The sequence below is a fragment of the Carassius auratus genome, chromosome 11, assembly GCF_003368295.1.
Source record: "Carassius auratus strain Wakin chromosome 11, ASM336829v1, whole genome shotgun sequence".
Classification (NCBI taxonomy): Eukaryota; Metazoa; Chordata; class Actinopteri; order Cypriniformes; family Cyprinidae; genus Carassius; species Carassius auratus.
The window spans coordinates 8,377,633-8,494,989 of record NC_039253.1 but is presented as its reverse complement, the minus strand read 5'-3'; the positions used below and the strand labels follow the sequence as shown (position 1 = coordinate 8,494,989).

General features: G+C 36.7%; 2 protein-coding genes and 1 long non-coding RNA gene across 3 annotated transcripts; 2 read left to right on the top strand and 1 right to left on the bottom strand.

Annotated features, from left to right (window-relative positions):
• The first annotated feature begins 3,225 nt into the window (after positions 1–3,225).
• Positions 3,226–67,867, top strand: LOC113110925 (guanine nucleotide-binding protein G(i) subunit alpha-2-like). Its single transcript, XM_026275214.1, has 9 exons — positions 3,226–4,080; positions 50,737–50,779; positions 53,102–53,243; positions 58,108–58,268; positions 62,546–62,674; positions 63,673–63,802; positions 64,603–64,756; positions 66,593–66,810; positions 66,893–67,867. The coding sequence occupies exons 1-8, from the start codon at positions 3,963–3,965 to the stop codon at positions 66,781–66,783; spliced, it is 1,068 nt and encodes a 355-aa protein (XP_026130999.1). The 5' UTR covers positions 3,226–3,962; the 3' UTR covers positions 66,784–66,810; positions 66,893–67,867.
• Positions 67,631–75,170, bottom strand: LOC113110927 (uncharacterized). Its single transcript, XR_003293228.1, has 4 exons — positions 75,099–75,170; positions 71,097–71,172; positions 70,295–70,984; positions 67,631–69,541 (listed from the first exon to the last, which is right to left on the bottom strand). It is a non-coding gene; the product is annotated as an uncharacterized LOC113110927 (long non-coding RNA).
• On the top strand, positions 73,099–76,175 carry LOC113110926 (PAK4-inhibitor inka1). The gene is made up of 3 exons (XM_026275215.1): positions 73,099–73,184; positions 73,346–73,391; positions 75,121–76,175. The coding sequence occupies exons 2-3, from the start codon at positions 73,389–73,391 to the stop codon at positions 76,042–76,044; spliced, it is 927 nt and encodes a 308-aa protein (XP_026131000.1). The 5' UTR covers positions 73,099–73,184; positions 73,346–73,388; the 3' UTR covers positions 76,045–76,175.
• The last annotated feature ends 41,182 nt before the right edge of the window (positions 76,176–117,357 follow it).

Below are 117,357 nucleotides of genomic sequence, written 5' to 3'. Positions count from 1 at the left end.
GTTTATCATGGCATCATTTCCCTCTTTGTGGTCTTTTGGATATAGATACATATATAGAGAAATTAATGATTTAATATGTCTGCATGATTGCTGAAGTGCATCACTGAAATACCCCATTGATCATTTTTTGGTAAAGAAGTGTTAAGTTGTGTGTTCTGGTGATGGTGAGATGTTATTTGTAGTGGTGTAATGCCTCACACACCAATGTGGTTGCTTTCTCAAGCACAAAAGTGTCCCATTGTTTTAGCAGTGTGTGTTGATGTCTGTTCACATGCCTGAGAACTAAATGTGCCAGTTGTTAAAGAATTGCCAGTATCCGTCCTTAAATATACCAGTGGCTCTAAATGATTCAAAGTCTGAACTTGACTTTGAAAGTAGTCACATTGCCCAAGTTGCATTTCACCCCAAAATCAGACAAGAATAAATATATAATATATGTTTCATTATTTATATACTTGTATTCAGCTAAGAAATAAAGCAAAGTGGACAAAAGTGACAATTAATAGATGTTTCTGGTCTTTTGGCACTTTCAAAGAATTCTAACAAACAGCACAAAATCAACATTATATAAAAAAATATATATATTTTTTAAAAATCTTATATATATATATATATTTATATATATAAATATATAAATATATATATATATATATATATATATATATATATATATATATATATATATATATATATATATATATTTATATATATATATATATATATATATATATATATATATATATTTATAGGCTAGGAATATATTTTCTGTCATTTGATTTTGGGGTGACATTTGGTGAGATTCACTGAGAGAGATTTTAATTTTCAGTTTGATAGTGTTTATGATTATTTTTAAACAGAGCATAATTTCTATGAGTATTTTTAAGGAGAAATAATTCCTGTCTGATGTATCCACTGCATAAAATATTGATTTTATGATGACGTTAGTTCAAGTTAACCAGTAAAATCGTATAAACTTCCTATCAGTAGAAAAATCTTTAGTATCAATGATGAATCATGGATAAATATAGTTCCCTTTATAAAAGCACAGTCTGATTGCTGCAACTAGAGCATTAGCAGGGGTGTACCAGAAACTGACCTGAACGACAAGATCCCCCATGATGCAGTGCTTCCATCCCCAGGCTTTAACACGCACAGCTTAGTAGATTTTGAGCTGATGCCTGGGCTGACAGCAGCACTTTTCAAGCACCTGCAGATCACACCGCTATGATCTCCAAATCTGCAAGGTATCACAAAGTAGCAGAAGGGGGGAGATTTGAATTGTCTTTTTAGCAGCTGTGTACTTGTGTCCATTCTGTGTGATGTTTCCCTTGTGATGTAATGAAAGTGTCATCTGTTTGTAACAGTTTAAACGAGTTCATTACTTACATGGCAGCATTTATAAATAATGTACATAAATGTAAACCCTTTATATTATAAGCACATCTGTAGTTTGTATATTGTAAATAGTCAGATGATGTTTAGTCTGATGATTAAAACTTAATAATTTTTAAAAATGCTTTTTAAAAAGCCAGTTTATGTCTTTATTTTCTTTATTCTCAGTATCGAGTACATTGCTGGCAGTTAATGTACTGTAAACAATGTTCAAATAAAATAAAATAAAGAATAAATAATATTCAGTCATTCTTGATTCAGTCTACAGCTGTATTTCTCATATTCATGTGTTTATTTGGTGTGTCTGTGGCTCAAAGGGGAGTTGAATGATCTGTTTACGTGTCATAGATCTATCTAAAGCAACCTTGCAGGTTGAGATGAGGTGTCTATTTCAAGGGCACATTGGTCTGAAAGCAGTTCCGGTGAGCAAACCTACAGATCTTCTCTTCCTCCCTCAGCAGCTGTCTCTTTTCCTTCCTGCTGATTGTTCACTTAAGTGTAAAGCTGTTTATGTCAAAACAGAATCTTGCTTTGAAGCAGCAGTTTCCTGAAAATGTTCACATGGTTTGTGTTTCCTCCTCACAAGAAAATGTGCAGATAATATTTGAATTCATTCGATTTGACAGACATGCTGAATTCCAGAAATATACTAAAGTTGAATGTACATTAATACAGCTTTTAAAATAGAGGCACTTTATTGGCACAATGAAAAACCTTTAGAACCCATGGAACTTTTCTATTGGACAAAAAGTTATTTATAAGTTCTATCTTTAGATTATTTAATTGTTTTCAGACTGATACAAAAAAAGTTCTTGAAACAACGATTCACTGAAAGGTTCTTTCAGAATCAAAATGTTTCTTCTGTTGCATATTGCTGAAATTGCTCCAATTTATCTAAATTAGTTTCCCTATAATGCTGTTTGTCTGCGTGTGTTATCCAATTATAATCTGATTTCGAGTTGCAAAATAATTGAGAGTAGCCTACTGTCTTTCTATCTTGAGTTTAGAAATAAAGACTTAAGATGCAAATTAAACAGATATTAAACTCAATTGTTACCGGTTAACTTTTTGAATAACTGTTAAACAGGCTAAATGGAATTTAAACTAGTGTCTAAAGTATAAAGTACGACTACTTTCAGACACACGGGGGCGGTATAAACACAGATAGGTCTAGCTCTGTCCTAATGTTGTTTGCTCTAGCTAGTCCAACGAAGGAAATGCACTCCATGTGGAAAAATCAATGCGAGCTATTACTTTAAACAAGGTTTTATCTCCTGCCTAAGCGCAAATCATACAGAACACATGCTGAAATCAGTGCGTCAATATTGACATAAGTCTCAACGAAATACATTTCTAAAAGAGGCCCTAAAGAATGTCATTTGTCACCACTGAAGGGCAAACAAGAGAAAGTCAGCTGTACTACACCCACACACACACACACACACACACACACACACACACACACACACAAGCCATTCTGTGTAAAGAAACATATCAATACATATATAATACAATATATTATATAACCAAAAATAGTTGTTCTTATAATAATTAATAGCCTACAAATAAATAAACAACCCACTAAATTTATAAAAAGAGAGTTTAAATGAATTTATAAAATACAATAAATATTATTTTTTTTAACTTTTCTGTAATTAATTAGCTGTTATTTTGTTATTTATTTAGCTATTCAAGGTATTTCGGGGGTAGATACTTGCTATTTTCTTTTAAGTCGAATACTGCGGAAAAACTACATTTCCCATGAGCGTCGGCGGCGGACCAATCAGAGAGGAGCTGGCTGGCAACGCGTGAGGAGCCCAACAGTTCTGAACTGTCTTCTGCTGTGTGTGCCAGAGAGAGAGCAACTTCTCAGCAGACTGGGGTGTGGCGGCTGTGAAAACACTGAAGGAAATCAGAGAGCGCTCAACGTTAGCTAACTAACGGCGTATAATATCCAAAACCCTCGACGATCAGTGAACGGACTTAAGCGAGGAAGAAAACAGCGGGGATTTTTGCATTTTCAGATTCTTTCAGCTTCTCGTCGCCCATTATCGATCTCATCGTCCAGTGTGCTTTTTAAAAACCTGAGCACAAGGGGTTGATCTCAACTTTTTTTTTTTTAAAACAAACTTTTTGGATCTGTGGATATGAGTTTTTCTCCCTCCCTGTCCGCGTGATGTAAAAGTCCAACGTTACTTGTTAACGTGAAGTTACTTGGTTTCTCTTGGGAGCCTTTAACGTCAAAACATTCCAGGTGTTGTCCTAATCTGAGTGTAATCTTCAATATATACATTACATTTTTTTTGTCCAATCCCAAAACGTCTTTTAAAAGATTTTTCGGACGTATAAAACGTCACTTTTGGATCTAACGTTACTAGTCTTTTAAAGACATTTCCCGTCCTTGGACTTGCGACAGGCTTTTTTTTTTCAAAGCCAAAAGAGGAAGTTAGTCACGGAAGACTATTAAAAAAAAAAAAAACTCCAGTCGCTTTGAAAGGGTTATACCTTTTCGTTTTTTCTTCTTAATCTACACTCATAAATCCGTCGCCCTGAAGCGCGCACTCGGGACCATGGGCTGTACCGTGAGCCAGGAAGATAAAGCCGCGGCGGAGCGGTCCAAGATGATTGACAGGAATCTGCGCGAGGACGGAGAGAAAGCCGCCAAAGAAGTGAAACTGCTGCTGTTGGGTGAGTGACGGATCTCAGATAACGGTCAGCGACTCGATGCTGCTGTAAAATATCACGTTTCTAAGCACTCTGTCACGCCGTAAAGTCTCTGATTGACTGAGGAGCTCGTTTAAAACGTTTCTGAGGCAGAAAGGAAGACAATCTTGCGAAGTTTGAGGGCAAGTTTCTAGGTAACTAAAGCATGTGTGTCAGGTTTCCTCAGGTGTGGCCTGCGAGAAACTGTCAACGGATTTGAAGAAAAAACGACAACTAAGATTACTTTGTTACTTGTTTAGCCGTTTAAGTGGCACACACTTCACTAGTTTTTTTTCTTTTTTTTTTTTTACTCCTTCCAGTTATTATTAGTTTTTACTCATAAACTTGTCATCTGAGAAGCTTAGTTACCCAATAAGCTGTGTGTGTGTGTTAACGTTAAATATGACACTCATTTTTAACACTCAGCACGTTAGTGTTATTGCTTCAGAAGGTTACCAGGTACTTTTAGTATTCATGGCTATTGACTATTCCACGCCTCAAATGGAAGAATGAAATTTATGTAACAAGCCAGAAATGTAAAAAATAAAAATAATAATGAAATATTAATCTTCAAAGTAGCCACCCTTATTTAAATTATATTTACATACACGTTTCACAAATGCTTTTATAGAAGGGACTTACATTGCATTCAAGGTATATATTTACATTTTTATCAGTTCTTCCTCTTCCTGGGAATTGAACCTTTGACCTTGGTGTTGCTTAGGCCGTGCTCTGCTCAGTGCTCTTTGAGCCATAGTTCCTTCATGTGGTGCATACTGAAGGATGTATGTTGGGAACATGTTGTTTGTTTCTTCGATATTGGGTACAAACATCCATTTTAAGGATTGGATTTAGATCAAAATCCTGAAAAACAAATTGACTCTGCCCAAACTTTTACTGAGTGGTGCATTTGCAAAGCTTTCCCAATCACAGAGAAACAGCAGTATGTAGATGTGGAAATTGGTTATTTCAGTGTGACTTTAAGGGGAGAGGTTGAAGGAATGTTTTGACAGTGCCTGTGATCTCTCTCAACATCTCTTGTGGTGCAGCATGGCCACACACACTCACACTCAGCGTGCACTTTGGCCTGGCCTGAACTGTTTTAACAGAAATGCAGGAATTCTGTGGGGGGAATGTTTTCAGAAAGGCTTAGAGCCCAAACAGAAGCCTGGAACATCTACCCTGAGCCAAAGAAAGTGTTGGAAGTAGATTTTTGGCAGGGGTTGTTGTGTGTTGTACCTCTTTGCATGTTTGTTAAGGACTCTTGCTGAGAAATGAAATACTTGACGTGGAGCTTTTTATGAAGCGTTCTAAAGCCTTTTGAATTTTATTTTATGAAAGCAGAAAATTGCTTTGGCGTACCACTGAGTTGACTTTTAAAAGCATATGTGAGGGAGACTATGTCGAGCCCAGCAGTTTTTGGACTTACACAGTCATTTTGTTTGTTTTCCCCTCCTTCACATTTAAATGTCAAACACAATCTGTTAGTTATCTTTCAAAATTATGTTTGTGGCAGGTGAATTTGAAGAGTTTAACAGCCATGGATATTTTGCCATTTGTATAAATGTATTTTTGTCCCACCGGCAAATTGAAACTACTTTGTTTTTCCTTCCATATGTATGATAAACATCTTCAGCGTCATATAGAAGATGATCCAATTTCAATGCCGTCATGATTTTACTTTGGTGTCTTTGTGTTATGGAGAACCTTATAATATCATATATAAACGTATGACAGTAACATTCCCAATGGTAACAAATTTACCAATTTGAGTATTACATTTACACCATGGTTTTAATATTTCAGTCAACTTGCAGGACACACCTACTCGATTAAGTAACTGTGAACAATCCTGATAATGTTTCTCCTGTCAGTAACTAATTCTAGGTTTCAGTGGGCTGTGCTCTTATAGCAGACGTGGAGAGTAAACACTAGGTTAGGGATTTGACTCACTGTCTGAGGAGGTTTAAATGACGCACATATAGACAAGTAACTCATTACTTTTAAATGGGAAGTGACAACTGAATTTTACATACATAGTCTAATTCCCCCAAATCACCACTAGTTTCTCAAAAACGATTATATCTTTACCCCCAAAACTTTTTCTAATGCCAGGAAAAGTAGGTTGCTTTTGGAAAAGGCATGGTCTGTATCATACGGGCTGATGTCTTAACCTCTATTCCACCCTCTGGTCTTTCCAAACTCAAACATTTGGTTCAGAGGGGAGTGTTGCATGGATGCATGATGGACTATTTTTAGCTTGAGGCAGATGTAGGGAAAAGTTGTATTTCCAGGCTCCCAGAACTCTGAGTGAAGGCCTTAGAGAAAGTTTGAGACCTTTAACTTTACCTCTTCTAAACGTCTTTCTGAAACTCCATCAGCGATAAGCTGGGGCAGACTTTTTCTATGTTTTTCTTCCTCTTAATTCCAAGAATGGATCTTTAGCTGGGCTTACCCTTTAGGTTTTCTGAACTTTGTTCAAAATTAATCTTCCACAGTGAATTCCAGTGCATTGCTGTGTATTTATTGTAGTCCTGGATTGTTCTAACTGCTTTTGTTTTTTTCTGACTTTGCTGACAGAGGGAAATATTGTTTTTTTCTGTCTACGTACTCATCACCATTGATACACGTACAAGTCTGAACATCTCCATACCATTGCTTTCAGCATGAGTGTACTTGAAATCCTTTCGTTCTTGGTTGAATTCATGAAACAACATGTTAAAGGAATACTGTTTCATGTTTTAATTAATTTGGTAAATTGTTTTCAGAGTTTCTGTGCTGTAGCCAATAATTTAACTCTTATCAAATGCCAAACAGTCCAGGCAGAATATAGTCAAGCGTGTGTATGCATCTTTGATGCTTCCTTGAACCCATTTAACAGGTTTGACAGAACCTGTTGAACTGATTTGTGCTTTTGCCTCTTTGCTTTAGCCATTGGGCTTAATAGCATTGATGGTGATAAATGGAGCGAGAATAACTCCCAGAGCACAATCGCTCATCTTGTGTGCTCTGTTTTTTTTTTTTTTTCACACTCTTACTGTACTGACAGATAAATGCCGATAGGCATTTGGCAAAAGGCCTCTAGAACAAACAAACCAACACGAAAACCCATTAAGGGCCTTTTGGACTGGACAGATGACTGAAACTGCCACTGTTACACTCTCCTGTCAGCGTGGTTGTAATGGTCCTTTACCACATGGAAATCACGCTTTGCATGTGCACACCTTATTTGCTTTCTCTGTTAATCGTTTAGTGGAAAAGGCCGGAAGGTCCGTTTAGGATTCCGCTGTAATCCTGTCACAGGTCTAAAGATATGCCTGTCTGTCTATTTATGTATCCTTTTTCAGATTTTTTGTGTTAGATGGTGTATAGTTATAATATAAGTTAGGTTTGAAAGTCTCCGCTGTATGATTATAGGTAATTGCAGGCTATGTGTGGACATGGGTGTGTGTGTGTGTGTGTGTGTGTGTGTGCGATCTCTTACTACTACTGACAAGGCTGTGTCTGCTTCTTCTTTTGTCTTTAGTAGTAGTGAGAGGAATTCCCCAGCCCTGCTTTTCTACTCTGCATAAGACATTGCGAGGGGTTTGGGTTTTATTTTCTTATATTTACTTTGGAGCTTTCAGGCTTTAAATCTGTCTTATGGCAGATCTCTTCTGTGGTTCGATGAAATGCTGACCAGATGATCATGATATTAACAGTAATGACAAGTAGGGGGCCATGGTCTAATCATTAGTGCATTAGTGCAAACTCTGCACAGGGTAGATTGTATTGTATTGTATAGGGTGTGTTTGAAGTTAAAGAACAGAAAGTAAATTTAAATAAAATTTGTTTATTGAAAATGGCATGATAGATCTGATTATTGGACTAGTGAGTTGATATGCATGACATAGTTAAAGGTTTGTTCATTAGAATTTTTCGTAATATGTTTTCATCTAATATATATTTTGTTTTATTCAACTTCATTTTTTTAAACTCACTTTGTCAGATGACAGGTAATAAAATAACATTTTGCATAAAATCTCTTGGGCCTATTTGTGCTAGTATGCACCTGCATGCCAAGCAATGTAGTTTTCATGTATTTTATCATGCTCTCTGGTCACCCTATCTGCCAAAGGCTTGAAAGGAACACAGTTAGATAACTAGATTAAAATGAGATGCAAGACAAATAGTTTACAGAGTTTGGTAAACTTTTCCTAACTGATCTTGTTAGTTGTGTGTTTGGAGGTTGATCATTAAGCTAATGTGAAAAATGGCCTTATAATGCCCTTCTTGCCAGTTTGCATGCTCTAATGAGCAGTGCATTTCAGATTGATGAAATCAAACTGCATCTGTCCTCAAAAGTTTTTTTTTTTTTTATGTCAGTTGAGCTCAATGATCCGTCACGTTGTTCTCAACTATTTCCTTAACGCAAGGTCAAAACATTGTCCCTGTTGCTCCAGAAGGGTTTTGTTCTCACACATACATATTGTATTGCATTATTTTTGCTTTAAAAAAAAAAACGTTTCTGTAACTTGTCGAGAAGTCAAAAGCATCCATTGTGGTTACAAAGGACTAGCGCATTGCTGAACTTATTCAACATTAACCATGGGGCAGTTAAGTGTGAGACTTACTTAGAAAGTCTACTGGATTCCTAGAAGTTGCTCACTGGAGGTCATAGGTTTTGTTTAATGTATCCTTTATACAGTGACTTCATGCGTGGCCCAACTTTTTAAGTGATCCGTTTGGTACCTAAATATATTTTGACAACTTGTGGAAAAACCTTGACTGGTTTTGGATGTAATAAGATTGAATGATATATTAAAGGGGCTTTGCTCCTTGTTTTTACTTGGCTTACAATCAGTAAGCCAAATTGCTTAAATAGTTTTTACTTTCTTTAAATTTGATTAATCTCAGCCACTAAATTACTGAAACCTGAAATATATATATCAGTCAGACTCAGCCTCATGTCATTATAAACCCGTATGACTTTTTTTTTTGAAAGATGATGTTTGGTACCAAACACCAAGTAATTTATGTACCTTATATGTGCACTACATTACAAATCTTTTGAAGTCATAACTACATTAGTGTTGTACGAATGTCAGGCTGAAATAAATTTTATTCACTGAAAGTATTACTTTCTGCCACTGCTCTCGAATCTCACTTGCATTTGATTCCTTTTAAATATCGTGGCAGCTTGACAATAGTGACTTTAAAATAGTTTTTACTTGTAAATTTATATATTTGATTAGTTTGTAAGTGGTAGTTTAATGGCAGTATGATGTTGATGACCAATTTGGTGCTAAATTAGAATGGACTCAAACACCAGTAAGATTGCCATCAATCATCGAATCATTGACGTCAAACCTTGTGTACAATCTTGACCAGGTTTATTTGAATGGACTTGAATACAAATGACATGAGTGTGTGTGTGTAAACAATGACAGCATTTCCATTTCCAGCATTTATGGGGTTTTGTATCAACACACTAAGAAATCAATGTTTATCAAACTCATTGTGTGCATGAATCATCTAGGCCTATGTGCTCAGATTTTATTCCCTCACGCCCCTAAAATCAGGCACATTCTTTCCACATCCATGATAGAAAACAATAGTGTTAATGGTAATGACGAGTTCTACAGTCAAGCAGACTCTTGAAAAGCCTACTGGGATTTTTTTTTCTGATCTTTTTAGTGACTGATTTGATACAATTCTTTTTTTGCTATTTGCTCTAGTGCTTCCCACAGGTCTGAAATATACTTACGTTGGTAGATCCTGGTCCCCCCGGCAACAAAAATGGTCTGCTATATGTTAGGAGTGCTCCAATCAGGAATTTTGAGGCCGAAGAATTTGCCTCGATCATTTTTCGTAATCGAGTTACTCGAGGGATCGTTTCAGCCCTAGAGGAGTGGCATCTTTTAGACATTTTTCAAGATTACATTATCTCACCTAAATGTTTGATCATGCAGTGCATTTTTGGTTTTAGTGTTGTCACGGTACCAAAATTTCAGTATTCGGTACTGATAACAGTGAAAATCCACCCATCTCTGTTCCAATTTCGGTACCAAAGCAAAACACAAAAATATGCTAATTAAAAAACAAAAACAAAAACTTTTTATCACCAAAACTAAAACCAATGCCATTCTTTATACTTATTTATAATTGTGTTTAAAGTTTTTCTACAAGTAATATAATTATGAAAAACAGTAAACAAGTTTCACCCAATTTTTATCTGTCTTGTAATTAATTAAATTTAAACAATACATTTTTTGGTAAATAAAGGGGATTTGCTATTAAAATGAAAACATGGAAAAAATTAGTGTTGTCAAAAGACCCGGTACTTCTGTATCAACTCGGTATTAAAAAAATGAAAATGTGACGGTACCAGTTTTCTTTAAGTACCAGTCGTACCGAGGACCCGGTCAACCCAGTTCTTGACGCATACAACGCTATGATTTACGCGAAGCAGAAAACGCGGACAGAAATGAGGGAACTAATTGGTAAAAACAAAGCTGCTGGCGAATAAACGGCTCCGGTCAGCCTCATTTAGTAAAACGGTGTAAATATATGTCTTTGAGCATTTTACAAAGCTGCTTCCAAAGTCAGAACAATAACATGAGAAAGAGTTACTTTACTTAGTCTCGTGTAGCCTGATCAAACTGATGATAGAAGAGCCCAGGTTAAGTCTTTGTGTGGACTTGTCTCCTAGGGTTTGAGAAGTGGAAACTGCCTCTAGCCCGATAGTTATGTCCATCTGGCTTCATTTTACACCAGGACCAGAGCTTGCTCGCTGTCTCTCGCTTTGGTCTGCTCATCTCTAAGTGGGAAAACAGCGCTCTGCCACATTGCTGTAAGAGCAATGAGAACGTTGGCATAGATGTGCGAGGTGGCCGGAAATTAAGGGGGAGATCACGGACACTGGCCCAGCCATCTGTTTGTGTAAGGCAAGGTGGCGTTGACATTGTTCAGGCTTGCTTATTGCCAATTTGCTGACATGAAAAATGTCAGATAAATGTGCAGCACATTATATTTTCCTTTCACTGCAGGAAGTTGGAGCTATATGAGATAGAACAAGTTGTTTATGTTTTTAAACAGTCCAGTATGAGCCTGCCATTCTGTAAACGAACGTCTACGTGAGTGCATCACTGAGCGTCTATTCGCTTCACTGAACTGTCTCGCTTCGGCTGTGAGGAGAGAGTGAGAGAAAGAGGACTCTTTGTTTACTTCAATCTGACCCATAAGAACCAGCAACGTGCAGCTATTATTAACTTTGATGACTGGGAAAGCACATAGGAGGGAAAAACTGCTTTTTCAAGGTTTTTTTGCCAGAGGTTGCTGAAAATGTACTGAACAGGAGTTCATAACCTCTTACATTATCAGGAAGGTGAAAGGTCATCTCTTTAGTGGGTTCACTTTGACCATTTTAACTCAGGAAATGGCCATCAGATTGCATTTTATCCTACGTATCAGGGCTCTCGACTAACTTTTTGCACTGGTTGCAATAGTATGCTGGAGCACTTTTTTCTTCAGTCAGACTGTAAAATCACAAGACTGATTGACGTCAAAATATTTCAATTTATTGAAGGACCAAATTTTTATTTAATTGAACTCCAAAAGATTAATCTAATACCAGAGATTCAATCAAATAGACTTGATTAGTATGGCAGAGGACAATATTATTAGTTGTTTGCCTTTGTGCCAATTTTCATGATATACTACCATAAACATTGCCTCAGTAGTTTTTTAGGAACTGCTCTGTTTATTACAATTTGTAATTTAGCCACAGATTTCTCCCTTTTCTGAATGCGATGAGTTTGTTAAACTATGCTCTCTCCTTGACGGTTAATAAGAGTGAGACAGCGAGGTGATGCTGCACTGGCAGGTCTAAGTTTTTTGGGCTGCTGGGCATAAAGAGGTGGTGCCAGTCGCTTGGGAGAAGAAAGATCAGCCAGCTCAGTCTCAGAGGTGCCGGGTGGAGGGAGTGTAAATGAAAAACAATGAAACTCCCATTTCCTTTTCAGCCTATTGCTCGCCTACACTGGCCCACTAATCTTTGCGTCTGTGCTTGCAGAGTGATGCACAAAAGCAAGATGTTCATTAGGGAAAACACTTAAATGAAAGCTCTCGCTGTACCTGCATTAGCATGCTCTAGATTTAATGGTCGACTGGTTGGGATTAGTGAGGTTAACTAGTTTACCTGTCTTTTTTTTTTTTTGTCCTATTCTGTCATTTTCTATTAATCTGTGTTTATAAATATGACGGGCATAATAACACTGGGCCTCTTTTGACTGACAACTACCCAACAGCTTGTTGATTATGGATACATGTAGTTCTGCATATCCTTGCTTTGGATTTATTTTGTTGTCTCCAGTATTCTGGATTAGCATTGTAGCGAGATCCAATTTCCAGGTCCAAGTGGCCATGCTGTGCCTGATTCCTTTTATACATTCAGTCCTGTCCCCATCGCTGATGTTCAGCCCTAATTTGTATAATGTCTTTCTTTCACTTTTGATTTAATGGCTGCTCAACAGGCACAACTTGTGCTTGTGCCTCTCGCTTGGCTCTTTTCCCCTCATTTGGCCAATTCAGCTGTTCAAGTCACTTTGATTTTAATTATCACAGAGAGTCTGGAGCTTGTACATGGCCACATAATGGCCACTAACAGTAGCCCTGATTTCCAAATGTTTTATTTTTGGTGACATGGCTAACATTTGTTATATTTATCCAGATTCCTGGAGGTAGACCAGAAGCTGTATATAGAATCTTTATAGCACTCTCAACCACAAAGCCATATGCTGTCTCTCAACCAGTTTTTAAAAGCTGGTGTTTTGGTGCTGGAAGAATGATGTCGTTTCCTGCCCCCCCAAACCTCTTTTGGCCGATCTCAGCTAGTGCTGAGACTTCGGTTGGTGCTATCCCTTTGTTCATTCAGAACTGGAAGCTAACACACCTATCCTGTTGAACATTTCACACTCATTCAGGGGGAAAATTTTCAAGTGCTTCCTTTAAATGGCCCACACTTTTAAGAAAAAAAAAAGCCTAATGGAAAATCCACCTCGAAAAGTATCATTACAGATCCTAGCTTTGTACCTTGCCATATAATTATATCCAGATATCAGTTGAAGAGTGCGCTACTGCTGTATACGATAATTCATTTTTTTCTGAGTTTGTTTACACTTGTAGTTTGGTTGTATTGGTAAATTATACACTTAGTCCTGGTTCTTTTAGTATCATTTTTAAAACCAAATCTAAAGATACTAAACTAAAAGCACAAGGATAGTCACAACCTGATTGCACATTTTCAATATGGTTTTGACATCTGCATCAAACTGAAATAAGCAACATGTCTCCTATGATGAAAAGAAAGGGAATGAACATTTTGTGCTTTTTAGGGATTCTTTTTGTGACATCACAGTAGTTTAGTGAACTAGTTTTCTAGTGAACACTAGTTTAGTGAACACCAAGGTTTGGATGGCTGTGTTCGCACTTACTCAAATTATTCCTTGTGTTTTTTAATTCAACCAAACCTGCCTAGTGTAAACCAAATCCAAAGCAGTGGTTTATTAGTATTTCAGTCCTTACATTGATTTCCTTGAATTTTAATGCAAGCATTAATGCTACCAGGAAGTTGGTTTTATAATATATGGTTTTATAATTAATTTTATAATTAAACTTTTGGTTTACCATGGAGTTGTGCTTGAAAGTTGGCCAAATGCCGGAGAGAGACTGTCCACATCCGCAAATGAGAGTGATACTGCAGTATCAGTTTCAATTTCTCTCGTGTGGCTTGCTACACTTTTGGTCCAGTGGTCCATCTCATGCAACTGTTTAAAAAAATGCTTTTTTTGAGTTTGAGCTTATTTAGATGACATGTTGTTGTTACATTGGGGGCAGTGTTGCTTGGTCAAATATTGATCTGTATGCTATGGTATAGGTTTGTAAGCAGACAAGAAGAGGAAGTGCTTGAACGTTTATTACCAGACTGGCATGTGCAGTCTTTTTTTGCATGTGCAAAACATTTCACTTCCATCATACTTTTTGTATCTCAACACACACACACTAAATCAAAGCATGTGAGCGTGTTAATGACAGTATGCCAAGATCATGGCCGTTTCTGACACATCTGTAATTATAGCTTTGATTATCACCCTTGGCTTTGTGATGGAGCTCTGCTGACGTAGTGCTCGCAAAGATTCATTCTGCAGGATTAGATGAGCTTTAGGAAGCTGTCTTTGCTGTCTTTGTGATGTGCTACAAATGTGGAATCCTTCCATCGGTTCTCCTGGGAGAGTCTTAACAGAAGCTTCATTTTTTAAAGTTTTGGGGTCTTTTAATATATCTATACAGTAATAGTTTTTTTTTCCAGTTTTAGTTTTAAACATTTTAGTTCATCAGGTTTTGAACTAAATGAAAATGAGGATGGTTTTCTTGGCAACTAGCTGAAATAAAATAAGTTTGAGGTTATTATTTTATTATATTTCAGTTCATATTATGTCAATTATAATTTTTTTTCCAAAAGTTTTTATATAAAACGTTTTGTAAAGACAAGCATCACTTCCTTAGTAAATGTGTAAATCTAGTTGCCATTGTTGTTGCTTGCATAATTCACTTTAATTATATGGTAGAATTAAAAATTCATGCTTGAAAATGATAATATAGCCGTCATGATTCAGATCTGTGTCTGTGGAACAAACATTACAAGGTCTCGCTCTAACAGGGATGATTGAAAGACTTTCTCTGAAAATATTGAAAGAAAAGAGCTTTCAAATGAGTTTGGATACTGCTGAAACAACCACTGTGGTGCCCAAGCAGGTTTAATGAAGCATTTAGTGTGTAATGAAGTGTACACCACCGATCCGCTGTGTTAGGGTGGGAGAGCTTGTGTGTATTTCAGAATGCTGGAATAAAGTTAGCTTTCTCCACAATGAACCTGTCTCTTCTATATCAAACCTGTTCTTGCCTCACATTACATACTCTTTTAACCCAGGGCAGGAGGAAACTGGCAATCATTTTACTAGGGGAAGCACCATTTGAAGTGCTGACTTGCAGTCCTGCCTCAGGCCTCTTCACCAGCTCTCTGAGACTGTTGAGAGCCACTTCATCTACGTTTTTTTTCCAATACAGACAATCCAAAATGTTTAACACAGAAGTTGCAGCAGAGACCTTATTTGTTACAGAGTTACACCACTTCCTGCTTTTAACTTCCTTCTTTAATCCAAGACGTACGGCAGGAGAAACAGCAGTTTGACTCACACTGTGACATACTGACATAACTCATTGGTTTAATGTTTTTTTTTTTTTTTTCAGTTTGTGTGTAGTGTAGGGCTGGGTATTTTCGTTTTTACATCTGGATTAAAACAAATCTGTATTTAAAATCCATTTATTTCCCTTACCGGCTATGAAAACAAAGTTAATGTATGTAAGCCTTTATACTATGTAAAAAAAAAAATTTCAAATCACATTTGATTAAAAAAATGTAACATAACAATCTAGGGCTTTGCAATTAATCGAAATCGCGATTTGAGACGTTGCGATTTGCTAATCGCAAAAGCCTGCGATGTGGACGCAATATTACTCTGTTGCAGAGCATATGCATGCCTTCCAGCCTTGAGTGACAGTCTTACTTACCAATAAAGTGAGGGCACCTCCATTTTCACCAATCAGCTCTGCTCTAGCCAACTGTGTAAATGCCCACCATTAAAGAAAAAAAAAGAAAAAAACGGAAAGCAGGAGAGAGATAGAGTGGGATTATGGCATCTACAGGGACAACGAACAAAAAATATAATTTACAAGAGCTGCGTCACAATGCATATCAAGAGCATCTCTTACTGCATGTTTGCTATTCCCAATTCAGAAGACCGCACACACAGACTATGTCTCCGAATGCTTCTTATACTCGCCCCTCTCTTCCCGACTCGGCGCGAATCCCGCATCATGGACGAGCTGTTCACACTTGCCGCACTCACACAGCCTATTTCGTAACGCTCCGTATAAATATTCGCTCCATGAGCGCATCTGGCAGTATGGATTTCTTGAGACTTTCTGTCTGAGCATATGATGGGCCCAGCCGCTTAAATTACTGCGAAACGAAACTATAAACTATGTCTTACCAGTTTTTAAAGGCCTTCATATGAAGCTTGTCACATGTTGAGATTGGAATAAGCACTTTGTCCGCAGCAGCTCACTCTGTGTCCTCTGCTATATTTTCAGATGCGCTCATATTAAACTACGGTATATCGATATAAATGGTATTGCTTGATATCGAATCGCTTATAAAGAAAATATTGATATATCGTACAAACCCTATATACCACCCAGCCCTAGTGTGTAGGTGGTGGATGATGTGCTTATACGGTGCCACAGATTCGCGAATCTGTGCCCTCTTATCTCGGACAACTGCGGCTGTCATCAGCCTGCCGCTGAGAGCACGATTAGAAGATAGATTAAGTAAGACCTTCATTTCAATGAAGAGAAAATCCCTCAATGTTTGATTAGACAGGAACACATGAGGAAGGATGATAAAGACTGCACTTCTTAAGTACCTAGTGACTCAGGCAGGGTGAATGAATTGCACAAATGAGAACGTTTGAGATGACATGATGGTGGGATTTCAGTTTTTTTTTTTTTTTTTTTTTTTGACTGCTGCTTAAACCTGGATGGTCTTGGCTCAAAAGGGTTTGTTTAAATTAGAGCGTTTTGTGCAGACATTTGATGTCAGAGATTGGTTCAAGACAATTGGTTTTATTTATTTGTGTCAATATATCAGTTCCTGTTTTTGCCTTGGATTAGCTTTGCTGTCATCTAATGTTCACTTAATCTTTCAAAACAAACCTAGCATAATTTATAGGGGAGGGGGGAAAATGTGATTCTTAGACGCATCGCGATCATGCGGACCTGGTTAATTCTGAATCGATTCACAAAAGTCAAAAATAAATGTTCTGTTTCTAAATGTTAATTGATAGCGTGATGTTAACGGAACGGAAAATGCAGAACTCTAACCCCTTATTTAAACTGCACACATCTGCGGCATGTTACGTCTTCGGCAAGGTTTTGTTCCATCCTCCAAGCGTTGCCAACTCGCACCAGAAGCGTTAAGGCCCTTTCACACGTAATGCAGAAAGTGGTGGAATTGCTGAGTGGCTGCTTCTTTTTTCTCATAGTAAACCGGTGTAAACACAAGCATTGACTAGAGTGGCTGCGATCAGCTCCGGTGACCACCACGGAGATATAATACGTCACAGACGTGCGCAGTGTAAATAAGGGGTTACCGATGCATGATGGCAGTGTGTGAAATCAGACCGGCACCTTCTGTGGTAAAAACTATTGTATCAAAGTACTCTGGCTTCTTAGAAGTCGAACAAGAGCCACACTATGCAAGTTGTGTCAAGACAAACTAAAATATTTTGGAAACACAAAAAGGAGAACCCATATTACTGAATATGTTTAAGTCTATATTGATTTACTTCAAGTATGCTGCTACAGGCACATTTCTTTTCCCGCTGGTTCTTTGTAACCTTGTTGTTTAATTTTCCAAATCACTTCCATTTGTTTTATTAATAAAAGGTACAACCTTTTTTTTTTTTTTTTATACCCCCGAATCTATTGGCCCTTTAGCAAACTTCAAAATTGCTATCAGATTTTCATACAATAATTTAATTGTTTTAGACAAAATAGTATAGAATTTTTAAATCAGTGCTTTCCAATGTCATTAGTTTTTAGGTGAATTATATAAGTCTAAAAAGATACCTGTAGGGGGCTCTGGTCTGTCCTAAGCAAAAGAACCAAGTGTTAAAACTTGTGGTGTTCATTTGGCCTAACTAAACTTTGAAGTCCTTTATGCATGATTAAAAAAGATAGTAAGACCTGTTTTTTGGGGGGGAGGAGAAAGTGTGTCGTAAAAGAGAAAATAGGAGGGATTTTAGCCATTCGGGAGAGTGTGTTTGGAGTTGGAAAGGGTGCAGAATGCAGCTGGAGCTAGCCCGCAGTACTGAGGGCTTTGTGATTTGTAATTATGTCGTGCTCCGCAGGCCTGTAGTTTTGTGCCCTGCCACAGAAAGACTCTTTGTGGGGCAGCATAACGTGAGCAGACTGTGAAAACCCTCAGAGAGAGAGAAGTATGGCTGCAGCCCTCAAAGATCCACCCACATAATGAGAGAGAAAGTGAGTGAAAGGTAATTCAGCAGAGAGCCAACCCGTCAAGTTGTCTGAGTCTTTACAATCATCTCAACTCCACTGTGACTTCTCAACTTTAACATTTTGAAGTTTATGCTCGAATGAGATCTGATGGTCTGCCACACATGATATTAATATTATTATTATGACATTGTTCTTAAATGTTTTCTTAAAGGGGGGGTGAAATGCTATTTCATGCATACTGAGTTTTTTACACTGTTAAAGAGTTGGATTCCCATGCTAAACATGGACAAAGTTTCAAAAATTAATTTGTACGTTTGAAGGAGTATTTTTGTTCCCAAAATACTCCTTCCGGTTTGTCACAAGTTTCGGAAAGTTTTTTTCGAGTATGGCTCTGTGTGACGTTGGATGGAGCGGAATTTCCTTATATGGGTGCTAAGAGCGCGTCTGCCGGAAGAGCGCGCGCTCCTGTATAGCAGAGCAATGAGAGGCTGAGCACAGACAATCACTGATCAGAGCGGGAGCATCGCGAAATGTCACAAAAGGAGTGTGTTTTTGGTTGCCAGGGCAAGACAACCCTGCACAGATTACCCCAAAAAAAACAGCATTAAGGGACCAGTGGATGGAGTTTATTTTTACAGAGCATCAACGGAGTTGTGCAAGTGTTTTTGTTTGTTCCCTGCATTTCGAAGATGCTTGTTTTACAAACAAGGCCCAGTTTGAGGACAGATTTTTGTATTGTTTATTTCTTAAGGATGATGCAATCCCAACGAAAAAGGGTCACGATCGTGTGTTGGAACCGCAGGCGGTGAGTAAAACTGCTTAAAATATCTCTGCCTCCTTGTTAGTGAGTCCCCTCCCATGCCGGAGACCCGGGTTCGAGCCCCGCTTGGAGCGAGTCGTTGCTGCTGCTGCTCTCGTTCAGTTTCAGCCTCGGGATCTGATTCTGGATCATAAATAAACGGCTGAATCTGACTGTAAGCCATGGTTTGCTTTGGATGATGGGTTTACCCTCACGGTAATGTCACAGCTTCCACATGCTCTCAACGCAAAAGCCTACTGGCGCTCGTGATTCTTTAGCTCCGCCCACACGCCACGCCTCCAGCCGGTCGTGTTTTTCCGGGAAAAATTGGTACAGACTATCTTTCTCTTATGAATATAATAAAACTAAAGACTTTTTGGAGTTATGAAGGTTGCAGTACTACTCTATAGGTACTCAAGATTAACAGGATATTCAGTGAAACCGAGCATTTCACCCCCCCTTTAAGAATAGTGCGGCACAGTACTGCTGTACCTTTGAACAGTCTGTGTCAGAGCTGTTCCTCGACTGCTGGGCTAATCATTAGCTTGGGCAGCTGTGTTTCACACCACTCCAGTAGCAGGAGATGGGACACGGAGATCAATAATGGCAGGATACAAAGCTACCTGATTGTGAGAGCTCCAGGGCAGTGAGGAGTGCATGAGAGAGAAGAAAGTGGCGAGAAGAGAAAAATATAGGATATAAAACCATATACTTATGTGGTTTTTCTAAATGCTGTGATTCAGAGTTTTGCAACAGGTGACAAATAACGCGTCACGTTCTCTGATGTAAGTGCACCACAATTATACGGTTGCGTACTGAAACTCATCACAGAAAATAACAGTTCTGTTTTATTCTGCTTTAGCAATAAAAAGTCATAGAGGTTAGAATTTAAATGAGGGTGAATAAATGAGGAGAGCTATTCATTTTTGGGTGAAATGTCCCTTTTAATGAAATCCACCACCACCACGAAAAAAATAAAAATAAATAATAAAAATAGGGCTTGTTTCTTCACAATCTTGCATCCATTGAATCCCAAGCCTTGAGTGCAAGGGTTCTTTAAACAAGAAAGAAATGCAGGAAATGGGGCGCAAGGGCAAGCAAACCATGTGATTACACAAAGCACGTTCCAGAGGGAAAGCTTGTCGAAGCTGTCTGGAATAAAAGACCTATTTTATAGTCTGCACGAGCGCTGGAAACCTGAGCTATTAGAGGTTAAAGTGCTGTGATACTGCATGCACATGAGACACTGTGAGTGCCAATAACATGACCCAGTGCCCCATTTGTGTTCTCACACGTACATGTGCATATCAGTTGCAAATATGTCATAAACGACAATCAACTACACAGATTAAAGCTTACTGCCACTGTAATAAAGTTGGTTTCTGGAAGTAAACATCCCACTGTTTCTCTCCAAAGAGTAATGGATTTTTTACAATAACTCAGTTTTTGTTACTTTGAGCCATTCTTTACATTTATTTAGACGTTTAATAGCAGAATTCTTGGCAGAAAAATTACATTACCCATGATTCTGCAGAAATCTTTACTAATCACAGAATTATGAAAATAAAATCCCACTAAATATCTCTTTAGTGCTCTTAAATTGCTTTAAAAAATGTATTATTAATTAAAAAATTAAATTATATTCTGTTTCTGTGTATATATTTAACCTCTTTAAATCAGTAGTTTTATATTTATCTGTCATTTTTAATTCATTTTGCATGCTTTGTGGACGTTTATAGGCATTTAGAAAGGTACAATGTCTTTTTGTCCAATTTTTTCAAATATTATTCACTTCATAGCTGATTGGTTTGGTTCATGTCTTATTATTAAGAAATGTTAAAATTCCAATGGGAACGCCATCTAAGGGTGCTGTACAATAGATGGATTTAAACGGTTGCTTACTACTTTTTTCCTTGTAAACATTTATCACAGTTGTTCCTGTATTTGGTTGATACTCTTGTTCAGCTTGAATGACTCTGAGGTTAGTGATGATCTTTTTCCCTTTAAGCTCCTTTTAGTCTTTCCTTTTGAAGCCTGGAATTTCAGGCTGACACACACACACACACACACACACACACACACACACACACACCTCAACCCCACAGAACTCCCTCCTAAAATGAGTTTTCCTTGCCCTAGCTTTTGTAACCATGGATACGGCTACAGGAAATCCCCCTTGAAGGGTCTGTCAGTGCAGAACTTTCATTAAATGAAATTAATTAGCAGCTGAAAACTTAAACGAGATTGCTTATGCTAATAAAACGTGCCTCTGATTCACAAAGCAAGGCTTAGGGTTTTTTTTTTCTTTTTAACATCAGCCGGCAAAGTCATTATCTTCTGTAATTCATACCGTGAATTCTTCAGGATGGTAATGGGAAGCTGTATAGCTGTTGAATTCTGCTTTAGTCATTTTCTCTGTCCCTTGGGTCACAGAGATAGTGGTTTGACAACATTTCCTGGCAGTTTTTGCTCATTGTGATGTAGTTTTTGTGATGTTACAAACACAAATCTTCAGTATCGAAGTAAAGGATTTAATTATCATTTGATTCATTTTAGAAATGCCAAACAATTGTAAAGCTTGTTCGTATGCAACATATTCGCTTTTTTAAAAGTCTTGTTGCAAGAAATTCTCTGACAAAGCAATAAATGTCTGTTTGCCTGTAGCGTTTTTTGCGTTCTTGGAGCAAAGAGATTGTTTAATTTTCAGCATTGCCTTGTTTATACCAGTCACAGAAAACCGGGCGCCTTGCCTTGAACTCTTTGAAACAATGGAAAGTCAAATGTCTGTCTACTACACTCTTCGTCCTTCAGTCAGGCGTTCTCAGGTTGCTCGCTTTTTTTCTTTTCTTTTTTTGCTTAAAGGTTTTATAAAGGTGGCTGCCTGTGCCTAAACTGACTGACAGATGTGGTCCGGTTTTATTGTGTATAAGAAGAGAAAATCAGCCATGATGACCCATGCTCAAGTTTAGTGTTGAGTCAGGGGTGCTGAAAACTTGTTGCAATATGGTACAATACAGTGCAGAGGTGACCGTCTTTAGCGTTATCTGTGTTCTAGTGCTGTGGAAACATTAATGTAGGGCGGATATTTTGTGCTACGCTAGCTGGCATCCAGAACAGGAAGGGCTGGGGCGGAACCATAACGCAAGCTTCCTGTTAGGCAGGAAGTGTGTTTGGATAGTGACACAGTTTCACCCTAGCACTGATCCAAAGCAAATAGCTCTCCACAAGCATCAGCTATGATGAATGAATGAATAACAGACACCAAACCACATGCGCAGTGTTTTTCCCTCTCTGTTGGGAAGACAGTTCCTTCTTTTAGTTTCTACACCAAGGAGATTTGTTTTCTACGTTTCAAACACATAATTTATTATAAAGTAAGACTCTGCAGCAAACTTTTAACACTGAACTAACACTGTGCCTGATGGGAAAGCAACCAGTATCTACCAGGAACTATATTACAAAATCGTGACACCATCCTTCATCCTAAAAAGCGGTAATGAAATGTGTAAGGCTGGAGTTTTGGCTCTGTATAAATCAGTGTTGCAAATTATTGACAGGAAGTGCTTCAGTTTGGCAATCGGGCCTTTCGCACCGCACGAACCTTTTCATAGTACCAGAACTAATTGTGGGACTACCCACTTTTGGGTGCACAAACTAGATGGGATTTTAGTACCGGACTGCCTGTTCCGAGAATCAAATCAAAAGAGCAGGGTCTAACCAGCACAACTGGTACTAAACGTTACATAAGTAGACATTGATTGGCCAGATGCATTCGAAAACGCCCTCACCCGCCATGACTTAAAACGCTTTACTGTACATATTGTCAACTTATTTTGCTAGTATGATGAACAGCGATAAATATACGGACACCGAAGTGTGGGCACTTGTAGCAAATGTAGCACTGCCAGTTGCTGGAGATTCTTAATCCTCCTTTCCCTTCTTTCAAACATTTTTCGTATACGTCGACATTCCATGTCCCTTATTGTGAAACCTGAGAGACACAACAAAAACACAGCTTCAGTCGCAGAGTCCTCCATCCTCCTGTTGTTAACATTGTTCTTCTTTGTTAACATTTTTAAATGCCGCACACAAATGACATCCCTGTCGACCGGCTTACGTCACGTCCTAGTACACACGGTCGGTGCGAATGCAACCCTTTAAATGGTACTGGGAAAGAGTTTGCATCCCTGTACTTTAGTACTGTACATTTAGTTCTGGAAATAAAGCGGTGCGAAAGGCCCTAATGTTTCAGGGTATCGTATTTGGACAGAATGGAGTAGGATGGTCCCAAAAAGAGCATGGTATTGAACTGGTAATTTAAATAGTAAGTCGGATAAAGAAATGAACCATCAAGGCATATTTCCTCCCACATACTTATATTTGGTTTTGTTTAGCTTGTTTTTAATTCTCTATGCTCATCTAAGCACTCCTGCAGAAACATTTATGGTTGACGTGCTGTGACACGATATTACACTTCATTAGGCTTGGGTCAAAGTGACATCTTATAGATGTATTAAAGATGTAAATGTAGCTGTTATTTTTGTTCTGTGCATCTACTCTTGCATTCCATGTGATTTATTTACTACAAGGAGTTCTGGAAATTGCCTCCCCTTCATTGAGCTTGCTAGCTTGTTTGGTCCAAATCAATGTGTTGAGAAGGGCTGTGGAGACAGAGTGGGTGGCATTTAAAAACGCTTTGCTGGTCACAGTGTGTGACTCTCTAAAGGTTATCGATGTCTGTAGCTGACCCTCATGAGGAGAGAAGAAAATGCAAAGGAGTCTTTTGTCATTGATGCCAATTTCCTGAGGTTTATGAAGTATGAGAGTTTGCATATTGCACCCTTCCCTTTCTTCTCTTCCTTAAATTTGAAATGCTTCTTCCTCTTTAAATATTTTTCATTTGCAGCAGCACAATGTTTGTCGTCTTGTTTCTTATTTCTTATTAAAAGATTTATTGTAAAACAAATGTTTGTCCATGCTATGAAAGTCAGTGCAGTGTTATTTTAGTTTTATGTGTATACTACTATTGTATTTATCATATTTTGAACTGCCTTTTATTGTAATTTTTAAGTTTTAATTTAGTGGTGTGCTTTTTTTACATTTTAAATAAAAGCATTTCTTTTTTTAATTTCTGTAATTGTAGTATTTCAGCTTATTTCAAACTCATTTCAGTTAGTTGCCGAAAGGCAGAATTTCAGTTTTTCATCTAATATTTTTTTTCTAATATCTTTATTTCAGTTAACAAATGTATTTAATTTTTTTAAGTTTTACATTACATTAACAACAATGCTAAAATGTTGTTTTGGTCCATGTTGACTTTAATTGTATGGACAAAAAGAAATCATTCTTCATATCATCGTTTGAATTCCACAAAAAAAAAAAGAAAAGAAAAAAAAAAGCTGATTTGGGATATTAAAGATACCATTTTCATTTTATGGTGAACTAAACCTCCAGAAAACCTTACAAAACACTAAAAACACTCACATTCATTTTAACCACATTTTTTGCATTGATGACGCCTTGTCTGTTCTTTGACTCAAAACCTCAACTTCCCTTGAGCTTCATTTAGCAGAGTGGCACGCTGAAACGCCCCATCCTCTTCCTATGTGAACATTCACCAACCCATGTCTAAGTTTTTGTTTTTTTTTAATGCAAAGTCACTTAAGTTTGTTTGTTGTGCAACAAGCTCGGTGTCCTACATCACACTTCTGTCATCTCCGAGTTTTACCTTACTAGCGGTAAATGACCGTATCTGTCCCTCTGTTTGTTGTGCCCTCAGACTAAAGCACGTAGTTGTGTTTTCACAACTAAAGACGACGGCGATAGCAATCGTTCGCTGCAGTAACCGCCAAATACTGAGACCCTGAGAACTTCTGTATCTGTAATCTTCACTGTTTTGCATATTATATTTCACATGCAGGGCATTTTTCTCAAGAAAATGGGACGTAACAAATAGGACACCATTACTTACCATGTCTTAAAACCAAGTCTGTGCTAAATTAAGTTTTTACGCCACTTTTATCATGCCACTTGGCCACAGACAAGCGTTTCACTAAAGTCATCATAGAAGTTTATGCTTTGGTAAAAATTGCATCAAACTTAATTTTGACTGTTTACATGCCAGCCCAGCACTGACAGCCCTGCATTGACATGAGATGTTAAAATGCACTGTAATTGTTTTTGTATGCATATGAAGTCAGGCAGGGCTACCTAGGCCTAGCTGCAGTGTTTGTTTCCATGAGACTGCTGTGATGTTTGTTTTAAAAGCAAACAGGCTTGTTTAGGCGGGTGAAAGAGAGAGGGAGAAAGGCAGAAAATTGAAGTGCGAAGCATGGAGTGCTGGGAATAAGAGAGTTCACGATAATACAGCCATTCATGAAAGTGTTGACTGTGGCCAGCTGTTTGCAAATTCAGCGAGGTGAAACTCTTTTGGACTTCAAGCAGTGTTGTGTTTGGAGTTTTTGAACCTATGTGAGCTTTTCCTTACAAGTTGTTATTTTACTGTGCAAGAAACAAGACCAAACAATCCTTCCCAGACACATTCTTTGTATTATTAATAACCCATGTGTGACGTAATGTACAGCTGTGCTTCTTTTTGACAGAATTTGGTTTAAATATTTTGTTTTTTTTGGAAATGTATCCTTTTAGGGATTGCTTATTTACTCTGTCTCTCTTATATCGGGCCAACCTAACAAAACCTTTTAGGCCAAAGTTTGCCAAATCTTTGTCATTATTTTATCTTTGATAATAAAAAAATAAGAACAAAGATACACCTTACAAATACACATAATATACAAATAAAACAAACACTGCTTTATTTTCAGATACAATAGATGTATTTAGCAGAAGCGTTCAAGAAATGTAATGAACAAATATAAATATAAAACACTAGGCCTATATAGACTGATTCTTAAAGCAACTTTATTAAAGTTCTTCAGTCCTAAGCAGTGTTTTTTTTCTCTTTACGTTTTTTTTTTTGTCATCTGTATGTCAATTCTTTCATTCAATGTTTGATTTTATACCATAATTTACTAATTTACTCAAAGGTTGTTTTAAACCTGAATGAGTTTCTTTCTTCTACTGAAAATAAATGCTTTTTTGAAGAATATGTGTAACCAAACATTTGCTGCTCCAAAATACTGACTTCCTTAGTTTTTTTTTCCTACTATCAAATTCAATGTGAACCAGCAAATGTTTGGTTACCCACATTATTTAAATATCTTATTTTGTGTTCAGCACAATAATTAAATTAATACAGGTTTGGGATAACATGAGAGTGAGTAAAGAATGACAGAAAATACATTTTAGGGTGAACTATAGTGGTCGACCGATGTGTGTTTTTTTTTTAATTTTTTTTTTAATATTTGACAATAGAAAAAAAATGTGTAAAAGATATGTGCTTATACTTTAGATGACAGTATTTTTCACATATAAATACATATTTAATAAAAATATAATTAAAAAGAAAGTTAACACTGTAAACCAATAGGAGACTCAGTATTCTGAGAAGCTTGTGTGCACTGGGAATCATATTTTTATTAAATAAAGCCCGGGTAACCCATATTTTACGTACAGCACACAGTGAAAAAGACAGGAATATGACAGTGGGCAAATGCATAAAGCATAGCATAATTTCAATTCACAATTTTAAAGTTTAAAGCATTCAATTAACACTGACTGATCATCACACAGAGTAGTGTAGGGCGATATGGTAATATATCAAATCGTCAATCGTTTGCAAGGTTTTAATTAAATGTTCATTAGTCATTCAAAGATTTGTTTAAATTATTATAAATGTGTATTTGCTTAATGCTAACTAGAAGCAAGATAGTATTGTAATGTTTGTCTTTCTATTACTAATAGGCCTAATATAAAAGCAATCGTTATAATACTTTCTGTATACATTAATTTCTTTGTTTAACCATTCTATCCGATTATTAGACTTCTATCTGTGTTAGACAGAACTGTTAACGACGACAACAAACCAGCAAATAATGTACTTTTGTGATTGTGAACAAGTGCAGTGTCCTGTTTGAGTAACTCTACCGTTGAGTTAACACTGATGTGAATGTGGTGTTGTACAGTTTCCAGAGACCGTGGCGCTAGAACTGCTGCTGAAAGAATGTGCGCGGTGGCACGATACTACGATATTTCTTCGGAAGCAAATTGTGGAGACATTTTTATCGTCCTTGAACAAAAATAGTCATATCGGACACCCCTAGTCCAAACTGTGGCAGTAATCAGCTGCATTTGAGAGAGAGAGAGGGAGAATCCGCAAAAGGAAATAAAATAAACTAAAGAATAGCGAAGAAAAGAGAGCAGTTGCAGGGTTGAGGGCCGTGTGAGGTTCAGGGGAAGGTTGTCTCAAACAGTGCCATCTCTGTTAGTGCAGTGGGGGGCAATCGCTCCGTATTCCTTGTGCGTACTGTCAGGCCCCTCCACTAAACCATTCGGCAGGTGCAGCTACACGTTCCTCTTGCTGATCTGAGGTCAGTTATATTGTTTTGTTTCAAAGCTGTGAACAACAGGGTTTTAGTGTGTGAAGCTTTTCAATGATCAGGGTGCATACTGCCAAATATATGTTTTGGCTTTAAAAAGACCTTTATAGACTCTTTTTTTTTTTTTTTTAAATGCAGTGAGTTACTGTTCAGGGTTGTTCTTGTCTGTATTGTTAGAGGTGTCAGCAATCACAAACATCAAAATGTACATAGCTTCTCTGGGGCTATCTTGCACTGTCATTTTTTATTAATTGAATAAAACAAAAGTACATTTATGCTATTTAAGTAATCGGCTGAGGCCCTCATGAAGGGAAGAGAACACCTCAGCTGGTGGATAACTTGATAATTAAATGTATAAATGCAGTACTAAATAATACGTGACATGCTTAAGCACAGATGGGGGTTAATTTGGATGGGTAAAACTATCAGTTTTGAAAGAACTATATATGTATATTTTAGGGCTGGGTATCGATTAATCTTTTTTACTAAACAACATTGATTAAATCCCAAGAATCGATTAGTCGAGCCTGTTTTCAGATAATGAGCTGAACATTATTGTTATCGCATTTTATATCGCGTTGTTTGTGCCTGGTCATAACTTATAAGCCAGATGAAATATTATGGGGCTGTTAGCTATATTTTAAATATTTTAGAAAGGAAAGCGGTATATTAGATACAATTTGATATGGCTAATTTGAATAATAAATGAACATTGCAGGTTTGGCGAAAGACATTTAGCCCTTATTATGAATATTTTTACTCTGACCATCCACTGTACTCTTTACATTTCCTGTGTGTTTTTTGTTTTTTTTCTGAATTTGTCTGGGTGAGGTTACTATGGCAATGTAAATGGGACTAAACTTCCTGTGGTTGGACATGCTTTCCTTTCCGAGAATTCGCTCTGATCTAAAAAAGTCAGTCCTGTAAAGCATCAATACCTATTTACCAATCACACCAAGGAAATGAAAACTTGAATGCCAAGAACAATCTAGAAATATTGACTCATTAGGCTTTGCTTGTTTGTCACAACATATTGTTCCTGTAGGCCGAAAACTTGCGTGTGCATCAGGGGACATGGCAGATTAGGCTGTTTTGAGAAGTTCGCTTGATGCTATTCGAGATTTCTTCTCAAAGCTCCCAGTTCCCAGTACCCATCGAGTGTAGACCCCTGAGAGAGGGCTGGCCTGTTCCCAAATCATTGCTTTTCAGTCTGCAGTGTGACGCAGGGGCCATTAGCATGGCTTGGCGAGCAGAACGTTTTCAAAAGAATCACTGGACGTAATGCTTAGCTCAAGCTGTCTGTTTAAACCTGAGGCATAAATAATTAATCATATGAGGCAGATAACAGGTGCTGGAGTTTTTAAATTGCTTATAGTTTCATTGCAAAGAGGGACGTCTCAAATTGTAGGGAATGACTTTTGGTTGACTGATATGGATGTTTTAGTGGCTGACGCTGATAATTATTAAGTGAGTTGGCTTATGGTCTATACGCAAGCAGTGACTGACTTGCAACATCGTTAGCATACAAATTAAGTTCCACACATGACACTAATAAACTCTCATTGAGGCACTAAGAACAGTGTGGGAGAAGTGTAGCCTACTTGAAATAAGACTTTTGATATTTATAAGTACAAAAACCTCTGAAGGAATTAAGTCGTTGACTTTGGCTACAGGGTAATTTGCATTAATTAATGAGTTTTATATTCCTAACTCAGTCACTGTTACACATGATATTCGATGTGAGAGGAGAAAATCGATGAAGCTGTGTTGTGATATTTCTCTAAGTATCAATATTTAATTTTAGTAGTTATTTTATGGTTAAAGATCAATTGATTTTTTTTTATCCTATTTTAATTATTAATTTGGCACAGACAAGCAATTAATTAATTCCTATGTAGATTGACTTTGGATAAATTTTGGACTTCACAGCGTTGCATAGGAAAAAAGGTTGATATAATTCAACTTCCAAGTGGTTTCATAACAAAGTCAGTCTTTTCACTGATGAAATAAAATGCAGTGTGCAGCAATATTTTGCAACACACATGATTCACGGAAAAAATATTGCGTCAAAATTAGGGATGTCAAATTTCGATTATTTCCATGATCGATCGTCGTTTAAATTAACGATCAATTAATCGATTAATCGTTAACCATAATACTGCAAAATGCGTCTATTGCAGGCACGCAGTCAGCGGTATGACAGGATGTGCAAAAGCCACACACACACACAAAACGCTTTCTCACTTGAATTAAAGAGGTTTTAGTCTGAATAAAATGCTAGTAGCAGGATTATAAAATGAATAGATGCGATTATGATCATTTGATAAAATGAAGAGAGCGCGCCATACTTTTGAGGTCATTTTACTTTGTTGACAGTTTCCAATCCCGCACGGAGAACGCTGAACGCGCCTCTTTAAATGGTTTTGTGGTGCTCGTTGTTGTATTTTAAAGCACAATTGCAATGTTTTCAACTGACATTATTGTATAAAATTATCCGAAATGTGGAGCGCGTGTGACTGCGCTGCACATTAAGTGAACTACATCGGCGCTGCTGCACCAAAACACACTGTTGCTCACATTAATTTGATCCTGCTGGATTCTGTCCTAGAAAATGTCAGATTTTTAAAAATTAGATCGTGACAGTGCATGCGTGCAGACGAGGATGAGCGAGCGCGGCTTTGGCTAGATTTATTTGGAGGTTATTGCTCATGTCTCATTCGGCACAAATCGAAATGTTTCCATATTCGCAATGTATTTGAATGTTAAACTATTATTTATAATGTAAACTAGGCTTGTACTTAACACGCATTCGCATATAGACGGAAAAGATGATCCTCTTCATATAAGCAAAAATGTCCTTGGAACAGCAGAGTGGACCGGTATACTACGGTCTATTTAAACTGACCAGTGTAACCTTTTAAATGTTTAGTTGACTAGTTAACTATTTTGATAATGAACAGACTGCGATGTAAGTTTGAATCGCTAGAATATACGTTTGCAGCAGGCTCCGGCGCGATCGAAACAGCTGAGACAGAAGAAAAATATATATATTTTCCGCAAAAGTGTTTACTTTCATTTGTGCACACTCACAATAAAAACAGAAGATTTGTGCTCTTGTAAAATAAAGCAAACAAACAGAATGCGTTGTCATCCTTTTTTTTTTTTTTTTTGTGAACTTATGGAGCGCCCACACTTCTGTTTTAAATCCGTTAATCTTAATTATTTAAGTCGGATATATTTCGCATAGCCTATTTAAAAAAAAAAAAAAAAAAAAAAACATGAAAACAAATTGTTATTTTTATGTTGGGCCTATTACTTAGTAGGCTATAAATTTTCCTTAAAGCATCCCATTTTGTCCCAGGGCTTAGAACCTGTGCCCTAGTCAGGTCCATGCAGAAATTTGTGAACGATGCTCGGCGTCACCGTTTAGTGACAGCAGTGAATGCTCCAGGAATGTGTCGGTCACAGCGCCTATTAATCGCTGTTTTGAATCCAGCAATTATTTATTTAGAAATGATAAGATCTGATTATGACAAGTGTGGTATAAAAGCTTTGTTTATTAGAGGAATAATAGGTTAACTGGAAAATGTTAGATCGCGACCATGCTTTTGGACCCCATAGTCTTCATTTACGCGGCTTTGTTCTGGTTTGCCGGTTGGTCACGAATTTCCACAAATTCAGTATATTTAGGCATTGTTTCTTTTCCTAAATCTTCATAGTCTAACCCTCTAATTTCCCAGGTTTATTTTATTATCTTTCGCTTTTAATAACTGTTTTCGCATCTCTTACTGTGGTAAACATGGGAAGGGAAATTAAAGATTTCATGAATTAAGAATTCGTTCGATTTGTTCCCTTATTTCACTTAAATCATGGGTTATTTAGGGAACAAAATTAATGAAACATGGACAATTGCCACATTTATAATTCGTAGGAATGAATTTACAAGTTGTAGGAATGAATAGACTACCTGTCCTGTCACTGTGTCCCGCAGCCCTGCAAAGCGCACGATATAAAACAGTTATCTGATGAAATGATTAGTAACTACATTTCTATTGCTTTTAATGTTAAAGAACTTTTATGTTGTTTCTATTTTAATGTACTTTAAAGTTTAAATCACATTAAAAGCTTAATTTGTACATTGTGAATGAATGATGATGCTTTTATATCATCACCGTCACTCACAGCCGCTCGCACGTGTTGAGTGCGCATGAGCCGCACGCAGCCCAACATTGAATCGGTTAACCGACCATCGACAGCCTTAATCGATTGCATCTCTTATCGACAATTAATCGATCATCGATTAATCGTTGACATCCCTAGTCAAAATCAGTCACAAGATCTTCTAGTTTGCATGGGGATTAATGTTCAAAACACAGATTGTTGAAATTAATCACTTTACATTTCACCTACATTTGTAAAAATGAAACATTGATCTTATTTTTTGTTTTGCAATGACAGCCTTAACTGCTTTATTTTTATATTAATACGGCATGTTAACATTTTCTGCCCAGCGGTGTAAATTTGATACTTGCATAGTTGTTTAGTATCGCTCATTGCTGCTAATAAAGGTAGACCAGACAAGACTTTAGAGCTAATTTTACCTTTGAATGAGAAAAATATTCCAGTTTCCTCAGAAACACACTTTAATCTTGCTCTCATTATCCTTTATTAGGCTTTAATCCATCTTCCTGCTTCCACACATCAGTGTCATGTTACCATCAACACTGACTTACCATAACACCTGTTTCTAAAGCTGTTAACCTGAATGGAAGAATGGAAGAGGTGTTAGTAATCACAGGTGACTGTGTATAAATGTGTTATTAGCACCCTTTTTAAATGACGTCGAATTTGCATGTGTAGAAATTAGGGATGCACAATTTATCAAATTTCTAATTGTGATTACAATTATGGATGCCACAATTACGTAATCGTTCAAAATGGCAATTAATCATTAATAGTCCACTGATTTGTTTTCTTTCTAAATGTCATCATGTTTTTTCCCATTATTTTCATTTTAGATTTAGTATAACATTATAATACCATTCATATTTTTTTTTCTTCTTTTTTATAGTTTAAAGAAGAATCCAATCCAATTTATAGTTCACATTTGAGGCTTAATACTATAGAAAAGCACTAAAAGTTTTTCAGTTAGAGTGATAAGTATTAACTCCGTTTCATGCATTTTTTTTTTTTACCCAAATATTCAAAAGATGAAATGAAATCATAAAAAGTTTGTCAGGATTTGGCCTTTGGGATATTATAAATGTAAGACAGTTTGTCTTCTGGGAATTTAATGCGTTGTAAACGACTGGCCACCATCCATCTGTATCTGACAAGTCTCAGCCTGAGCTCAAGGTCTGGAGATCGTCAACCCTGAGCCACAGATTTCTTTTGAACTCTGATTTCATTTGAAGAGATGAATCGCAGATATTTTCACCTCTGCTTGCAACCTGTTTCAGATGTAAAACAGCAGCGTTGGTGCTTTTCTACTAATTTCTACATGTTTTTTGCATATTTGTATCCATTTGGATTCAGTTTCCTATAGGGAGTTTTAAATAGAGGTGAATTCATTTAAGATCTCTTTAATATTTTAATATCTTTAACAAGTATAGATAAGGATTTTTAGTATCTTTTAATATTTTTGTATCATTTTGGTAATTGGCCAATATTACAGGTTGTTTAATTTACTGGTATGGTTAAAGTGGAAATAAAGCAGTCAGTCAAGTTTGCATTATTTAGGAAAACAACTACAATTTTAATAATAATACAAAAATAACAAAAATGATTAATGTAACCATTTTAAAGAAAAAGGGATGTTTTGTCACCATCGTTTTTGGAGCAAGGGCTCCGCCATCTTGCTGTACCAAGGTGCGAAAGAAAACTCAATTTGGTTATCTAACACTAACTTAAAAATAATATTTACAGGGTACATAACATAGACAGTTTCACCTAATCTCATGTTAATCTGGAGTACCTATAGAGTAGTTCTGCATCCTTCATATATCCAAAAAGTCTTTAGTTTTATCACATTTATAAAATAAAAATACAGCTTTCCGATTCTTTCTGGAAAAAGCCGAGCTCTTGGAGGCGTGCCTTGAGTGGAGCTATAATACTGATGTTTTGTGTTGTTTCCATTAACATATATTCACTTATGTGCTGATTTCCAAGAAAATACTGAAATCTGATTAGATTAGATTAGATTCAACTTTATTGCCATTATGCAGAGTTGCAAGTACAGAGCTAATGAAATGCAGTTAGTATCTAACCAGAAGTGCAAGAATATAGTGTTTTATATACATAAAAGTGCAGAGTAAGTGAAGCTATGTTATACAGAATGTACAGTGGAGCTGCTATATACAGTATTGAGCAGAGTATTTACAGAATATAAATAGGAATGCAATGTAGGTATTGTATAATCATTATGAACAGAGCAATGTAGGATTATATACACATTCTGAACAACAGCAACATGAGAACAGTGGTTACAAATACAGTTGGATGAGTGTGCAAAAGTATTGTTAAACAATGTATTATATGCAAAATAACAGTAGTGCAATAATATTTTTATACAAAATTGACTGTGCTTTGTACAGTAACAACTTTAGAATGTAATAGCTAGAATAGTGTGCAGTTTGTGCAAAATATGAGTAGTGCAAATACATGTATGTAAAGTACTGTGACCAGTGCAGTTAAAGAGCAGGTGCAGATTAGATTGGTGGTGTGGCGTTCAGAAGTGTCACAGCCTCGGGGAAGAAGCTCTTCCTGAGCCTACTAGTGCATGAGTGTAGGCACTGTAACACCTGCTGGATGGAAGGAGGGTGAAGAGTCCATGGTTAGGATGAGAGGCATCCTTGATGATGTTTCTTGCCCTGCCCAGACAGCGCTTGTGATAAATGTTCTCGATGGAAGTTAACTGGGTGCCAGTGATCCTTTGAGCAGTTTTCACCACCCGCTGAAGTGCTTTGCGGTCAGATGCGGAGCAATTGCTGTACCATACTGATATGCAGTTCGTGAGTATGCTCTCAATGGTACAGTGGTAGAATTCCACAAGGATCCTGGGACTCAGGTGAACTTTCAACTGATGCAGTTGTACTTAAAATGAATGGGGTCTTTTATCACAGGGAAGGCTCCATGTTTTAATAGCAAACGATGTGCAAAGCCAGCGTCGACTTGGGCCTTGTTTATAAAACATTCGTCACTCAAATGACCAGAACACACAAACGCACTGGATACACTCCGTTGAAATGTATGACTTTGGAAAAACAAACTGCATCCACTGTTCATGTAACGCTGGGTTCTTGGGGAAGCTGAACACGGTTAACCTTTCCTCACATCCAAAAATGTACTTATTTGGAGGCATTCTCGAACAAATCCTATGCAGTGCTGCCGACGATTTTGAAGTGCGTTGATGTGCGCGGCCTCTCTCTCCTCTGATCAATGTGTGCATGGGTGTGCTTTTCCAGGAGAAATGCTCAAATAAGGACTTCTGTTCTCGTCTACGTCATTAGATCCACGATCGGAAATAAACAGCTGAAACTTGTACCAACCCGGAAGTAAGATTAGAAGTAAGAAGTAGGGGTGTGCCTGTTTCAGAATTGGTGATGACGGTTATGACGTGAGTCAAATGTGACGGTTCATAACATAACCGTCGGGGGGGTTATTGGATCTGCCATAGAGTCAATTGGTTGTTCTTGGAGATAGCGGGTTAACTCTGTGTCAGCGCGCGCTCTTATCGGTAAAGGGGCAGAGATTTCAGACCTCTGTTTATTAAGGAGATCTGTCACAAAACTCATCATCTGCGCCAACGTTTTTTTAGCAAATTTCAAAGCCGCACCCGCCCGCCATCCGCTGATTGTTTTGCGGTCTATGGCGATGCAATGCTTTGCTGATGCGAGCCGCAAAAAAAAAAAAAAAAGCCATTGTCTGTTCTAGAAAGGATGCAGCAAAGATATTTAATGCTAATGTATGAGGCATAGGCCTACGCTGAGTTTCATTTACGATGAGATGCGCTCTAGTTCACACTGCAGTGCAAGTGAACGCGGCGCGCTGGTGCTTCCATGTCACGGTTATCATTGTCTGCTATATTTGCTTTTTATTTATTAAAATAAATGCAATTGGTTGATGAAACATTTATTAAAATTAAGATAAAATTTGTTCAAAACGAAATTCGTTTTCAAGAAAGGTTTTCTACAAAGCAAAATTTTATGAAGTGGTAAATATTATGTCTGATGATTTACAAAACTTCATTAAGTGGTAAAAACCATGTCTCTCGATATATTGCGCATCTTATGATCCTATCTAAAAAATGAAAATAATTTTTGATAAAAAATGTTTGTAAAAAATATTTAAATGACACGGTTTTGACGGTTATAGAGTTCTAATGACGGTGTTCAACTATAACCACCGGTCTCACGGTTATATACTAACCGTCACACCCCTAGTAAGAAGTACGTTTTTTTTTTTGTTGCCGGTATGCGATATGCTGATAATTTTCAATTTATTTTGGCCGACAGCTGATGCTGATACAGATATATGATAATTTTTAATTTTGGTTAGTTTTTAACAAGAACTTATTTATTAGAATTAAATAAACATGAAGTTGTTTTATAATGACAGTACATTGAAGATTTGAAAATAACAAAAAATAAACAATATTTTAATCACTGCATTTTTCTTCAGAAAGATGCAATGATAACCTTAACATTTTATTTTATCATTTAACATTTGTAAATGGTCAAAAGCAAAAGAGTTTCGGAACAATTTCAAAATATCACATATCAGACATTAATGAATAAATCAGTATATGTACAATTATTCTGAAAATTATTATAAAAAAAAAAAAATAATTCTGACCTTTAAATCACTCATGATTTTATGGCATCAATTAATGTTTTATTTAATCAGAAACACAGTCTAAATATTATTTGTGTATTTTGCTTTCATTTTATTAGAAGTAGGTAAACAGCGCCCGCCACAGAATTAAAACTCCTTACTGAGCCGCTGCTACATGTGCTGTTACTGTTTACTTTATCATACATGAACATGAAATTCTGTATGTGCAGTTTAAATGCAGGGATCCAATCACCATTCAAGCAAAACTTTGCTTCAAGAATGAGTCTCAAATGCTAATCTAATCGCTAGCACACCCTGAGCACATGAGAGTTAATATATTCCTCTTATCGGCAAGACATCGGCATAATTTTTCATATCGGGCTGATGCCTGTATTTACATGTAAAGCCATTATAAGCCGATTCCGATGTTGGTAAGTAGGAAATAGGACACTAAATCAACCATTTCCCTTATATTCACTCTATGCCTAAAAGTAGCACTTTGAGTTGGTGTTTGCTAATACATATCAAAGTAATCCAGAGTATGGAGGCTACAGTGACTATTTTCTCTTCCACTGTGAATGGGAGATGATGAGGGGTTGTTTGTCGGACATAGTTTGATATGATGAAAGCTCCCAGGTTGGCTTTGGGACAGGTTCAATTAAAAGTCGCTTTAGAATGAAATTGGTTCGGATCTGGATCATTAAATCGGAGTCACATTTTCTTTTTTTTAAATGGATGGGTGCTTTTCATTCCCCTTATTTTGGACTGAAGTACTGCAACATACACTGAGTGCCATTAAACAGCTAGAAAGATCAAAGACCATTTTTAATATAACTCTGACTGCATTCGTCTTAAAGAAGAAAGTCATATACACCTAGGATGCCTTGAGGGTGAGTAATTTATGGCCTAATTTTCATTTTTGGGTGAACTAACCCTTTAAGGGCAGTTTAGTTTGTGTGTCTGGCTGTCTGGAATCTTTCTCTTCTTTCTTCTCTTTGGGCTTCAAGGCAACCTGGAGCGCCAGACAGACTTCATCCTTTGATAGAAGCCCTTTCTGCCAGAATTAATTATCAAGCACGAGGCTTGTGTGTTCCGTTCATTGCGTAAGTGTGTGTATGAACAGGCATCTGTCAACACACTGCCTCGTTCGCTTTCTTCCATGCTTCTGCCAAAATGGCACAATAGCAGAGTCTGGCCTGTTACACTTTTAATGCAGAATTGTCCTTGTATCCCCTCATCTCTTGGCTGTAGTGCCTCAGTCTGTGAAGCCTTTATTTAAAAATCCAGAATTTGTTTGCCTATATTTGAGCTGAACCACTTTTATGGGATATAATGATTGATCTGCTGTTCATTGTTGAAGGGCGTAGCTGTACCCCACCCCACCACCACCCACGCAAAGCGATAATGATATTTTAGTAATGCATTGCCTGGCATTGGCTTTATTAAGGTCTTCTTTTTGCCTAGAGCAGGAATCAAACACAGGGCTGTCAGAGAGTTCAAACAAAGTGCTGGATACTTCACAAATGTGGCTATCTAATAAAAGCTGGAATTAATACAAGCAGGCCTATGCTAAATAATTTTTTATAATAATGAAAAATAAAAGAATTTTGTGGGCTGAGTCTGATCAAGTCAATTTCCTAATCTTATGAATCCAGAATTGTTTTTTTTTTATCTTGGTTTCTCTCATCTAACCTTATGCATGCAAGTACAGTTCAAGTGGGAAATCAGAAGGTTGTCCCTGAGTACCAGCAGGATGGAAAGCTGTCTCTCTTGCTCTCATTCTCTGTCTTACTCTCTCCTCCTTCCTCTCTCTCGCATTTCTTTTTTCTTACTTATGCTTTGTGGACATTATCCATAATTTATTTGTGTGTGTCCAGGAAGCCAGCCTGCTAATGGAGGTATGCATAATGCATTCGTCGTGCTTTTATTGGAGCCTCTGGTGGCCCAATCCAGGACTGAGGCGAGTACAGCGTCTGTTCCATGACGTACTCAAATCTGGGACTCACCTTTGTATCCATAATACAACACGTTAATAACTGTAGCACTATAGTTTTCAGTGTCACATGATTTTCAGAGTCCTTCAGAGATAATTCTGATATGCTGATTTGGTGCCCAGGAAATGCGTTTTGCATGAAGTCGACCTGCGAATGCAGACATTATGGCTGGATAACGTTTACATTACACTGAGATCTGAAAACAATGCGTCCTCAATTAGCTCTTAAAAAACCTTGATCAGAAATACGTTTACACTTGTCTTTTCAATGTGAATGTGGACAACATCTGGATACAGGTCTCATGTCAATGCCAAGTGTAAACACAGCCTAAGTTTTGCTGTAATGTATCCGTTACACTCACCACCCCTAGTAACCAGTGTACTTCAACTTTTTAGAGGAATACTCTCGTCTACAGAAGGAAGTCCAGCTGTACAGATTGTCAGATTAAGCTTTGTTTCAGCATCATTCTGCTCTGAAGTGGATGTCGGGTTTCCTTCTCTAAAACAATGGCAGATTAAGTACCCGGAAGCATCTGAAGTATCTTTTCACATTCATGCCCTTCTTGGCTCATACAAGTGTCTGGTTGTGTATGTTTATGTCTGTATGGTTTATTCTTTTGTGTATATATGTGTGTGTGTGTCTATAGTTCATTGTATAGTCTCCGGACAGTCACATGCTTTTGTTCATTTGTCCTTTTTTGCAGCTGTGGAATTAAAGAGGATTTCCTGTTTGTGGAGTTAATCAAAGCAGCCTTTTTGATCTGTGCGTCAGCTAGAAGAAACCGTCACCTCGGATAAGGGTTCACATGGCTGATTGATTTTTAGATGCTTAAAACATCAGGCATGCACATACTGTTCTCTCTCTCTCTTGAATAAATGCACACACGCTCTCACTGGCCAGTCGCCCGGTTCTGTTTTGTCAGATCTGCAGCAAGATTGTGCTGAACGCTTAGACTCCCCCCACGCATCCGCATTTATCTATGCTCATTCATCCCTGGACTATAAAACTGAGAGGAGAGAGTCTTGATGGTAATAGGATGGACTGGTTTTAAAAAGTCACATGATTGTGAGAATTGCTTTTGGAAATTAGTAACTGAGATCTGCATACTTGGCAGACAGACCTGAAGTCGTTCTTTCTGCCCGGATCTGACACTTTACCTATTAATGGCAACTCTGACTGTCTGACCCCTCAGCCAGTGCACGGGGTGCAGTCTCCAGTCTTTTCCTCTCATTTACGAATCGATCGGCACGAACAGCATGGTTGCCAAGCGGATGAGGGCTGAAACTGAGGCTAGTGTCACCTATCCAGACTTTTATGAGGAACAGATGGTCTGATCAACCAACAAATAAAGTGACTGAACACAGTTTATTTTCATTTTATTTCATTTACGGATGGATTTATCTGTAATAGCTAATTCTGTTTATTTATTTTTTAGTTTTTTTGGATTCCATTTTTTCTGTTTTACTATTTCTAGACCGTTTTAATGGTTAAATATTAATCAAAAAGCTAAATCTAAGTCTAAGCTAAGTCTAAATCATGAAACCTTTTTTTTTTTTTACAAAAATTTAATTTTCAAAGCCCTATGAAATACGTATTTTCAAAAAAAATTTATTTTCACAGTTTTTATATTTTACCAAATTCAGTGTTATCCATATTTTTTTCTGGATTCCATTTTAATGGTTGTATTAAATTTTTATAATCAAAAGCATGTCTAATTCATTGATCTTATAAATAATTAGTTTATTATTATTTTATTGATAGATCTTTCATAAATACTGTTGTGTATTTACAATTTTCTGGTGAATAAAATCTGGTTAATAATTTTTTTCTACTAAATATTCCTTAAAAATAATGTTTTAATAATAATTTTATCATTAGTAGTAGTACTGTCATTAATGAAGGCATTTTGATTTAAGTGTACTGACCTACTTAGATGTATTCATTCAAAATTTTGTCAATTCCATGACATTCCACCCTGTGTACTAGTGATGCGCGGATGGCGGATATATCCACGGGTGTTGCAGATAATCCGCGGGTTGGGTAATAAAAAAATACATTCTAATTAATTGCGGGTGGGCGGCAGGCGGATAATTTATTTGCAGCAGTGGATTTGGGTGATGTTTGAGCTCATCCGTGCATCTCTACTATATACAGTAAATTCCATTGTTATGACTGGATTCCACAATTCTGTTCCCTTACACATTGCAGAAATCCTAGAACACCACCTAACACAATACAAGTCTTACAATATCATAATATGTACTGTAACTATGGTATTTTAAATATATATATATATATATATATATATATATATATATATATATATATATATATATATATATTATTATTATTTTTTTTTTTAATAGAATGCATCATGGCTGAAAATTCTACATGTTCTGTACTGCTTGTATAGATAGACTTGAGAAAACGGAACAAAAAAATAATAATATTTGAAAGGTTGAGGTCTTTTATGCTTATACATACCATGGTTTCGAGGAAGCACTTGCTTTTTTTGTGTGTGCAGTAAGCTTGAAATGGCTTGGCAACGATTTTGATGTGCACATGAGCCTAAAGGTACCAAAACTGGGAGAACAGCGTGTGTTCATATGTGATAAAACTCGTTTGTCTGTGAGATTTGCTGCGCGCTGAGGGATATAAAGCTGCTTGATGCATCTGATGTGTTTTTATATGTGTTGAGAGGGTTTCTTTAGATGAGTTAGACTGAACAGCTCAGAAGAGATCGGAGTCTGCCAGGAGACTTCAAGGCCTCTGGGCTGCTGCTTGCTTGTTTTGAGACTTTCACACACACACACACACACACACACACACACACACACACACACACACACACACACACACACACACACACACACACACACACAATGCTCCGTCCTTCTACTGTCTGCCTAGATTAATGAGACAAGAGTCATACATTGCCCAGCCAAACACACAAACTGACTCTCTTATTCACAAGGGCCCTGAAGGCAGGTGTTTAATAGATATTACTCTGTGCATAACCTCTAACCAGGCACTTTATTTACATCAACATGCCTCTCAATGGACCTGTTAGAGTCATTCGATAACACTGTGCTTCCCTAATTAAGCAACTCACGAGCTGGCAGAAGATGCAGATGTTGCAGCTGGAGAGTAATCTGAAATTTCACTTCTTTGTAGTGTTTGTCCTTGGTTGTTTTGATTGATTGCCAAGGGCACATGTGATGTGGGTTTCTGAAGTGTGCGTGTGCGGAGTGGACACGTGGTCAAAGGTCATGAGAATGACCGTCTTGCTTCTAAATGAATGGGTCATTATTTAACTTTCATGCATGGAGCTCAGACTTTTTCCTCTGTCTCTTGAAGTCTATTTAGGCCAGAAGTCTTATTGATTTCTCTCTCTTATTTATTGTCTTCGGCTTTATTAACAAAAACGTGTGTTGGCCAGTTTTGCAACGGTCTTAATACCTCAAATCACATGGTTTGTTGAAAAGAGCTGTTATTTATTTTCTTAACAATCAAACCTAAAAAAAACAAATATTGTAGAGGATAAAATGGGCATTTCATTAAACATGACTTTCATGTAAGGAGGAACATGAGCCAACGAGAGACCAGAATCTATTTTAAGTTAAAGTGAAAAGTGAAAGTGAAGTGATGTGTAGCCAAGTATAGTGACCCATACTTGGAATTTAACCCATCCAAGTGCACACACACACACACACCGCAGTAAACACACACACCACATGTTTATTTTTTTATGTTTATGTCATCATCTCTTTATTTCTCTAAGCAAGTCTTGAGAAGATGCCATGGGTTTTCATCTTTGTCTCTCTCTTGTGGATCCTCTGAGTGCTTGGAAAATGGAAATAAATTCATCCCAGATTTAGTAAAAAAAAAATATATTTTTAAATGTTAACATTTATTTATATGTGTGTGTGTGTGTGTATGTGTGTGTGTGCTATTGTATTCTTCCTTGGGAAATGTTTTCATTGTTTTGACCTCCTGCATTCTGGGTCTGTATGAACACACGTGGAAGTGTAAGGCAGGAGGAACTCTGGGCAATATGATATATTCCCAATATCTCTCTCCCTCTGTCCTTATGGGTTTGGAGGAAATGCTTTCTGCTCAGACCTTTTGTTCCCTTATTCCCTGATCTAGGACCAGCTTCCTCCCCACCCACATCTAACCTTAACTGTTACAGGACAAAACACCAAAGTTGTGTCGTCCTGCCACAATAGGGTTAATGTCTGTCATCTTTTGGTCTTAATTCAGTGTATTGTCTTTCTTTCTTTCTTTCTTTCTTTAATTGTGAAATTTACTAGCAGTTGTCAGTGCAAAGTCCTCTTTTCAGATGAGAGCAAGTTTTGTATTTCATTTGGAAAACAAGATCCTGGAGTCTGGAGGAAGGGTGGAGAAGCTCTTAGCCCAGTGTTAAGTTTCCACAGTCTGTGGTGATTTGGGGTGCAATGTCATCTGATGGTGTTGGTCCATTTTGTTTTTTGAAAACCAAAGTCACTGCACTCATTTACCAAGAAATATTGGAGCACTTAATGCTTTCTTTTGCTGACCAGCTTTTTGAAGATGCTGATTTCATTTTTCAGCAGGATTTGATTGAATGACCATGGTGTTGGTGTGATTGACTGGCCAGCAAACTCACCAGACCTGAACCCCAGAGAGAATCTATGGGGTATTGTCAAGAGGAAAGTGAGAAACAAGAGACCAAAAAAATGCAGATGAGCTGAAGGCCACTGTCAAAGAAACCTGGGCTTCCATACCACCTCAGCAGCGTCACAAACTGATCACCTCCATGACACGCTGAATTGAGGAAGTAATTAAAGCAAAAGGAGTCCGTACCAAGTATTGAGAACATGTACAGTAAATGAACATACTTCCGGTAGTCCAACAATTCTTATGAAGTATTCTAATTTGTTAAGATTGAATTACTGAAATAAATGAACTTTTCCACAACATTCTAATTTATTGAGATGCACCTTCATGTGGTCATGGCATTGAGAAACTTCTTCATTCCTGTAGTTTTGACACCACTTCCTCCAGAGTGGTCATGTAAGGAAACACTGACAAACAGAACTGGGGAAAGCCAGCCAGCATAAAAGCCTGTAGGAAAATCAATTTGAATATTTAAACATCACACCATCTGAACAGCCTGTCATACCAGACCAGACTGGTGGGTACAGCCCAAGCTAGCCAAGACAGACCGCAGGCTAAGGACAAAGAACGAACCGCCCTAAATTAGAGACAAACTCAACAGCCTGATTAGGAGTTCATTACTGCTGCTTTTGCTGAGCTTCTAAAATCTGTTATGGCTCTTTGTCCAACTATCAGAGCTGTAATTTTAAGAGGAGCCAAAATGATTGAAGCTGGAAGTGGACTAGGCTGTTAAAGCCTCTGTTTGATGCAATCATATTCCTCCTAACAGTTCAGTGGGCCCATGTAGGCGCTGTTATATTCCGTTTTGCGGTGCTGATGGAGGCCCGGCAGCATTAGAGGCTCTAACTATGTGTGTGTGTGTGTGTGTGTGTGTGTGTGCGTGTGTGTGTGTGGCTGGTTCAGCTGTAATTGTTGTGACCTAAATGATGGTAAACAGTGGCATTGCTGTCCATACAACCAGAGCCACGCTCACACTGGCCTCTTTGTCCTTTTCTTTCCACCCCCTCTGACACACAGAAACACACACACACACACACAAACACACACATTTGTAGCCCCATAAGGGCCTATAGGGAGCAGGATGGCCCCAGGCGGATGGGACTGGCATGGATTTCCCTCCCTCAGTGGACACTGGGGAACTCTGGGACAATGACCACGTGACGCTCTTTGGCGTCTAAGGAGCCGGATGAGGAAAGGGTCTTTTGTTTCTATTCTGCATTTCCCAATGTGTTACATCACCCATCCACTAATATACACATGTCAGATGTTGTGGAAGCTGTGATTTAGATGCATTATTATGTGCTTTCCAAAAAAGCCTTGCTTATTATTCCTTTTGGATTGACCATATCACATCAAGAGTTTTGACATATTTCTTCTTTTTTAATATTTTAATACATCTTTAATATTTCATATAGATTTCTTTGCAAGTTACTTGCAATCCATGCTGCATTTGAGGGTTGCTTTTATAAAAATGCTAAATCAATTTCAAAATGGTTTAAACTTTTCAGGGTGTATCTAGATGCATCTTTTTTTCCTATTTTTTATTTTTGCTAACTTTGTGTTGTCCCCCACAGTCTGCACTATTTAGTCAAAAGAATATAGTAACATGGTAATAATTTTAACCCAATATACAATATACTACCCAAAATAATGCTATAAATTTTTATCTTTTGAATATCACGTTGTTAGCTTAGCTTAGGCCTGGAGACATAGTACTAATCACAGAAGCGCCTTTACTGACGAGATGTGCATGAAAATTGCATTAGATTTTTTTGCACAGCCCTAGCTTAGATTGGCAACATTGTTTAAATCACAGACAATGTTTACATTTTCAAGATGCTGCCTGTGTAGTGCTAAGTTATTTTAATATCCTGCCTTTGCTGTATTCTAAGTAGCTCTTTAGGATTTTGAACAAATCTTGTGTGTGTTACAGTTGATCAGCAGGTGCAACCAAGCTGTAGATGTCCACAGTCTCTGTTTATTGTCAAGGTTTTGAAGGCGTCTTGCCCACAGACCAATAAAAGCTTATTTACTGAACACACAAACATCTCTCTACGTCACCAAGGGAGGGTGTGTTTGTTGTTGTTTCAGGTATTACGAATGTGTGCAATACCTTGTGAAACCACCAAACAAATGTGTAAGACATTTGGACTTTCGTCTCACTCGTGTTGAGAACATTTCTAAACCCTATCGATCTGACTAGAGGGCGATGATCCAACCTGAGGGAAAAAATTAATGCCATAAATAAGCAGACAAATAAATTTTGCAGACAGCCCAATAAAAGGCTGACAGTTTTATCCGTTTACGCGATAAAAACGGGCATAAAAACAATCACGCTCGCCCGTCTGCGGGGCATCATCAGTCTGCGCTCTCCTCCAGAGCATTGATCAGGGTGAGCTGAATCAAAAGTGTTTGTTTTCACAACAGCTCTGTCTTTGCCGATTCATTATCCTGCGGTGGTTTGAGCATGCAAATAACATTATAAATGACCCTAGAGGCACTGCAAGGTTGTTTAGTGCTTATTACACCATCACTTCGTTAATCCAAAGTATTTGGTGTGTAAGTGCTGTATGTATTGTGTATGTATTGTGTATGTAAAGAGTGCATGATTAATAAATTGCTTCTTCGTGTTACTTTTTTTTATATACCATTATTTTGCCATAAAGAGTTTCACCACAATATTGTACTCCGCACAGAGAATCCTAATGGAAATTTGTTGTGCCATGTTTCAGCTCTTTGATTTGTAGCTGTGCCCAGAAGGACACAGACATTAGCATGTGTTTTAAGGGATTCTTAGAAAACATTTTACAAAGGAAACCGCAAGTAAAAGACTGCGAGATGATAAAATAAAATGTGGATATTTGATAGGGTGGCCTTATGCGCCATTCATACGGGACACGTCCTGGCCAAGATTTTAATATTGCCTAAAACAACCAAAACAGTTTGACCAATAACATGCAGGCATTGTACATAATCGACCAATCATGGGGCTCCGTGTGAGAAGGTGCGATCTACAGGGAACAATCAAAGTGGTGCAAAAATGCGCACATATTTGATCGTTTGACTTGAAGCATCGCTGCACACGATCAGAAAAGACACCAAAGTAGGTGCGATATTGTTTCGAAAGCATAGCTCTCATGAATGTCACACAACGCAAATAGCCAAAACCTGGATATTTTAGTCAATATTAAAATCCTGGCCAGGATTTGTCCCGTATGAACGATGCATATGGCCACCCTAATATTTGATGTTCGTTTATTTAGGGAAAGCTGCTATATCCTACCTACCTTTTAAAACTATTTTGAATCAGCTGATGACTTTCTGAATTTCATGTTTTTTTTTTTAATTTTATTTTAAATGTGCTTTTATTATTTGCTTTATATTAAACTATATTTTTTTATTTTTTATTTTTTTTATCATGTAAAAAAAAAACGTTTTTGTTAACTGCCCATGTTTATTTATTTTTTTGTATATCATCATTATCATTATAATCATTAGCATGATTATATTTTATTTATTTGTTTTGATTGCTTTTTTTTTAAAGGCTCTCTTCAGATCAGATTATTAGTCCAGCATCAGGTTATTAGACTAGCCTGCAAGCAGATGAAAAAGGAGAAGAGGGAGATGCATTTATTAAGTGAACAGTCAGAGAGATCACGCTCCGCTTGTGGAAGCCTGGAGATTCCCAGAATTTGAGCAGAAAGGAGCTAATGCCTAGCAACCGCACCACAAAGGGCGGAGAGCTGTGGTCAAGTCTGTCTGCTGGAGCAATGAATACAAAAACCCAGAAGACGAGTGAAGTAAGAGAGAGAGAGAGAGCAAGAACTTAAGTCTGTTTAAACGTGATTAGATGGATCACATGTATGATCTCAGCCTTTTAAATAGGTAAATTACTTGCTTTTGATTTCATAATGCAGTTGAGAGACCGTAAAACTGGTTAAGTCATGGTCAAGACAGGCAGGGTGGACGGAGACAGATGTGTACTGTGGTAACCTGGGTCGCAGCTGCAGCAACAAAACCGAATTATTCTCATCTCCACTGTGAAGCTGTGTTCCTCAGACCATAATGACCACAAAAACTCAGTCAACCTCAGCCAGACAACCTGGCCCCAGATCAGGAGTGCACACCTGATCTCACTGGCACGTCACTGTACTGTATTGGTGAGCTCTCATTAGCGTAGCCCATGTTGTCATTTACACACCCACGCCTGCCCTCAGATCTGAGCTACCACAACCGTGTGATGAGACCAATGCAATGCAGAAACAACACCTGATACCAGGCCTGTTTGGGTTTAAACTTTAATTTACATTGTTATTATTTATTTATTATTTGGAATGTGCCGTAATTATTTTCAAATTATTCCAATCTTATATAATACTTATATAATTATTCCGGTCTCTACAGGCTCTACTGCTGCACTTTTTTTCTAGTAGAGAAAAAACTGCAAGTGAATATTCATGTGCATATTGCTTTGGAATTGAGCTCATAAAATGAAAACAGGTCAGGTTTAATTGGTAGTGTGCTGAAAATACAGGCCATTGTGTAATAAATGTTCTTGGATACAGGAAGAACCCGGCTGCCATCCCAATGGAATCGCTAGTCATGTTTAAAATGAGTTTTTGAGGAGATGGCACACGATTTTCAGTTCAGAGACCCTGCGAAGAATCTAAACCCGTAATTGGATAAATTAAAGAGATGTAAAGATGATTGTTTTTCTGGTAATGCATGAAAACGTTGTTTGGTTGAGTTCTGCTCATCTGATGACCTTTTGTCTTTTGTTTATGGTTTAAAAGCATACCGTGGAAGTGGCGCCGGTTTTATTCACAGACAATAACTAAAACATGCATGGCCACATCCTGCAGGTGCAAATCACCAGATGTGTGAACACTAATACACAATAGACATGTTGAGTCATACAGGCTTTTATTTTCCCATAAGGGCTATCCCGTCTCCTGTCTGTCCTCTAAGGGATTGAGCACAATGCAAGTTCACAAGGTATAACTAAATTAGTGTCCATACCGAGGGACGAAGTGCACACTACAATTTAGTCATCTTCCACTGTAAATACTCAACCTTCATAAAATTATTAAATGCTCAAGCTTCATAAAATTACAGTTGTACCACTGATTTCTAGAGATGTTCCGATACCCTTTTTCTCTTCCCGATACCGATTCCGATACCTGGGCTCAGGGTATCGGCCGATACCGAGTACTGATCCGATACCTGGGTGTGTATCTGTATATACAGCTGTATATACTACTAGCCCTGTGTAAATTGCTAGAATTCTTTTTATGGTGTGCTTCAGACAGATCCCTCAATAAAACATGAACAAATACATGGTGAACTACTGTATTTATTACAGTATTTTTATTATCTAACATGAATTTGACAGTATTATTTATTTTCATATGCAAAAAAGAACTTCAAATGCAGCCAAAAATCTAACACCGCAAACTAAAAAAGGTATTTAAGTTTTACAATATAACTGTATAAAAAAACTGCAACAAATAAGTCTAGGAATATAAAAAAAGATCTATTAATCAGATAATCTCTTTACAACAAAACAAGTAAAAAACAAGCAACCATCTAGGCATAATTATTATTATTATAGAGACGTATTATTATTACTGTAGGCTACAACAGTAGCTTTATATATTGTCAATTTACTCATGTAAACCAAACATTTATTTTAATGGGCTGCCATGAAGATCTTTGAGTGTCTGTGTTTATGATATGACAGTATTCTCAAATGAAACGGTAAATTCTCATGAAGTGACGGTTTATGCGTTCGTGTCCTCATGACACACAGCAGAGACTACAAAACAGCGAGCTCTCGCGCATCTGTGCCAGTCACCCACAGAGATGTAGATTTTGCGGGAGTAATATTTAAATAGTATTTTGCAGTTTAATATTCACAGACACTAGTATATATTCGGCTACTGTCTGGAGCCCTGCGCTTTGACTTACACGGAAGCGACTGAACGCAGCTGCCGGTACTGAATATACTTGAGAGTCTGTAACTACCGGTACTACAGAGACATACTGCTAACCACTGATCTATAATATAGAAGCGGCTTCACTGTCTTTTGGCAGTTTAGAATGTGATGAGTGATCCAGTCATATATAGATCAGGGCTGCTAACGCGTTTTCATTTCTTCTTCGCTGCTCTAAACAGGGGTTGCTTGTGGCAACACAGCACAACTTCCTGTGTTTTCAATGCATTTTGAGCAGCGAAGAAGAACCGTGCAGCGGTTAGGCAAAGCTTGCGGTCATAACTAGGTATTTTTTAAGAAAATGGTATCGGATCGGTATATGGGTTCATGTACTCGCCGATGCCGATGCCAGAATTTGTTGTGGTATCGGAGATATTTCCGATACTAGTATCGGAATCGGAACAACTCTACTGATTTCAAATGGACTATTTTAACAATGTCCTGACTACCTTTCTGGGCCTTGTAAGTTTCAGTTGCGCTGCTGTTTATGGAGGGTTAGAAAGCTCTTGGATTTCATCAAACATATATTCAATTAAATTGTTACAACTTTATTTTTAAGGAATATCATGCATTTTTTCTTCCAAGTTTTAATTTTAACAGAATACCTGTTTTGTGTAGTCATCACATTGTTAAAATTTTATGAATTTAAATAATTTAAGTATTGTTTTTAAATTATAAAAAATAAACTATTTAATCTAAATCCAAAAAAATAACAACTGAAAAAAAAAAAACTGGTTTCTATTACTATCTGTTTTAGTTACAATCCTTGGTGTGAAAAGCCCTTTACACCAGCTTTCTAAACGTGGAGTAGCAGCAAATGTCTTTCAGATGAAAGTTGCAAACTGATGCGTGACTGAAGTCTGAACGGCTGCCGTCTCTGTAAGATGTGGGAGAACTGATTTAGCATGTTTGAAGTGTTGACGGCAGCTGCTCGAGTGTGAAGTCGTCTCTTCACGTAGAGTGAGTGGGTGTGAGCGTGTGGCACGTTGACAGGTGTGCTAACACTGTGATTTTGAAATCAGAAGGCCATCTTTTGACAAACACAGGCTTTCTTTCTTTTCCTTTTTCAGGCTTTCCCTTTTTAGTGCATTTTCGGATACCATTTCATTGGATTTTGAGGGCAGTTTTCCGCTTGGTTTGCGGTGTAATCCATGTGTGTTTAGAGTTGTGTAAGAGGGCCGCAGACTGACGGCCGGGGGGCAGTGCTACATCTCAGAGCTGCATGTCATGTGACACGAACACGCTCCTCAGAGAACAAACATGTGCAAGTCCGTATCGGATACGGCATTGTGACGCGTACATGTTTGTTTTTGAGATGTTGGAGGGTGCTTGTGAGAGCTTGTTGATTCTAGCGTATGGCCGTTATGTTTTGTGTGTTTATATAATGTTCAAATGAGGGAGTTAGATGTCAAATGAGTAGCGTGTCCCCGCAGGCTTGTGGAAATTACCCTGATAAGGCCCCGTTTCCTGTTTGTGAAGCACTCAGACATCTCCATTAAAGGCCAAACTTGATAAACACCAGGTCTGGGAGAGAATGGAACGATGAAGATCGGCTGCTAAGTCAGCAAATCCTGAGTTACTGGAAGTATAGGCTACACACACACACACACACACACACATTCGCAATACAGGGTGTGCATTAGCTCTAAGACTCTGACTAGACTCTGAGCTTGCTTTCCTGTCTGAAGGTGAAGTGTGTGTATGAGTGTTGTTTTTATAACCTTGTTTTCTTTGTGTTTCTGTCACAGGTGCTGGAGAATCGGGGAAGAGCACCATAGTAAAACAGATGAAGTGAGTGAACGATGTTTTCTCTTTTCAAAATCTCTTACTCTCTTTCAGACACATCTGTGAATGCCAGCTGTTGATGCTGGTGTGGATGATATGAGAGGGAACAGCTGCAACTAAATCTAAAGTGAGAAAATGTTAAGAAAGAGAATTTTCTTTCTCACAAACGTACACGTTTCTTCAAATGGGACATTAGGAGTTTTTGCCCCTGTGCTAGTTAATAAACTCAAAGTGCACATACTCAAACACAAACCCCAGAGTTCAAAGTCTAAATAAGTGTTTAGAATCGTTCACTTCAGTGAGTCAGATTCAGGGAGTCATTTCAAAGGCTTGATCGTCAATTTGAACAGCTATTCAGGTAGCTAGACAGGTTTAAAGTTGCAATAGATTCAGATCTTTTCTTCCAAATTGTGACGTATATTCGAATGAGAGAAAAGGTAGCACAGAGTCTTAGTTCAATCCTTCAATCTTTGGTTGAATGGAGGCAGATCTGAATTCAAGCTTAAGATCAGTTTGTAAGAAAGGGCATAGGTTCATGCAGCCAAAATGATTGAAGAAGATGCTAAATACCTACCAATAAGTACATATCACTGCAGTTTCCAACAGAAATGAACACTAGAGACGGTAAAACGAGCGATTGCATTTGAGCATTACAGTTATAGCCCCACTCATTTTACAAACAAACACAAACAAGACCAACGTACCATAAAACGTTCATCAGTTCCAGGGGGGAAAAAAAGCAATCGAATGTCACGAAACCTACATGGCGCTACGTATTTCTCGCCTTGCAAAAAAGTTCCCACAGGTGCATTTTTGTCATGAGATCAGGCTCCATGTAACACGACCATAAAACTAGTTCACGTTATTTCATGCAATTGCACCCACTGTAGCAATTGTATACTGACATGTTTCAGAACTAAATGTGAAATTGTTAATGCGTTGTAAGCATACTTTTTGGTGCCTTACACATAGAAGTCGTCTCAAGACAGTGTGACCTAGACCTACCTAGACAGCATTTTTTGGCACAAAAGGTACAAATGTAACGCTGATGGCTAAAAGTCCTGTCTGGGTATGTAGCCTATGTGTCTCCCTTGCTCACACTCTTATAAACAGCTGTTGATGTGCGTGGTATGTAGTCGGGCCCCTGGCAGCAGTTAATGCTGTTTATCTGACCTTGACCTCTGCTGCTCTTTTTACGTTTCCCAAAGCAATTTCACAATCTAATCATTCTGATGGAAAATGTTTTGTACTCCATCTCATCACTGAATGCATGTTGACACACACACACACACTCTGACCTGGGATGTAATCGCAGCATTCATTCTTGAATAATCGAGTTACATTATTATGAAAAGACTAGTTATGCTTAGCTATATATTTTCCCTTTAAAGTTGTTTTAAATGCAGCCTGAGTGTCATTTGAGTGATACATGTTGAACTGGCTCTCTGGTTCTATCCTCAGAGATTTTCCTCTGAGCCAGAGCTGACTATATTAAAAAAAAAAAATCTCCATAGATTTGCAGTCTGACAAGATCCACAAGACTATTCCCACCAGCACTTAAAATCAATTCAGTGGCTAAATTCCATCCACTGGAAAAGCCTGTTCATATGAATACATTTTATATTACATCTAGATATTAAAGCCAGGCTTTGGGTTAAAACCTAATGTTCTTACCTCTTTGTCTTTTGTGCCATTCTGAATTTGTTCTTTGTTTTATTTATTTATTTGTGCATGGGTATATTTGCTTTTTTTGGTGAATATAACTAAGATTTATTTAGCTTTATTTTTACATTTAATATTGAGTTAAGGGTTGGTAATATTTTTAATGATTCTGAAAGAATTTTTTTATGCACACCAAGTCATTATTAATGACATTATTACAATTTAACTGTTGTCTGTTTTCATGTATTTTACCATTTTTAATGATTAGAAAATGTAAAAACCGAATATTTATTTGAATTTTTTTGCAATGTCAAAGTTTTTACTGCCACCTTTGATATTTACTTTAATATATGATATTCTAATTTAGAAATATAATCATATTTACTTCTATATATTCTTATTTACTTATTTAGATATTCACTATTTACAGTGATATAATAACTAATATAATTGTACTTGTATGCCGCTTCATAATATACGTGTGTGTGTGCGCCTGCGTGCGCGTGTGTGTGTATATATATACACACACACACACACACCTACACACACAGAGAGACACATTATCTTGTATTATATATATAAATTACATTAAAACAATACAGATGAAATTTGAATGAGGGTTAAATATCCTGTACCACACTGATGATTGATTGGTCTGTTATGCAGGATTATTCATGAGGACGGCTACTCGGAGGAAGAGTGCAAGCAGTATCGAGCTGTGGTCTACAGTAACACCATCCAGTCCATCATGGCCATCATTAAAGCCATGAGCAACCTCAAGATCGAATATGAGGACAGTGGCAGAGCGGTGAGTACACACAGCATTCCCTCCACAAATAAATCACACACATCCTCTGTGCAGCGTTACACACACACACTCAGATCAACTCAACATTACACCCACCGGCTCAGAAGATCCTTCCCTCGTCACAAAACCAGACATCTGATTATCAACATAAAGTATGGTCTTGCTGCTCAAGAAACATTTCTTATTTCTTCACTTGTTGGAAATAAAATTGTTTATAACATTTTGTCTTCATCAATTTTAACTAGTTTAATCCATCCTTCTACTCGAGTCCTGTAAGAGACTTCAGATCACACATAGCACAATAACTATCTTGTATTATGCTGTCTATGCACAAATCCTCAAAACCTAAATGATATGGAAAGATTGAGTGTAAAAGAAAAGATGAGGAAGTCAGAGTGTTAGAGAACAGCCTGAAGGCAGCAATATGTTCAGTGCATCTGATCCACCTGAGGCTCTGGAGAAACTCTGATCTCTATCCGCACAGATTCATCCTCACTATATAGACGAATCCATGATATTAGACCAGGTTTACAGTGAATACACAGGGTTAACACTGACTGAATGGAAGGAAGTAGGACGCAGGAGTCTTGAGACATGTTATTAAAAGCCGGACTTCTTTTAACTTGTCACAGTGTCTTTAAAAAAGCAGCACTCTTAGTGCAGAGAATGAAGTGAAGAATATAGACCCTTTAAACCAACACAGGCCCTGTATTTTTACTGTGCAGCAGCAATGTATAGTTTAATTAGACGGGTGAAGGGAGAGATGGATGATTGTGTCTCTGCTCTGGGAATAGAGCTGCAAAGTGCTGTTAGAGAGGCTAACAACATCTCTCCATCACGTTTAATTAGTGAGAGCGAGATCTGTTGAGACATTCCTCAAGTGTGTATCTCTCCTCCTTTCTCATTTATGAGGTGTTTTTGATGAAGGATGTACAACACTGATAATTTATAAGTGCATAATTACTGTAAGCTAGTTCAGGGTAATGTTCACCAGACACCAATCAGAAGCATTTCGGAGTTATTTATTTAAGGGTGTCAGACTCATTTTAGGTCAAGGGCTGAACTGTGGAAAACACACATCTTTTAATGTGTACATAGTCAGAGCAACACATGCTTTTAGCAAACTAATGATGTCAAGTATCAACTTTATATTGCTGGAATACATTAATGGGAAAACGTGTAAGTCAGTAATAGTGTTTGTGTTGTCACAATACCAAAACTTCAGTAGTCTGTTCCAGTACCAATAAAATTTCACTTTTCTCTGTACTAATTTTGATTCCATAGTAAAAAAAACTTTCACTTTTTTAACTATGTGAAGATAAAAATAATGCATTACACAGATCAACTTTGACATATCCAATTCCAAAATAAAAGCTTGATAGTTTAAAACTTGAAACTGAAGAAATAAGTAAATGTTAGTATTATAATTTCACTGTTAATTTTTTATTCCTTTGTTATTAATATTGTATATTTTTAGTAGCTAATTTTAGAGAGCAATCTTTTTATTAATTATTATTATTATATTTTTAAATACTATTTTTATTATAAACCATTACAATACAAATATTTCTTATTTTGTTTAATATTTTATTTAATAGTAATATTTATTTAGAAGTTATACTTATTATTAAAATTAATAATAAAAGTTAATTTGTAGTCACATTAATATGGTTGAATTGCGCAGCCCTACAAACAAGCATAGCAAACCTGGAGCTTTATGACATTTTAAAAGGGGTGGTTGATTGCGATTTAAATTTTTTTTTTTTTTTTACGTTAGTTAGTTTGTAATGTTGGTGTTTGAGCTGAAAAGTTGCAGCGCTGAAAGTTCAATGCAAACTGAGATATCTGAGGGAGGGGCTTCATAATAACAGGAAATAAATTGAGGCGTTTGTCAGAGAAGGGACAGATTGGTGTGAAATAAAGGTAAATTATGTGAAAAATAAAGCATTAACACGTTAGACTGAACCCAATAAACACAATCAAGCCTAGAAAAAAAAAAAACAGTAAACCACCCCTATAAATCACAGTTTGTTTTCTGTAACGTAGTAGAGACATTATCCATTTATATAAAAACAACTAAATAAATAAATAGTGGACCTCATAAATCACCAACTTGACCATCCCATGCGTTTCATTTGATTCTGTTACTGCTTAACTTCATCAAAAACATTGAGTAAACAGTGCTATGCGTAAAACAGGAAGTAGAACATCAGCCAGTGTACCTTTTTAATAGTATGAGTGAGTACATGTGTTAACCATATGTCACAGTTTGAGCAGTGTGCTTTAGACACGTGGAAAACCACATCCCATGGGGCTGATCGCTGCATCTCCTCGTTTTCTCTCTTTTCCTCTCTCTCTCTTCTCTTGAGGTCATAAATCTTTTAAAAGGCCTGTAACCATCCTGTCCTCTCTCTATTCATATCTGTTGCCTTTTTTCCACCGCATAGTAAAAGAACCTTTGGTATTCTTGTTTCAAGCATTCCTTGAATATACAAGCTATTTAACTTTTGAATTGCGAAACACGGTGTCGTTTAACATTTACGATTTCTGTATATACTGTATTACTGCAGTATACAGTAGCACACAGTTTTCATCACGTCCCCTAGAATCATGGGGTCGGTCGTGTCACACGTCTCTCAGCCCATCATTTCTGCTCATGGCTCCCATGTTCCACCCCAGGGTTGACTTCCTGTGATCTAGTTCAGCTCCGTGGTGGGAGGGATTTTGGTGTGAGACTCCATTCCTGCAACATATACTCTGGGAGGAGAAAGACTGATATGTAGGTAGACGGTTATTTTTGTAGCTCTGAGAGAAGTGTGTGGGAGACAGACAGCTTGTCAAACGGTTCGAGACTCGAGTCTGAGATGCGATAGTAGAATCTGGAGTAGACTCCTTCTCTTCCTCTCTGTTTTTCTCTCAGGGGATGTATAGCTCACATTTGTATACTGCACTTTTGACCTGCCTGGCAAATAAATGTCTGGAGTAACATGAAGTAACCCCCACAAAGTACACAAACGCACATGCACATAGCAGCAACTGTAAAAATGTCCCTTCCCCCAGAATGCCATCATGCAACCAATCTGTCGTCAAGATAATGTGTGTGGAGATAATGCAAATGAAAGACTGATATTTCCTTATACCAATATTTTGGCTGTTTCGCTGTATATGCATACATTTTGAATTGTATAAGCGTTTCATCCACACGTATCCAGCGTTTTGGTAGAGTGCAAAACTATTTTTTTTAAACCTGGTCCCAGAGTGGATACATTTGAAAATGCCACTTTTCCGTTTTCATGTAGACAGCGAAACTGTGTATTTGCTGAAACGATGACATCATCAGCCCGTGTCTCGCCCTAGTCAGACACTGTTATGTCAAGTAACAACAGAAAACATGAACAAACACTGAACGGTTGTCTTTTTATTAACTAACATTAACACAGATTAATAAATGTATTGTTTCATGTTCGTTTGTATACCGCGTGCAAGGATTATGTGCATAGTTCAAGTTGTCTTCTCCAATTTTAGTGTAATTTACAGCACCACATCCTGGACTGGCATGCATACTACATCTTTTGTGGCTTCGTGTGGATGCAGATATTTCTTGAGACGAGGAAAGAAAAAAGATTGGATAGGGAAAGCTCTGGCTTCGTGTGGACATAGCCTTAATCAATAAACATTATCCGGTCTACTAACTAGAGATGCACTATATATCGGCCACCATATCAATATCGGACGATAAATGTCCACTTTTTTTATCGTTATCGAACGGATAAGAGAATTTGGCCGATATCTTAGAGCCAATAATTAATGCATTATTTCCTGCAGAGACACTTCAGATGCGTACTGTTCACCATGATGGTTTTTAATTGCTTGAAATATCATAGCTAACACTTCGAAAAGGAAAATACAGTGAACTGCAACATGTGCAGGGCAAGTCTGTCATATTATAATGAGATTATTAGTTACTGTAAAATAATGTAACAGAATCTTTGTTTACCCGTGTTTAAGCGCGTTGTTAAGGTAAGAGCGCATCCACAACGGATTCACACGACTAGCACAGTTAAGTTCGCTTGTGCATTTACATTGTTTTGTGTAATTGTACGTTGTAATATCATGTTTATTTTATGCATAGAAATCTGATTTTTCACATATAGAATGCGTTTGGTTAAGCTATAACATATAGAAGGTTAATAGAGCACTTCAGTTTGCTGGTGATCATCTTTAGCTCAGCACTCAGCTCAAACAGCTTTTTTGTCGGAAAAGCCAAGAGCAGAAGTTAAACATTCTGACTAGCATTTAACTTAGTTTGAGTACACGTTTGCATTTGGTCTTTTTGTACGTATATAACTTGTAATTTTATATTTATGTTGTATAAATATCTGAATACATGATGTGTTTCCCTGTGTTAAATAAGCTGGCTGCACTTCAGTTTACCAGTGTTTATTCAGCTCTTCAGCTTCAGCACATGCAGCTTGAACAGCTTCAGGACCACGTTAATAACTATAATTGGGAATGTCATAAACATAATATTATAAAGAAAATATAACTGTAATAAAAAAAGTTGTGAATTATTTGGGTTTATTTGCCATGTTTCAGCACGTTATTACAGGAAGAGCCAAGAGCGTGTCCACGACACATCTGACTATTCGGGCTGTAGCGCGGGTGCATTGCAATATTAGAAATAGTTTACTTCTGTTTTTAAACCGTGCAGGTGAGCCAGTGGATATAAAGTCTGCTTTATTGTCAATTATTCCACAAGTACGTGCATACACAGAATCAAAATTTCGTTAAATGTTAGTTACTGTATTAAGTGTGTTAATGTGCATTCTTTTTAATTAGATCTGTTTATTTGTTTGTTTTATAGGATGATGCACGTCTGTTGTTTTCCCTGGCCGGGGCGGCAGAGGAACAGGGCATGCTGCCAGACGACCTGGCCAATGTCATCACCAGACTGTGGGCTGATGGAGGGGTGCAGAGCTGCTTCACTCGGGCCAGAGAATACCAGCTCAACGACTCCGCTGCATAGTGAGTTATCTCTCTGTTATTAGTCATGCTCATAATGCAAAGCCTCAGTCAGATGATAAATCATGCATTTACAGACAGAACAGGGTGGTGCACTACAGCATTATTAGTTTTTTACTTGGAAATTAAAACGCGTGTTCAAATATTCAACGGTTTTGATAAACCTGAAAACTGCTCTGCTATGGTTCAAAATATTGTGCCTCACTAAATGAGAGGCAAAAAACTGAAAATCCCTCAAAGAGTACTTTAAATTTAAAAGAACTAGAAAGATGAAAATATGTGATGAGAGTGGGCCAGATCAGATCAATACATCAAAGCAAGCAGAAAATCTGGCACTAACAGTTAACGCTCCGTTGAGAAACCAATTGCTATTAAACGGAGGGTTGGCCTGGGTCATGACTTGCATGAATTTTCCCATGCTTGATACACTCAGAATCAATCAGGGGTAGGAGGAGCGTTCCCTCACAGGGGATCACGGTTGATTTGCCCCTGAATTAGGAAATAAATGATGATGTCATTTGTCGCTGGGAAAAGAAGATTGTGGAAGGACAGAGGGAGTGCTAAACTTAGTTTTCATAATATTTAGTTGTATTTGCTAAGTTCAGCAGATGTTTATGTGAGAGGGTTTATAGCCTGTGTGTGGGTGGGTGGAGAGAAGTGTGGTTTAACGGAGGCAGCCACTCCTTCCCAACCTTCAAAACAAGGCTAGAGATGACTAAATCGAAAAGAATAGCAAAACCTTCTTGAAGCGAGTTGCAGGGTATTGAAAATATAATCGGCTTATAATAAAAACAATTTACACATAGACGACCATTCACAATGTTGGGGTCAGTAAATGCTTGGATTGCTAAAGATTTCAAATGAATGGTCATGAGAGACTTCTGTCAAAACCATTGAAACGGCTTCTTGAGTGGCTTCTTTAATCGTTTTTCACTGCTTGCACTGGTGTGGTAGGCATTAATGACAATAACAGGATGATTATTAATGTGCTTAACCAAAGAATTTTAGTTAGTATACATATTAAGAGTTCAAGAGATTGCAGAGTGACAAGACATATAAAGCTAGCAGACCACGAACTGGATGACATTGGCTCAAAATTGGGATTCTGGTGACTGCTGGAGTTCATGTTAGTGCTTTTTGAAGCCCAATCAAGTTTTTCCACACTTAAAACTGCTTCTAAAGCTTCGTGGAACTCATTTCACAAAAGGGCCCTCTCAAAGCTAAGTTAGACACACACACTTCTCTAGAAAACCAATAGCATTAAGATTAGTTTTCACTTCAACTACGTACCCTGGAATTTGAACATATTTTTGGCTATGTTTCAAAAGATCTCCCCTGCCTCTTGACCAGAGCAAGACGTCAAGCACAGCTCCCGTTCCAGAGAAAAACATGACCAACTTTCTGTGCATCAAAGAAAATACCATTTTTGTCTATTTGCAGACATTTTGTTATAGGTTATTGCCAAACATCAGAAATAGCTATTGCCTGCATCAGTAAATAGCATGTATGTGAGTAAATGTGGTATGATGGTGTGTTATTTTGAACAGCCACTGTATTAAGTGTCTAGCCTTGGCGTAGTGTTCTCATTACAGGTCAGCTACAGTTTCAGACTGTACTCTTTTATCTCATAAACTCTAGCTTCGTTTATCAGAGACATGACTTTAATTCTCTGTACCTTAAATGACAGCAGGTGGTCATTAATCTCTCTCGACACAGGCCCATGCACCTTTCAGGTCAGATCCCTTATTGCATAAATCAAAGCACATCAGAACACAATAAGTCTTCAGGAGAGAAACCAACCCCCCACCCCCAGCCAGAAGGTGAAATGTTTTTAAATGACTTGGATTTGCGGTATGTGAGACTACAAAAGCAGCTCTTTGTGAAGAGGGATTATCAGCACTTTTCAATTTGATTTGGGTTGTGCTTGATTGTTTTGTGCCGTTGGACTCCAGCATAGTGCGAGAGTCTGCAGGGATCCTCACAATATTGCACCCGCACACACAGAACCGACAAACGTATAAGAACTAAGAAAGAAAAGATTCAACTAGGAGGAACTTCTCCTGCCCCTTGGTTCTCTTGTAATTCAGCATTGAAAATCTGAACTCTTGGTTGGTCGTGAAACTGTACAATTGTGTCGTTGTGGGATTGTGTGGTATTAGGTGGAGCAGTAACATTCAGTGTTGCTGGCGGGAGTTCTTGCCTACACAGCTTATCCAAGCTGTGTTTCTGTGAGGCTTTATTAGCCGTTGATTGGCAGCTGAATGGAGATGTGCATTGTCACTGTCGCAGCCTCCTAGACTGAGGCGGTTTGTCTGTTCCTGTTTGGAAATCTGATTAGACGATTGCACACAGACTATTTTGCATAAGAACATCATCTACAAGGCTTGTTCACACTTAAGCTGATGCAACTGAGAGAGACAGACATGTGCAATATTTTGCATTATAAATGCATAAGACATATTTTGAGGGAATATTCGACATATTGAAGTAATATTTAATATTTTATACCAGTTTTCAGAAAACCGTTAGGGGTGCTTTGGTGGTTTATGGACAATTTAAGAGAGAGAAAAAATAAAGAAAATGTATTTTGAATTTTAGATATAAAAAAAAACAATTTTTTTTTATATGCAATACATAGAGTATAGTATCATAAGAGTCAATTTTTATGAAATTGAGATTAAACATCATCTGAAAAGCTGAATGAATAAACTTTCCATAGATGTATGGTTTGTCAGTATAAGACAGTATTTGGCTGAGATGCAACTATTTGAAAGTGCAAAAAAAAAAAAAAAAAAAAAAAAAATATATATATATATATATATATATATATATATATATAATTAAATCAATTAAATGTATGCATTTAGCAGAGGCTTTTATCCAAAGCGACTTACAGTGCATTCAGGCATTCATCAAATTTTACCTATCATGTGTTCCCGGGGAATCGAACCCCCAACCTTGCACTTAATAGCGCATTGCTCTACCAATTAAGCTACAGGAACACTATGTATATATAAATCGTGCATATATTACTAATCAAAAATGAGGTTTTTATATATTTGCGATAAGAAGTTTACTAAATATCTTCATGGAACGTGATCTTTACTTAATATTCTAATGATTTTTGGCATAAGAGAAAAATCTATAGTTTTGACCCATACAATGTAGTGTTGGATATTTCTACAAATATACTCATGCTACCTATGACTGGTTTTGTGCTCCAGGGTCACATATATTTTTGATGATATTATTGTGTCATTGCTTATTTGTATTTTAAAGCTGCAATCTAGCATTATGCTTAATATAAAAGTAAACTGATATTTTAATTATTTTTCTTTGGCTTTAGCATAGTGGCATTCGAAAAGACATTTAAGCTACGTTCACACCGCAGGGCTTAATGCTCAATTCAGATTTTTTGAAAAAAAAAAAAAATTTTTGCAAGGCCGTTCACATTTCCAATTAAATGCGACCTTTTGTGGTGTTCTGTGTGAACATGAAATGACCCAGAAGTGACCCGCATGCGCAGGGTAGTGTTAGCAATGTCGGTAGAGAGAAACGTGTGGGTGCGGACTCGAAGTCGCAGCCAGGAGTGGTGGGATATTGATGTGAGTGGCTCTTTCGTTCCCGCCTACTTCAACACAGAATTATGGCGTTTGTAGCGTATTAATGACGTACGGGTCGGATACATGTGGCCTGGCCGTTCAGACGGAGGTCGCATTTCAAAAGATCGGATACGTTTTGGAATCAGGACCACATACCCAAGTGTCCTGGGTCACATTTGAAAAGATCGGATCTGTGTCGTTCAGACTGTTATGAAAAGATCAGATACAGGTCGCATAGGGGCAAAAAAATCTGAATTGGGTCGTTTCAGCCTGCAGTGTGAATGTAGCCTTAGTGCTGCTTGACACCAAAAATTTGGTTACATGAAATAATGAGCATAACTAAAGAAGCAAATAGTGTTAATGCAGCTAAGTGCAATGTTTATAAGGAAGAGAGATATGGGTCACACTTTATTTCAAGGTCCAATTCTCGCGATAAACCATTAACTACAGCTTTTGCCTCAATAAACTACTAATTTGCAGTCATTAGTAGTAAATTAATTAAGTCTCGGTATTGGGTAGCATTAGGGATGTATAATATGGTCATGCAGAATATGTGCTTTATACAGTAAGTACTAATAAACAGCCAAATGTGTTAATAATAGGCATGCTAACAAGCTACTAGTTAATAATGAGAATTGATCCCTATACTAAAGTTGTTTTTCTACCATCCTTTTGCAGTTATCTGAATGACATGGACAGGATAGGAAAAGGAGACTACATCCCAACCCAGCAGGATGTGCTAAGGACCCGAGTGAAGACCACTGGCATCGTAGAGACACATTTCACCTTCAAAGACCTGCATTTCAAGTAAGAAACCTCTAGATGTCTTTTTTCCGCTCTGATTTTAATTGAGATTTTTTTTTTTTATTCACACTCTAGTAGGAACGCTGACGTGTGTGTTCACACACATTCACACTTCAAACAACTCATCTACCCAATCTAACAGCCTCCACTGTTTCTGTTAGCTAGCAACACCCACTTTAACCCTCGCTGGAATCAAGGAAATAATTCTGTGCCATCCATGTGGTCGGGTCTGAGGTTTTGGGATTCGGGATTCATTTCCCTTAAACCTGTTGAGGGCATTTGGTTTAGAGTTCATGAGATTTAATAGGGCTGGAATGATTCCCTTTGAATGTGTCTGCTTTAATCTACTGAAGAAATGTCAGCCCAACCTTTAGAAAGATCAAACACAAGCCAGCTGTCCAAGATGCTATTACTTTATTTAATGTTTTGTAAATTGTATTATGTATCGAGTGTAAAAAAACAAAACAAATGCCACATAAGAGGGAAGTTAATTACGGAATTTTCTAGAAATGCCAATGACGTCTTTTGCAGGTCCACGCGGTTTCAGAGACAAGTGTCCGACAGGCAGAAATGAATGATTCCTGCAAGAGACAGGAAGTCCTAGCTCTTCCATCCTACTTTCAACCCCTCCGTTACCATAGAAACAAAGCCAACTGTCCTAGTCAAATGTCAACAAATGCCACTGACACACACAAACATCCAGACCAAAAGAAGAAGGGACCGAGTAGACATCTCACTAATAACTGAGTCAGCAATCTCACTATCATGCATTTAAAACTTCCCACAAATTTCCAGTGGACAAAAACAAGCTCTGGGGAAAATACGGTTCGCAGAAGACTAGTCAGATGTAAATAATGTAATATGAGGCGCAGTCTTTAGAATTAGATCAAGAAATATGTTTGTAGATCCAATGCATACACGTGTTACATTACATATTATATATCATATATTTCTCTGGTTGTACTGTTGACCGTTGACATGGGTCTTCTCTCTCCGTATAGGATGTTTGATGTTGGTGGTCAGCGTTCAGAGAGAAAGAAGTGGATCCACTGTTTCGAAGGGGTGACGGCCATTATCTTCTGTGTGGCTATGAGTGCGTATGACCTGGTGCTGGCTGAGGATGAGGAAATGGTGAGACCCTCTTAGATTTTACACCATGTTGGTCAGTAATACATAGTACATGACACTCAAAATTAAAGAAGCTGCAGTTCGACATTTTGGTAGGTTTGTGGCGATGAAATTTAGATTTAAGTCACCATGTTCCAGACTCTATCATTACAATTAAACAGGCTTGACTTCTTCGTAAAAGTGAATTTCCAGACATTATTTGAATTTGCTGATTTGGTGTCTTAATATTGTATATAAAGGAATATAAAGTTCAAAAGAAGAGTATTTATTTGAAATGGAAATCTTTTGTAACATTAAAAAGGTTTTTACTGTTATTGTTACTGTCTTCACTGCTATTCTCATTGAAAACAAACTTGTGAACAGTAGTGTGATTGCTCTGTTTATAGTTATAGTTAATTCTGTCATGTCTTTATTTGACCCTCCAACTCAAGCACTTTCTATTCTATTTTAATTCTACTTTATCTATTTCTGTTTTTATTAAAAAAAAAAAAAAAAAAAAAATAGCACTAGCCTATCTTCTTGTTTTTCTTTGTGTGTGTGTACTATATATATATATATATATATATATATATATATATATATATATAGAGAGAGAGAGAGAGAGAGAGAGAGAGAGAGAGAGAGAGAGAGAGAGCTAACCAAGATTTGTCATTTGCACTTACGTATTGTTGCTCTTTTTAGATTGTTTCTGTTGTCCTCATTTGTAAGTCGCTTTGGATAAACATCTGCTAAATGACTAAATGTAAATGTATCAGGACAGGCCATGCTCCTGAATACTGACCAGTCTCTTAAATCTACCACAGAATCGAATGCATGAGAGCATGAAGCTCTTTGACAGCATTTGCAACAACAAGTGGTTCACCGAGACCTCCATCATCCTGTTCCTCAACAAGAAGGATCTGTTTGAGCAGAAGATCACACACAGTCCCATGACCATCTGCTTCCCTGAGTACACAGGTACTATGAAACGGCTGGCCAACTAGCCAATAAATCATCTAAATCATGCACAAGTGCTCCAGGAGTGCTTTCCAGAGCTTTTGTTATACATATGCATTAAAGACAAAAAAAGCTAAATCAGTATATAGACTAGTGCTGTCAAACAATTAAACGCGATTAACACATCCAAAATCAGTTTTTGATTAATTGTGCGATGTGTGCGCACTGTTTATTTATTTTGTAAATGCACACACATGCATGTATATATTTAAGAAAAATAACTTTTATATTTAAAATATTTTATATTTTAAAATGTTTATATTTTAAATATATTTATTTAGAATGTAGTTTATATGAATATAAATATATACATGTAAATATTTGTAAAATATATACTGTATGTGTATTTATTTATATGTACATAATAAATGTACACAGAACACACACATATTATGTAAACAAACTTTTATTTTGGATGCTATTAATCATTTGACAGCACTAATATGGACCTTTTTAATAATTATACCTGGTGTTTTGTGCAATAAAAATAAATAACTGATATTAATATTATATAAGACAAAACAATTGTTCCACCAAGTAATATATAGTCCATATACCTTTTTAATGCTTTTAAAGTTACTTGCCAATTTACAAACTTAAATTATAAAGAATGGGCTTTTTTCCTGTATATAAGTTGAAACTAATGTGTTTTATAATTCTGATCAGTTTATGTTCTTCTGAAGACAAAAATCATAACACAGTCCATTTTTTAAAAACAACTTCTGACTTAAAGGAATAGTTCACCCAAAACTGAAAATATACTCAGCCTCCGCCCAAGATGTAGATGAGCTTGTTTCTTCATCAGAACAGATTTGGAGAAATGTAGAATTACATCACTTGCTCACCATTAGATCCTCTGCAGTGAATGGGTGCCGTCAGAATGAGAGTTCAAACGACTGATAAAAAACATCTCAATCCAATAAGGCATTTTTTAACTGTTAGGGAGAAGCTAGCTACAAGTAGCGATGCTAAATGTTTCAGTAACGTTACACAATATAGTAGTGTGTTTATTATTTGGCAAAGGTCGGTTGCTGCAGGATTGCATGCAAAGTGCAGTGTTAATAACTATACTATACTCATGATTGATTACAATGTTGCTTTACATTCTATTTTACTTATAACTTCATTTTAATTCTTCATTAACAATTATTAATTTCTAATGTTGTAAAAAAAATATTACAAAATAATAATAATAAAAAAATGAAAGTAGTTTCGATATAGCGAACAACTTTTTCAGAAGGGTAGCTTGAATGTAGCTTAACTACATGAATTTACGAGTAGCTTATAGCTGGTAAAGCTATAGTTTCAGAGTAGCTTCCCCAACGTTGCTTAAAAAAAAACTATCTGGCTAAAATACGAGTCTATTCATAACAATGCTTTCTCCAGTTAAAAGTAATTTTGACTGAATCAGGAGAGAAATATTCACTGATCAAGCACTGCTTACCAGCAAAAACCAAACCAAACCGTTCTAAACAAATATGGTTGATTTTGATGTGAGAGGACAACAAGGGATGGATTATGGACTGTTTTGGCCACAAGTCTTTGGTGAGTCTATAGACTTTGGTTGTCCATCAGTGCTGATATCCAGAAGGCCAGCAGTTCATAACATCCCATGTAGCGTTGTGCATTAGACATCAGTCTAACACAAGGACAGGCAGCTTTCCTGATATCACTTAACTGAAAGATGTCATGTTACTTTAAGGATCATTATGCATGATGTTCTCAGATGTTGTTTTCATGTGTTCATCCGCTCCTGCTGTTTTCTCACTGTGCTTTGTTTATCCCCCTCTCAACAAGGTGCCAACAACTACGACGAGGCCTCCGACTACATCCGCCTCAAGTTTGAGGACCTGAACAAGAAGAAAGAAACCAAGGAGATTTACCCTCACTTCACCTGTGCCACAGACACGAAGAACGTGCAGTTCGTTTTCGACGCGGTCACCGACGTCATCATCAAAAACAACCTAAAGGACTGTGGTCTCTTCTAGAGCCCCACAACAGGAAGACGAATCAAGGTACGAGCAAGCTGATTACTGAAACTAACTGGACTCCTGTGGTTTCCACACTACTAGCAACTGATTTCTCTTCCTCTTTCAGATTACATGAACAGTTTTAATGAGCAGAGGAAGTAGGGGTGGAATACATCCTGAGCATCTGCACTGGCCAACCACGACTCCTGCTTCCACATGACGGAGCCCGACACAATTTCAATGATTGCCAACGAGCTTAGCCTCTGTTCTCCCTCCCTCCCCTGTCCCAGCGTTGTGTTTGACATTTAACATCTGTGTTATTAACTCCTTGTGCTATGACAACAAATCACCCACTGTCGTATTATCCTTTGTCCATTTTTGTTGTTTATTTTCTATTCTTTTGTTCTTTTTTTTTTTTTTTTTTGAGAAATAGCAGAGCCAATTTTTTTATATAAATGATGCTTTTATTTCACTCTAGAGAATCTGATGTGCATATTTTAATAAACTTAATTGTGTAATGCTAATTTTTTTAACAACAAGCAGGCATTGGATATAGGACTGAAAAAGGAAAGCGCTTTTTTTACGATGTTTACATGACGTCCTTGTTGATAGCTAAACGGAGCGTTGTCTTGCATGATAGCAGATAGCAAATATATCAATACAAGTAATCAGTTCACATCAGCGTAACATTCCTTTTTAAGATTACATTTTAAAAAGTACAAAAAAAAAGAATAATAAAAAAAGTACAAAAAAAGCTTCACAAATGGGGAAAGAAATGCTAAAATGTAACTGATATTTAAAGTACGTAACAGTCTAACCATCTTTCTCTTCTCTTCTATCTTCCCGTTTTTTCTTTCTAGCATTCTGTTTGTGCCTTGACTTCCGTTTACAATGGACTTTATTTTCCCCCAAGTTGTCCTACTGTACGTAAACATTTCTTCTCCAGAATTTTCACATGTAAGAATAAATAGTAATAATAATGGAAATCTAAATGATAAAAAAGGGTAGTGCTTTTGTTTCTTTTCTTTTATTTTGGTAAAGATTAAACTTCTTTTCAAAGTCCTATATAATGTTTAATTTAAATAAAAGTTCATTCACTAGATAAAACTCTGCCAGCTGTGGTTTTTATTTCAAGTGTACTTTTTTTTGGAGGTTAATAAGTTCACATCAGTGACTGAATAATTAATTTGCTATCCAGTCGCAGTAATTAAATACGGATTTAAGGGCTTGCTGTAGGGCATCAACTTGAACATTTTCTTATTTTAGCGTATTGTACTCTGGCTGATTTTGGATATCCATTACCTGGAGAGGTCTGTAAGAACATTAACTAACTTAATTAATTAAGAACATTAAGATTAATTTCTTTTCTGAGATCAAATCGCAGGAAGACGAGCTTCCAGCCGACGATGCTCCCCTGTTGCTGGATTAAACAAGTAACTCCGTCCTGCTGAAAGACATCAGAAGATCATCTCTGGTCAATCAATCACCACTTCAGAACAAATGCTTCTCGAAATTATAATTAAATTCATTTGTAAACGTCTAACCTGGGTCTTCGGCTTTTTCCATTAAACCCGTACAATGAAATATTCTTTAAGTTCTGAAGTAAATTAGGGTTTGGAGAGTTAAGAGGTTTTCTTTTTTGGACAGACTGACACCGCCATCTAGTGACTGATTTGTGAAGTGATTAATTATACTTCAATGAGCTTATACAGTTAAAGTTTTACAACTAAATCTAGGCTACATAATCTTACATCTCATAAACAGACCTAGCAGTACTTTATGTCGCACTTTGACATTCTCACCTGATGCTGTTGATGTTTCTTCACCGAAACAAAAACATGACAAACTCATTATTTGTTTAATAAATTGAGCTCTGCATTACACGACTAAACATTTTTTGTAAGCAACATAATGTTTTTATTTTTTTATAATGAATATAGCACTGGTGAGCTCTATGTAATGGGTTACAGATTACAACTTACCCTATCTGAAATGTAATGAGTAGTGTAACTTGTTCAGTTACTTTATGTAATGTAACTGAATGCATTTGAATTTCCTGCAGAACTGAGCACCTAGACCTTGATTAGCTGCTTCAGGAGTGTTTAATGGGCTGGAGCTAAACTCTGCAGGACCCTGGCCCTCCAGGTCTGAGTCTGGTGACCCCTGTCCTAAGGGACTGTTCACACATAACCACATTTTTGCCTTCCACTGTGCTTCTTTCCATTGCTTTTCAATGCAAACGTACACTACATATATGTTTTTAGTGTCTCATGTAAACTCAAAAATCCATTCTGTGTAAATGGCCCCTAAAGAAATTTGAAAACACAAAGATTTTGTATGGCAACACCGGTGTGTTATACTGACCACAGAATCCCATAACTCACTCAACACCGTTATACCTGTGGTGCCCTTGTCTGGAGAGAACAGACACATCCACTCGGATACATGCATCTGTACTAGAAGAGATAGCGAGTGTCAGCTATTGCTAAGCATTCATATTTGATATATCCACAGCTCAATGGAGATGAAAGTGAGAAGAAGTTTTGGAAACCGTGCACAACAGCACTTTTGAGAACATTGCTGTATAACAGCGGAAGTTCTGCTGTTGGGAGTCAAAATAGAGCTGATGATGTTATCATTGGTGATGGTGACAGTTAGGGGGTCTCTATCAGGGTCTGTGCAGCTGAGGGTGGTCATGGGATCTCCAGGCAGCAGGGTAGAGAAGATGAAGGATGTATTTGAGTGGGTCACACACGGGAACTTTATCATTCATATTCTGCAGCAAAAGAAGAAAAGAATCATGTTCACTTCAGCGTCAATCTTGACACATTCTGGAAAGAGAATCTCAACGGATGGGTGGTGACAATACAATATGCGGTGTAGTATAAATATGCAGCAAAATAAATAGGCATAAACATTTCAAATCAATCAAATATTTTTAATCTGTCACTTGACAATATGGCTAATACACTATTTAGGTCAGTGTCTATTTCTTGTTTTTATGTTTTGCTGTGGTTTATGTATTTACAAAATTGTCAATGCCTATATCATGTTATTAAATGTTCATATTATTTTGCTTATGAAGTTCATAATAATTTTACAAAATTAAAAGGCCATTTTAAGGATATTTTTGTTTACTCGTATAATAATTAAACGGTGCAATGCACATTTTGATACATTTCAAAAAATCTTATATAGGCATTTTGTTGATTTTGTACAATGTATTTGTTTGACATTTTACATTTATGCATTAACATTTTGTAGTAAATGCAAAAATATTTCAAAAATGTTTTAAGAATTTTTTTTTTTATTGTTGTTGACTTTTTTTTGTTTACTTCAGTACAATAGCAAGTTGTAATACACGTGTAATACATAAAAAGAAAAGTTTTGTGAACATTTTTTATTATTAACTTTATATCATGGTGTAAAATCTGGGCCCCACTTGTAGTTTACTCTTTAAAGCTTCAAGCGATAATAAGTTAGTTTTATCTAAATGCTTATCTTAATTTAGTAGCATAACATGCCTGACCTGAGCTTTTAGAGTGACCTCAGTAGCTCCAGTCTGTTGTTTGATTCCGTCCACATCCTGGTCAAAATCCTGCTTTTCCTCCAAATTTATGGTACTGGGTTCTGAGAAAACCAGAATGATGTAACTTGAAAATGTAATTATTGTGGTGGGTGAATGAAATAATCATTTAAAATTATGTTTGTTTCGAGTATAATGGACCATTCATCAGCATTTAAATTGGAATGATCCATATGATCTCACCTCTGATTGGATCATTGGTGAAACCCGAGTCTCATCCGGAGATGCCTGAGATGGGCAGCTGGAGGGATTTAAAGGGCCAGTCTCATTCAACTGCTTACACCACAACTACGATGTTCCACGTTGGGGATCTAACCGGCCTCCAGGACCGTGTCTGGTGACCCCTGTACTAAAGACTCAAACCAAGTGAACAATCTGGGTTGATGAGCTCTCAGTTTCCAAATCCAGATTATATGCTGTCCTGATGACACCATCAAAAAACCATTAAATCAAAAGAATGAAAAAAAAAAAAAAAAAAAACGTTTGCTGTTCTTAGCATGTCACAAGTGTCTTAAGATGTGTTTGACATTTCAGTCACAAGAGGGAGACAAATCTAGGTGGAGGAAATGTTTGGATTTGCTTGAACAGATTCTGTACACGGAAACATCAGACCCTTGGTTCTGCATGGAAAAACTGTCGGAAAAGTATGATACTGTTATCTTAAAACATTTGAATCAGTAGTCCATTAGAAATGTCTTATAGATATTGCCATTAATGCACTTTTTATGCATTGAAAGAAACTTACAGGAAGTCAAAGGAATACCCTCACGACCTTCAGACCACTGCAGTTCGATCCTGCTTTGTCCTTTACCACCACAGATCTGGAAAAATCGTAAAATCACACTACATAAAAAAAAAAAAAAAGATATTGCATCATTAAATATTAAATATAAAATACTACCAAATATTATATTTAATTGATGATATACTGATAAAAACCTAATGCTGGATAAAGAGAATTATTAGACAGGGATAAGAAGAAGACACAACAAACACTGGTAGCCAATATATTTCTGTTTAGAAAGTGCTGGTAAAGTTGAAATGAATTTCTTAGGTGACCTTGGAGACTGGAAAATATTTGTTTTACACTGCTTTGATTGCATGGAAGTGTGAATTACAACCAAAACAAATTAAAGTCGTTTATTTAAGAGCCAATCTGGTCAAGCCAAACTTTGAAAACTGATTGTAGACTTGTAGGTTATTGTCATCATGAACACCAACAGATAAATCTAAGCAGTATTTGTTGGGTTAGTGTAAGGTTCTGTTTGATGAAGGCAAATAAAGAAATTAATCTTGAAGACATGCCCAAGGTACTGATGGAATGTGTGCTTAGCACCTATGTAACCTCGTACAGTAAAGTCTATTGCTTCAGGCAAATATGTTGATCAGCCTGGGTGAAGTGAAGTGGCCATCATTAAACACAAAGGGTGGAACTGCATGTATAGTCAACAGCTCACACTTTTTCCTATTCTGTATGTAAATTGGATTACCACATTTCAGCTTTGTATGACAAAAGAATCAGTGTTATTGTCCAGTCAAGTTTTTGTGTGAGCCTGATAGTCCACACAGTTCTAATTTAATCTACTGTGTCCCAGATTAGGTTGGGAGAAAAATAAAGAATGGAGACACGAAAATGGGAGGATTTTACTCTAATTACAATAAACAGCATCAAACCCAGGCCTTGTGGGAATTTCAGTGTACTAGTCTTTCTTCAGAGCTCAGTTATTTTCTGAAACATTTGTGCGTTGTTCGATGGCTCTGGCTCTTGAATTAATCATTGTTAAATCTGTTTATCATACAAAGAATCGATTCTCAAAATAGAGGCAGCGCTTCCTCCGAGCGCCAGAGGGCGCTGCGCGCCGCGCTGTGAATCACTGACTGTTCACATCTCACATGGTCACACGTTGAACTTTATCAAGTAACATGATGATAACAGGTAAATAAATTAATTTAATTTCGTATATGGAACAGCTGTGTATTTTATTAAAGATTCAAATAAAGATGGGAAAAATCAACTCTGATTCTCACGTTTGCAAATTTGCGCGAAGACCTAAATGTATTCGTAGATTTTAGCTGATGTGGTCTTTTAATGATGCAAACAGTGCTGCTAAGCTGTATAAATTCTATTTTTGGCACACAATATTACTAGTATTGGCAAATGAACATTAAGGCATCCATTTAGCTACTTGTGGCTGGTATATTGTGCACCCTTCAACATTTTAAACTTCGATGCTCGTTTCTCCTCCTTTATCACTAATATATGCAAGAACAGCAATTAAAATAATGTAGAAAATGAAACCACATAACCATTTGATTATATAGAGTCGTAAATAATAGCTACTATTTATTTATAATACTTTAAATACTTATATTATTTAGATTGGCATTTTATTAACGTGAAGCTACTTTTAAAATCTGCACTGTATAAATCACTATATAAATAAAAGTGACTTGACTTGTGTTTAAATGATAGATAGATAGATAGATAGATAGATAGATAGATAGATAGATAGATAGATAGATAGATAGATAGATAGATAGATAACGTGATTATCATATTGAAACAGATATTGTCTAGTACTTTGGTAGTTTTCATAATTTGAGAGAGGGAGGAAATGAGCGCTCAGATTTCAGTCAAGCTGTGATTGGCTCCTGGTAAGATGATTTGATTGGATGGCGCCGCGATGCTGCGCTGTGATTGGCTGAGACGCGCATATTGGAATGACACAGACGCACATATGAGCTTTGAGGGGCTTATGATCTGGAGTTTGAGTCACAAGAGCCACATCTGCACAGTCTGGACTGTACTGAAGGTTTCATCCTCAAAACAAATGTAAGTGCAAGTCATGATTCTGAATTTGATCCGCTTCATGCATTATTTTTATCTGATAAAAGTTACTTATGTCTTACTCAAATCCAAAAAAGCAACTAATTCATATTGTTTTATATTACTTATGCAAAACATGTTTCATAAAACATTTATTTCTATTTCAGGAGTATCTAAATTACTAGATTGGACTGTCATCATTCCAGGATCATGGTAAGCATGCCTCCAAATCATCATCTTGCCACACTCATCAGGGCTTTGTATTGTTAATTACCATAGATTGTTTACTCAGTAAAACTGCCCTGATTGGACATCACTTTACATTATGTTCCGAAAGGATTAGTTACTGTAAAGAAATGTCCGTTGCTGAAATTTCAGCATATGGGATGACATCTGTAGCCCATGCTAATCTGTGCATAGAAATAATGGCAGTCGATCAACCCTGTGTGTATGCTACTATTGCTGCAAACATGTGATTATTTAATCAAATATGTTTAAAGAAAAATACATGCCAGTTCTTTATCTGTCAAAACGGCAGAAAAGTTTCCCAAAAGTGGAAGACTTTTGTGTTGAAACAATCATGCATTAGACTTTAATTAAGATATTTAGACAAATGAAACTGGATTAGGCTCTTTGTATTATTGTGCTTTTTTCGTTTGGGTTCAGTTATCACAAAAAAAAAAAAATGCATTTGGGCTTTTCGGTTCATTTCTCAATTGCAAACTATGAAAATATCAAGCATGGCAGTAGCATTGTTTTTGAGGTAAGACTAGCTTGTTGCCTATAGTGAACCCTTTGAGACTGTTAATCTTAGACTCATGAGATCATATTTTCCTGGTTTTCTTTGATGTAACCAAGTATTTGATTCAGATTTTTCTAGATTTTAATGTCCATGAACCAGCTTTACTCTTAAATGCAATATGTAGTTTGTATTTAAATTGCTTTTGACTCTATTAAGTAAGCTATGCTCTTCCGTTTTTTGATTATGATTTGTGTGAATGTTTGTGTACATGCATCTGACAGTACAGATAGAAGGTGTGGTAATTACTCTATTGAAAAGAAGTGTTACAGGTGTGGTTAGTAACAGGTTTATTCTAACTGATTTTAATGTGAAGGTAGTAGTCATCCATCCTTTTGATAGCAGGGCGTGAGTGTGTCCACATGATGTGCATTCATCGGTTGCCCTCTACCTAGAATAGAGAGTTTTTTCAGCTCCTCCAGACAAATAGAGCCATGCCCTCTCTAACAGAGCTCATGCAGGTCCAAGCCTGTCCAAGGAACACGATTAGTCAATCTAAGGAAAACTAAATCAAAGGGAGGGTGACTCAAATTGTACGTGTAGATGCTTTTTTATTTTTTTGTAATTATTGCCTAACATTAAGTAATATTAATATGTATAACAAGAAAAAAAAAATTATCAAATGTATTAAGCTTATATATGTAACAAGAAAAATAGCATTTATCAAATGTATTAAGCATATATATTAAAAAAAACATAACACACACACACACACACACACACACACATATATATATATATATATATATATATATATATGTGTGTATGTATGTGTGTTATGTTTATTTATATATATGCTTAATACATTTATATATATATATATATATATATATATATATATATATATATATATATATATATATGTTTTTTTTAATATAATCATTATATATAGCAGTTTTATGAGATGTGTAATAATATAATTTTAATTTATAATTATTATAATTTTTCAATCTAGTACAAATATATTTTTAATGTTATTTTATTTCAAATTATATTATTTTATTATTGAAATATATTTATTACGAAGACTTTTATCATAGAATTGTTCTTAAATCTGCATTTTTCAAATGAGGTACCAATTTGTGTTTTATAATCTGAGATTTTGCACGCACCAGTCTTACCTGTCTTTCTGTCTTTTTGCAGTTGTGTCTGCAGGAATCAAGCGACTGTCTGCGGGAACAGATGCGTTATATGATGCGATCCCTGCAGGATCTGAAGCATTTGCGGCGGAGCTGCGTGGCGCCCCCTGTCGGTCCTCCAGTGAGGTTACGTGCTTGTAAGCAGCTGATAGCCCAACGGGAACGGCGAGCACGGTTGAGGATCAGCGACGCCAGTGAGGCGAGCAGTTACGACTCTGCCTGTTGTCTGTCTAGCTCTTTAGAAGAGGAGGACTCTGCGGGTGGCCCGTCCGCTGTTAGCTCACCGAGCAGCGAGCAGAGTCTGGAGTTTGATTCGGGATACTCTGAAGCCTCCTGGCAGGATGAAGGTGTGGTGTTACGGCGCACCAAAAACATCCGAGTATCTTCGTCCGCATGTCTTCGCACCAACCAGCCTCCAAACAACCGAGTGCGTCCTAAGTCCACCTCTGACGCTTGCTTAGAGAGCTGGACATCATTTGAGACCACGAGTGACCCTGATGACTGGACTAATTCACTACTGACACGCGGACGTAACCGACAGCCGCTGGTGCTGGGAGACAACAGTTTTGCTGATCTCATTCAGAACTGGATGGACTTACCAGAATGCCCGGAACAAGCAGAACAAAAGCACAGTTCTGGACGCAGTTTCACTAAAGACTTCTTGGTTAACGTCAAACGGAGAATAGCTGGGATTTCACGAAGTGCTGATGGGAGAAGAAAGTCGTCAGATGTTACAAAACTGAGCAACTCAATTGTGGCTCCCAAACGATTTTCTTGCCAGGTTGACGTACAGCACAAAATGCCGTTCTTCTATAAATCCCACACGGGTCTGAACGAACTGGACACAGATTTCTGCCAGTTTACGGCATTAATGAAATCTGGAAGCAGAATGCCCATTGTCTGTAATGACACTATTGGGTACATATGATTATATTTGTATCATTATGAACTCTGAATGAGTGGATAGTATCTCCAGGAGAGACTGATTTTGATTTTTAAGAAAAGCTCTGTCCGTTATCCTGTGTAAAGTGCTCAAAAAATAAAAACATTAAAAATTCATATTGGTCATTGCATTGCTTTTGGTGGCAGCCGAACTGATCTCAGCGAATGAGTGGAAATTAAAAAAAAATAATAATAATTTTAAGAGATAATGTTTACAGGGCTGTCATTATCACAAAATAAACCCATACAGGGTGAACATGGCCCAGACGTGAAGAGAAGGGGTCCTTAATCCCCATGAAGTGTTTAATGTACATTATCAAGCTGTTTTTACACCCAAACACACTTATGGGAACAATAAGACACATTAAACTGATAGTAAAAACACATAAAGTTACAAATGATTTATATTTTTGAACATTAAATAGTCAAAAATATTTAGCAGCACAGTGTGCTTAAATTGATGATTAATTGACGATGATAAGATTTTTTGAGCAACAAATCAGCATATTAGAATGATTTCTAAAGCATTATGTGACACTGAAGACTGGAGTAATAACTTTGTGTTATGGGAATAAATTCATCTTAAAATATAATCAAATAGAAAACAGTTCTTTTAAGTTCACATTATTACTGTTTTCACAGGAAGCATTCAAAATCTTCATCAACTTCAAACGTTTGAATGGCATGTATATTATTGCAAGCATTATATATATATATATATATATATATATATATATATATATATATATATTATAAGCACTTTTTTTGAATGTGCAGTGTCTGTACTTGTCCAGATACATCCTCAAACCAGTTTGTTATTAACAGCTGAAGTTATTTTTAGCAGCTTACAGCACTGGACAGGAACGTGGTGTTCCTTGGAATACAAGTTCTTGCTTTTTGGCGTCTCTGGAGGGGAAAATGTAGTTGAGGAGAAAGCTCTTTAGATATCTCAGGTGGCCCGGCAGTGTGCTTAACTCTGCTTGAGTCCCCTTACGACCGCATGGGGGGAAATTTGCAGCAGCTGGATAGAGGGTGAGGACATTGACTTTAGCTTCATTAAGTATTAGAGTGCCTCAGTTAGCAGAATAATGCATCTTGCAACACTGCAAATTGTGTAAACTCATATACTGTAGCTATGTCTGCTTAAGACTTATTATAGGGGTCATGTGATGCGATTTCAATTTTTCTTTTCTCTTTAGAGTGTAACAAGCTCTTGGTGCTTGAAGAAGATCTGTAAAATTGCAAAGACTAAAGTCTCAAATCCAAAGAGATATTCTTTATCAAATTAAAGACTCTGCCATGCCCCCCCTAAAACGGCTCGTTCAAACATGACCCCACATGTCTACATCACTATGTGGAAATATTTGTGTAATGCCGCCCAAATGTTCACGCAAAGAAAGAAGGCATGGTTTCAGTAACCGTAGTTAGTGTTGAAGCATTTATGTCAGGGAGATGCTGTGTGTTTCGAGGTCAAAGCAAAAGCACTTTATTTGGCCTTTCTGAAAGTAAATGCATCTGTGGCTTGTGTACTGCAAAAACATTCAAGCTTCATCACTGTGTCTGTCACGCCATTCTGTTAACCTTTCAGGCTTGAACTGATGGTAAAACTAAGGGCATTTTAACTGTCTTTACATTTATTTTGAAAGATGAAAATTGCTATTATGAAAAGGGGCGTTACATGTCCGACGAGTGCTTGCAGTGTTCGGTCAATCACAATGCACTGGGTCAGTTGTCCAATCAGAGCAGACTGTGCTTGTCAGAAGGAGGGACTTTGTAGAAAATGACGCGTTTGAGAAAGGCAGGGCATACAATAATATACAGTATACAATATACCTACAATAATATAAAGTATTTGAAAAAGAATGTTTTTTCTAAACATTAAAGCATGTCAACATATTCTGCTACACCAAATATACAAAATAATCTTTTGTATCTTTAAAAAAGCATCATATGACCCCTTTAATAATTTTTGGGTTGTCTTGCAGTCACAGATTGTGACCACAGAGTCATAAAAGAAAATAAAACACTACACACTGTGAAGACCGTTCTCACCGTGTGATGTCCGAGTTAATGCATCAAGATAATAACTATCTTGAATTAATTACAAATGCATAACGGCCTGCTGTACTGACCTCAGAACAGCCAAACAGACATACTGTCAGAGAGAGAAATACTCTACACTAGTATGTTGTTTATCTTGGCCTTCGTGTGGAAAAAGTGAATTATTGCGCTAGTAATATCAGGCCTTATCCTTAAATAGTATTAAGTTACAATGCTTATAAAAAAAAACACTTAATATTTAAGGCCTTTTCTTTTTCCATTGAAGTTACACAGAACAGATGGACCGAGTTGTTGGTGTGCAAGTGGAAACAGGGGATTGCACTTAGCACTTAGAGGGGAATACGTAACGGCCAACGTGTGCCTTGTCAGATGTTTTAAAAAAATCCAGGAGCCTTATGTCTCACTCCTTGGGGAGAATTTTGGCAATGTGACTTCAAAATACATCCAAAATGATTCAAATAAAGTAAAGAGAAAAACAAAAAGACAAATAATAGAGCCAGGACAACTTGAGTGTTTCATGTTTATGCTTGCAAAAAGCAGCAGTGTTTATATAATATTCATTGCCACATGAAGCACTAGAGCAAATATAAGTATATATATATATATATATATATATATATATATATATATATCTTCTTTTAAGTCAGCTGTTGTGGTTTGTAGCAATTTGAAGTAGTGTTGGGCAATATGCTCTACAGTTATACCATCCTATTGTCAGTCTGTAAGATCGCCAAAACACCATTTTACACCAATTTATTTTATTATTTACTTTGTTTCATAGCCAGAGTGGGGCTAAGGCTAAAAGCATCCTAGTGTAATCTATTAACTACACATTATATCTTTTTAGTTAAAGCTGCAGTTGGTAACTTTTGTAAAAATGTATTTTTTTTTGCATATTTGTTAAACCTGTCATTATGTCCTGACAGTAGAATATGAGACAGATAATCTGTGAAAAAATCAAGCTCCTCTGGCTCCTCCCACTGGTCCTATTGCCATTTGCAGTTACCGCTCCCGGTAAGAAACAACCAATCAGAGCTGCGGTCCGTAACTTTTTTTGTGTTCAAAATTTACAAAATGTATATAATAAGTGAGTACACCATGAATCCATTTTCCAAACCGTGTTTTTAGCTCGTCCTGAATCACTAGGGTTCACCTATAATAAGTGTTTATATTCGGAATATTTTAGATTGCTTCGGGGGTACCGCGGCGGAGTAACCCAGTACCTTTGTGATTCTTCATAGACATAAACAGAGAGAAGTAGATCCGGCTACGATGTTCTTCCGCAAGACGCAAGCAGTTCTGTTTATTAACCGCTAGAGCGTCAAAAGTTACCGACAGCAGCTTTAAGTAGCATATGGATATCATGTCATACAATATTTTCAATAAGACTGATTTTGTATTTAACACGATCACAACTGAATAAAAACCTAAGTTACTAGTTATAATGCTTACATTTCCTCACTTACAGCTACAGAAAACGAGCAAATAGCATTTACATTATTAAAGAACATCACTGACTTCAGTCTAGCGTGAGTTTTTGCACTTAAAAATGACACTCCCATTATAATCAGCAAAGTTATCTCTTATACTTACACAGTACATCTGCACTTTATGGTGTGTTTGTTTATGATGTGAAAATTCGCAAGAGAGCAGAATTCAGTCAGCGGTGTTTCAGCAATGACTAATCTGAACGCCTCTGACTGGCCATTGCATTCTAAACTAACAGAATCACGTGTGATTGGTTGCACAACGCTGTGAAAAAAAAGAGAGTAAAAGGAAATGTGATGCATGGGACAAATGAGCCCTAATATTTATTAGATAATAATACTAGCCTAAAAATATTAATTGTCTTGCTATCCTCAAAGACAAAGGGCACAGGCGATATCTTTGACTATTGTCGATACACAATACTCGTCTATTGGCACAACCCTAAGGTGCAAGTAAATCTTGCATAGCTGTTTAAAATAAATGATTAGCTAAGTACTTGAATTAAAACACATCTGGTTTAATTGACCCCTAAAAGGAACACTCCACTTTTTTTAAAAAAATAGGCTCATTTTACAACTCCCCTAGAATTAAACAGTTGAGTTTTACTGTTTTTGAATCCATTCAGACAATCTCCGGGTTGGTGGTAGCACTTTTAGCTTAGCTTAGCATTGATCATTGAATCTGATTAGACCGTTAGCATCTCACTCAAAAATGACCAAAGAGTTTTGAAATTTTTCCTATTTAAAACTTGACGTGATTTTCTAGGCTAATAGAAAGGCGCAGTCCCCACTATTTTCAGGTGCTGCGTAATATCACTGCGCTTGCTGAACCCATGTGAGAAGTAAATAGTTCTCAGCCATATCGGCCTAGAAAATCACAACTTTTCATTTTCCGTCAGCCTTAGTACACAATGTAACTACAGAACAGATTATTCAAATAGGAAAAATATTGAAACTCTTTGGTCATCTTTTAGCATGATGCTAAGATGGTCTAATCAGATTCAATGATCTATGCTATGCTAAGCTAAAAGTGCTACCACCAACCCGAAGATTGTCTGAATGGATTCAAAAATGGTAAAACTCAACTGTTTAACTCTAAGAGGAGTTGGAAAATGAGCTCATTTTCAAAATAAAGTGGAGTGTTCCTTTAAGTAGCAAGGTAAACTATGTGTATTTTATATACAACTGTACTGCATGCTTTTGATTTATTTATTTATTTAAAGTTTATTTAACAGGGACCATACAAGCAAACATAGTTACAATACAAAGCCTGTAACTGATGTGCAGCATATAGAGATTATAGCTAGTGCTAATTTTCAACTCCTGTCCCTGGTTGGGCATTTCTAAGAACATTATAAAACAAATACATACATAAAAACAAGAAATACTACAAAACTATGTATATATAGATATACACATATACACATACACATACATACATACCTAATCATACACAATTATAACAACAATTAAAAATGTATACAATTTTGATTTGTCTTTAGCCAGAGCTTAATCCTAGAAGTGAACTTTTTGAAGTCAGATATGGCCTTAATATCAGATGGTAATGCATTCCATAGCCTACAGCTCTTAACAGAAAAGGCAGTCTGTGCAAAGCTTGTCCTACAGTATGGTATTGTACAGTTATGATTTGTACTAGTTCTAGGAACTCTTTGGTTGTTCTGTATTTCAATAAATTTACTAAGAGGCTCAGGTGCTAAATTATTAATACACTTGAAGATTAACTTTAGGAAACATAAATTACTAAAGCTTTCAAAGCTTAATATTTTATATTTCTCCAGTATGTAACAGTGATGATAGCGGATTGGCTTTTTATCCATAATTTTTATTGCTCGATTGTAAAGTGAACCAATGTGTTTTGTTGCAGACGGAGCTGCTTGCCCCCAAACTGTCATGCAGTATGAAATATGTGAAAACACCATAGCATGCATGTACAGTAGGGCAGCCTGATTTGGTATATAGTATCTGATTAATTTAAAACAGTTGAGATTTCTTTGTATTGTTTTAGAGATTTTCTTGATATGTTTAGTAAAATTAAGTTGAGGATCTATAACCAATCCAAGGTATGTGAATTCTGTTACAGATTGAATTTTTTCATTTTGCAAGTTAATTTTAAATCTTTTATTTAGATCAAGTTTCTTAATAGAAAAACACATAGAGACTGTCTTTGTAAAATTTAGCATGATGTATTTGCCTGCTTGTTTCTGAAAGAGTCTTAAGTTGTCACCATATTTATTTAGTTGTAAGGACTGAAATGTGAAATGTTGGTATTGTCAGATTCCTCACATGCATGCAAGCTCCATCCACTGGTGGTGTTTGTGTTTGAAAGCTGTTGTGCAAAAGCAAGCTTTGAATGTGTGCCAGCCTTTACAACACGTAAGTGTGTGTGGAGCTTGTTAATTGAAGTAAACATGTAGGTGTGTGAGGGGGCCAGATGTCAGTGCTTTCAGACTGTGAGCTGCGGGGGCAGCCATTCAACCAGTCAACCCAGACCAGATGCACAGAGACACAATCATCACCTCTTGACTGTGTCTGCAAACACTGTTGAGAAGCTCCCAGTTGCTTCTCAGATACATCTTAAATTCACTATGACTGCCACTGTCACTGTGGGTTAACCACAATATGATTTGATAAAAAAACATTTGGGGTGCAACATCTGCTCCTTTTCCAATTTGTAAACACGAATTCTCAGCGCAGGTTGGGAGATTTTGTTCTAATCGGACATACTGTAAGCATCTAAAATGGAAAAGTAGGCTGTCTGTGGTGGTCATATACATTACAATAGAGTCTGAAGTAGAAAAGAGATGTGCAACACACCAACAGACCCCAATCAGCCATACAACATTTAGACAACCTCCAATGACACACTGATGTCACTTTAGACCAACGTCCAAGTGTCAAAGCCTGTGTCAAGGGGGCGGTTAACCTTTAATGGCAAATGCATGCATAATAGTCTGCTTGTCTGTTTAGTACAATTCTGTTTTGTGAATTAATTGGTTTATGAAGCATTTAATAGATAAAAAGAAGTAAGGAAGCTTAAACATGGAAGGAATGTGGCCTAATTTATAAACTGAAGGGGGTAGTCCCTGTTCTTGTCTAACGGTTATTGATTTTGTCACCCATTACACAATGGAATTTACGGGCGTTTTTCCACAATTCCCTCGAAACTGGAAAAGTAAGCCTGAAGACTGTAGTGATGCGCCCAGGAAATGTCATCGAACCCGTTGGAAGGCTGACACATTTCCAAAGAACGTGACTGGTGAAATAGTGGGAATTAAAAGCAAGGAAGTAAACATGTTCAGACTCGTCAGCTAATACCTGTTGTCTGTGTATGCGCCGGCTGCTGTTCTTCAAAAGAAAACTGTCCTATTTTTTTGTGTGAGCCTTTTCTGTGCACACACCTCCTCATCCCCCTAATCAGAAGCGGAGTTCACCTCTTGAATTAGTATCCCGGTCTATTATACTAGCCAGTCAACCAGCCACTAATGGCCTCGCAATGTCAGGAAAATGGTAATGCACACATTAGCACTTTGTGTGTGTATGTGTGTATGCATGTGTGCGCGCGTGCAGATGTGTACATTAGGGCTTCTAAATGTTCTTCAGTGCCTAATTGGACGTCAGTGCTTTTGGGCACACTCAAATTGTACATTTCTATATAAAAGCCTTAAAACACACACACACACAAACACACACACACACACACACACACACACACACACACACACCTGTATGTTCACATCACAACAAGATGTGAGCTAGATTTTGAAAGGAAAAAACGCTATACTAATACACTGCAATTAAGTTATTATATTGAGAGCAGTAATGCATCTTGGAGGTGAACTGAAATGTGCTCAGACTGTCATAGACATTTACATTTTACATGCATATTTATACATTTTACTTTAAGAAATTGTATAAAATTGATTACGATTATTAAATTGTGGAGTGCTAAACTGTCATGTTTCATTGCACTGTGGAAAATAGTATATGAATGAGCAGGAATGTGACAGGAATAAAGATATTGAATAGGATCTGTTGGCAAGGCATACTAGGTGAGTTTGCTTCATGCATTGTTAATTCTCCATTTTGTTTACAATATGATGTGTTATGCACTGTTGCTATTTATTATAATGATTTAACAAGAACAAGAATGCTTTTATTGGTATAAAAACAAAAACAACTGCTTCAATTAATTCATTTAGCAAATGCTACAATTATGAACTTCACAAAGTAAAAGACTTAATTTTTTACTACCAGTGCATTACACTATATAAATATTAGGTAAAATAGCCTAGTCAATTTTTAATTATTACACAAATAGTCATTATATTACATACACTTTAAAAAAATAAAGGTGCTAAGTATTTATGGTACAGTATTTCTTGAAATGTTTTTTTTCTGTGTCTCTCTTACACACACACACACACATACGTCAAATCATCTGCTGGTTTTCGAGCCCAGGTGAATGTGATGAATGCCCATCTCACTGCAGGACCTCTGGGTAAACAGAGTGGATTCTGGGTAAACAAGAATCATTCAGGACGAAGACCAAAGCTGTCACTCCGAGGTCAATCCCTCCCCTCCTTAATATAGAACTACTTTCTGCTGAGAAAAGAACATTTATTTGCTCACAACAAATCCATAACTGCACTGTTAAAAATATTAAGGGCAAAACTGTATTTTCTTGGACATTCAAATTAAATATGACTCTCATTGATCACATTTAAGTGAAAATAACATCATCATAAAAATATGCCCTATTTGATGTCAAAGCAACCCATCTGATGTTCCATATGCATTGTAGGTGGATTTGAAGCCTCAGCTGTAACCTAATGCTGAAGTTCATGAGAAAGAAACATGCCTATAGGCAGAACTGACAGCATATCCCATGAGGCTTTGCAGCACTGCTCATGAGTTCTCATAGTCATGAGGAAGGCCAAACATGGCCTTCAGGGTCATAGGCCATTTCCCTTTGCTTGCCAAACATGATCTTTCACAGGCCAATAATAAATTGTTAAACACATTGACAGACTCTGCTATGAAGTTGTAATACTCACAAACCGTGGTTTATTTTTCTTACCTTTGAGAATGTAAATGGGTTAAGGGTTGATCTGCAGGGTTAACTGTGTGAATGTTACTTTGTTTTAGTTATCATTCAGAGAGGAGTTTGGTGTGCTGTTTCAGATCAGTCTCACCATGGTGCTAGAGTATACAAATATAGTACGTGGTAAAAACTTAGTATGGAAATCTTTAAAAATTTCCGAAACATAAAGCATATCCATCAAATTTGTGAATTATTTTGGAAAATGTATTCAAATCACCATGGATTTTATTGGATTTTTTAATTGTAATTAATCACAGATGCATTAATTGATTGCAAGCATAGATAGTAAGATGTATTTTGTAAAGTAAGAGTTTTTTTTTTTTTTTAGAACTGTAAATGCTTAAATGCAAAGGTTCCAATGTTCGATGGTCGCAAATGCACATGTAAAGTGATTTACACCTTTCAGAGAACGTCCAACATTCGCACCTTCAACTACAATGTTTTAAAGGTAGAAAACAGGATTTATTTACATTGCATAGGCCTACGCCTAAATGACAGCTGTATTGCTAACTATTAGTGGGATATTTAATTAGTGTATTTTAAATGTTTGGCAAGCTTTTGCTGCTGTTACTGTGGTAATAGTTCTGGAAATTGTCGTAGTTGTCAAACTTGACTAACCAAGATGACGGGGTCGCCAGCACTTTCCAACTGCGCCACCACTCATGCACACTTGATGCTGTCATACCATACATTATTAGTAGCCTGCATAGATCAGTTGCTGGACAATCATGTGTGATTACTAACAGTGTATTAAAATTAAATATATTATCAGTGGTGGTTGAGGCAGACTGTCTCTTAGATTTCCTGTGGTGTCACAATGAAGACCAATGATTCTGTAGTGCCAAAAGTTAAGTAGAGGGAAAGGGTTGTTTTTTTCCTACAGATAAAGATTGACATAGGATGAGTAAGGAATTACTATACAGACTACAGACGTCAGAAATTATCAGTCACTTCTCTTTTTTTAGGGTTTGTAACCTAACTTGTTACTGTTTATTACTTTCACTTATGTTTCTCTTTCACTACATCAGAATGTGAACTCTGTTATATTAACCATTGTGCAAGAGAGCTGATCTTGTATGTGTGTGAGTAACAGATGCCTTCAGGCTGTTCCCCATTACAAATCCAGAATCCATGGAGTCAAGTTCACTTCATCAGAGTCAGACGTGATCTGAATTTGCTGTGGTTTAAAGGACTTGTGGAAAAAGGGGGAGAAAAGAGAAAACTTTGGCCTGTAGATGCACAGACAGACCTAATTTACAAAGAATAGAAAAACACATGCATTTCTGGACACAGTTCACGCTACTTCTTTCACTGGGTTTCGTTGTTGTTTATAAGTTTTGTGAATGTTCCTGATGTCATTCTGGATTTTTATAAAACCATAAAACAGAACAAATTACATTGTAAAATTGTACAAATATTTCTTCTGTGTCAGATGTTAATTTTATTATTATTTTCTACATTAGCTACTATAAGAAAGAAAAATGAGATCCCTTTAAAGTCAGATTGTAAAGGAAGTAGTTCCATTTCTTTGATATCTGAGTGAAATCGACTCTCAAGAAGAGAAAATAATGTATGCTGGAGATTTGGTTCTAGTCATCGGTTGTTGATTTTTTGGTTAGGCATATTTGAATATGAGCTTGATTCTAAAAATTAAGCAGAGTTTATAAAATGGTTGAGGAAGTCAATGATTTTATTGAAATATCAAGTTATATTTTTATTTAAAAAAATACAGTAATAATATATATATATATATATAAATATATATATATATATATATATATATAAATATATATATATATATATATATATATATATATATATATATATATATATATATGGATTAATCATTCACAATGAGATCAATAACATGCATTTAGAAAATAGATACATTTCCATTTCTTGCTGTCTTGAAATATTTAAATTCTTAATTCTCCCAGTTTCTATTTCCTGAGACCCTAAGATGTTTCTCAAAATGAAAAATTATATTTAGAGCAAGATTTATTTTACCTGATTTGGGTAAACAAATCTGCAAATTATAACCGTATGGTTTGTGACACTCTGAGTTTTTATCTGATGCAAGAAATGCCACTCAATTTCTAAATGTATGCTGTAGTGCTGTGAACTGAGCTGTGTCACATGTGCTTCAGGTCAGAGGTGAGATTGTGCTTGTTTGGACGTTTATGCGTCTTTACTGCCACAATAAGCAGAAGGTGCCACTGTGGACACATACAGGGAATACTCCACATTCCTCCATGTCTTTGCTATAAAGTTCAGTTTATGTGTATTTGTTCTGAATAGCCAAATAAAAGCATTTAGTTTCACGACAGATTCTTTTGGGCTTTGGCTGACCACAACACATATCAAATACGGCTACGGCTTTTATGTAGGGCTTTTCTGATTAAAATTGTGATTTAAAATACAAAAAAAAAAATAATAATCCAGGTTTGCTTGTTTGTCACTATATATATCAACATTGCAAAAAAAAAAAAAAAAAACTACTACTGGATATACTGCTTAATATTATTATATTTGTATTATATTTTACAGTCAACACCTCTAAAGCTTGCTAAATTGTGTGTCCCAGAGCTTGTGATGGTGTTTACACAGATCAACATTATATACACAGATTATCAACATTACATAAAATATGACATTCAAAGCCGTCATTAGTAAATCTGTCATTTAAAAAAAAAAAATATGACAGAGGGAAAGGCCTGGAAAAACTGTGAAGTGCCTAATAACATCCTTCCCATTTCATCATGAGTCATCAGCATATGAAAGCCAGTCGCATTTGACGTGTTAATCTGTCCACTTGCATAATGTGCTATTATGTGATCACATTCATTCATATTCATTTGGACGTGAAGAATCAAGAGGTCTTATGAACAACCAGAATCACCACAATGTGGGCCATGACCTCTGTTGACCCACAACTGCTTTCATTGGCAAATAACTGTTGCTCTCAGAGCCTGGCTGATGTCTGAAACACAGGAAATGGTTTGGGATGGAGGAGTGGATGTTCTTCTGGCCTTGCTACAGTTGGAATGGGACTCATAGTGATAAGGACACACATACACACACTGTCTTTATTTCTGTCTCTCTGTTTCTCACACACACACAAAGCCGGTTCTGTTGAGCACTGTGGCTGGCTGCAGGGTGTAAAGTGCAGATGAACAGTGAGCGACTGCTGGTGGCGACCATGATGTCACCCTGTGTGGTCACATAAAGACTGGCTTTGGGAGACAGGAAGCTGAGGTCAGAGCCCCGACCCTGATGAAGAGCGACGCTGTGGCAGACAGAATAGACATATCAAGTGGTGTCCCACTGCAGAAGAGACTGACTCAGTGTGTTACAGCACGAATGAGAGAGAGGAAGAGTGTGTGGGTGTGTATTTGTCTCTTCTTAAATATTCCATTCAAACTTGAAATATTTGATCAGTCTATTACTCTTATACATTTATTTTATTAGATTCAAGCTATAATGGACAGCACCTGTGATGCTATCGATCATGCCACAGACAATCATTTCTAAAGACGCATGATGTAACTGGCTAATATTAGAGATTTTATTTATTTATTGCTATCTGTATTTAATTTTACATGCTCATTTCCCTTGTTCTTAGGTTTAGATTATTTTGCAGTCATGTAACACTTATTTAAAGTTATTATTAACTAATAATCACACGGTTAAATGTTATCTTTAGCAAATCTCTAATCTGATACTGTACATTGTAATATTGTGATGCTTAGAATGTTGAAATTTAAAAAGATTGATTTTAGATTTTAGTATTTAATTTTTTAGACGAAATAACAGATTTCTTTCTGATTTGTCAGCTATTGGTCATAGCACCAGTATTAAAGAAAATAAGAAAATAACTATTGGCTTATTGGTATCAGGATCATTTCACATAAATTATGTTTGAAGTGATGAAGTTATCATAAATGTTTACAGGCAAGGCAATGGATTGCACTTAATGTAAAACTGTTTGTTTTAACAAAATGTTTAGAAAGTTTTATCAATATAATGAATGTATAGTCACAACACTTATGTTAACCTTGTAACTGCACATTTTTAAACAGTATTTCCAGCTCTTGATATTTCATTAATATCAACATGGTAACAAATTAATTATTAGTTATATCTGTTAATTTTAGTTAATGTCTGGATCATTCCTTTAAGTATCTCCTTATTACAAAAGTGCATCAGCATTTTTCTTGGTATTTATGAAAACAAGATCTCCTTTTTCTGTGCCAGCCGCCACCTTAGCAGAATAGATGTTTAGAGTATTATAAGACCAAACCAGACATGATGGTTTGAATTTTGCCCTCAGACAACAACGTTGTGGCAATAGCATTCTCATTAAGCTGAACGCATGGAGATCATTGCTAAGCCTGAGTGATGATGTAATACTGTATTGATGCTCTCTTTGGGTTAAGCTCAATAGCTCTTGTATAAGAGCTGTCTGCTCGTCTGGATGGGTGGCAGTGGCCGAAGAGGAAGTCAGCAGGCAGTCTTGTGGCTGAGAGAGAGAAGGAATAGAGAGAGAGATAAAGAAAAGAGGGAGAACAGAGGGAGAAACAGGTCTTGTGAAGGGTCACATGGCACCCACGCTAACTGTATGACCTTGGTGTGGATAACGCTTTTATTCACAACCAAAGCATTCACATTCTTCCCCTCATGTGCTCTTACATTTTTAAATATATATATTACTTTTTTTTTTTCTTTACAAATTTATGTATTTATGTTTATATATACAGTACAGACCAAAATTTTGGACACACCTTCTCATTCAAAGAGTTTTCTTTATTTTCATGACTATGAAAATTGTAGAGTCAAGAGTCAAAACTCTTTGAATGAGAAGGTGTGTCCAAACTTTTGGTCTGTACTATATCTATCTATCTATCTATCTATCTATCTATCTATCTATCTATCTATCTATCTATCTATCTATATATATATATATATATATATATATATATATATATATATATATATATATATATATACATATACATATACATATACATATGCACACACACACACACACACACACAGTGGGTACGGAAAGTATTCAGACTCCCTTAAATTTTTTACTTTTTGTTATTTTGTAGCCATTTGCAAAAATCATGTAATATTTTTTTTTCCTCATTAATGTACGCACAGCACCCCATATTGACAGAAAAACACAGAATTGTTGAAATTTTTGCACATTTATTAAAAAAGGAAAAACTGAAATATAACATGGTCATAAGTATTCATTTGCCGTGACACTCATATATTTGACTCAGGTGCTGTCCATTTCTTCTGATCATCCTTGAGATGGTGAGATCTGCACCTTCATTTGAGTCCAGCTGTGTTTGATTATACTGAAAGCCACACACCTGTCTATATAAGACCTTACACCTCACAGCAAATGAGAATCAAGAGGTCAAAGGAACTGCCTGAAGAGCTCAGAGACAGAATTGGGGCTAGGCACAGATATGGCCATGGTTAAAACTTTCCCAAAAAGACTCATGGCTGTAGTAGATCAAAAGGGTGCTTCTTCTAAATACTGTGCAAAGGGTCTGAATACTTAAGACCATGTGATATTTCAATTATTCTTTTTTAATAAATGGTTAAATATGTCAACAATTCCATGTTATTCCATATATATATATATATATATATATATATATATATATATATATATATATATATATATATATATATATATATTTTTTTTTTTTTTTTTTTTGGAAGAGTAAATGGCTTTTAAATTCAAGACATAACACTTTATTAGACAATGTTAAAGGGTTAGTTCACCCAAAAATACAAATTAGCCCATGTTTTACACACCCTCAAGGTATCCTAGGTGTATATGACTTTCTTCTTTCAGATGAATCCAATTGGAGTTGTATTATAGTTATATATGATCCTTGCTCTTCAAAGCTTTCGAATGGGAGGGGGTGGGTGTTTTTCAACAGTTCAAAGGTCCATCCATATAATGTGCCTCACATGGCTCCGGGGGGTAAATAAAAGCCTCTTGTAGTGAATCAATGCGTTTTTGTAAGAAAAAAATATAAATATTTAAAACATCGTAAACACTTTTCTCACACTTCTGCTGACTGTCATACATAAAATTTGTTCCAGGCGGATGACATAGGACGTATGCGCAGTGCATGTGAGATATGCTAGTCTCCCAAGTTTGTTTACAGGAGCAAAGGAAGCAAAGTTTACAAATCCTTATTTTGTGCTTCTATTTCATGACCAGCGTTTTGTTTTGCTGTCACTGCGCTGCGCTTCAACGTTTGTCACTAATCACCTGCCCCTGCGCTACGCAAACGTCCTACATCATTTGCCTGGAATGGCTTCCACCTATGACATTTACCGGAAGTGAGAGAAAAGTGTTTATAACATTTTAAACATGGATATTTTTTTAACAAAAACACAACTATTCACATTATGGATGGATGCACTTTATTTGACTACTTGAAAAAAAAAAGACTCACCTACTGCCATTGCTCGGAAGAGCAAGGATAAAATGTAATATATCATTATATTTGTCTGAAAGAAGAAAGTTATGTACACCTAGGATGTTTTGAGTAAAACATGGGCTAATTTTCATTTTTGGGTGAACTAACCCTTTAATGCTGTTATAAACATACTTTTTATTATTAAAAGTTTGGAAACGTCATTGAGTAATAATTTGCACTGTGGTATTTATTCTTGGTGAGTTAAGAGGTGAAAGGGATAGGTGGTGAGTGTGTGCGGCCGTTTTCCTAAACCTGGACATCTGCAAACTCAAACTCACCTGTCAAACCAAAGTACACACACATGAAAAACTGGCCTGCTAGTTGAGTTAAACATTAAACCGTGCACATATGCAGGACAGTCAAACACACTCACTCACACACACACACACACACACACACACACACACACACACACACACACGTTATGCACACTTATAGATGAAGCTGAGGAAGAGATTTAAGTAGTATAGATAGTATAAGATATAAAACTTGTCTTAATATTCATCTACCTTTTGAGGTAACATAAGATCTGAGCTCATAAGTGTAAAATGTAAAATGTATGCTCTACATACAGTGCTACTATTTGGTTTATTAATTTTATTCGGCAGCCTATGGCACAATCACAAGCCTCCTGGTTTTCATCCAAAATATCTTAAATTGAGTTCCAAAGACGAACAAAACATTTTCATTTTGGGAAGGAATAACCCTTTAATGTCTCATAAACAGTGAATTCCAGTAAAAGTTGGTGGTATTTTATTGTTAAGCTTAAAGCTAAGCCTATAAGCAAAAAAAGCATAATACATGCCCTATTTTTATTGATACTAAGCAGGATTAACTACTCTAGAATATGTGAATAATCAACTCTCTCGGATGAACTGGTTTCACAGAGCTGATTGCAATGCATTCTGGGATTGCATTATCACTTGATGTTAGAGTTTGACCGAAACAAGGAAGGCATGGACTCTAAGTGATAATGGACTGTATTGATTAAAGTTACCCTTAAGCAGTTTCACTAACTTTAATGCAATTTTTGTCAAACTGTACAAGCATTTAAGTGTTTTCTTTGAAATACTGTCAGTTACGTTGGCCAGTATTTCAAGTACTGCCAGAACAAATGGATAATCAAACAGTAAACACAACAGGTTTGGTAAGAGTAAATTACTGATATGTGTAAATCCTTTCTAATCATTACATTTTCATTTCGCTGCTTCCACATAGGTTGATTCTCTTATAATGTTGTAGATTACACAAATCAACAGTAGCCTATGAACTTGCTTGATCGAAAACGTAAGCCATAATGAACCCTTTCTGCAAAAATGATAGAATCCCTTGTGATTCAACTCCCTCCCTCTTTCTTCATTTCTATTTTTTAGTCTCTTAATGTAATAAGGCAGTTAAAACTGATTGAAAAAACAAGAATCACACATTTACAATCTCCTTTAGTTGGACTCTAAGCAGTCATGTGGGGGAATGTGTTGTGTCCCTGACTTAGTCTTATCAAACAGGGCATCATTTAATTACATTGTACAAAAAAATAGATATTAGCTAATTTAATCTGTTTTATAATATATTTGTCCTTTAGATACCACACAATGTCCTCTGTTTTACCTGCATTTATCCTTTTCAAGGCTTGACCCTATTCGGGTGTATTCCTGACAGGTAGGTGACATTTTAGACCTAATATTAGCATGTAAACCCAATTGTCAGAAACCAGTCAAGGGCAATGTCACACCTGAGGGAGTACAGTCACGTACTCATATTTGTGTTTTTTAACGGTGTAACGGACTGAGTGTGTGAAATGAGATGAGCTGAGTCAGCGAGTTGCGAGTGACTGTGGCAGTGCTGCTACAGGGCACAATGGATCGTGGGAAACGAATGTTGTGGATATACCTGCAAAACCAGCTACACATGCAAAGGAGGAGGAAAACATATCCAAAATTAGCACCCAGAAATTCCCACTGATAATTATATAGGTGTGATCATAAGAATTAGATTTGAACATTTTCTTAAAAAAATGTGAATGGGGCCCGTCATGCAAAATCCATCGCTGCAATTTCAGAATTAACTTGACTTTCTGAGTCATTTCCATGCAATTTTTAGTGTTTTTTTTTTTTGTCATTTCTTAGGGGTTCTGAGTATAGTGGCTTGGTTGTTGTTAGTAGATTTCTTGGCTATAATGATATAATTATAATTCTATGATATATAATATTTTGTTCACTTTTTTTTTTTTTTTGTGCATCAAAATAATAGATCTTTTGATGATTTAAATGCAGGTGTTTCAAATTTCACTGAACAACAACAACAACAAAAAAGCTATATATTTGCTACATATATGCTAGAATGTAATATGAGGGTATTTTCACATGTGTTAGCAGGATGTGAGATGGGGTCATGTCAGTGATGACCATGCTGGCCTTCTCTTCTTTTCAATGGGCTTGTGGGCAGCCGTAGAGCAGACGACATCAATAGCTCCAAACATCTGACAGCACAGCCTGACCACTGTCTGCCTAATTAGCCTGAGCAGTGATCTGACCCTGCACTGCCCCTGCTGAGAGCCCGTCAGCCAATACTGCATGACCCCAACCACACACACACACACACACACACACACACACACACATGCATAAGGTGATCATTTGTTTTCACTGGTATGTGGACTTGTGTTTGTGGATTTTTTTTTTTTTTACCTTATCAGAGCACATACTGAGAACGCTTTCTACAACTTTACAATCATACACGTGACAAGATAATTATCTTGGGGTTTAAGCATGGTATCTTGTTCAGCTCTTTTTAAATCCCTTTATCAAACTCATTACTAAAATAGTATGTTTAATATTTATGCTGCATGGTAACTTTCTCTTTCATGGTAATTCTTATTCAGCTCAACCACTGCATGACTTGAGATACACATCTCTGCCAGACACCTGTGATGAGTAAACACTGATTTAAGTTATGTTGACTGAGAGATTCTTGGCTTTATTTCGGGAAATATGTTGCTCTGCCCTGTTGATTCATACGTTACTCACATAAGAAACTGATTCACAATAATTATTTCCAAAACCTAACTTAATTATTAAGCTTTGAAATTAAACTTGTGCAACAGAAATCGAGTGGTTTGATTTGGAGAAAGTACTATTAAATTTCAAAGCGATCAGGCTAACAGGTAATTAATGAAGTGCAGGAGGGACCTGCGCCATATCTACAGACTAGAATGTCTGAAATTAGTAGTAGTGGAATGACTTTCAAATCTGTTGAATTATCAAACAGGGACTGGCAGGTCTCACGTGATTTATTATCAGCCTAAATTTATTTGGTGACACCTGAAGACTGTTCAGTGCCATTGACAATTACAGGTGTTGGTTGGATTTGGCCATAACAGTTTATGCTTGTTTCCCAGTGTCTTAAACAAGATGGGACGAGTATTATTGCATGATGTAGTCATTACATTTTTGCATTTTTGTTCTTTTATAATCAGTTTCAGATATGCTTTCTCAAAACATGCACATACATTTTTTTTTTTAAATAATTTATTAGATTTTTACTAATCATTGTCAGTTCAGCATCTCATTGTAGCTTGTGTTGGAGAAATTTGTTTTTCAAAATATTGATAAAGTCTGAACAAAATTGCTTGCAAACTGAAGGCAACATGTATTAATTGGATCTGAAAACAATGCGACGGCATAATGCACCCAAATTTAATCAATTTGACTTATTCATGGAAGTAGTTCTGAATAATGAAGAATGAGTCATATAGAACACTTTTTGCTTTTTGAACAAAAAAGCTTGCTTTATGCTTTTAGTATATGCAAGAGCTTTGTCAACATTTTGCTAATATTGGTGCATAAATACTGACTCATTTAACATTTTTACTTGATCTAACTCTTCAAAAGCGAGGATTATTCCAGCACAGTACGCTTGTTTACAACAAACTATAAAATAAAGAGGTTTTCTAGAGAAAAATACTTTTTTTATATTGATATGTGACCCTTTTAAAGCAAGTGAGGCAGAGAGCTAGTTAGACATTAGTTCAGAACAAAACAGTCGTGAGTGTAGCTCATCAGTCTGATCATATAAGTGCCAGATCGTTTGCGTCGTAATCCACTTCCTAACATACATTTTATCAAGCATCTGGGCAGCCTGTGGCCCTGATTAAAGAGTCTCTTTAAAAGAAAAGGCATGACTCTTTAATGTGGCATGCTAAGAAGTCACACAAAGTCCTATTAACCAGACCAGGCCCTGGAGGCATCCGTCCACGTTACCACTCTTTAAAAGTACTGCATGAAGGATGTTGTGCACAAATAGCCACTCTCTTCTCCCACTAAACACATTAGCATTTAAACAGCGGTCATGCGGATAACATTTTCCATTCTTATCCTTTCTTTTTATGCTCCCTTGCAAACAGAAGGGCTTTGATGAGCAACACTAAAACATTCTTTGTCAATTCTGACTTTAATGCATGTCACATTGTGCTTTATTTATTCCAGCATTACGTCAGCACAAATAATCGGTCCTGTCTGCTTTGAGTTCCCTTGATGAATTCACGTTTGAATGTTTCTTTTCTGTTTATTTCTCTGTTTTTTTATGAACATCTGGTAGACGGTGGTCTGTAACGGTCTCTGGATTGGAGCCGTTTTTATGACAGATCTGAATAATAAAGACATTTTGTGACAGGCCACAGGAAATGGGGCTCACTTTTGACCTTTGACCTAGGGTTGGTCTGGCTTTTTGGTGTGTATATGTGTGCTTGTGTCTGGGGGAAAATAGTGAAGCAGGATGGTATACGTACATTAGTTTAACTAGTGAACCACCTACAATCATCATGAAAAGGTGGGCAACATAATTATTATTTTTGGAATTGTGGTGGTTATGCTGTCTTCAAAAATGTCTTGCATTGACTATGTTTTTCTAGGGTGACCAAACGTGCCATTTTCCCAGGACAGGATTTCTATATTGCCTAAAATATACAGGTTTTGGCTTTGGTTTCCTGTTTTCATACTTAATGAAAGTAATGATCGTTTGACCAATAACATGTAGACATTGTATGTAATCGACCAATCGTGGTTCGTGAGAAGGTGGGATCTACAGAGAACGGTCAAAGCGATGCATATAGGTGTACATATTAGACTTGAAGCAGCACTGAGCATACTGATCGGTGTAAGACATCAAAGTACCGTGAGAGAGAATGAAAAGCACACGAAGCCGTCTGCTCTCTAGAGCTCTCACGGTAGTTTGCAATACAACAATTGGTTTTGCGCAGTGCATAAAAAGCCTAAACGTGGATATTTTAGGCAATATAGAAATCCTGGCCAGGACGTGTCCTGGGAAAATGGCACATTTGGTCACCCTAGTTTCTCAGTATTGCACAAATCTTTTTAATTAAGAATTAAGAGAGTAGATGGAAAGGCGTTATGGCTATTTTTTATTGAATAGCAGCAATTTATTGATAAAATTATTATTGATAAAATAATTAAACAGTAATAATTATTACAGTGCATTCATAATAACTCTTTGTTATAAATGTAACTGACAAAAACTAACAATTGTATTTGAGGTTTACATTATTAGAGACTATTGTGTTGTTGGTGTGCATCATGTCAACGTCAAACTGTTCTTGATTCAGCTGTGACACAACGACAGACTGCCAAACTGACTTTGAATAATGATTCTCTCCTTTGGGACACAGCAGATGTCAACTTTATTTTTTTGCGTTTAACTTTGTCTGCTGGGTCAGACTAAACTGAAAGGGACCAGCTGTTTTAAAGCTTGGCTCTGATGGTCAGTGTAGGCTGTGTTGAAGGGATCGTAATTACAGGGTGTATGTATTTCAGTAAGCAAGTTGACATGGAGTTGGTTTTACAGCTTTGTGTTGCTTTTTGGATCTGGAATAAGAGAGTTATGATAGATTAGAAACGAATGAACTTAATATATACTCTATATTGTTTCTAGTCCTTCTGTCTCGTTCACCTTGATTAATAGAAGAGCTGTAAATCTGAGCTGGCCAGCTAACTTCGGCTGTTCCCTGCTGGGTTAAGTGCAATCACCGCACCAATTTACCCCAAATCCCTCGTGTGTTCCGCCTCCACTGCTGTCCTCATATCCAGTTACAACTAAACTGTGCAGATCTCACACCTGACCACACACAGCCCTATCCACATGCTGAGAATGGTTTATGGGGTGCATGTATGTACGCGTATGTGTTTACAAAGGTTTTGTGTGAGTACAATTTATTAATTTGTTTTAAAGAAGTGAACAGAAGTGGGTAAACATGTGATATTTTAGAAATACAGATGCATAGAGATGTGTTTTGTTCTGAGGTGAGTGTCTGTATCTCAAGCAGCATAGGAGATCATTTGCACGGCTCTGAACTACTGTATAGAGAGCCGCTTTCAACCATATGGACCTCCAGCAAGACTTTTAGCATCACATAACGAGGGCATCACACACTCACTCGTATGTACCCCACAAACCATTCACAGCAAAAACCACCAGTTAGGCTGTAGAGATAGCAATCAGTTTGACAGCTGAGAGGAAGAGACTGAAAACATATGAGATGCACATGCTTTATTCTCTACCTCCGCACACTTAATGTTTATTAATTTTTTATAGTTAATTTTTTTTTTTAAAGGCAGCCAGTATAATTAGAAAAGTCCATCCATCTATATGTTAACCTGTGTATCTGTTTTTTGTTATATCTATCTGTAATTATATCTGTCATATATCTATTGTTATTTCTATTTATATCTGTCTATTTTCATTTTATCTATCTTTCATTCTATGTATCTGTCTACAATGCTGATAACCGACCACAGTTTAATTCTAGTGCCAATAACTGTTGATTGGATGAAAACTATTATAGTCAGTTTTTGTAATGGAAAGTTACCCACAGTATCAGTTAATAAGGGCAGATAGTAAACTGTGCAGCTCTAGTGACTGTTACACATCCTCCTTTATGTGTATTAGTTGCAAACTCAACTAACTGAGAGCAGCGAGGTTTTGCAGCAGTGGTTTGTTTGAGGATACACTGTGTTTCAACACTTCGTCACAAGCCATTCCAAGAGAAACTGCCTCTTTGAACTCTGTCAAAGTGCCTGTTTATTCTCTGGATCACTTGGTGTACAAATATAGGCAAAATCTGAAGAGCAGAATGATATACTGCCGTCTGTGCTTCCAGCAGCCTGTTACAGAAACATCCCTGCTGCTGCTGCCAAAACTACAGTGCATCCCAGTGCTGTGCAGCTCCGCTGAGGAGATCCAGATTGAGAACTCACCCCATAATTTCACCCCTGGATCTGCTGTACGTGCGTGACACTCAAATAGATCTTTCTTTTCTTGATTTCATGGGCGTTTCCAGTGACACAACCGCACACATTTTCAGTGTCGGACCAAGATAGGTGCGGCCCTTGATTGACTGCACAACAGACCACAGTGGGTTTCAGTTTTAGTCATAAGCTGCATCTTCATTCAAAGTTTTTTTTTCAGTAAATCATAACCAGTAAGATTGCAACAGACATTTAGAAGGCTGTCTTCTAGTTTTAAAATGAATATATAGATATATAGTTATTTATAAAAGTAAATGTGTATATCCATTAAAAATATCTATCCACCCATCCATCCATCCATATATATATTATATATATATATATACAGTACAGACCAAAAGTTTGAACACACCTTCTCATTCAAAGTGTTTCCTTTACTTTCATGACTATGAAAATTGTAGATTCACACTGAAGGCATCAAAACTATGAATTGACACATGTGGAACTATATGGAATTATATACATAACAAAAAAGTGTGAAACAACTGAAAATATGTCATATTGTAGGTTCTTCAAAGTAGCCACCTTTTGCTTTGATTACTGCTTTGCACACTCTTGGCATTCTCTTGATGAGCTTCAAGAGGTGTTCACCTGAAATGTTCTTCAACAGTCTTGAAGGAGTTCCCCGAGAGATGCTTAGCACTTGTTGGCCCTTTTGCCTTCTGTCTGCGGTCCAGCTCACCCCTAAACCATCTGGATTGGGTTCAGGTCCGGTGACTGTGGAGGCCAGGTCATCTGGCGCAGCACCCCATCACTCTCCTTCTTGGTCAAATAGCCCTTGATGCCTTCAGTGTGACTCGACAATTTTCATAGTCGTGAAAATAAAGAAAACTCTTTGAATGAGAAGGTGTGTCCAAACTTTTGGTCTGCAGTATATATATATATATATATATATATATATATATATATATATATATATATATATATATATATATATATATAGTCTCATACATTTAATCTATTGATAGCTGTCAGATTGAAATGATATGGTGTGTGAGACATGTTGGCGGCGATGTCAGTCTGTCTTATTTGTGTGGAACCTGCTAATTTGAGACGCAGCTCCACATAGATTCACATCTGCACGACTCTGCTAACCTCAGCCCACCTGCTGGGTTGCTATGAAACCTCTGTCTGGCTGCCAGCACCTGCCCAGGTAAAGTTAAGAGCTTACCTCACCCTCCACGAAAACAAAAAGCTCTGAAGGAGGCCGGCTGTGACATGCACTGGCTCAGAAGAATCTACTCAAAGAAAATAAAAGGCTCTGAGTGAGATGAGAATTCCAGGAAGTGAAACAAAATACAGCGGCAAGAAAGGCAAAATAGGCTGGAGTTAACTTGCTTAGATTAACAAAGAAATGAAGATTAGCCTTGAACGCCAAAATTTACTGGCCAAGAGGACCAATGGTCAAAAGACAGTTCAGTTGCTTTAATGATTGGGTGTGCTGTGTCTAGATGTTTTCAGACTTAAACTCATGCAGGTTGTCAGAATGACTCGGAAAGGAAACTTTAATCTTGTGTCCTTTTGGCTTCTTTGTCCATTTTAAAATTCCTCCACAAGTTACTGCAGGGAGCTTTTTTTCAAGTGGAGCTCACAGTTAACAACATCGTTCTGGAATGACAAATCTTTCCATGGGCTTTATCCAGATGTCTCAACACTGTTCATCATTTGTTCAATAAAAGACAAGAATTACACAAATAAGTGTATGGAAAACAGTTTGATTCACATGTAAACTGTGAGTAAAAACAAGCACTGTTGTGGATCATTTGTTCAATTCTAAATTAAACTTTTGCAGAAAAATCTTGTTACTTTGTGCCTTTCCCTTGTAGAATTATGTTTTACAAAGAACATAATCTGTAAAATGTGATAAAATCATTTTATAGAGTCATAGTGGCCTCAAAACAGACACAGAGGCTGTATTTAAAACTTTACATTTGTTTGCACTACATACAAAAATATAGTGCATATATATATTAAATATAAATATATATAAAAATATCAAATATATATAGTGTGTTTTTGACAGTTTAAGCACAATAAGACATGAAAGAGAACTCAGATAGTACTCTCATGCCATGTGACTGCCGCTTTTTGTGTGCGCTCAGAAAACCCTATGTCAGAAGTTTAAACTAATATGGTTTAAAACATGATTTCATGATGTTTTTTTTAGCAGAGTATCTGAAGTACGGGATGTAAAGGCACAGCCCTATTCTGGAAAAGGGGCAAGGAACAGCAGCTCAGTGGATGTTTCTTTAATGCTTCCACTCAAAATAGGCACATTTTAAATGATATCATAAATGACTTGTGGGATATTTTGAGCAGATATGTCAGACACATTCTGGGGACACCTGGGACTTGTATTACATCTTGTAAAAAGGGGCATAGGGTTCCTTTAAGTGTGATATTTTGTCATCTAATACAGTGGCACTGGCATTTTAAGAGTCTTTTTGTCCCTTTTTTATATACAAAGAAAAACTGTGCTTTTCATCTATGCTTACATTAGATTCCAATTTTAGAAATGACTCTTATGTTCTCTAGCCAGTTCATGCGTGATGACATCTGCCTTTTAACACATTATTTATGTCACACAATCGAAGAACAACGTTTTTGATTTAAATCCAGAACATTTTCAAATGTGATGCTCTCATGCTCATAATGTTATAAAAACCCACAAGGCTCCAGGAATGACCTTATATCTTCCACACTGACTTCTCTTTTGGGAGTGAAATTAGCTTTGAAATATCTATTAGCCTCCCATGTAGACTTGCCGCTTTCTGACAAAAGAGAAAAGGTCAACAAGGCATCTTTAGTGCTACAGTAATGTACGCAGGACAGTCTAGGGCTCCTGACTCAATATGGGGGGTCTTCACACTGGCACACTTCCGCTGACCCTCAGGGTCATCTCCATGGAAACCCACATCTACAGCTCCCTTAGGGAACGCTACTGGATTGCATTCAGATTATCATAGCTAGAACGTGGTGCTGTCTGCTGGTTTTAGTGTTATAGTTTTAATGCTTTTAATTAAATCATTGTTTTTCGAATTTTATTTATTTTTTGTAGCACAATGATTTTTCTGTCACTGTTTTGAAGTAGACCTATAATAAAATCAAGCTTAAAGCGTAAATAATTTATTATACTCTTTTATAGTTTTATTGTTATTCACTAATGCAAAGCCTTCTTCCTGCATTTTAGATTAGCTTAATTTAGTAGCTCCATGTTTTTTCTCTCAATATTTTATTATCATTTCATTTTTGTTTTGTGATGCTTCCACTTCATTTATTTGTTTTCATTTGCATTGATGTCTTGGTAATATTGCGTGTAAAAATCATTCCGATGACACTACAAAACTGATAAACCGGATTGACATGCGCTTCTACTGACTAAATAAATATCAAAATAATCTACTCTGAATAGGATAGCAATGCTGTCTGTCAGTGTTCATAAACCCAGTTTAATATCATGCTCCATAAGTAAATATCCCATGACGAACAAGACATCATATGACGGAACCAAAGTCATCCTCTTAGCGCTAGATTCATGAGAACTGTTCAGCAATAGATCCTGCTGATCTGCAGGTTATATATCTATAACAATCCTTGGCTAACATAACTACCCTGACAAACACACATACACACACACTTTACTTGAACATAATCAGCTGTGTGTGTGGTTGAAGCTTCAGGCGTTCTCCAGCGCTGTTTGGGTTGACGCCAGGGTCAGTTGGCTCTGCTTTGACAGTTTTATATATACCCAATAGATGGCTGGCTACGTTCACTGGAAGGTTTCATATCTTTACTCCCACCGGTATGGCTTACTCTGATTCTCAACTGGCTGTATTATTTACTTTAGCCGAGCTGATGAGACTAAGCCTGTGTGGGCGGCCCGTGGCTCCTCTGTTTGGGTGTTTCCCATATTTGGCACTCCTTTGTGTTTATATTTGAAAATCTTGTGCTGAAACAGGAGTCGACGGAAGTAGAAAGATACAGAGTTGATCTTTCTAACAGATAAAAAGTGAAAGGAGAAGGAAATGGAAAGACAAAGTGGATGAGTTTCAAAACCTCCCTTTCCTCCCCATGTTCCCTCTCTCTCTTTATAGCGATTCGCACAGAGGTCTAGATCACAGGCACCGACGGCAGAGAAAATCTGTTTCCAATATGATCTCTTCCTGTGAAGGCAGGAAATGGCCCTTCACTCTCAAAAGCCCCAACAAAGCCTCCCTGTCTGCAGCACGAGCTCTGAAAACTGCTTCTCCTGCGTTCCTAAGGTCAGTTTCCCCACAGGAAGCCACATTAGAGCTGCCGAGGCCTGGGGTGAGGCCATACCCGCCTTCCTTCAAAGGTCACCGGAGTCGCCTGAAGAAAATCTGACGCCCGTCAGCAACATGTGGAGCTGACCTGACACCAAACTCGATGTGATAATGATTTTTTTTCTCAGGCATAAATATGTGGCGTTTCAGGCCTGGGCTGCACAGCTTTCTGCAAAGGAGATTTCAGAAACTAACATCCAAATATTTGTGCATGAGTTTTGGGTTTCCACATTCACTCCAGATCCACGTTTAATAAATATGCAGGGAGGATTGTGATTGGAAAAGCAGATGTGTTTGATGGCACTGACTATTCCTTGAGGAGCCATGAGATAAGAGGTTGACAAGTTCAATGTATTCTTTGTTCTGGCTTAAGAAAACAGATCTTAACCATCTTAGGTTTTTTTTTCAAAAGTTATCTCTTCTTTGCCAACAGTGCTGAGATTTGTGTTTTGCAATTGTATTTTTTATAGCACCTTAAGATTTTTTTCTGTCAACTTTTTCAGTTCAGATAAATTGAATGTTAACAAAATGTAGATGGTACTGATTTAAAATAGTTTTATTGTCATTAACTGATATGAAACTTTCTGGCTGTGCTTTAAATTGTAATTCAATTATTAGTATTTTGTTACTGTTTTATTATTTATTTTAACTTTTTTTTTTAAATGATTTATAATTTATTAAAAAAATTATATTGATGCTCTTTGCATCATTTATTAGTTGTGTTTTCTAAGGTTCTCTAAGGACTAATTAGACACTAAAAACCAAAACTTTACATTTTGACTGATAAAGGTAAATTTAGGAATCAAAACAATATATAATATACTGATTTTATTCATTTATTTATTTATTTTACTACAGTTGTAACAGTGTTATTAAATTATAATTGTTTGTAACAAATTTTGACTTGAGCCAGAAAGTAACCATCAACCATGGAAAGTATTTAATTTAATTTACATAATGTCTCACAATATCCTCGGCGTATTGTGTCATGTTGTACAGTATTATATTCAGTAATGTCTTGTGCTTGTACGCCGTATACTGTTTTCTGATGTCACAGAGTTTTAATTTTCTCATAACTATAGTTAATTGTCTAAAATAAATATGTAACCAGGGCTAGTAAGAGGAACACCACGTACTCATGTTCAAACAACTAAATTTGCCATAACTTGTTTCTGTCTCTAAGCAGTGAGCATCATGACTGCATCATTGCAGTAATGGATTGTTCTGTTCTTCTACAAGTAAACCCTTTTTTTCCCCTTTGCTCAGCATTTTATTTGTTATACTGCTTGTGATATTATGATCTCTCTCTCTCTCTCTAACCTGTGGTCAAACCATCTAATGACTGACCTCTTCCATTATTGAACAGTAAGATGTCGGCACCTCATGCACAATGATTAGCTTCTTTTATATGTTTGACACTGTTAAAATGCTTGTAAACATTCTGACTGCATGTTTTCTCCCAGCATGGGGCCCATTAGTGTCTCAGTACAAACTGTCCATGGAAAAAAAACAACACAGGAGTTTTCTCAGGGCTGAAGGGGAAAAAAAATAAGAACATGTTTTTGAAGAGTGTGTGGGTCAGGGACAAATAAAGATGTTTTAAATTTTGTAAAGTCTATATTAAATCATTTATATCCTTATATAAATATATATTATATGTCTATACACACATCTATATAGTACAGTGTATACACACATATATATATATGTGTCTTAGCTGTATTATAGATGCTTAACAAACTAAATATGTGTATATAATACACATGTATGTGTATGCATGTGTGTGCATATTATTTTTATTAAGCATCTTTAAAACTAATTTATTTCACTGCTTTAATAACATTGAAATATTTATAATATTCAATTTAACAATTAAGTGAAATTTCAGCCTTGCAATGAGAATTTCTTGCAGAATTTATAAAGTGAAAACACTTTCTTTGTGAGATGCATTTTTGAATAACTTTACAGATCTGGCAAAAATGGTGCATCACGTCACTGATTTTTCTGCATGTGTATATGAGGCATGAGGCGACCTGTTCACTCTGGGCAGAACAAAGTGGACATCATGCCAAAGTCTGTGTAATATCAGAAAAACACCCACTCACACACCCTGTTCTTGAAGGGTTTGGTCATTTGAAACATTGGCTGCAGTGTTTTAATACAATTAAATATGCATGCACATGATGCTACTTGTGTGTAATTGTACTAGTGTGCATGAATGTGTATTTCTGACTCCAGAATCTGAAGGGCTTTTAGGGTAGGTGATCTGAATGTTAGGGAAGGTCACTGGTGCAGATCAGGTAGTACCTCGCTTGTAATCTGAGAAGCCAATTAGTGTGCTTCAGCACTGGGCCAAATGCCTTGTTTCTCTCTGCCTCATTAGGCCAACACACTCCACCATGACCATTTACAAGTTGCCAAAAACATCTGAAGACTCTTTTTATGTCCAGTAAGCTGTTTGTGAACTCTGTGTACAAAAAGCAGTGTCATCTTGCAATGTCAGTATACAGGATTGTTCAACTTCAGTCTTAATGTAAAAGCACAGATATCAGCTCTCAGAAAACAATCCATTTATCCAGATGGGGCGGGGGGGTATTTTGCTTTAAATAAATTGTACGTTCACTTCCTGTCCACCCATTCTGCCATCTGTATAGTAGCTCAGGTATACCAGACTCGCTCAAAGGAAGCACCGTGAATTACCGCTATAGGGTAACTAAATACAGGGGCAGACCAAACCCCATCTGGCCCTTAAATCTACCTGAGACCTTTCGTAACAGCAGGGTGTTTCCCTTTCATTTACTTATTATTTATGATTGTGTTATATTAAAGATGTGGCTTAGAATGTCGCACAACCAAGGAAGCGTGGTTTATGTAAACCACGGTTCAAATTGTTTGGGTTCTGCATATTTTTATTTCTTATTTTCCTGAAAGAACACATTAAACTGACAGAAAGCAAGCAACATTTTTATTTCAAATAAATAAATGCTTTTTGTTTCATTTTTGTCCTTTCAAAAGGTAAAGGTAAAATTCATACTCATACAAGAGTTATTCCTGCTCATATAATTTAATCGACCAGTAAATGTGGGAGTGCTGATATTTTGTGTAACATTAATAAATCTAAAAATGTTGTTTTTCTTTTTGAACCATCCCTTAATACACGCATTTTTGCCTAAAATCTTTGTATAGAAGCAGGTTTTCAAAGAAGCTGGACTGCTTTATGAGAGCACAATAGAGATGATAATGCTATCAGCACGACCTTCACATGAAACCTAATTCAATCTCTCCCTCTCCTCCCTATCAAGAACATTTGTTCACCCCCAGAAGAACTGTATTAATAATTCTCACTTCATTTGAAGGCCTAGTTCAAGCTCTATCTCACTGTATCCTACACATAAATCTATCTTAGCTTTCCTTCTCTCATTATCAGAAGCCCAGAGTGCCGCTTGAAGATGCTGTAATTCATCCCAGATGAGTGTCGGTCAAAGCAACTGCTGCTGGTTCAGGGGTCACCAGGGGTCACAGAGAGGGGTTACACTTGCCCCAAGGGGCCAGAGGTGACAGCAGCCCTGAGACAAAGCCCCTTGGGTTACTCCCTGTGTGAAGATCACTTCGACAGGGAGCTTTGAGTTTTTGACAAGTTTAGCCTAAAACCGCCTGTGTCTGATTCTAGATCTAAACCTCATCAAAGCTTTTTTATCAGACCTTCAACCACACTTTTACTTTTAACCGTTTGTCATTCACTGACCCTGAGAGCGAACTGTGTTTAATTAGTTCAGACAAAAATGAAAACTCAACTGTCAACATTTATTCACCCTCAAGTTGCTCCAAGTTGTTTGAGTTTCTTTCTTTAACTGAACATAAAAAAGCTATTTTGAATACATGTTTGGAACCACTTGAGGGTAAGCGAAGTCCCATAAAAGTACCATAAAATCTAACTTTTGCTCTTTATTTCAAGTCTCCACAATAGCTTTGTGTGAGAAAAGACTGAAATTAAAATTATAAACTTAAACTCAGTAATAGAATTAAATTGTTTGGGTGAACTATTCCTTTAGCCCTGTCAAATCTATCTACATATATTAGCCTGACATTTTAATAATAAACACACTTGCTTGCAATAGACCGTGAACCATGATTTTTGATCTTTAGCTTACAAAACAGTTCTGGAATTTAAGAAGAATTGTGTGTTTTTGTGAGAACTGCTGGAGGAACTCTTTGCCCCTCAAAGTGTGGCTCTGAGCCCAGACTCGCTCCCCTGACAAAATCTATTATGTCAGCGTGTGGCTCCAGTCAATGTGTAGGGTGAACAGAGAAGTGTGTAGTTTGTTAGTGTTTAAGTCAGGTTGGTGCATATGTGTGTGTGCTCTCGGTGTGGAGAAAGTGAAACACGTATTTTAGAGTTCCAAAGTTTTAAGAAGGAAATTAATACTTTTATTCAGCGAGGATGCATTAAATTGATGAAAGGTTTACAGCAGGGGCATTCAGACGTTACTAAAGATTTCTAGTTCCAGCAAATGCCTTTCTGTTTGAACATTTTATTTATCAATATATCCTGAAAAAATCTATCACAATTATTAAGCAGCACAACTGTTTTCAACATTGATAATAATAAGACATGATTTTTAATTAAGCAGAAAATAAGCATATCAAAATTATTTTCTGAAGGATCATGTGGCTAAAAAGACTAGAATATATATATATATATATATATATATATATATATATATATATATATATATATATATATATATATATATATACAGTAAAAACAATAATGTTGTGAAAAAATATTACAATTTAAAATAACTGCTTACTATTTGAATATATATATATATATATATATATATTCAAATAGTAAGCAGTTATTTTAAATTGTAATATTTTTTCACAACATTATTGTTTTTACTGTATTTTTAACCAAATTACTGTCATAGGTAATTTGCAACCTTTTTGCAACTGTCAAAGGTAAAATTCATTTACTATACACTATCTTTTAAATGATAGTGTATAGTAGCACATATATATATATATATATATATATATATATATATATATATATATATATATATATATATATATATATATATATAAATATTGCATGCATAAATATGGTATAAAATTAATACAAATAAAACTGACAGAATACGAGTAAATACACAAGTGCATATAAAAAAATAAATAAATAAAAAATGCTAATAAATATACGTAAAAATAAAATACTAAACTATGGAGAGAAGTGAATTCAAATCCATGAAAGGCCCTAATAAACGAATGCAAATGGAATAAGCTACTTGAAGACCTTTTTGGAGAGAGTTCCCCAGCCTGGAAGTGTGTGTGAAGGTAAAGTTAGTGTGTATGATGAATGTAAAGTGTGTTTGGCTGGTATGAAGATGTGAGACTGGGGACATTCTGATGAATGAGCTTTGGACCAGAATGACATGTGGAAACCAGATGGTGGAGAGAGAGAGAATGAGAGATTGAAACTAATGATGAGGAGTGAGGAACAAATAGAAGAAAAGAAAATCACTTATGACATTAATAATACCAGCACCGCCACAATAAAACCATGTCCTGTCAGAAAGAAACAACAAACCAGATTTTTACATTTCCTGCATAACAACTAAGTGATGTTTGCTTGTGCATAATGCTGGAAAACAATCTGGGTTACTAGGGTATGGATGGTTGCTACCATGGTCTAGGTGGTTGCTATAGCATTGCTGGTTTGGTAGAGTGTTCCAATTAAAAAGAGCCATCAGTGTAACCTTCATTTTATAATAGATACTTCTCATAAGGGGGGAATTCAATTATAAATATAATACATATAAAAACAGTTCAGTTCTAAACTCACTCTAAACTGTAGAAATGAGCAACATGCTTTTGTTCAAGTGATGTATGTGTGTGTGCCTTGCCTTGAATCTGTTTATGCACGCTCTTACTGGAGGACTGCCCGGCCTTCAAATGTCTGCCAGAGGAGTGTGTGAGGGAGTTAGGTCAAGCGTACACACACACATTCACACAGGCTCAGATTATGACTTCCCTCCACCTGGCTTGGCTGTTTGTGAAAAGATCCACTGCGGTAAACGACTGGGTTTGGTCTCTGGATGAATGTTAGGTTAGGACTATAGTAATGCTGGGTTTTCTCCAGAACTGGGCCGCCTGTCTGACCTTGAGGTCTGGTACCCATCACACGCCGGAAACAGAAAGCCACTTTAAAATATGCAGGAAACAAGGTCTAGATCTTATACACACTCTCTCTCTCACACACACACACACACACACACACACTCACAGCTCCCTCCCAATAAGGACCACGAGCCAAAACCCCAGCCGACAGAGATGACAGACTGTCTGACATCTCTGTAAGGCTACGCACACACTCTTCGCCATACATTCGCTTGGCTTGTTCTCCTCGCTATAATCTCTTTCCAACTAAAATCAGTCTTGATCTAGAGTTTGAAGATTTATCTGAGCAAAGCACCATCCATCTGTAACCCAAGGACTGAAGTCTACCCAAGATCCTCTGTCTTTCTTTGCTTTCTCTCGTTTGGACATGTAGATAATGACCAAATACAAATGGACGTCCATTCATCTCTGCACGGCCGAAGAAGCCGCTTTATTCATTACCCTTCCAGCTGAGTCCCGCGGAACAGAGCGCGGCTGTCATCACAATCCCTCTCTGAGAGAGATAATGAGCCGCCTGCCTGTGTTTACTCTTTGATTAATCACAGTAATTATTTTAACGGGGCTTTTTTCGGTGTGCCAGAATATCTGTTGATACCTCTCACTCGTTTTTCACTTCTACGTGGAAGAGAGAACAGCAAGTGTTCAGTGTGATGGCAGCAGGGAGCTGAACTTGGTTTTTCATGTGTTTTGAAGGTGTTGGCTAAACTGAGAAGAAGGTAGTGCAGAGAGAAATGCGTTTGCTCCAACTGTAGCTCTTTCATAGCTCAGGACGTTTCAACCAAATATCAACTTTGTAAGTTTATAGAGTTGAAAAATGAATGTGTGTAATATAGCTCAGATTATTTGATTTTGGGAGAATGTGATGCTCATATTGAATACTCTGAGTTTTGATCGCAGACTTTCGAATCTGAGAGATCTTTAAAATCCTTTGAGGTCTTCTGAGATTACTAAGTGTAGTCTGATTCCCATATGGGCGACTCTCATGAACCAGTTATTTTAGTTAAAAATACAGTTCACCCAAAAATGAAAATACTGTCATTAGCTACTCACCCTCATGTCGTTCCAAATCCATAAGATTTTCACTCACCTTCAAAACACTAATTAAGATATTTTTGATGAAATCCGATGCTGTTAAATACAGTGCGTTGTTTTGAACTCCGTTCAGTTGTTGAAACGGACACTTTCAAGGCCTAGAAAGGTAGAAAGGACATCATTAAATAGTCCATGTGACATCAGTGGTAATTTTATGAAGTTATGAGGATACTTTTTGTGCACAAAGAAAAAAAGAAAATACTTTGGGCCTTAAACCTGGTAGTTGCATTGCTGTGAATGCAGATTTAGAAAGTTCTCGGATTTCATCAAAAATATCTTAATTTGCATTCCGAAGATGAATGAAGACATGACATGAACGACACAAAGGTGAATAATTAATGAAAAATTACATTTTTGGGTGAACTATACTTTTACACAAAAACTACTTAGAACACAACCAGTATAGTCTGATTCCAGAATGAATTACTTTTATGAACTGGTTTGTTTCAGTGAATCAGAATCATACATTGCACCCAGTGAAGTCTGATTTCTTAACCAATAACACATGTGAACCACATTTTTTTTTATTTTTATGAATCAATAGCTTAGAACACAATCAGTGTATTGTGATTCCCTAATGATTGATTCATAATCAGATACAGCACGTCATGTAGTCAAGTTCCTGAACAAATTAGTTATCTAAACAAGTAAATTTGTGACTTTTCTTTCTTTTGGGGATTTTTTTTTTTTTTTTTTGCGTGTTTGTGTTTTTTTTTTCACTGTGTATAAGTGTCGCAAAGGCAATTGATGTTCTTCTGAAAATGCAAAAATATAGATGATATGGGTCAATTTGAGGCTAAATGCCTTGCTAATTGTAAAGTGGTGATATTCTTTAAATAACCCTCAAGTTCACAGGTCGCCCCCACTTAGGATGAAACCTGTGACAGAATAAAAGCTTGTATACTGCAGATAGAAAGGAGAAAACATGGGTGGGTGGTTTCTCTTCAGCATGTTCAGACAGCTCCAGTGAAACTGACTCACGGCAGCGGGTTCAGTCAGCACCTCTGCTCCCTGTTACACGCGAGCCTGAGTGAACACACACATTCTGATTCACGCTGCATTAAAATCTGAGGGGCCCACTGCCAAACCTCTTTCAAGACTATTCATGGCTGCAGGGCAGATGTGTAAACACACTCTTATTAATGTGTAATTAGTGTAGGGGGAGGGAGTTTTCTTTCTCACCTGTCATTTCTGAGTGGGCAGAGGGTGTTTATTTGTGTGTGTGTGTGTGTGTGTGTGTGTGTGTGTGTGTGTGCGTGTGTGGATGGATGGATGGCTGTTCACACATGTTTTTGCCTTTATCAGTTAAATTGCCTTTGGCTACAAATTTTGCTATTACGGGTGCACACGCAGACATAAAACTTGCAACACAAACAGATTTCACCAGAAATTACACAGAATAGTGCATTAAAAATGTCCAATAATCCTGTAGGGTTTTCTTTCTTCCATGTTACACAGAAAGAAAATATTTTAAGTAATGTTCACACTACTTTTTCTGAATAAAATTTAAAACATAAAATAGTTATGAATGTGAATGAAGATAAGCTGTAAAACACCAAAAAGGCAACATAAAAGTAATCCAAATGACTATTTTAAGTGCTGTATTTAAGTATTTTGGCTCCTTACACTCATATTTCAATCTGTTCTTTTTATTTAGGCTGTTTACTTACAAACACCATTGGTTGCAACATTCTTTGTAACTCAGTGTGATAGACCAATTTAAATATTTGGAAATGTAAATTTAATTTAAAAGTTTCTGTGGAGGAGAGGATTTTGTCAAGATCATTTGTCTGTTTCTCATATTGTATGACTTCAGAAGACTTGGAATATAGTGCTTGAGTCATGTGGACTAATTTTATGATGCTTTTGTTGTCAATTTTGGATAGGTGTTGTTATTGCTAAAACTATAACTATTAAAAAAGTCTAAACTAAAACTATATAAAAAATAGTTTTTGGTATTTTGGTACAAAAATAAAATAAAATGCACATGAAAAAATGTCAAACATAAAACTTAAAAACTAAAAATACAACAATAAACCTAATTCCAAATATTAATAAATACTATAGTATTATATATACATACTAAAAAGTATTACATTAAATACCAAAAGAGCACAGTTTCAGACTTTAAACAGCACCCTTTTAACTTGCATTTTTAAAAATCGCTCAAATTAGTTATATTAAAATAATAAAAGTCATAATAGTTTGTAATGACATGAGCATGAGTACATTTTCATGTGTGTGTGAACTTGACCTTCTGATTCATTCAAGTGACTATAAAAAACATAAATCAAATTTTTTTCCCATATAACTTTTTTTTCAGCAATGAAATCCTGCAACTTGTTTGGAATGGCTTCGAGAACTTGCTGAAAGCAACATGTAAGCAAACAACAGGAGTATCATTTTCATAGACTGATTTAATGATTACTGAAATATTGTCGACATGAGGTCACTGTCCTTGCGTGTGTGTCTGAGTGTGTATAAAGGATTTGGTGAAGTGACTACTAGAGCCAGAGGGATATTTGTGGGCTTTTGACGTTTTTTTTGGGAAATCCAACACCTCTGGAATCTCAAAGCGGCCGTTCTGTTCACTGGTTGGCTACCTGCACAGGTCCTGAGGTCAGTGATGTGTGCTTCAAGCCAACACCTCCGCTCTGAAGTCATGCGTCCATTATGCACTCCGTCATCTCCCACTCCGTCTGCTCATCTCCAGATCCACGTCTCGGATTCAGTGCAGGGAAAAACAGCAGAGCTCAGAACAATAGGAACGCCACTCAAACCAAACTCCTGCTGGAGGGAGTGTGGAGGGAGCGTGTGTGTGTGTGTGTGTGTGTGTGTGTGTGTGTGTGTGTGTGTGCGCGTGTGTGTGTGGTGCTTTAAAGAATGGAAAGACTGTGGTGTCATCTAACCGTAGGGCCAAGACTGCTTTCAAGAGGTTTTTCATAATGTGCATGATATTTTACTGGACGCCCCCTCCTCTCCTCTCATAAACTTTTTCTGTTATTCTATTCATTACCCACTTACATAAAGAGAAAATAAATATAATAATAATTTTCAAAATCTTTTACAGCAGGGCACCGTAATGGACTGGAATAGCAAAAATAAGAGGGGAAAAAAACCCTTGCCAAACAAGGTTTTTTTTTAAGAGAAGATAACGTATGTGAGTGATTGAAATAGACTGTCAGAAACCTTGTCTTACTCATAAGCTATTTATTTATTACATGTAAGGAGACTCTTTAGATGTTTGGTGTGGGATACTAGCCTAAAATACTTAATAATAATACTTATTCTTTTTTTTTTTATATACAGAGGTACATATTTCAGTACTTCATATTGGTCTATATATCAGTAGTTTTGGTTCATTCACGTAATTAGAATCATTGTGTTTTTGAGTTAATGACTGAATTAAAGATTTGCACTACCATTCAATAATATTAAAATTAGTTAATATCAGTAATATTTGCTTGTAAAATAAATGAATACTTTCATTCAGCAAGAATACCATAATTTGATCAGTGGTGACAGTAAAGACACATGGATAATATGAGGAAGGATTTCTATTTCAATTAAATGCTGAACAAAAATATTATGCAGCACTACTGTTTTCAAGATAAATATAAAGAGCAGCAAATCGATATATTAGAATGATTTCTGAAGGGTCATGTGACACTGAGGACTGGAGTCAATATAGTAAATATTTATGAAAATCCCAAACTTTTGAATGGTAGTAAATCCTATAATAGCAGAAAATATGAGTAACATAGTAATGTGCAGATCTGACCATAGCACTGAGGAACTAGAGGAGCATCCTTACTCAGCTCTTACCTCATTTCCTCTCTAACACCTCCAAACCAGCCACAGTCAGAAGAATGACGCTCTACATAATGACAAAAAACGTGAGGATCCAGACTGGGTTTGATCCTATGTTGTATGCAAATAGGTGGTGAGTCACATGATTTCCTGCAAACCTTTGTCTCAGTGTTTTACTTAATTGCAAAACCGGCTGTTATGTCACCGAGCGGACAGGTTCAGACATGGATGTGGTCTGGTGAGAGGCAGGGCGGCACAACAACCCAAAAGGCCAGTATGATCAGATGCAGACGTTGTGTTGCGTTGGTTGGGAGGGAGGGTCAACTTGGTTTCTTGTAAACTGCTTTGCTGATTGACTAACCTGTTTTGATTCATTTTCCTTCATTCAGTTTATGACTAACAATTTCATGAAAGAAATCTAATGGATTCTAATTCATGCATAATTTTTAAATAAATGAATACAATTAAAATCAATAATTACACCAGATCCCATTATTATACTTTATAAATTATAATAAAATAGGCTTTAAAGATAATATGTAATCACTTTTCAGTATTTGCGATGGAATATATATATTATCTCTGGGGTTTTTTGGACTCTATTAGTTCGTTCTGAACTCTTGTGGACGTTTTATTGTATTCTTTGTTGTGACCTTTTTAAAAAGTCTGAGATCAGTTAAATAAACATCAGCACTGTCTCAGGTAAAGGTCAAAGGATTAAAGAAACTGTCACCAGGCTTCCAGACAAAACCATGTTAGCAGCAGCGGATGAGTCACGGTCAGCCCAGCTCACACGTGAACTCTGACATTTACACTGATCTGAGACCAGCTTGGCTGATCCCTTGGAATCACAAGGAGAAGGCTGTTCCTGGATCAGGACGTAAGACAACTACCTGACTGTGACATTTACAGTAAAGTCATCCTGCCTTGTAACGTCAGGAAAAACGAAACTACACAATAAAGATGACAATTTATGTTAGGTATGAATATATATAGGCAAAACATGCTCAGAAAGCTCTCTAATTTCTGATCTTTATTTGTATTATGTTATGGCTGCAATATGTTTTTTTCTCCATTTATTTTGTATATTAGTTTTAAATTTTATGAATATTAATTAATATTAACATATTTAATTGACATCCAACTGTGTATTTCATAGCATATTTTATTCTGGTTGTGGTTGGTATCTTTACTGTCACAACACACATTTAAATTCAAATGACATCAAAATACATTATTTATTTATTTATTTGTTGTTTCCTATGTTCTCTTCCTTTATATTTTAGTGTCTTTATGATTTATTCTGTACCCTCAAATCTAAATTTTCCATCTGGGAATGATGAAATACTATTTAATTTATATCCCTCTTATTGATCAGTAATTAAAAGAAAATATTAATACAGAATGAAAAAGAGACACATTAATGCAACAAAAAAAGACAGTCCCATGCACCATGTGATGTTTCTTGTCAGAGCGGGTCACTTCATCTGAGAAAACACAGTGGCTCACTGGGAGTCTTTCCTGTTTATGGCTCGTGGTTCTTAATAGAGTTTATTCTTCTTTCCCATGATAAAAATAAACTCTGACACAGGATGTGAGCTTCTGACTGATGTGTTAACCATCCATGAAAAGCAGCAGTCAGATTTTCAGACTGTCCTTTTCTTTCTTTCCCCCCCATACAGAGGTTTTATCTCATGAAAGTCCAGTTTATTTTTAATACAGACACACTGGAATATTGATGGAGATGGTTTCTTGTAGGACTCTGTGAACAAACAAAAACGCTCTATTTTATCATTTTTAATGTATAATGCATCCCAGATGATAGTTTAAGTGTTTCAGATAAGACTGCAGGCTATTTATATCTAGCTATCTGCTTTTACTTTCCATTATTGTGAAACTATTATATATGAAAAAGATGTAGATGTAGTCTCAATTTGGCCACTTTTTAGTTTGTTCAAGACAAAAAAGTAAATAAAAAAAATAAAAAAAAACTACATTGTGTTTCTGGAACACTGACCCATAAGTGCTAAAACTCCTAATTTCCAGGTTTTATGAGGATTAAGAGTAGTATGCTATTCTAATTAAGCCACAGTCTTTTCCTATTTGTAATTCCATAATTATTTACTACGGGGGCCGATTTCACAAAACATTAGTTTTCAAAATTAAGTATATGTTGTATTTCCTGTATAAGTTTATATTACATTATTTCTGCGCCTCAAGTGGTAGAGCATTGCGTTAGCAGCGCAAGGTTGTGGGTTCGATTCCCAGGGAACACATGTTAGGTAAAAAAATGTTAGTCTGAATACACTGTAAGTTGCTTTGGATAAAAGTGTCTGCTAAATACATAAATTTTAATTTCCAAAAACATTTAAGAACGTTATTATCTTTGCTCTTAAAATTGTTCCAAAGACAAAACATAAGAAGAATTTGAATCCTGAAAAGAATATAGCCTTATAAAAGTGATTTACGTGTCTGAAATGCCAATAGGTAGGATGTTTAATTACTTTATTAGGTTGTTTCAAATATTATGCACTACAAACAAATACAGCCTATTACAAGTGATGTTTATGAGTACCCCAAGTGACACCAATTGATCAGCAATTGATTACTTATTAAGTGACTTATTAAGTAGATTGAAAATTCAGTAAGAACTCTACAAGACTCGAACCGAGACAAACAAATATTTAAAATGCACAGATGATTAAAAGTTGATTCTGAACGCCTGTTAAATCAGCATCAATGAAAATAGTACATATGTGTGAAAACATGTTTATAACATGTTTTTTTAAGGCAGTGCAAGAATAGGGCCATTGAGGTGTTTTTCATTGACTTGATCAGCAAGGCTTTGGCAAGAATCGCTATATAATCAGACAACTTCAAAGAAAATTCATCTTAAAAAATTGATGTTCTTAGGGCAACAGTTGAGAACTTCCTTAAAAAAAAAAAAAAAAATATATATATATATATATATTTTTTTTTACCCAAACATATTTCTGGTGTTGTATACTTGAAAATGATGCAATTTTAGCTAGGGGCAGGAAACCCTGTTATTTAAGGTGGGAAACTGTGTATGAGCACTTGTAACTTGCTTATACCCCTTGTCAAGAGTCCCAGCTGGAATTTAAGAGCGATAAAGCATTTCTACAAAGATCTCAGCACAAATCTATGTGATCTATGATTCCTTGCCAGATCTGTATAGACATAAAATAAAGGAAATGGAGACCCAGCAGAGACCCTCTCCTGTTTAAGCTCTGCCAACTCGCTTTGGTTCACATGCTTGTCCGGTTGCCCATTCCCCCACAGGCTCTATGTAAACACTCCAGGATCTGCTTTAAAACAGCCCAGAGGAGCAGAACGACCAAACCAGCCACAGATGTTTATACTGCCGCCCCAGCTGCTGCCCTGAACAGGA

Excerpts from the sequence above, each read along its gene's own strand:
- LOC113110925 (XM_026275214.1), top strand. The coding sequence starts at position 3,963 with ATGGGCTGTACCGTGAGCCAGGAAGATAAAGCCGCGGCGGAGCGGTCC. Across the intron at positions 53,244-58,107 it reads ATGAGGACAGTGGCAGAGCG|GATGATGCACGTCTGTTGTT; the intron begins GTGAGTACACAC and ends TTTGTTTTATAG. Across the intron at positions 62,675-63,672 it reads TTCAAAGACCTGCATTTCAA|GATGTTTGATGTTGGTGGTC; the intron begins GTAAGAAACCTC and ends CTCTCCGTATAG.